At 48.6% G+C, this 142,609-nt stretch overlaps 2 protein-coding genes and 1 non-coding gene across 8 annotated transcripts; all 3 read left to right on the forward strand.

The window, feature by feature from the left end:
• Positions 1-13,218: 13,218 nt before the first annotated feature.
• On the forward strand, positions 13,219-90,911 carry AP1B1 (adaptor related protein complex 1 subunit beta 1). 5 transcript variants are annotated; one of them, XM_048821252.2, is made up of 24 exons: positions 13,227-13,335; positions 14,066-14,082; positions 34,954-35,016; positions 38,497-38,602; positions 48,816-48,951; positions 50,144-50,389; positions 50,617-50,807; positions 54,377-54,598; positions 58,182-58,302; positions 59,393-59,488; positions 63,537-63,652; positions 66,837-67,002; positions 68,402-68,500; positions 70,978-71,237; positions 71,868-72,069; positions 73,183-73,203; positions 73,878-73,907; positions 74,018-74,158; positions 75,053-75,198; positions 77,126-77,255; positions 78,100-78,184; positions 79,288-79,374; positions 85,566-85,720; positions 88,643-90,911. In XM_048821252.2, exons 3-24 carry the CDS (start codon positions 34,980-34,982, stop codon positions 88,715-88,717), a joined length of 2,868 nt encoding a protein of 955 aa, XP_048677209.1. In that variant the 5' UTR covers positions 13,227-13,335; positions 14,066-14,082; positions 34,954-34,979; the 3' UTR covers positions 88,718-90,911. The 5 variants fall into 5 exon arrangements, with proteins under 5 accessions (XP_048677212.1, XP_048677213.1, XP_048677209.1 ...); XM_048821251.2 differs by lacking the exon at positions 14,066-14,082 and having other exon boundaries at positions 13,234-13,335; XM_048821254.2 differs by lacking the exons at positions 13,227-13,335; positions 14,066-14,082 and adding an exon at positions 14,197-14,265.
• Positions 76,257-76,356, forward strand: LOC125623262 (small nucleolar RNA SNORD125). Its single transcript, XR_007352946.1, has one exon. It is a non-coding gene; the product is annotated as a small nucleolar RNA SNORD125 (small nucleolar RNA).
• Positions 90,912-135,950: 45,039 nt separating the features above from the next.
• On the forward strand, positions 135,951-140,585 carry RASL10A (RAS like family 10 member A). Of its 2 annotated transcripts, XM_075120140.1 has the most exons (3): positions 135,951-136,225; positions 136,661-136,785; positions 138,571-140,585. In XM_075120140.1, the coding sequence occupies exons 1-3, from the start codon at positions 136,220-136,222 to the stop codon at positions 138,839-138,841; spliced, it is 402 nt and encodes a 133-aa protein (XP_074976241.1). In that variant the 5' UTR covers positions 135,951-136,219; the 3' UTR covers positions 138,842-140,585. The 2 variants fall into 2 exon arrangements, with proteins under 2 accessions (XP_074976241.1, XP_048677515.2); XM_048821558.2 differs by lacking the exon at positions 135,951-136,225 and having other exon boundaries at positions 136,462-136,785.
• The last annotated feature ends 2,024 nt before the right edge of the window (positions 140,586-142,609 follow it).

Raw genomic sequence — 142,609 nt, forward strand, 5'->3', positions numbered from 1 at the left:
ACGTCCAGCTCTTTGTAGAACCGGCAGCTCGTGGGTGCAGCACCGGACTGGCGGTTTGCCTCCTGCGCCTTGTAGTAGGTGTTCCACACCTCCTTCACTTTGACCCTGCACTGCAGTGTGTCCTGCTCATGGCCCCTTTCTGTCATGAATCATGAAATCTGTCCGTAGGTGTCATAATTCCTACGGCTGGAGCGCAGCTGGGACTGGATAGCTCCTCTCCCCAAATACCAATGAGGTCATAGAATCATAGAATATCAGGGTTGGAAGGGACCTCAGGAGGTCATCTAGTCCAACCCCCTGCTCAAAACAGGACCAATCCCCAACTAAATCATCCCAGCCAGGGCTTTGTCAAGCCTGACCTTAAAAACTTCTAAGGAAGGAGATTCCACCACCTCCCTAGGGTAATGTATTCCAGTGTTTCACCATCCTCCTAGTGAAAAAGTTTTTCCTAATATCCAACCTAAACCTCCCCCACTGCAACTTGAGACCATTTTTCTCTTCCGCAGACTAAACAATCCCACTTCCCTCAGCCTCTCCTCATAAGTCATGTTTTCCAGTCTCCTAATCATTTTTGTTGTCCTCCATTGGACGTTTTCCAATTTTTCCACATCCTTCTTGTAGTGTGGGGCCCAAAACTGGACACAGTTCTCCAGAGGAGGCCTCACCAATGTCGAATAGAGGGGAACAGTCACGTCCCTCAATCTGCTGGCAATGCCCTTACTTATACATCCCAAAATGCCATTGGCCTTCTTGGCAACAAGGGCATACTGTTGACTCATCTCCAGCTTCTTGTCCAATGTAACCCCTAGGTCCTTTTCTGCAGAACTGCTGCCTAGCCATTCGGTCCCTAGTCTGTAGCGGTGCATGGGATTCTTCCGTCCTAAGTGCAGGACTCTGCACTTGTCCTTGTTGAACCTCATCAGATTTCTTTTGGCCCAATCCTCTAATTTGTCTAGGGCCCTCTGTATCCTATCCCTACCCTCCAGCATCTCTACCTCTCCTCCCAGTTTAGTGTCATCTGCAAACTTGCTGAGGGTGCAATCCACACCATCCTCCAGATCATTTATGAAGGTTTTAATGATGATATTAGATTTTAATGATGATTTTAAGGATGATACTAAACGGGAGGAGTGGTAGATACGCTGGAGGGCAGGGATAGGATTCAGAGGGACCTAGACAAATTGGAGGATTGGGCCAAAAGAAATCTGATGAGGTTCAATAAGGATAAGTGCAGGGTCCTGCACTTAGGACGGAAGAAGCCAGTGCACAGCTACAGACTAGAGACCAAATGGCTAGGCAGCAGTTCTGCGGAAAAGGACCTAGGGGTGACAGTGGACGAGAAGCTGGATATGAGCCAGCAGTGTGCCCTTGTTGCCAAGAAGGCCAATGGCATTTTGGGATGTATAAGTAGGGGCATAGCGAGCAGATCGAGGGACGTGATCGTCCCCCTCTATTCGACATTGGTGAGGCCTCATCTGGAGTACTGTGTCCAGTTTTGGGCCCCACACTACAAGAAGGATGTGGATAAATTGGAGAGAGTCCAGCGAAGGTCAACAAAAATGATTAGGGGTCTGGAACACATGAGTTATGACGAGAGGCTGAGGGAACTGGGATTGTTTAGTCTGCAGAAGAGAAGAATGAGGGGGGATTTGATAGCTGCTTTCAACTACCTGAGAGGAAGTTCCAGAGAGGATGGTTCTAGACTATTCTCAGTGGTGGAAGAGGACAGGACAAGGAGTAATGGTCTCAAGTTGCAGTGGGGGAGGTTTAGGTTGGATATTAGGAAAAACTTTTTCACTAGGAGGGTGGTGAAACACTGGAATGCGTTGCCTAGGGAGGTGGTGGAATCTCCTTCCTTAGAAGTTTTTAAGGTCAGGCTTGACAAAGCCCTGGCTGGGATGATTTATTTGGGTATGGGTCCTGCTTTTGAGCAGGGGGTTGGACTAGATGACCTCCTGAGGTCCCTTCCAACCCTGATATTCTATGATTCTATGATTTTGAACAAAACCGGCCCCAGGACCGACCCTTGGGGCACTCCGCTTGATACCGGCTGCCAACTAGACATGGAGCCATTGATCACTACCCGTTGAGCCCGACAATCTAGCCAACTTTCTATCCACCTTATAGTCCATTCATTCAGCCCATACTTCTTTAACTTTCTGGCAAGAATACTGTGGGAGACCATGTCAAAAGCTTTACTAAAGTCAAGGAATAACACGTCCACTGCTTTCCTCTCATCCACAGAGCCAGTTATCTCGTCATAGAAGGCAATTAGATTAGTCAGGCATGATTTGCCCTTGTTGAATCCATGCTGACTGTTCCTGATCACTTTCCTCTCCTCTAAGTGCTTCAGAATTGATTCCTTGAGGACCTGCTCCATGATTTTTCCAGGGACTGAGGTGAGGCTGACTGGCCTGTAGTTCCCAGGATCCTCCTTCTTCCCTTTTTTAAAGATGGGCACTACATTAGCCTTTTTCCAGTCATCTGGGACTTCCCCCGATCGCCATGAGTTTTCAAAGATAATGGCCAATGGCTCTGGAATCACATCCACCAACTCATTTAGCGCTCTCGGATGCAGCACATCCGGCCCCATGGACTTGTGCATGTCCAGCTTTTCTAAATACTCCCGAACCACTTCTTTCTCCACAGAGGGCTGGTCACCTCCTCTCCATGCTGTGCTGCCCAGTGCAGTAGTCTGGGAGCTGACCTTGTTCGTGAAGACAGAGGCAAAAAAATCATTGAGTACATTAGCTTTTCCCACATCCTCTGTCACTAGGTTGCCTCTCTCATTCAGTAAGGGGCCCACACTTTCCTTGACTTTCTTCTTGTTGCTGGCATACCTGAAGAAACCCTTCTTGTTACTCTGAACATCTCTTGCTAGCTGCAACTGCAACTAGGTCCAGCAGCTCAGCAGTGCTCCAAGCGGGGGATCGCCTGGTGGGTGTAGCGGGCCTGGCCACCTGGAAAGATGCGTTGCGACCACTGCACTCACCACCGAGCCAACGGGACGGGGACTTTCAAATTTCAAAAGGAATTTACGGGGTGGGGCTCATGGTTGGTCACCTGAGGACAGAGCAGTGGAGTTCAAACCAATGACCAGAGAGGCAAGAACAGGCATTGTGGGACACCTCCCGGAGGCCAATCGCAGGGCTGTCATCGACCAGGGTGTCTGTACCCCCGGCGCAGAAGGCTGCACGTCTCTCGTCGGGGTGGTGTTTTTACAGCACTGCAACTGTGCAGTGTCTGCACACTCAGTGACTTGGCCGCGTGACCCCTGGGGAGTTACAGCACAGAACGCTTTACTGCTTTACTGCGCAGAAACCAGCCCGTGTAGACAGGGCCATGGAGTCACAGCCTGGGGTGCTCCCATCTATCTTGTCACCTAGGCAAGCCAACCATTGTAAGAGATGGTCCCTCACAGCAGGAATCACAGTAATATTCAAGTTACTTCCAGTCCAAAGGACCAGTCCCTTACCCCAGGTCAATTGCACCTTAGATCTCACATCAAAGACCATGCTTGTAGCCAATCCTGTGATAAACTATTGAAAGATTTATTAATATGAAAAAGGAAATAAGTGAGTTATTTACAAGGTTAAAGCAGGTATAGATAGATAGATTAGATTAGATATACATACACACACACTTACAAATGAGTTACAATCTTAAGGTTCAAAAGGTAACAGAAGCTTCGATAATAAGCAAGCTCTATATGTCATTAAGGGCTAATCCAGGCTAAGCAGCTGGGAACATCTTGCTCATTGCTGGAAAACCTTGCCCTTCAGATTCCAAGCAGCATAGAAATACAGTTCCTTCTTGTTAGGGGGGTTTTATTCCCTTCCCCACCCTTGCACTCTGAGCTGCAAACTCAGCTGATGGAAGGAATTCAATTGCATGACTCATCTTCATGGGGAGGAGGTGGGGGAGAGCAATCAAAGTCCTTTGTCTTCTTTAATGTTCCACAGTAGTTCACCTAGTGTCAATGGGCCTTTCTCGTTGGCCAGGGTGTAACACATTCTATTGGAGACCAGTATTTCACACTGGTTAATGTCTCTCTCCTGCCTGGTGATTTACACAGTCATGGAGGCTTATACTGCAATACAAATGTTTAAATATTACTTTACAATATGGGTTACAGATGTTAAAAGGGAGATTAATGCATGCAGCAGTTTACAAACATTCAACAAAGTCTACAGAAGGGATGGGGACAAATTGGAGAGAGTCCAGTGGAGAGTAAACAAAAATGATTAGGGGGCTGGGGCACATGACTTATGAGGAGAGGCTGAGGGAACTGGGATGATTTAGTCTACAGAAGAGAAGAGTGAGGGGAGATTTGATAGCAGCCTTCAACTACCAGAAGGGGGGTTCCAAAGAGGATGGAGCTCGGCTTTTCTCAGTGGTGGCAGGTGACAGACCAAGAAGCAATGGTCTCAAGTTGCAGAGGGGGAGGTCTAGGTTGGATATCCAGTGTGAAGCACTGGAATGGGTTACCTAGGGAGGTGGTGGAATCTCCATCCTGAGAGGTTTTTAAGGCCCGGCTTGACAAAGCCCTGGCTGGGATGATTTAGTTGGGGATTGGTCCTGCTTTGAGCAGGGGGTTGGACTAGATGACCTCCTGAGGTCCCTTCCAACCTGGATATTCTATGATTCTAAACACTAAGCACATTTTTATCATCCTAATACCTATTTTAACAATACTAACGCACAGGTGAGCCAGACTGATTTCAGTTATGTATCTGTCAGTGTTCACTTGAGACGTGGGAGACACCTGGTCTGCCAGCGTCACAATCGTAATACATTAGAAGGCAAATCTGGCTCAAAAAGTAATATTTTTTACACTGTGGCATATGCCATGTGTCCGCATGCCTCTATGCCCACCTCCACCCATGAGCCAGCACCCACCTGCTCCTCTCAGTGTCTGAATGCCCTCATGTTCCATACCTTTTCTCCTACTGATAGTCCTCACTCCTCTCTCCTGCTCCTCCCCCTCCCCCTGGAGTCAGCTCAGAGATCAATCGGTTTAGATTCTTAGGGCTAGTCTACACTGGCAGCATTAAAGCACTGCTGCGGCAGTGGCTTGTGTAGTCGCGGCAGAGTGCTGGGAGAGAGCTCTCCAAAAAGCCACCTCCATGAAGGGCAGCTGCCAGCGCTGGTACCCTGTCTACACCGGTGCTTTACAGCGCTGAAACTTGCTGCTCTCAGGGGGGTGTTTATTCCCACCCCTGAGTGAGAAAGTTGCAGCGTTGTAAAGTGCCAGCGTAGACAAGCCCTTATACAGCATCCGTCACCAGGATATCTGAACCTACTCCGTGCCATCACCCATGGTCAAGAAAGATGAATTCAAATGGGAACAGGGCCACAGAAGAACTACTAGGTGAGCAGGGGTATGGAGGGCCTATTTTATGAGAGGAGACAGGAAGATCTTGGTTTGTTTAGCAAAGTGAAGGCTGTGAGGGGATCTGATTGCTCTCTATTAATACACTGGGGGGTAAACACCAGGAGGGGAAAGAGCTACTGGAGCTAAAGGACAATGTTGGCATAAGAACAGACAGGGATAAACTGGCCTTGAATAAATTGAGGCTGAAAGTGAGAAGGTTTCTAATCATCAGAGGAAGGTCTGGAACAGCCTACCAATAGGAATTGTGGGAGCAAACAATTAGTTTTGAGAGAGAGACGGACAAATTTATGAGTAGGATTGTGTGGCAGGGTTGCTTGTGATGGTGGGGGAGCAGGACTCAGTAGTCTTGGAGCTCACTTCTGATTTATGTCTCATGTTCCTAAAAGTTCATTCTTCAGCGTTTCCCGCACACACAGGCAGTTTGGTTTTTGAGGGGGTTTTTTGTCTCCGTCCTCCGAAGTATCAGGGCCAGCCACAGCTGGAGATAGGACACAGCATAGGGTGCGGGAGGGCTGTGAAGTGGCACTGAGCATTCTCTCTTTCAGGTGCTTGGTGGGCTGGTTCTTGCCCACATGTTCAAGGTCTAACTGACCATATATGGAGTCAGGAAATGTTTGCATTCTGCTGCAGTGTGGGGTCACTTGCCAGGATTATCTGGGTGTATCTCACTTAATCATTTCTCTGCCACTGCAGGATCCTCGGGCACTCATACACCTCGGTCTCTCCTATTGTCTCCCTGTGGCACATACTAGTCTAATCTCCTGTGGGCTGTAATACTCTGGTATAATTTGGTTGCTGGGTTTGGTGTGTGGGTGCTGGGTGGTGATGTTGGCTTGTGATAGACTGGTCAGACTGGATGATCTGGTGGTCCCTTCTGACCTTAAACTCTATGACTATATTACCTGGTCAGACTGGGACCCACACAAGAGTATCTCCAAAGGAATTTTCTCCCACTAGAAACACACTAGATATGGTCTCAATAGGTCAAACTGGAGAAGATCACAATCATGGATCTCTAAGACAAGGTCTGAAAGAAATTAACATTCATTTAAGAAGCAGAGAAACTGAACACATACTATATTGTACATACCTGGGCCTCTTCCAAGCAAATCTGTAGCTTAACTGCTATCCACACTGTTTGAAATGAAACCACAAAAGAAACCCTCCACCTATAGTTCTGCAAAGAAATACTATGTGGACCCAGGAGTTCCTCCACCAATGGCTGCAAAGCAGAACTGGGATATTCCCCCACCATCTGCAGAAACTAGAAAAGAATATCAAACCTGGTGCAACTCCAACCAAAGCAGCCAACAATCCCCCCACTGCAGTATGTCAGAGGATCAAAAACTAAATCCAGACAGAAGCAGAGCCCACTCCTATATAACTTCAGACCAAAGACCCCCATGAACTTCACACCAACAGACTCCCACCAAACCCTTTGCCTTAACAGACCCTCGCACCCTGTAATATGCAGTCTCTGACCAAATACAGACCAAGGCCTTGGCTACACTTGAGAGTTAGAGCGCATTAAGGCAGCCCCGGGAGCCCTAACTCCTGACACGTCCACACTGGCAAGGCACGCAGAGCGCTTGCACTCCACAGCTGGACCGCTCCTGGTGATCCACCTCGACAAGAAGCATAACGCTCGGAGCTCCCCGGCTGGAGCTCCACGGTGCCAGTGTGGACGCCCTGGTCTGTTAATGCGCTCTGATCGGCCTCCAGAAGTGTCCCACAATGCCGTTCTAGCCACTCTGGTCATCACTTCGAGCTCTACTGTCCTGACCTCAGGTGACCACCCATCAGACCCGCCCTTTAAATTCTCTGGTAATTTTGAAATTCCCCTTCCTGTTTGCTCAGCCAGGCGTGGAGTGCTCTCAGCGCATCTTTCCAGGTGACCATGTCTCCACGCGCCAGGCGATCCCCAGTATGGAGCAACGGCGACGTGCTGGCCTCATCAGTGTCTGGGGGGAAGAAGCTGTCCAGTCCCAGCTGCATTCCAGCTGTAGGAATTATGATACCTTTGGGCAGATATCAAGGGACATGATATAAAGGGGCCATGATCAGGACGCAGTGCAGTGCAGGGTTAAAGTGAAGGAGCTGCAGGATGCCTACCGCAAAGCCTGCGAGGCAAACAGCCACTCCGGTGCTGCCCCCGCGACCTGCTGTTTCTACAAAGAGCTGGACGCAATACTTGGGGGCGACCCCACCTCCACTCCGAAGACCACCACAGACACTTCAGAGGCCGTAGCAGCATAGAGTTCAACAGGCCAGGAGGAGGAAAGCGGGAGCGAGGGTGCTGAGGAGGAGGAGGGCCCAGAGCCAGAGGATAGCCAGGCATCCCTAGATGCATGCAGCCAGGAGCTGTTTTCAAGCCAGGAGGAAGGTAGCCAGTTGCAGTGGATGGTGCTTGGGGAAGAACAAGCACCAGAGGAGGTGCCCAGTAAGTAGCTTTAATTTTGGGAAGGTAATTGTTCAGTGCGGGCTCCTGGGGCGAGGAGGGTTGCAGAAAGAAGGGTTAGGACTGTGTGCATGCCTAGATGCGGAATAGGGCATTGATGTGCTCTCTCTCATCATGGTAATTGGCCTCAGTGATCTCTTCAAAGGTCTCATGCAGAAGCTGGGCAATCCGCTTGCGCAGGTTCCTTGGCAGAGCAACTGTGCTCCTTGTCCCAGTAAGGTTAACATGTCCGCACCGCTGTGCCGTGAGGGGCAGGGGAACCGTTGCTGCACACAGCCAAGCTGCGTATGGGCCAGGGCGGAAGCTGCATTGTAGTAGAAGACCCTCCCTTGCTTCCCAGGTCACCCTCAGCAGCGAGATATCTTCCAGGACAAACTCATCCTTTGGAAAATGTGGGGACAGTGTTCAGTATAGGGGCCCCCAGCAGCTGTTGGCTCTCCGCAAGGCACAGAACCCCAGAGGACAGTACAGCCCTGAAACAATCAGTCCCCCTTGCCCCTGTCCTTACTCACCATTCTGGGGCTCCTGTGGGTTATGTGCGCTCACTTTGGGATGGGCACTGTACTTGTCTTTAAGTACGGCTGAATATTTGCTCTGTCTGGTGTGAACAATGCTGCCTCTGTTAAGTGTTGCACTTTGGCTTTACAGATGCAACTTTGAGATCCCAGCTGTCCTTTTTATCAACAGTCAGAAGACTGCAAAGAATCAGGAAGCGGCCGCGAATAACCAAAGAACTGAAAATCAAAAAGTACAGGACTGCCGGGAGAGGGAAAGGAAGCTCCACCAGCAGAATGCGGATCGCCGGCACCAAAGCACGGAGCGGCTGCTAAGCATCATGGAGCACCAAGCGGACTTGATACAGGCGCTCATAGCACTGCAGACAGAGCAGATCCACCCCCACCCCCCCAGGCAGCCCTTGTCCCAAAACTCTTTCCCTTGTGTCCCCATGTCACCGCCAACCCACTTCCCCCAACATCGAGTTTCCTATCGCCACCAGCTGCCTCCAACACCTGTAGCTTCACCACCCAGCCCTGCAAACTATGACCCTGACCCACTGCACTCAACCCCCATCACCATGCCTTTTAGCCAGCCTGAAGTGCAGCACTCATTGTGCGGCACTTCAGACAGGAAGGCTGAATATGATAACAGGACATATGCAAATCTATGATTGTCCCGTTCCCCACCCTCCCCTCTTCCCTCCTCCCACACAGTACAGATGTGTCATGCCCTTTCTGTTTCCCCAGCAGTTGTGTTTCTTTTCAATAAATGAATTTTTTGGCTTTAAAAACATTTTTATTGCATTAAGTAAAAGATACCATAACCCAGGAAAGCAACAGGCTCTGCAAGTCAGTGCATCATACGTAGCAAACACAGATGTCTACTAGCATTGGAACCACTGCACTTCACTCCTGTGCAGGGCACCAAACATTACTGGTGGCTTTCAGCCTCAAATTGCTCCCTCAAGGCATCCCTAATCCTTGCAGCCCTGCGCTGGGCCCCTCTAATAGCCCTGCTCTCTGGCTGATCAAATTCAACCTCCGGGTGTTGAACCTCTGTGGTCCATGCCGGTGTTGAACCTCTGTGGTCCATGCCTGAGTGAAGCTTTCACCCTTCCCTTCACAAATATTATGGAGGGTACATCATGCGGCTATAACCGTGGGGATGTTGTCATCAGCCAGGTCCAGCTTCCCATACAGACAGCGCCAGCGGCCCTTTAAACAGACAAAAGCACACTCAACAGTCATTCTGCACCGACTCGACCTGTTGTTGAACCGCTCCTTGTTGCTGTCAAGGCTCCCTGTGTAGGGTTCCGTGATCCACAGCATTGAAGGGTAAGCAGGATCTCCAAGGATCACAATGGGCATTTCGACTTCCCCTATGGTGATCTTCTGGCCTGGGAAGAAAGTCCCGGCTTGCAGCTTCCTGAACAGGCCTGTGTTCCGAAAGATGCGTGCATCATGCACATTTCCGGACCAGCCTGCGTTAATGTCCATGAAATGCCCATGGTGATCCACAAGTGCTTGGAGAACCACAGAGAAATACCCCTTCCGATTTATGTACTCAGAGGCTAGGTGGTCTGGTGCCAGAATTGGAATATGCATCCCATCTCTCGCCCCTCCGCAGTTAGGGAAACCCATTTGTGCAAAGCCAGACACAATGTCATGCACGTTACCCTGAGTCACGGTTCTTCTGAGCAGGATGCGATTAATGGCCCTGCAAACTTGCATCAACACGATTCCAACGGTTGACTTTCCCACTCCAAACTGGTTAGTGACCAATTGATAGCTGTCTGGAGTTGCCAGCTTCCAGATTGCAGTAGCCACCTGCTTCTCCACCGGCAGGGCAGCTCTCAATCTCATGTCCTTGTGCCATAGGGTGGGGGCGAGCTCAGCACACAGTCCCATGAAAGTGGCTTTCCTCATGCGAAAGTCCTGCAGCCACTGCTCGTCATCCCAGACTTGCATAACGATGTGATCCCACCACTCAATGCTTGTTTCCTGAGCCCAAAAGTGGCGTTCCACTGTGGTGAGCATGTCCATGAATGCCACAAGCAATCTCGTGTTGTTTGCGTTATGCGAGTCGACATCATCATCGGACTCCTCACTGTCAGTTTGTAGCTTAAGGAGTAACTCGACTGCCATTCGTGACGTGTTGGTGAGACCCATCAGCATACTCCTCAGTAGTTCGGGCTCCATTCTGGCAGACTGAAAGGGAAGACAGAGCGCGCAGTACAAAAAACATTGAAAGATGGCGCCAAATGTGGATGGAAGCACAGGGATTGCTGGGATGCGAAGCAATGCATCACGGGGCATTGGGACAGGACCCAGAATGCCCTGGACCCTCCCACCCCTTTCCCACAAGCCACAGCACCAGAATGGGAAGAGGTGCTCTGTGGGATAGCTGCCCATAATGCACTGCTCCCAATGTCATTGCAAGTGCCGCAAATGTGGCCACGCCAGTGCGCTTGCAGCTGAGAGTGTGAACACACGGCAGCGCTTTCCCTGCTGCAGTCTCAGAGGGATGGTTTAACTCAAAGCACTCTACACCTGCAAGTGAAGCCATGCCCTTAGTGACCATAAACTAGATTTAGAAATTGGACATGTCTACACTATGGACTAAATCGGCACCACTGTGATCAATGCAGCGGTGTCAATTTAGCGGGTCTGGTGTAGACATGCTAACTCGTTAGGTAACTGAACTGGCCTAACTTAGATCAACTTACCTCGTTAGTGTTGACCAGCCCTTCACAGAATACTCTTGGGGGAATTCTGTGCCACTGGGCGTGCACAAAATTCAGGTCCCCCACAGATTTCTTTGAGTCCTGCAGAAAAATGACTTCCTGACAGGGAAGCAAAGGGAAGCTGCAAGAGCAGTTATGCACCACTCCCGAGCAGAGCAGGTACATCACTTCAGGCACCCAGCATCTGGCAAATCACTGTAGGGCTGGGGACACCCCAGCCACAAGCACTCCTTTTCTTCATACAGCTAAGGGTAGCCTAGAATTCCTCCTTACCTGTAAGGGGTTAAGAAGCTCAAATAACCTGGTTGGCACCTGACCAAAAAGACCAATGGGGAAAGAAGATACTTTCAAATCTTGGGGCGGGGGGGAAGGCTTTGTTGGGGTGTTCTCTGGGGAAAGCAGAGAAGCATCAGGTCAAAAACTCCTTCTCCTATAAACCATCCTGTACAAGTCTCTGATATTACACAAAGAGTAAGTAAATAAGGCAAGGCGCATTAGATTACCTTTTGTTTTCAACTTGTGAATTTTCCCTTTGCTAGAGGGAGGTTTATCCCAGTTTTTTGTAACTTTGAAGTTTTGCCTAGAGGGGAAGCCTCTGTGTTTTGAATCTGATTACCCTGTAAAGTATTTACCATCCTGATTTTACAGAGGTGATTCTTTTACCTTTTCTTTAAATAAAATTCTTCTTTTAAGAATCTGATTGATTTTTCATTGTTCTTAAGATCCAAGGGTTTGGGTCTGTGTTCACCTGTACCAATTGGTGAGGATATTATTCTCAAGCCTTCCCCAGGAAAGGGGGTGTAGGGCTTGGGAGAATATTTTGGGGGAATAGAACTCCCAAGTGGTCCTTTCCCTGGTTGTCTAAATCACTTGGTGGTGGCAGCATAGTGTTCAAGTACAAGGCAGAATTTGTACCTTAGGAAAGTTTTTAACCTTTAAACTTTAACCTTTAAGTTTTTCCCACAGTACTCTTGCCAGCAAGTTAAAGAAGTATGGATTGGATGAATAGACTATAAGGTGGATAGAAAGCTGGCTAGATCATCGGGCTCAATGGATAGTGATCAACAGTTTGATGTCTAGTTGGCAGCCAGTATCAAGCGGAGTGACCCAGGGGTTGGTTCTGGGACCGGTTTTGTTCAGCATCTTTATTAATGATCTGGAGGATGGCGTGGATTGCACCCTCAGCAAGTTTACAGATGACACTAAACTGGGAGGAGTGGTAGATATGCTGGAGGGGAGGGATAGGATACAGAGGGACCTAGACAAATTGGAGGATTGGGTCAAAAGAAATCTGATGAGGTTCAACAAGGATAAGTGCAGGGTCCTGCACTTAGGACGGAAGAACCCAATGCACAGCTACAGACTAGGGACCGAATGGCTAGGCAGCAGTTCTGCGGAAAAGGACCTAGGGGTGACAGTGGACGAGAAGCTGGATATGAGTCAGCAGTGTGCCCTTGTTGCCAAGAAGGCCAATGGCATTTTGGGCTGTATAAGTAGGGGCATTGCCAGCAGATCGAGGGACGTGATCGTTCCCCTCTATTCGACATTGGTGAGGCCTCATCTGGAGTACTGTGTCCAGTTTTGGGCCCCACACTACAAGAAGGATGTGGAAAAATTGGAGAGAGTCCAGCGAAGGGCAACAAAAATGATTAGGGGACTGGAACACGTGAGTTATGAGGAGAGGCTGAGGGAACTGGGATTGTTTAGCCTGCAGAAGAGAAGAATGAGGGGGGATTTGATAGCTGCTTTCAACTACCTGAGAGGGGGTCCACATAGGGTGGATCTGGGCTGTTCTCAATGGTGGCTGACGAAGGACGGAGGAGCAAGGGGCTCAGGTTGCCGGGGGGGGGGGGGGGGGGGGGCTGGGTATCGGGGGGGGGGGGGCTGGGTATCAGGAGGGGGAGAAGCCCTGGCAGGGGGTCCCTGGGGGGTGGAACCTGCTCCCCCGGAGGTGTTTGAGGCTTGACAAGCCCTGGCTGGGATGACGTAGTGGGGGTTGGTGCTGCCGGGGGGGGACCGGAAGCTCCTGAGGGCCCCGCCAACCCCGATCGCCTCCGATTCCTCTGGCCCCCTCCTGCTGCGCCTCTCCCCCGCCCCCGCCCCCGCTCCCGCGGCCCCGCCCCCGCGCCCCGGAAGCGCTCCCCCCCCAGCTCACTTCCGCTGGGCCGGCGGCAGCTGCAGAGACCGAGGCCCGGGCCGCGCGGAGGGAGCGGCCGGAGCCCGAGAGCAGACCCGCGACTGGTAGGGAGCGAGCTGGGGTCCCAGTGCCCGCCCGGCGTCCGTACTGCCCCCCCCGGCCCGCCATTGCCCTGCTGGGTCCCCCCTGCCCCGTGACCCCCCGGCCCGGCGTCCGTACTGGCCCCCCGCCGGCCTGCTGCGTCCCCCCCCCCCCAGCGCTGTCACCCCCCGGCCCGGCTTCCGTACTGCCGGCCTGGCTTCTGTACTGCCCCCCCCCGCTGGCCTGCTGGGTTCCCCCCAGCGCTGTGACCCCCTCAGCCCTCTGCCCCCCCACTTCCCCCAGCGCTGTGACCCCCCCTCCCGGCCTGGCACCCGCATTGCCCTGCTCTGCTCCTTGGCTCTGTGCCTCCCCCAGTCCCTCTCCCCCCAGCGCTGCCCCTGCCTTGAGCCTGGCCCCTGCCCTGCTCTGCCCCCCCAGCCCGAGTGCTGCAACCGTCCTGGGCCTCACAGCCGCCCTGCCCTGCTCCTACCCACTCTCCTGGCCCAGGTGGATTTGCTTTAGGAGAGCCCTGCTGAGCCCAGGAGCTCTGTGCGGGCTCACGCCTGCTCCTGCTGGGCTAGGTGACTGGGATCCAGGGTTCCCATGTCCGGCGGGCTTGTCAGCTGGGGTCCCCAGCCCCAAAGAGGCATTGGAGCCAGGGCTCTCATCTGTGGTTTTAAACACCTGTTGATTTTTTTTCTGGTGTCCTATGTTGTTTCTGAATGGTCCCTGCCCTGGAAAAACTGACCACAGGGGATCTTGCCAGCGGGGTGAGTTGGGTTTAGGTGCCTTGTTTATAAATATGGTTCAGTTAACCAGCAAAGTAGCTTCTGTTTAAGGCTTGTCTTTTCCCTTAAATAAGAAACACAAAGCAGTTTCTCGCTGACAAGTAATCAAGGCCTGCTGCATATTTAATACACATCTGTGGCCTGTGAAGGAAATCCTTCAAAAGGGTAGGGATATTTCCATGTAATAAATGGCCTCTCTTCACTTACACTGTAGAATGCATGTGCCACCTCCCATTCTGCTCCTGTGTGTGTGTAAGCAGTGGGACAGTCTTGTTCTGTTACTTCCACCTCTTCTCTCCACAAGCCCAAATTGACATGGCACTTGCATGTGAAACTTCAAGCTAGAAGTTGATTTTTGCAAACTGATCTCCTAAATATCTTGAGGCTTCCATTTTGTGGAAAGCGACATTTTGAAGATGCAGAAACTAATCTTTTAAGTAAATAAGTCGGCACTTGGTATTTTCACAAAATTATTTAAATTCACATTTGCATAGGTGCTCTGATATGGGCACAGTAAAAAGGCCTGGATGGACACTTGGGTCTACTCTTAGCGTTCAGACACTCCTTTTGTACTGACTCTTCCTCTGATAATGAACAAAATCCTTGAGGTTTTTGTAAGGATCCAGCTTTATGTGGGTGTTTAGAATCAGCTGACACCTTTGCTTCCTGCATAGGAGCTGAGTCTCTATTGCAGCAACAGAGGTGTGTCACTTCTCCACCATTGAATGAAGCCTATGACATGAATTGTTCATTTTATGTTGGCATTAACATTCATGCTTCCATTCCGCACGACGCTTAGTTAGGCTAGGATCAGGTGCTGTGGGAATGCATTTTTTCTGACTGGTTGCTGTGTTGGAGTGGCTATGGGTATGTCCACACCATGGAGACAATGCTGGCATAGCCCTGTAGTGTAGACACAGCCATACTAACCAAAGGGGTTTTTCTGTAGGTATAGGAACACACACACGCACACACACACAAACCCCTGAATGAAGCTGGCATCGTCAATGGAACCCCTCTTCATAGCTTTGTCTACACTGATTGGTATAGCTATGGTGGTCGGCTGTGGGTTTTTTCACACTCCTGTAGCTTTACACACAATGTAGCTTTGCTGATATAACTTGTCAGTGTAGACTGACAGTCAATTTAAATCTTTTTCCACTCAACGTGGAGGTTAGTGATCTATCAGATGCCAGCATTTTTAACCCAATTGTAACTATCTAAACTAAAAACATAATAACGTTGGAAGGCAGTGCCTTCCAAATACCTTAATTTTAAATTGGATTAATTGTTGTAAGCGGTTGAATATGCTCTGGAGTAGTGTGGGTAAGTGTATTGCAAAGTGGCTCTTGAAGAGGCCTCATGCTCTTTGTCCCATCTACACCAAAGTATTACAGTGCAGCCTCAAGCAGTTAGAGTAGGACAATATTTTGTGCAATATGAACTTTATTTGTCAATCCAAAATAAAACAGATGCAACTTGACTCAGCAGTAAGTTACATATTGAATTATTTTATATATAATGTGGATTTTTTCCCCCTTTCTTGACTCCGGGTTATAGACCTAGACTTCAGGCTTTGTGGAACTGTCGTCATCATTGTGCAGTAGATAACAGTAACTCCACAGTTAATACTGCAGGAGCCATTCTCTTTCAAACCTTATTCCCATGCTTAATTTTCTCAGGGAAAAGTAATCCTATATGGGTGAAATTTAAGGAAACTGGTGTTCTTCCTTCTTCTCATCTTCTCAACATATAAAACATCTTGTTTTGGAGGTGCTGATGTGTGCATCTGCTCATTTCTGTCAGCAGGATTGGCAGAATTTGATTTTTTTATTTGTTTATCATTTCAACAGATTATAGCAGTGTTTATTTTTAAGCATTTATTTAAATTCTCACAGTTGTGGGAAATTATGGCAGGGGGTCAGGCAATTATTTAATGACATGTTAAGATTCAAAAAGTTGAAGTTTGTAAACAGTTGAAGCACATTGTGGACATTGTAAATATTCTAAAATCAACAAATCATACCTGTTTTTACTTTTCATTTGCAAGAAGCCTAATTTAAAAGTCTAAATCACTGGTTTGAGACTGAGTTCTCAGGCAGTATATTTCTTTCTTTTCCTATATGTAAGTTTATTGATAGAAATATTTTGATGTTGGTTTGTGAGTGTGTACAGGGTGAAGTCAGCACTTACTAATAATCTAATCCTTCCAAGCCTATCTATCCATCCCCAGTGAGTACGAGCTTTGTGTGTTGCTGGCTGTCAACTGTCCATCTGGAGTATGGCTTTGTAGTTAAAAAGGAGGTTGCATAAACTATTGGAAATGCTGCCTTAGTGTGACCAAAACATTCTGTTGTGATGTGGGTTTTCAGCTAGGCTGAAACGTCTGTCTGTTATCCAGAGGTTGAAGATGAGTGTTCTAGTTATGGCACTAACAAAGGGTGCTGTGAGTGTCTATCTCCCTCTGAGGCTGTCTCTACATTTACTCTTTAAAATTCTTCCAGTTGCTTCTACCAGTGCAGCCCCTCTGGTGGGAGCAATGTTAGCTCTAGTGTAGACTGGCTGGTGTTTTGACCACTGTATCATCTAACCTTGATCAGAGCAGTTCCAGACAACAGTGATTAAAAGTGCCAGAAGCCTTCCATGTACTAACTATACTCACTCAAGGTTTCCTCACTGGTGAAAGAGTGTGAGTGTATAAAAGCGGCTAGTGTAGCCACGCCCTAAGAGAGCATGAGCGATCTCAGCACATCATTAGAGCTTAGGGATCTGGGTTCAGAGTTATGGAATTTCTAGGCAATCCCCTAGATCTGGATATAGCGAAGCATTTGGGCAAGTATTTCTGGCTTCATTTATGCAATTGCTGGTGGATATTATAGTCCATAAATTAATTTATATCCATGTACACATTTATGTTGTTTTCATGGCTTATTGCCTCATTGCGCTAGAATTTCCACTCCATTTCCCCCCTCCATTTCTTATAGCTAATCTGTTTTCCTTTTGTTTTCAAATGGTATATTCAAGAAGTTGGCTATGAAAAAGGATTTTTGTTTTTCAGTGTGGGTGTCCTGTCCGTTTAACATGGAATCAAATGTGCCTTTATTGACAGATCCAAGCATTAGGTGCAAGGGATATTGTGTTCTTTATTAATAAAATCTATTGGATCAAAACCTAGTCAATCCAAGAAATTCTGTATCCTAAATATTTCAGAGCCAACACTAAAGGAACACTGCTAACGCAAAATTTAGTTAGTTTTTGAAACTGAGGCCTGGTCTACACTAAACAGTAGGTCAACCTAAAGGCAGCTTATGTCAACCTGATTATGTCAGGGTACACACTACAGCTTTGTCCCGCCGGTGTAAGTGCAGTACTGCACCGACATAATAACTCCACCTCCACGAGGGGCATAGCTCTCGCTGGTTTAGTTAGGGTGACAGTGTCTGTGCAGACACTGCATTACAGTAGAACCCCAGAATTATAAAATGACTGGTCATCCACACACCTCATTTGGAACTGTAAGTATGCAATCAGGCAGCAGCAGAGATGGGGGGAACAATCAAATACAGTACTGTTAAACGTAACCTACTAAAAAAAATTAAGGGAAGGCAGCATTTTTCTTCTGCGTAGTAAAGTTACAAAGCAGTATTAAGTCACTGTTCAGTTGTAAACTTTTGAAAGACCAACCATAATATTTTGTTCAGAGTTACGAACAACCTCCATTCCGGGTTCCTAACTCTGTGGTTCTACTGTACTTACATTCCCTATTGGCTGTCTCGTCAATTTCAGCCTCCATACTGGAGCCATGAAATTGACAAGAGAGCTGGGCAGCTAGAGCCTGGCTGCTGCCCAGGAAGTCCAGGTGGCTGCCCCTTGCTCCCAGCTGTGAGCAGGGAGGCGAAGTAATTACTGCGGTTGGCTGCAGGTTGACCTAACACTGATCGACTTAAGTGTGTAGTGTAGACATGCCCTGAGTTAACAATACTTTCAGCTGCTGCACTTGCTACTTTCTGTGGTTTTTACAACCCCCTCTTATTTCTTTTAAAAAATGGCTTTTCTCTTGCCATTGCAGTCCTCTTAGATGTTGTAGCAGTAGTAGCGAAACAATATGCAGCCACAGTTATGGACATTTCCTTATGCTGAAAGTCTCTTCAGCATCCTACGTGAAACAGTCTGTTCAGTTCTAGAACTAGTGAAGTTAAGGAGTGCTCCACTGTTCTCAGTCAGGTCCATAGTTAAGCCCTGATATGAAAGGGTTTTTTAATTTTGTTTTACTTCATTATAATATCTTACAGTGCCTCTCACCTTAAAGTGCTTTACAAACAATAAGCCTAATTCTGAAAGGTGTTGAGCTCCAGCAACCTCCATTAACTTTGCTGGAAGTTACAGAGGCACAGCACCTCTCAGATCAGACTGTACATACAGAGGAATTGCTTCTACTGCCATGGAAATGCAGCCATGTCTGTGGTGGACGGCCGTGGTGGTGCAACAGTACCCTTCAGCACTACACAGCAGCATGGGATAGGAAGAGGAAAATTCTGTATCCAACTGAAGTACAGAGGAACGCCAGAAAGGCAGAAGCCAACTACCTAAAATTGAAATTTGACCAAAATAACGGGATGAACAAGCTGGCTTTGTGGAAAGTGCCATAGGATCTGAAATGGCCACAGGTGATCAGGACTTCAGGTTCACAGCTCATGTGAAAGACAGGCTTACGATAGTCTTCAAGCCCTGCCTGGAATTATGCCAGCCCTTCTATACAGAGATGTTGTAGTTATTTTAGAGCTTGTGCCCAATGGCTTTGACTTTTTGCTGGTTGCTGAAGGTGATGTGGAGCGTCAAGTTCTCTAGCTGGCTGATGGGTTAGATGTAGCTCTGCTGAGGGTGCATGCTGTTCTCTAATACAGTGGTTCCCAGTGGTTGTTGCGGAACAAGTTTGGGAACCGTTGCTCTAATACAATGTGCTAGGCCTAATTTGGGTTATTTGGTGTATCCTCTCTCTCTCTTCCATTCCCATGTGTGTGGGTGAGGCTGCTGGCTGTGCACTGTGACTCTCTCTAACCATAAGATAATCTCCTCTCCCTCCCTCCCTCCCCCCCCCCCCGCCCTTCTGTTTCTCTGCTTAGCTGCCCTGATCTCCCCTAAAAGCTTTTGCATAGCTACTCTTTGCCTGTCCTGGGAAGGATCTGGGATTTCTTGGGATAGTATAATAGAAATATGGTGTAGTGTACACATGTCCATGAACTCTTTCGTCCCTCCTAAAACAGTTGACTTTTTTCCTGTTAGTCCAAGATCTAGCTTTTTTGCTGGATTGATATTGATTAGTGTTTTGGGGGTCCCTTGAGTTTAAACTGAAGCTGTGAAGGCTTTGAGATTCCTTCTCAACTTTTAATTAGTGTGTGGATTTTCTTAGACTCTGGCTTTGTATTCTGTAATTATGGCTCTTAAGCTTTGTACATTTTCCACAAGGCAAAGGGGTTCACTACGTAATCATCCTTTGTGCTCATGAAGCAGCGCTGCTGGTCCTGGCTCACAGCCCCTTGTGCGCAGACTGAAGGGGAGGAGAGAGGTGATGCTTGTCTCACCTTTTCTTGTAATGACCCTGTACTGTCAGCTTCCTTCATTTTGGACTCGTTATTGAATTTGTTAAATGAGGCCCTCATTGCTGTGCATCTCCCTATCCTGCTTTCCTACAGGCTCATGCTTAGCATTCCCCTTTGCTTTAGAGACTGATAATTGGTGCCCAGCACCCAGATTCCTAGTTGTCAGAGGAAACGGTATATCCCCATGCATTTGCTTCTCTCCCCTTCCATGTCAAGGCATGTAGTCTCTCATGAGATCAGTTCCAAAGCATGGCCCAGTACTGCCAGATTTCAATACACTGTTATGGTAAGCCAATAAACTTGCATTCCAAGCTCGCTGGGAGTCACATTCCCTAAGTATATTTCAAAACTAAACTCTTAAGAATTACTAAAATATTAATAAACACAGTGAGGCTCGCTCTCATAATGTTGTAACCAGCTAGGTTGTTCAACATCGCTGTGACCCTGTGCCTAATGCAAACCGGTTACAATGCTTAACGGGGCAGTGCGCCCTGAAATCACTGCAGTGCTGCTCTCTTTTCCAAGCAGCATTACTTGCTCCTGTGTCCAGGACTTGAAGGATTTAACTGATTTTTAGACACTTTTTAGAGGACTAATACGAGTAGTATGAAACCTGTGCTGCCATGTCTCCTCACTCCCTTGAACTTGGAGTTGTGCATTGAATGTAACTGTAATTTGTCAGTGTGACCAGGTATTCCCAGGGTGCCGCCTAGAACTGAGGTACCCCTGAGCCTCCTGTCCCACCAGCCTGGGCTCCCACTCACACTGTACCGCTGTGACAAGCTGCAGAGCCCTCCAGCCTGCACTTCCACCAGCTGCAGTCAAAAGCAGGCTCTGTGACCAGTCCCTGCATGGGAAAGCTACTTCCAGTTCCTCCGGTGCACACCCCCTCTGGCGTATAAACCCAAAGTTATATACCCTCTTCTGCTGCATAGGGAACTGAACAGCATAAAATTCGCCCCCCTCCCTCAATGTGGAGAGGAATATGCAACAGCCTTTTGCCCCTGGGCTATGATTCCCACACACTAGTTTAGATAAAGCTAAAACAAGTTTATTAACTACAAAAGAGAGATTTTAAGTGAGTAGAAGTGATAGCAAACAAATCAAAGCAAATAAAAAATGCAAACTAAGCTTACTATACTAAATAGGGTGAGAATTTGCTATTCATACCCAAAGAGGTAATACAAGCAGGCTGCAGATTCTTAAAAGGCAAGTTGCACTTGCTTACAGCTTAGAATCCCCAGGAGTTCCACTCACAGGCTAAAAATCCCTTTAGCCTGGGTCCAGCACATCCCCCAGTTCAGTCTTCCTTCCTCAGGTGTTTCCAGGAGTCTTTTTGTGTGGGGAGCGAAGAACACCAGATGGTATCACTCCCTGCCTTGTATAGCTTTTGCATATGGCGGGAACCCTTTGTTTCAAAGCTTGGTTCCCAGACTGGTCTGTGGAAAAACACTGGCATCCCAGGATGGAATCTAGAGACTTGTGGTCACATTACATGTCTTTGTAGAGTTATAGCAGCCATTACTCGGAGGCTGTCTGTAGCCTTCTCAGGAAGCCTTCCAGGTAGGAGATAAGCTTCTCCTAAGGCCTATTGTTTGTTCCTAATGGCTCATTTCCCTGAATAGGCCCTTCCCCACCCAGCTATCTAGACAGAAAGCATCTTGTCTAGTGGGTGTTACCTAGGTGTAACTACATTTGAAATACAGGTACATAGTCAATATTCATTACTTCAGATACAAAAATGATACGTGCATATAAATAGGATAATCATATTCAGCAAATCATAACCTTTCCAAGGACATCTCACATCACTTATCTTGCATAAAATACATCCTAACTATGTCATAATCATAGCATAATAGTATCACAATGAAGAATATGGGGTGCAGTGCAACAACTTTCTGGTTTAAAAACGTAACATATTACAGATCTGGATCCCTCTTCTCATTCCTGGCTTCCCTCCACTTTTTCTTAGTTTTTCTTTTCCTAGAACAGATACTTGTCTCTCTTCTGGGTTGTCTTCAGTGTCCATTTCCTTCTTCCTCCTGCAGTCTGCTCTTTACCTCTCCTCCTGTATTTTTCCTCCATTTTTTGTTTCCCGCTTCTTTTCTAAATGCATCCAACAATCTCTGTTCCACCCACTCTCATACATCTCCACACACACAACCGCTTAAAAGGTTTCAAAATGTTAGTAGCCAAAGAACTTAGTCTGTGAGCCCAAGACTGATAGGGAAAATGTGGAAACTCCACTGTTCAGGGAAATTCCCAAAGTAGAAGCCTGCCGCCTCCTTGCCCCCAGCTGTTGGGGAAGGTGCCTGTCCTGTCCCTTGACTCTCATTACAGGAGTGGTCTCTTGTGGTGTTCTGCGATTAGCAGGTATCTGAAAAATTTATAGTGTCACCCCAATCTGGGCTGGCAGCTGGAAAAGAAAATTAGCATCTCTGGCTTCTTGGGCACTCCAGAGGGACGGGGGCTTTACTAGGCTTTGTTCTCCCTACCCCATCTATTTTTGAGATGCCATTGCTGCTCCTGCTCCTTGCTTTCACAAGCAGCCACAGGGTGGAATTAACTTTATTTTTCATAGAATTGTAGGACTGGAAGGGACCTCGAGAGGTCATCTAGTCCAGTCCCCTGCACTCATGGCAGGACTAAGTATCATCTAGACCAGTGGTTCTTAACCTGGGGTGCACGCCCCACCTGGGGGTGCAAGACACCCTTTCTGGGGGTGCAAGACATGCCAGATTTTTTTAGAAGGTAAATCATGGAAAACACACATTAAGCACAGGCATGTAAGCACAACTACTTTGTTTCATCAAACCTATGTGTTTACTAACATTGTATATTACAGTAATTGTTAAAAAATGTATAAACAAAAAATATCTAGGTTTAAAGAACTGACCTACCTCAATAATTTTTGATAAGGGGTTCGAGAACATATTTTGAAAACCAAAGGGGTGCAAGCTGCAGTAAAGGTTAAGAACCACTGATCTAGACCATCCCTGACAGATGTCTGTACTGGGACCAGTCCTATTCAATATATTCATAAATGATCTGGAAAAAGGCGTAAACAGTGAGGTGGCAAAATTTGCAGATGATACAAAACTACTCAAGATAGTTAAATCCCAGGCAGACATTGAAGAGCTAAAAAAGGATCTCTCAAAACTGGGTGACTGGGCAACAAAACGGCGGATGAAATTCAATGTTGATAAATGCAAAGTAATGCACATTGGAAAACATAATCCCAACTATACATATAAAATGATGGGGTCTAAATTAGCTGTTACCACTCAAGAAAGAGATCTTGAAGTCGTGGATAGTTCTCTGAAAACATCCACTCAATGCACGGCTGCAGTCAAAAAAGGGAACAGAATGTTGGGAATCATTAAGAAAGGGATAGATAATAAGACAGAAAATATCATACTGCCTCTATATAAATCCATTGTACGCCCATATCTTGAATACTGTGTGCAGATGTGGTTGCCCCATCTCAAAAAAGATTTACTGGAATTGGAAAAGTTTCAGAAAAGGGCAACAAAAATTATTAGGGGTATGGAATGGCTTCTGTATGAGGCGAGATTAGTAAGACTGGGACTTTTCAGGTTGGAAAAGGGGGGAGGGGGATATGATTGAGGTCTATAAAATCATGAGTGGTGTGGAGAAAGTAAATAAGGAAGTGTTATTTACTACTCATAACTCATGATCTAGGGGTCACCAAATGAAATTAGTAGGCAGCAGGTTTAAAACAAATGAAGTCTTTTTTTCACACAACGCATAATCAACACATAATCAACCTGGAACTCTTTGCCAGAGGAGGTTGTGAAGGCCAAGGCTATAACCGGGTTCAAAAAGGAACTAGATAAATTCATGGAAGGTAGGTCCATCAATGGCTATTAGCCAGGATGGGCAGGGATGGTGTCCCTAACCCCTGTTTGCCAGAAGCTGGGAATGGATCACTTGATGATTACCTGTTCTGTTCTTTCCCTGTGGGGCACCTGGCATTGGCCACTGTTGAAAGACAAGATATTGGGCTAGATGGACCTTTGGTCTGACCCAGAATGGCCGTTCTTATGTGTTTGTCTAACCTGCTCTTAAAAGTCTCCAAGGATGGAGATTCCACAACCTCCCTTGGCAATTTATTTTAGTGCTTAACCACCCTGACAGGAAGTTTTTCCTAATGTCCAACCTTAACTTCCCTTGCTGCAATTTAAGCTCATTGCGTCTTGTCCTGTCCTCAGATGAAGACCAATAATTTTTCTCCCTCCTCCTTGCAATGGCCTTTTATGTACTTGATAACTGTTACCATGTCCCCTCTCAGTCTTCTCTTTTCCAGACTAAACAAACCCAATTAATTAGACCTTTAATCATTTTTCTTCTCTGGACTTTGTCCAATTTGTCCACATCTTTCCTGAAATGTGGTGCCCAGAACTGGACACAATACTCCAGCTGAGGCCTAATCAGTTTCTTTGCTCTCTCTAGGGTTCCCAGATAGCCCAAGTGAAAACTGACCAGAGTCTAGGTACTTTGCTGCAGCTGGGCAAAGCTCTGAGCAGCCTTGAAGACACTGGTATTGTATGTCTGGCAGACCTAAGGACAGTGTTGAATTCGTGACTGTAGTTGACGTTTTGAAGGCTTTCTTTGTGACCACATGGGTTAGAATTTTTTTAAAGAAGGAAGCTTAGGTTCTGCAGAAAATTGATGACTCTTGCCTGGGTAAGCTTCATGCTTATCGTGGGTGAGAGCATTTATTAAGTCCTCCACATGTTGCTCATTTAGAGGCACATATGTTATGCAGCAAATGTAAGTCTGTGCTCTTTATCCCTGAGGAACGAGATACTTGAGAGCTATTTGCTTTGCTTTCAGAGAGTAATAAGTGATCAGCTGTTTCCAGCTGCTCTGAGAGTCAGAGATTCTAAGGCTAGAATGGACCATTCTAAGACCAGAGGGACTCAAGCTCTTTCCCTGGAGCTGGCAGCTGCCCTTGCCTCCTTTCCCTTGCTGTATTAGCATACTACCTTCACACAAAAAGAAAAGGAGTACTTGTGGCATCTTTAGAGACTAACCAATTTATTTGAGCATAAGCTTTCGTGAGTTACAGCTCACTTCATCGGATGCATAAAGTGGACTGTATGAAGTGAGCTGTAGCTCACGAAAGCTTATGCTCAAATAAATTGGTTAGTCTCTAAGGTGCCACAAGTACTCCTTTTCTTTTTGCAAATACAGACTAACACGGCTGCTACTCTGAAACCTACCTTCACACACGTTCTCACCTCGCTGCAGGTGTCTCCAGGTGGTGGGAGAAGAGGCTACTGCTGAGAGTTGCTCTTAGCAGAGCTCAGGAGGTCAAGGACTTCTTTCCCCACTCCCAGTGCTGCTTTTCTGAAGGGTCAGGCCACCTACTTCTCAACAGCTTCCCAGAGGTGGGGGTATAGTAGGTGGTTGATTTGGGGAGCTTGATACTTACTGAAAGGACTTTGTCATCTCTACCTCCACCACTCAATGGAAAAATTAGTGTCTGGGCAAGGAATGAGACTTCTCATGATCGTGTGGAAAACAGAGTTGGACTTGTCCCTTGTATAGACCCATTGACCTCAGCTGAGCTTCTCCAGGCATAAATTTGGCTTATTGTCAGCTTTCTGAGTGCTGTTGTGGTCTTCTCCACGTGCCACTGGAACATTGCACTCAGTGACTGCCTTCAGTCCAGCAGCGGAGACATGAGCTGGAAAATTGCCGATTGGATCCAACAGCAGAGCACTAGTTTGGAAGATTAAATACCCTGTGTGTTTACTCTGTGACAGATAACAGTACTAAAGAATTAGTGATGGCAGAAAATTGGCACAATCCCACTGTCTGCTAGTGGAATTTGAGTACTAGAAGCTTGCTTTCTGCTGAAGCTGGGTTCTTACCCTGGTTACCTTCTAGGATTCAGATGGCTTGTCAGATGCTTGTCAGATGTGGCCAAGCGAGTGTAATTTATTTCCCTCCCATCCAAAGACTTCCATAACTGCAGGATCTAGTGCAGCTGTTCCTTGATTTGAGGGTTTGCCTGGCTTGGCCTCTGGCTGATTGGTACTGCAGTGCTTTAGATACACTTAGATAGATGCTACATATTTGTGGGGTGTTGGCTTTTCCTTTGGTGCCTGCCCTTTAACTTGTCTTTAAAGGCACAGACGTCAGTGAGGCCTAGTAGGCCATATTATCTGTATTGTGGTAGCAGCTTGGCTGTCGCACGCACATAGTACTAGACAGTTCCTTCCCCAAAATGTTTATGGTCTATGTAGATAAGTCAAAGGATTGCAAGGGAAACTGAGGCACAGAACTTTAATGTGACTTGCCGCAGGTCAGTGGCAGAACCAGGATTCCACTTTCAATTTTTTGCTTGTTGTGTCTAGTGTGCTAGGAAAGCCTCTTTACAAGCAGTCTGATAATTGTATTTGTATGGAGACTAAACACCGTCTTGATTGTCCTCAGATGCTCACTTTTCTCCAACTCCTTTCCACTCCTTCTCTGGAAGGTCAGCACTATAATCATTAAAATCTCGACATGGTCCACCATAAGCTCTGTTAAAGGACTAGCTATTTAGGTTAGAGCCATTTATTCAGCAGAGTGTATAGAGTGAAACCAGAGCTTGTGGTTTGTGCTGCAACCATCACGTGGTTCCCACCCCCCACTTGTGGTTTCTGTTTAGCATTGCTCATACTCTGGGTGTCCCAGAGCATTTAACAGAGCATTGAGTTACCTACTGCGGCTGTTGCCACCACTGGGGATCCAGTTCAGCAGGAGTTCTTGCAGCTTGTGACATTACAGCCTGTTTATTAAAGAAACTGTTTTAACAGGGTGCTGGACTTATCAATTGCTGTCATAGGAAAGGACTTCTAATTTGCATCTGGGCAGCCAGTAATGGGTAGAAGGAACCTCTGGCTTCTCGGGACTGGCTTACCTGCATCGTTAAACTTGGTGTGGTGCATTGACTCCCGGGATTCCTGACTTCATATTTTAGCGAGTTCAAATAGTCTGTACCGATTCTTAGGTCAAAGTTGTGCTGTCAGTTTTGATGCTTGGCTTCTTCGCTTCAAACACTTTTCCCTCGTTGAGTTGAGAGTCTTAAAACCTTCTAAAGGTTTCTGGGAAAGAAAAGACTGTAGGTCCACAAAAATTAGTTGCTTTAGGGTTCGGGGTCACTTTGTTGCCATGTGAAGGCTCTGTGTGTAGTGGGTCTAAGAAAAGAAGTGTAACTGCAGAACCCAGAGCATGCGTCCGGAGAAATGGCCAAAATCAGAATAGACCCGACGTGACTTCCTCTTTTGGAAGTGGCAGAAGAGGAGGAAGAATGGGTCATGATATGTAGATAGAACAAAGCCAAGCAAAAGAGGTTGCACACATAGAATGGTCAGGATTCTGGTATCAATGCTATCTGTTTCCTCAGCGCGCGTGTGTGCGCGCTCTCGCTCTCTCGCGTGCGCTCACTCAATATTTGATTAACACCTGAATTTTCTAAAGACATCTGCCAATTGCCAAGGCTTCTTCAGTGGTTTTGGTAGATTGGAATTCCTTTACCACAAAAATCTCTCCCTTGGCTTGCTGGTTTCCTCAATCTGGGTAGGAGTGATGGGGGAACACAGCAATCTTAGGAAGAATGGCCAGCAGTTAGAGCACTAGGGCTTTGAAGACCCAGGTTCAATTCCCTGCTCCACCCAGACTTCCGGTGTGATCTTGGGCAAATCCGTTAGCCTCTATGTGCCTCAGTTTTGTAGAATGGAGATGATACTTCCCTATCTCACAGGGGTGTGTGAGGATAAATAGATTAGATTGTAAAACACTTTGAGATCTACTGATGAAAACATCCTATATAACATATTTCTATATATAGGATTTCTATATAACATCCTATATAACATCCTATTCCATGCATCTGATGAAGTGAGCTGTAGCTCACGAGAGCTTATGCTCAAATAAATTTGTTAGTCTCTAAGGTGCCACAAGTCCTCCTTTTCTTTTTTCAGTTAACATAGTGAATCTTCTCCACTGCCTTGGTGAACACATTCTACACACTGCCCTCTGCACTAAGAAATTTCCCCACACTCATTGCCTGCTCCTAGTTTCGGATCATGCCCAATGAGAGTCTTGTGGAGTTTACTTTCATTAGGGTTATCTAAACATTAGTTATGTTCTCTTCAAAATCTTTCCTGATTGCTCCACCGAATGCCTTGTTACCGGGGTCCCTCCCCTCTTCCCATGATAGAGTTTACAGGACTGGAGGTACAGCCACAGAATCCTTTGATATGGACCCGCATCCTGTTTGTTTTCCCAACCGCTGCCAGATGCTGAGCTAATGGCTTTATATTTCTATCCACTACTTACGGAGTTTGGAGTCTGTGTAAGGGGTCTGGTATCCCACGCTGCAGTAAAACCAATCTATTCTCCAGCCTGCAGCTGGGAAGCCAAAAGCAAGATCACAGCATCTGATTCCAATCTGTTCATGCTTGCTCTGAAAACAGCCTGTTTCAGGATCTTGCACTCTCCTTCCCTTTCAGTATTTCTGCCCCTCTTTGCCTCTGCCAAGGTTCAAGTGAAAAAGAAAACATTAGGAGATATGGTTTGAGACTCCCCCATCCAGCTAACTCCTCTTCACACTTGAACCTTATTGAATAAACTATTGATAAAATCCCAGTGTTGGCACCTTGGAGTTCAAGGGGTCCATAAGGATACAATGGATCTTAAAATGGTGGTTTGCTCTCCATTTGAGATCAGATTAAAGGTTGGATATGAAAGCATGCACTGCAATATCTGAGAGCTGGGAGACCAGGAAGCAGGAGGGAGCTAGCTGCTTTAGCTAGTGACATGACAGCCCCAGGTACTAGCCCAGGGGTGGCCAACATTGCGGCTCGTCGGACGTTAATATGCGGCTCCTTGTATAGGCACCGATTCTGGGGCTGAAGCTACAGGCGCCAACTTTCCCATGTGTCGGGGGGTGCTTTGCCACAGGCCCTGCCCCCACTCCACCCCTTTCTGCCCCCTCCCCTGAACCTGCCATGCCCTCGTTCCTCCCTGCCCCAGCCTCCTACACTCCTCCTCGAAACAGCTGATCAGCAGGTGTGGGGAGGGAGGGGGAGGCGCTGATTGGCAGGGCTGCCTGTGGGCAGGAGGCACTGGAAGCGGGGCGGGTGGGAGAAGCTGGAAGCGGGGCGGGTGGGAGAAGCTGATGTGGGGCTGCTGACATATTACTGTGGCTCTTTGGTAATGTACATTGGTAAATTCTCGCTCCTCCTCAGGGTCAGGTTGGCCACCCCTCTACTAGCCAAATAGTTCTTGCCCTAGACACTAGGAATCATTCTTGGCGACTCTGTTCTGTTTCGGTATACTGGCTGTGAGTGCATGATTCCTCTGACCTGGACCACTTAGCCATAGTTGTGGCAAAATTCCTCCTCCTTTTGTGTGTCTGATCCCTTGTATTACACACAGTCCCTATGCCTATGGCTCTTTAATGGAGTGTCTGGCACTTCCTGTGTTTCTTACAGGGTCAGACCAGTGGTCCATCTCCTCTCCAACATGGGATTGTACCAGCTGTTTCACAGGAAGGGACAAAAAGTTCTCCAGAAGGCAGTTATGTTGCTCTGCATCCTTATTTTGAAGCAAGGATGATAATGTAAGACTATATAGCTCTCGTGTGATAAGAGCAGTGTAGTCTTATGCTGACAGAGGCATTGCAGCAAATCCTCCCTATTGTCATACTGCAAAGAATAGGGTATCTGCAATAAGATGCTGCAGCATAATCTGGAAGCTAAGTGCATTCATTGGTGAGGTTGACATTCTGTCCTCAGTTACTGAGTAACTCTGCGGAAGAACAGGTCTCAGAGTAGCAGCTGGGTTAGTCTGTATCTGCAAAAAGAAAAGGAGGACTTTGGCACCTTAGAGACTAACCAATTTATTTGAGCATAAGCTTTCGTGAGCTACAGCTCACTTCATGTTAGTCTCTAAGGTGCCACAAGTACTCCTTTTCTTTCTGCAGAAGAAGACACTGATTAAATCCAAGAGAAGTTAGAGCACAAATAATCTTTTCCTTCCTTTAAACTCATAAAAGCAAGGACATCTGGAAAGGTAAATGTCCAGTCTTACCTTTCAAGAGACAGAGTAATAGCTTTGTGTGGTGTATTCAGGTATGTCTGTGCTGCAGTTAGACACCCATGGCTGGCCCGTGCCAGCTGACTCGGGCTCCTAAAACTTCAGATAAGGGGCTATTTAACTGGGGCTAGGTGTTCGTGCTTGGGCTGCAGCCTGAGCTCTGGGACCTTCCCACCTCAGAGTCCTAGAGCCTAGCCTGAACATCTACACCACAGGTGAATAGCCCCTTAGCTCAAGCCCCTTGAGCCTGAGTCAGCTGGCACTTGTCAGCCATGGCTGTCTAACTGCAGTGTACAGATGTCTAAGGGATTGAGCAGCCGGCCATGTGAGCTTCACCATCCACGTACAAGCAAATGAGTTAGGATTACATTGTGGCAGCCTTCTCTGAATATTCTTTGTAACAGCTTTGCCCCCCTACTAATTTAAAAAGACATAACTAACAACAATAATAAAAAAACCCTCTTCCTGTGTTGTTTTTGTGGCTGAAATACAAGACTGTTTGTCGGGACACCTAGGTTCTCTTCCCAGCTTTGCTACTTTGCACTGCCACTTCCCTGCTGTGTGCCTTTTTTTCCCCTCACTTATAAAACAGGTGATTTCTTACCTTGTTCACAGGGAGGATGGGCCTTAATTCATTAATGTCTGTAAAGCTCTTTACACTTTTCCAGATGGATGCTGCTGTCTAAATTCAAGAGATTATTAGCCTCTTAAAAGTGGGCAGGGGGAGGGGGGGATGTAGAGCCTGATTCTTTCTTATTGTAAAGCCCCTTTTTGTGTTTAAAAAGAAACAGGCCCCTAATACGTCACATCTGGCTTTGTTTCTTCCTTGTTCCCCTCTTAGCTTGGACAGTGAAACTAACCCGGTCAGTTCTTTCCTGTTGGTGATGCTTGGGTTTCCAACACTGAAGCTTACTACTTGGGGAATTTTGTGTCATTGCGCGTGCGCAGAATTCATGCCCCCCACAGATTTCTTTGCTTCCCTGCAGATAAATGACTTCTGGCAGGAAAGCAAAGGGAAGCCGCAAGAGCAATCATGTGCCCCTTCCTGGTAGTGCAGGCAGGTCGGTTCGGGTGCCTATAGCAGCTGGTAGAGGCGTAAATCAAGGCTCCTTTACATTGCCAGAGTGGTGTAAAGGACAGTATGGCCTTATAAATGCTTATGGTGCTTTAGTGATTAGAACTGAGGAAATTTTTTCAGTCCAAAAATTTAGACATCAAAATGTGCTCCATGAACTGTTTGCTACTGACCTTTCTGGGAATGGGCGACGGGATGGATCACTTGATGATTCCCTGTTCTGTTCATTCCCTCTAGGGCACTTGGCATTGGCTGCTGTTGGAAGACAGGATACTGGGCTAGATGAACCTTTGGTCTGACCCAATACTACCATTCTTATGAGACCGGTGTGATTATATTGTGGTGTTTTGATAAAATATGCATAAATATTGCAAAATTTTAAAATGTGTGCAGAATTTTTTAATTTTTTGGTGCAGAATTCCCCCAGGAATAGAAGTTACACTTAGAAGTCATGTTTAAATTTGAAAAAGGAAAATCCTGGGGGAAAATGTATTAATAAAAACTTTTTTTTGGTGTGTGTGTGTGGAACCAACCTAATTTGACAGTGCCTTCTGAAGTTCTGCTTATCTAGTATATTGAGGGACTCCTGAATGTCCATGTTACATGGTTTCAGAGTAGCAGCTGTGTTAGTCTGTATCCGCAAAAAGAAAAGGAGGACTTGTGGCACCTTTGAGACTAACAAAGAGCTCATTCTTAAATCTTGTTAGTCTCTAAGGTGCCACAAGTACTCCTTTTCTTTTTGCGGATACAGACTAACATGGCTGCTACTCTGAAATTTATTTGAGCATAAGCTTTTGTGAGCTACAGCTCACTTCATCAGATGCATGCAGTGGAAAATACAGTGAGGAGATTTATATACACAGAGAACATGAAACAATGGGTGTTACCATACACACTGTAACGAGAGTGATCAGGTAAGGTGAGCTATTACCAGCAGGAGAGGAGAAAAAAAAAAAAAACCCTTTTGTAGTAGTGATCAAGGTGGGCCATTTCCAGCAGTTGACAAGAACGTGTGAGGAATGGGGGGGAGCGGGGGAATAAACATGAGGAAATAGTTATACTTTGTGTAATGACCCATCCACTCCCAGTCTTTATTCAAGCCTAAGTTAATTGTATCCAGTTTGCAAATTAATTCCATTTCAGCAGTCTCTCGTTGGAGTCTGTTTTTGAAGTTTTTTTGTTGAAGAATTGCAACTTTTAGGTCTATAGTCGAGTGACCAAAGAGCTTGAAGTGTTCTCCGACTGGTTTTTGAATGTTATAATTCTTGACATCTGATTTGTGTCCATTTATTCTTTTACGTTGAGACTGTCCAGTTTGGCCAATGTACATGGCAGAGGGGCATTGCTGGCACATGATGGCATAGATCACATTGGTAGATGTGCAGGTGAACGAGCCTCTGATAGTGTGGCTGATGTGATTAGGCCCTATGATGGTGTCCCTGAATAGATATGTGGACAGAGTTGGCAACGGGCTTTGTTGCAAGGATAGGTTCGTGGGTTAGTGGTTCTGTTGTGTGGTATGTGGTTGTTGGTGAGTATTTGCTTCAGGTTGGGAGGCTGTCTGTAAACAAGGACTGGCCTGTCTCCCAAGATCTGTGAGAGTGATGGGTCATCCTTCAGGATAGGTTGTAGATCCTTGATGATGTGTTGGAGAGGTTTTAGTTGGGGGCTGAAGGTGATGGCTAGTGGCGTTCTGTTATTTTCTTTGTTGGGCCTGTCCTGTAGTAGGTGACTTCTCGGTACTCTTCTGGCTCTGTCAGTCTGTTTCTTCACTTCAGCAGGTGGGTATTGTAGTTGTAAGAGCACTTGATAGAGATCTTGTAGGTGTTTGTCTCTGTCTGAGGGGTTGGAGCAAATGCGATTGTATCGTAGAGCTTGGCTGTGGACAATGGATCATGTGGTGTGATCTGGATGAAAGCTGGAGGTATGTAGGCAGGCACAGTGGTCAGTAGGCTTCCAGTGTAGGGTGGTGTTTACGTGACCGTCGCTTATTAGCACTGTTGTGTCCAGGAAGTGGATCTCTTGTGTGGACTGGTCCAGCCTGAGGTTGATGGGATGGAAATTGTTGAAATCATGGTTGAATTACTCAAGGGCTTCTTTTCCATGGGTCCAGATGATGATGTCATCAATGTAGCACAAGGTAGAGTAGGGGCATTAGGGGAAGAGAGCTAAGGAAGCGTTGTTCTAAGTCAGCCATAAAAATGTTGGCATGCTGTGGGGCCATGCGGGTACCCATAGCAGTGTCGCTGATTTGAAGGTATACATTGTCCTCACCCATAACTACTTCACATTTGGGGACAAAGTCACAAAGTTCAGCCACCAGGTTTGCCGTGACATTATCGGGGATACTGTTCTTGACGGTTTGCAGTCCATCTTTGTGTGGAATGTTGGTGTAGAGGCTTCTACATCCACAGTGGCCAGGATGGTGTTTTCAGGAAGATCACCGATAGATTGTAGTTTCCTCAGGAAGTCAGTGGTGTCTCGAAGGTAGCTGGGAGTGCTGGTAGCGTAGGGCCTGAGGAGGGAGTCTACATAGCCAGACAATCCTGCTGTCAGGGTGCCACTGCCTGAGATGATGGGGCGTCCAGGATTTCCAGGTTTTTGTATCTTGGGTAGCAGATAGAATACCCCTGCTTGGGGTGTGTCTGTGCGGATTTGATCTTGTACTTTTTCAGGGAGTTCCTTGAGCAAATGCTGTAGTTTCTTTTGGTAACTCTCAGTGGGATCAGAGGGTACATGGTTAACTCTCAATTGGAGGGTTAGTAAAATACCTCCAAAAAAGACACAAATCTGGAACTTCCCAACCAACCTTCTAAAAAGGCCGTCCACTGCATAGATATTGGACTCCTGCGGAGTGCCAGACTGTACAGCTTACCTCAGCTGCTAGGGATTATATAATATGGACTAAAGCACTTGGTTCAAACAAGTGCTACATGTTTGAACTTAAAGGAACAGCGCTTGAGAATTGGTGCCTAGTGTTGGTGACATGGAAAAGGACCATGTCTTGTGAATACATAGAGTATGGAGGTGAAGACTTGCACTATGTTCTGAGCTGCAATTATTCCCTTACATTTACCCTAGAGGGACTAGTTTCATCATCAGTTTTGCCTTGTTCCTCCTCTCTTCTGAGAACCACTTCCTATGTGGGGTAGGAGAAGGGCTCAGTGTGCGTCTTCACTGGAATAAAACTTTCTTCCTGGAATGAAGTTAGTATTGCTCTACTCAAGCTACCTTTGGTTAGTCCCCAGCAAAACTGTTGTTCCCCCCCCTTCACGTTCTGCTCCGAGACTGGTTTGGCTAATGTGCCCCATAAAGCTTTGCAATGCAGCAGTTTGTCTAAGAGCCCCAGGTTGTGTTTTGTTCATGAAAAGTGCTGACATGGCAGCACTGGATGCAGAAATGCTTATTTGTTCACAGAATAAACACAGCAAAGGCAGTACAAACTTCCCTCCACAATGCCCCGCTGATGTGCCCGCACGCTCAACTGGGGGGAGGGGATCATCATGTTAGAGATGAGAGGGGGAGTTGAATCTCTTCAGTCCAGACCTCTGTTGAGGCTTTTGATAAGAGAGCCAGTTAATACCAGTTGGGATGGACTGTGTGGTGGACATCTCCCCATCACCACTGCCCAGTCGCTGCAGAACTGCAAGCTGGTATTGAGGGTTGGTCACTATTGAGGTACATTGGATTTGAACCAGGGAGGCAGCAGTGATTACTATCCAGTCCAGCTGGAGAGCCACCAAAATGGGCCAGCTGGGATAATGACACATTAGCTTTCCTTCACTGCCCTTTTGGCTGGTGGGGGGAATACACTGCGACCTACCTCACTGACCCTCCTCTGGGGGTTAGGAGTACCTAGGCACCCTGCCGTGTGTGTGTCTCCCTGTCCCTGCATGTGCAAGTCCTCATTGCTTTTTCTGAGGGAGAGCAGAGTTTCTTTCCCCTTGTTTTTTCCCTCCCAGTGCTTCCTCTGCTGTTGCTGCTTCAGCAGAAAAGGAAGGGGGTTATCCAAGTGTCAGCATTTTGTGTGTGTGTCTCTCTCTCTCTCTCTCTCCTCAGAGACGCACTACAAACCAGGGACCAAAATGACAGACTCCAAGTACTTCACCACCACAAAGAAAGGTAATGGTGAATGCGCGGGCTGCTTTACCCATGCTTCTGAACATCTCTCCTTGCCCTCTCAGCTGTTCCCGAGGAGGATGCCTCTGCATGGGCTTGTTAGCACAAGTCCTGATCACTTCCACAATGAGGGGTGGGTCTGACTCTGTGCCCAAATTGGGGAACCTCCAAAATCCTGATAATTAGCAATTGCCCACACCCCACTTTAGCATTCTTTGCCATCCTAAAGACAGCTGAAGATTTAGACACAGAAGGAATTTTTAGTAACAGGAACTGTGTAGTATGAAATGGGGGAAAGAAACTAGTTAATGGTTAAAAGCTTTTAATAACTCTGTTCCTGCTTGCATGCAGTGTGCTAAGCTAGATGACTGGCATATGTGCAGTTCTCTCCCATCCTTTGAGTGAGAGCTGCAGGATCTCCATTTTGTGAACAGGCGAAGGAGCACTGTGCATGCAGGTGGGGTTGGTAACTTGCTCATTAGTTGCAGACAAAATTACCCATCATTCAGGCTTCCAAACCCCTGATGGATTCCAGATAATATTCTAGCTCCCAGGCTGCTGGGTGACAAAAACAGTTTGTCACTCAGACTCATTGGCCTGGCAGTGAACCAAGACAAGCCTTTTAACTGTTTTATCAGCTTTTGCAGCTTAGTGACACCCATCAGTGCAGCTGTCAGACTGGCCCTTGCAGATGGCCTGTTTCTTTAATGCACTTGTTAAAATGGTTTGGCGGAAAATCCCAATAGGCCTGAAACCTTCGCTAACCACTGAAGCAGCAGTGCAGGTGGCTCTCGGGTTGCTAAATTTAAGTATCTGCCAAACCAAGGAAATAATGTAAATGAGTGGAGTCCTAGTGTCTTGCTGTTCAGAGGCTGTAGTTACCCCTTGTCAATGAAAGGGGGGAAGGTTGAGTTAAAAAGAGGGCTTGGGAGGTTAGCTGTGATCCCAGCAAAACATTGATAGCAACAAAACAGCCCTCTACCCTGTCACATCATTGCTGTGACAACAGCATATTCTTTCTGTTGCTGTGCATACACGTTCGTATCTAGTGCATATGACTGCACCGTTTGGTGACGGTGGAGGTGTGGGGACAATGGTGTGTCCGTGTCCTCTGACTCTGAATTTTGAGTCAATGGACTGTGGGGCCACAATGAATTTTCTAGATCACACCCCACTGGAGCCCTCTTCCACACGCCTAATCCAATCCCTGTCCCCACTTTCCATCCTATAGAGTTTGGCATAACGTGTCACTCTTTGCTGAAGAATGAGCTGGCAGAGATACCACGGGACGCAGAGCACATGGTGCTGTCAGGCTGGGTTGGATGCATGGGAAAATATAGACTTGTATCCTTGCTACTTTTGCCACCTGTCAGCTAGTACCAGTGTGTGGCTCTATGAGAGATGGACAGCTAATCAGAAATGAATGGTCTAGCAACCTTAGCCAGACCACTGCACTTATCCATGTAAGAACTGAGCATGTTGCCTTGGAAACTCCACTCCTTCAAAACTGTGGAGGAGACTGTGAGCTGGCACCCAGCAAACCATTGGCAACCATCTCCTGCCTTAGTCTGGGGACTGTGTTCTCAGAATATGCTTGGTGTCTGTGTAGGACTGGCGTGCTCTGATCATGTGGGGGTGTTTCTGCTACTGGAGAAAAGCCTTAGCCATAATTATGACTTAGGGCTGACTCAGGAAGAGTGGGTTCAAGCTTTGCAGAATTTACCAGACAAGTAGTAATTGCGGGGGAGGGATAGCTCAGTGGTTTGAGCATTGGCCTGCTAAACCCAGGGTTGTGAGTTCAATCCTTGAGGGGGCCATTTAGGTATCTGGGGCAAAAATTGGGGATTAGCCCTGCTTTGAGCAGGGGGTTGGACTAGATGACCTCCTGAGGTCCCTTCCAACCCTGATATTCTATGATTCTATGACCTAATTCAGCTGAGGATAGGTTGGATGGGCATTGACACTCAGGGATAACACCTTGTTAGAAAGTCCAGCCTCCTATAGTTGCTGGGATATGAGAGATTCTGGGATACACACCACAGTGCTATGTCTGCCAGACAGACTCGGGCAGCCAGTGCTGTGACAGGTCAGATTCAGAAGGTGTTCTTAACATGATCCCTAGAAATGTTTTTATTATAATGAGAACTTGAATTCTGCAATAATTGATGGCATAGTGCTTTCCCCTACCAGCCCTCATCTGTTCATAGATTCTTTCGACTGGTGAATGGATTTTTCATGCCTTGCCTGGTTTGTAGCCATCGTGCAGTTAGATTTTTATCTGCTCACCTCTGTTTCCATTTCTGAATAACTGGGATATCTCTTGCACAAAGATGTTGATGCTTAATTCCCTAATGTGCTTTGAGATCCCTAGATAGTTGGTGCTAAAGAAACACACAGATTTGTAGAAGCCACAGTGAAATTTCAACACCTTTTCAATTCCCTTCTGAAAGTGCTGGCAGTTCCCATTTCTGCATACACAAAACAACACTGATCAAAGAGTTACTGTGTGTTGTGTATTTCAGTGAGCTGAAGGGGAAGGTCAGTGAAGAGCTACCCATTGGCTGTTGCCAAGTTCCCCCTTGCAGATCCTCTCTTTGTAGAAGAAGTGCCAGGCCTGATTCATAGATTGGAGGGCCAGAAAGGATCATTGTGATAATCTAGTCTCACCTCCTGTATAATGCAGGCCAGAGAACAGCGCCACAATAATTCCTGGTTAAGCAGATCTTTAAAAACAAAAGTCTAATCTTGATTTAAAAATTGACAGTGATAGAGAATCCACCATAACCTTTGGTAAATTGTTCCAAGAGTTGATTACCCTCTCTGTTAAAAATGTGTACCTTGTTTCCAGGCTGAATTTGTCTCGCTTCAACTGCAACAGGATCTTGTTATATTCCCCCCTCTACTCCTTCCTCCTTTGTGTTGATTTTGCTTCCAGCTAGGTGCCTCTCCTTTTGGATCCCATTGACACTGATTCTGAGCTAGCCAGTAGGGAATTGGCAAATGCAAGCTGTGCTCTCTCTGAGTGCACAGATTCTGAGGCAGTCCCAGACTGGGGCAGCTATCGAGCCCAAACCTTAAACTCTCATCCCATGAGCTGGTTAGTGCATTGTGTTCCCACTCCAGTGGGCCCGTCTGCTTTCTGCCAAGTTATTTTAAACTCTTGTTGGCCCAGGCGGTGTAGAGTACCTGATGGGAGAGAGTAGCTTGGCTGTGGATGTGTTCCTGGCTAAGACCATTACCTAATGTGGCATCTTGAGATGTTGCTCTACTGACTGGGCTCCCTTGCCAGCCTGGGTCGAAGAGAGCTATTTGCCTTCATTTAATAGAAACAGGCAAGCAATTGCTTTTAATTCCTGTGGGTAATTGAAATGGAGCATTCATCTAAGTAGCTGACTGTACCTTTCTACCAAAACCTGCTGCTTGCCCCAATCTGTCCAGGGCAGGGAATGTTAACTCCTGAATTTCTTTCGCCCTCTTCTCCAGGGGAGATCTTTGAGTTGAAGGCAGAGTTGAACAGTGACAAGAAGGAGAAGAAGAAAGAGGCAGTGAAGAAGGTGATCGCATCCATGACCGTTGGCAAAGATGTCAGGTGCGCTGCCATGCACAGGGTGGAGATGCTTTTGGGATGCCATCTATTGCTGTAGGATTGGGAGTGCCCAAACTATACCCAGCTGCAGGGATGCACTGGCAGCGTGCCCAGAACCAGAGAGCCGCACCTAATGCGTGTTAAACTAGTAGATTATAGCAGCCCATGTAAACTACAGGTCCCAACAACAAAGCTCCTTGGATCAAGACCAAATGTTGCATAATGGAGCCTATGGCTTCTTGAGATCTGCCTCCATTTCCATGACAGAAGGCTCCTTTTGGCTCTGTGGGTTGGTCTGTATGTCAGCTACCCTTTTGTCTTGTGTGAGAGCTGGGTGAGAGTTTGCCTGTCACTGCAGCCTCTGCTCTGAAAGATGAATGTTATATTCAGGTCAAGTAGCCTATCAGCTGGCAAGCTTGACTTCTTTTTAGTAAAGAGAAAAGGAGGACTTGTGGCACCTTAGAGACTAACCAATTTATTTGAGCATAAGCTTTCGTGAGCTACAGCTCACTTCATCGGATGCATTCTGAGCTGTAGCTCACGAAAGCTTATGCTCAAATAAATGTTAGTCTCTAAGGTGCCACAAGTCCTCCTTTTCTCTTTGCAGATACAGACTAACACGGCTGCTACTCTGAAACTTGTTTTTAGTAGTAGTCTAGCTAACGGAGGACTGGGCTGGTTTCCAGATTAGTTTATAGGAATTATTGCTGCTTTCTTAAATTCCACCTGTTGGGGGGGGGAAAAAAAGCAAACAAGCCCCTTTTGGCAGAGGACAGATATCTTTGTTTCATAGATCTTGTTATGATGATCCAAGAATAAAATATTAAGCTGAGCTCTTCCGTTTTCCTCTCCCTTTTACCCCATCAGGTAGTTGTGTTAAAGAAATATGGCCTGCCTCCCTACGCAGGCAGTACCCCAAATGGTGCTTCTGCCCCTTCCTCTATTCGGAGTGGTGACCCTAGTCTCTCGCACATCCATATGCACCTTTTAAAAAGGATGCATTCAAGATTGAGAGAGATCAACTTCTAGGTTTAGCTAGTAACTGTACAACTGCCTAACAGCCTTCATTGTTAAATCTGTGCTTTACGAAGGTGGCTAAAACTCTGTTCCCATTTTACAGATGTGGGAAACAGGCACAGAATGTTTAAGTGACTTGTCTAGTCTTGCACACTGAGTCAGTAGCAGAGCTGTGACTAGAACCCAAGGGTCAGGACACAGGTCAGGGCTCCAAGCACCATTAGTTTACATGGCACTTCCCATAGACCTCTTCTGTGCCATGAAGAGCTCCCAAAGTAAAACAAGATAGGTCAGTGCAAGACCCAGGAGGACAGTCTAGGAGAGTGAGGAGGGTGGATCTGGAGGAGCAGGATGTACGGATAGGATGGAGGGTTCCTGGCATGGGAGCACAATGATAGAAGGCACAAAATACAGAAAGGGGGGCAAAGGATGTGTCTGTGTGAAGTAAGGTGAGGCGCATAGGGAGCAGGTGTCTGTAGCCAGAGTCTGATCCGTACATCTAACCAGAGTGAAGTTTCTGTGAGGTATGAGATAAGTAATGACTGATCCCTCAGAAGGGAAGCAACCTTCTTGACACACAAATGCAGAGTAGGGTTTCAAGCAGAATCCATTTGAGTTCAGGGGAAGGCTGGGAGCCTCAAAGTCATAGGTTCTGGAACTTCGTCAAGTGTTAATAGAGATTAAGTCAACTGAAGAAAAATATTTAATGTTTGAGCACTTTGAAGATCCTTTTCCCATGCTCGTGAAGGGTTCTGCTTTCTAACAGCTCTGTTGCGCCTCATCAAATGGCTGGGAAGTATCAGGACAATGGTAGCTTCAGGGTCCATTCCCATCAATGGAGAGCATGACCGCGATTTAAGAAAGGCTTTAAACACAGTAAATATTTACTGTCTGGCAGATAACTAATCACTGCTATATTCCATATGTATGTGTTCCCCCTTGACTGATCCTTGATGTAACACCCACCCAGAGGTGAACGTAAGCCGGTACGCCCTGGTACAGCGTACCAGTAAGGGCCGGTGCGCCGTACCGGGCCCGGCTTTCCCAGACGGCAATTTAAAGCCCTGGAGTAGTGGCGCCGGGGCTCCACTGTGGTAGCGGCAGCTGGAGCCTGGGCCCTTTAAATTGCCCCCAAGCCCCGCGGCTCCCAGCCTCCTCTGCAGCTGGCAGCTCGGGGGTGATTTGAAGGGCCCCGGGCTCCTAGCCGCCACTACTGCAGCTGGAGCCCTGGCCCTTTAAATCAAGATTTAAAGGGCCCAGGGATTTAAGGCCCTGCCGCTTCCGGTTACGGCCACGCCCTCTGCTCAGGACTCCTGCGTACCGATAAGTCCTCTAACTTACTCTCACCCCTGCACCCACCCCCGCATATCGCATCGTATTGTTGTTAGAATCATAGAAGCATAGGGTTGGAAGAGACCTCAGGAGGTCATCTAGTCCATCCCCCGCTCAAAGCAGGACCAGCCCCAAATAAATCATGCCAGCCAGGGCTTTGTCAAGCCGGGCCTTAAAAATCTCTAAGGATGAAGATGCCACCACCTCCCTAGGTAACCCATTGCAGTGCTTCACCACCCTCCTAGTGAAATAGTGTTTCCTAACATCCAACCTAGACCTCCCCCACTGCAACTTGAGACCATTTTGCTGCTTGTTTTGTCATCTGCCACCACTGGGAACAGCCGAGCTCCAGCCTCTTTGGAACCCCCCTTCAGGTAACTGAAGGCTGCTATCAAATCCCCCCTCACTCTTCTCTTCTGCAGACTAAACAAGCCCAGTTCCCTCAGCCTCTCCTCTTAAGTCATGTGCCCCAGCCCCCTAATCATTTTCGTTGCCCTCTGCCGGACTCTTTCCAATTTGTCCACATCCCTTCTGTAGTGGGGGGACCAAAACTGGACGCAGTACTCCAGGTGTGGCCTCACCAGTGCCGAATAGAGGGAAATAATCACTTCCCTCGATCTTCTGGCAATGCTGCTAATACAGCCCAATGTGCCATTGGCCTTCTTTGCAACAAGGGCACACTGCTGACTCATACTCAGCTTCTCGTCCACTGTAATCCCCAGGTCCTTTTCTGAAGAACTGCTGCTTAGCCAGTCGATTCCCAGCTTGTAGCGGTGCATGGGATTCTTCCTTCCTAAGTGCAGAACTCTGCACTTGTACTTCTTGAACCTCATCAGATTTCTTTTGTCCCAATCCTCCAATGTGTCTAGGTCACTCTGGACCCTATCCCTACCCTCTAGCTTATCTACCTCTCCCCCCAGCTTAGTGTCATCAGTGAACTTACTGAGGGTGCAATTAACCCCATCATCCAGATCATTAATAAAGATGTTGAACAAAACCAGCCCCAGGACCGACCCCTGGAGCACTCTGCTTGATAGCAGCTGCCACCTAGACATTGAGCCATTGATCACTACCCATTGAGCCCAACAATCTAGCCAGCTTTCTATCCACTTTGAAGATGCTCTTACATCTATTCCTAGCAATCCTTCTTCCCGGAACAACCTCTCATGGTCGAAAAATCCAAAGCGCTCTCTCCAACACCACCTATGTAACCACGCCTTCACCTCCACAATTTGACGGTCCCTACCTGGGCCTTTTCCTTCAATAGGGAGTATGGACAAGAACACGACTTGTGCCTCAAACTCCTTTATCCTTCTTCCCAGAGCCACATAGTCTGCAGTGATCCGCTCAAGGTCATTCTTGGCAGTATCATTGGTGCCCACGTGGAGAAGGAAGGAAGGGGTAGAGGTCCGAGGTCTTGATCAGTCTCAGCAAACAGTCCGTTACGTCCTGGATTCTAACTCCAGGCAAGCAGCACACTTCTCGAGTCTCCCGGTCTGGTCGGCAGATAGACGTCTCCCTTAGGAGGGAGTCCCCGGCCACCACCACCCGTCTCCTCCTCTTGGGAGTGGTGGGCATGGAACCCCCATCCCCAGGACAATGCATTCAATGGATTTGCTGGGGTATGCATGTTAGCTTAAAACAATGAGAGAACTGGCCAAGTAGACAGGTTTTTGAGAGTGAGGTGTCTGAGTCTTTTTTTTTTTTTCTAAACTCTGCCCAGATTCAATCCTGAATTGTTCTAGCCTCATTCTGCTGTAGACTTGGTGGCCTAACAAGCTTTTTTAGATGTAACATCGTTGTAAGGGAAGACTCACTAACAATCAAGTGGATCTGGGCTCTGCTGCAGCAATAGCAAAAGCTGAGCTTGTGTCCATTCATCCAGCTCTGATGCTGTCAATGGGCTCTTACACAGGGCTATTACTCCATACAACTTACCTTGCATACTGCAGCTCTAGAATATTTTAACTCATTCACTAGGATCAGAGACTTAGAAAAATAGACTTCTTTTCTAGCTGCACTCTGCTAGGGAACTGTTACAGCTCTGGAATTCAGTGCTGTCCTTGTGAAGCTGTGTTCCTGATAAGAAGGGTACTGTGTAAAGGGAAGTGTCTGCTGTCTCGCTTTTTCTGTTCTGTCTTTGATGCAATGAAGTTTCCCTTCAACACCGTGGAAAGCTGTGACTATACAATCTTTTTGACTGAGCGTCCTGTCATGTCTGAACAGCCATTGGATGATTACTTGTGGTGCAGGTACTTTGTTCAGCACATAGAATTTAGCTCTTAAAAGAATTTACTCTTCACTATGAAATTGGCTGTGTTGAAGCATGGTTGCTCAACATGGCTGCAGGTGGAGGAAAAGCAAGTCTCCGCACTTACCCGGAGTCACATACAGTTTTTAAAAGAACCATGGTTATGTCTACAGTACAAAATTATTTCAAAATTATTCTATTTGAATTTTTGGAAGTGATTTTATACATTGGGTCTTGTGTGTCCCCACTAAAGCGCGTGAATTCGGCAGAGTGTGTCCACAGTACCGAGGCTACCATTGAATGTCAGAGCGGTGCACTGTGGGTAGCTATCCCACAGTCCCTGCCGCCCAGTGGAATTGTAGGTTAAGCTCCCAGTGCATGATGGGGCAGAAACATTCTCGCAGGTGTTCCTGGGTGTGTGTCGTCAGTCACTCCTCCCTCCATGAAAGCTACGGCAGACAATCGTTTCGTGCCTTTTTGGTGTGCAGACGCCATGCTGCTTTCAGCAGATGGTGCAGTACGGTGCACTGCTTCTCTCCTGATAATATGAATCCACCTCGCATTTCCTCTCGTCTTTCTATGTAATTCCTATAAGTATCTACTCTTTCTCTTCCTCATTGACTGCTTCCACTGCCAACTCTGCTCGGTCATCGTGAACTGAGCAGCACAGCTTCTGCCGCCAACTCTGCTCTCCCGCTCTTGCCGCGCTACCGAGCTTCTCCATGTTGTCTGTCCTGGGCTCCCGCTGCCGTGAAAGCCACAGAAGACAACCATTTCCTGCCTTTTTTCGGCTATCGTGAACTGAACAGCACCTCTTCTGCTGCCACTCTGCTCTTCTACGTTTCGCGTCCATTTTCCAGGATTACCCATGCAGGCGCCATAGTGTGGCAAGCATGGAGCCCGCTCAGATCTCTACTGCAGTTTTGACCATTGTAAATACCTCGCGCATTATCCAGCAGTGTGTGCAGTACCTGCAAAACCGGGCGAGGAAGCGACGACAGCGCGATTACTATACTGATGAGGACATGGACATTCCTAGAAGCACGGCTTGTGGCGATTGGGAGATCATGGTGGCGTTGGGCCAGGTTCATGCCGTGGAACGCCGATTCTGGGCCTGGGAAACAAGCACAGACTGGTGGGACAGCATAGTGTTGCAGGTATGGGATGATCCCAGTGGCTGCGAAACTCTTGTATGCGTAGGGCCACTTTCATGGAACTTTGACTTGCTGTCCCCTGGCCTGAAGCGCAAAGACACCAAAATGAGAGCAGCCCTCACAGCTGAGAAGTAAGTGGCCATAGCTCTGTGGAAACTTGCAATGCCCAGTCAGTCAGGAATCAGTTTGGAGTAGGCAAATCTTCTGTGGGGGCTGCTGTGATGCAAGTAGCCAATGCAGTCATTGACCAGCTGCTATCAAGGGTAGTGACTTTGGGAAATGTGCAGATCATTGTGAATGGTTTTAATGCGCTGGGGTTCCCTAACTGCAGCGGGGCGATAGACGGAACGCGTATCCCTATCTTGGCCCCGGAACAGCGGGGCGGCCAGCACATAAACTGAAAGGGGTACTTTTCAGTGGTGCTGCAAGCACTGGTGGATCACAAGGGATGTTTCACCGACATCAACGTGGGATGGCCGGGAAAGGCGCATGATCGCATCTTCCGGAACTCTGGTCTGTTTGAACAGCTGCAGGAAGGGACTTACTTCCCAGACCAGAAAATTACTGTTGGGGATGTTGAAATGCCTATAGTTATCCTTGGGGACCCAGCCTACCCCTTAATGCCATGGCTCATGAAGCCATACACAGGCCCCCTGGACAGTAGTAAGGAGCAGTTCAACTATAGGCTGAGCAAGTGCAGAATGGTGATAGAATGCGCTTTTGGACATTTGAAAGCACGCTGGCGCAGTTTACTGACTAGGTTATATCTCGGCATAACCAATATTCCAATTGTAATTGCTGCTTGTGCTCCACAATATCTGTGAGAGTAAGGGGGAGACGTTTACGGCGGGGTGGGAGGTTGAAACAACTCACTTGGTGACCAATTTCGCACAGCCAGACAACAGGGCTATTAGAAGAGCGCAGCAGGGCGTGCTGCACATCAGAGAAGCTTTGAAAGCTGGTTTCATGACTGGCCAGGGTACGGTGTGACAGTTTTTCTCTTGAAGTTACCCGCTCTCTATATGTATATATGAAAGGAACTAAAGTCACAATTGCTTAAAACCATTCTTTATTATTTGTTGCGCAACACATTGAGAGAAATCAGAAGGTAGATCAGGGGAGGAGGGGGGGTATTGGGTTAGGGAAATGGAGGAGGAGGGAAGAACAAGTCCAGAAACCAAATCAAAATTTCGGATATTCCAGCTTTCTGCTGCTTGTGCAGTCCTCTGGGGTTGAGTGTGTGGGTCCCTGTAACCTCCCCGCCTGTGTTCTTGGGCACCTGGGTGAGGAGGCTAGGGAACTTGGGGAGGAGAGAGGGCGGTTATACAGGGGCTGCAGGAGCGGTCTGTGGTCTTGCTGCCTTTCCCGCATTAGATCCACCATACAGTGGAGCATGTCAGTTTGCTCCCCCATGAGCTTGACCACAGCATCCTGCCTGCTCTCATCGCACGCGTCCCTCCTCTCTTCGTGTTCATGTAACGCTTTACGGGACTCCGCAATTGTTTGTCTCCGTGCATTCAGCTGGGCCCTATCAGTGCGGGAGGACTTCATGAGCTCGAGGAACATGTCGTCCCGAGTTCATTTTTTCCGCCTTCTAATCTGGACCAGCCTCTGGGACGGAGCAGATAGGGGCCGCGTTGAAACATCTGCACCTGTGGGAGGAGAAAGAGGGAGGGTCGAATTTTAAGATACATTTTAGAGAGCAAAGGGGACACTCTTTCTCAGTGAAACAGGCAATTCACAGTACGCAGCACATGTTCTTTCTGTACAAGGTCGCATCTTGCCTCTTATACTGAAGTGCCTGCCACTTTGGTGTGAGTAAGCCACCACATGCGGCCGGGCAACAGAATTCAGCTTGCAGGCAGCCGTGGTAAGCCCTAGGGGCATGCGGTGTTCTGCTTCTTCTGCATTCATTTCAATGCTTTCAAACTGCCGGATCCCCTTTCCCATAGCAAGCAAAGCCTGGTGGATTTGCCATATAAAAGAGGGCCTGCAGGCTCTCTGGGATGATCGCTTCATACAACACCCCCTGCCCCCGCACCCACCACATGGCTGTGATGAGGCTCTGAGCAGGGATGAGCTCTTTAAACTAAACACTAACAGCCCAGCATGGCTGTGTTTCCCCCCACTCCCCACTGTGTGGCTCCGATCAGGCTCTCACTTACCAAAAGTGCCTTCTCCAGGCTCATGGTCCGGGAGCCCGCCTTGAGAGTGGGGGAGGCTGTTGGCTCCAGCATTAAGAATAGTTCCTGGCTAGGGGGGAAAACAGATTCCCCACTTGCCGCCTGTGCACTGTCGTCGTCGTCCTTCTCCTCTTCGTCCTCCAATAACTCATCCTCCTCGCTCTGTGCAACTCCCCCCTTGCAGGTGTCCACGGACAGTGGTGGGGTAGTGGTGGCGTCACCCCCCATAATTGCATGCAGCTCATGGTAGAAGCGGCATGTATGGGGCTGTAATCCAGAGCGCCCGTTCGCCTCCCTGGCTTTTTGGTACGCTTGCCTGAGCTCCTTGATTTTTGTACAACACCATTCTGTGTCCCTGGAGTAGGCTCTTTCCATCATGGCCCTGGAGACTTTAGCGTACGTATTTGCGTTTCTTTTTTTGGAACGTAGTTCTGCCATAACAGATTCATCTCCCCAGCGTGCGATGAGATCCAGTACCTCCCGTTCGGACCATGCTGGAGCTAGTCTGCAAATCCGGGACTGCGTGGTCGCCTGTGATGGTGGACTCTGCATGGTCATCTATGATGGTGGACTGTGCTGATGGTGACCAAACAGGAAATTAAATTCCCGGGGCTTTTACTGCCTACCTGGCTAGTGCATCGGAGTTGAGTGTCGTCCAGAGCGGTCACAAGGGAGCATTCTGGGATAGCTCCCGGAGACCAATAACGTCGAATTGCGTCCCCAGTACCTTTAACCCGAAACTGCGATCTTGATTTTAGCACTACTCCACTTGCCGAGGTGGAGTACAAAAATCGGATTAAAGAGCCTTTTACATCGAAAAAAACAGTTTGGTCGTGTGGACGGAATCAGTTTTATTTTGAATTAACTCTGCTAATTCCAAAATAACTGTGTACTGTAGACCAGGCCATAGTCCACAACGCAGATTTAACCTGGTCAGTTTCATAGTGTAGACTTATTCTAATTGTTGGAGTCACTGATAAATGGTTTTCTGGATTTCTTTTATTTCAGAACATCAAACAAATTTTTAGGGGAAGGGGGGTAAAAGAAGGGGAAATGGCTACTGAATATAAAAGTGAGGACAAAGTCCCAGAATGAAACAACAAATACTTTAAAAAGGGAGACTGCCAATGAACAAGTCTCTAAAGGGAATAGTTGCTAAGCAGTTAGCCTGGAGCCTAGTAGAGAAAGCACAGAGGTCGAACAAGGAGTGTGGCTTTAAATAGAGGACAAAGTATGTATTTGATATCTACTCTCTTCTGTATGTGCTACAGAGCTGTGTAGCTGTCTGAAGATGATCTGAGGGAGATTCCAAAAGCCACTAATAGTTTCCTTGGCTATCTTACGTAAAATTGATGTAGGTTTCTTTAATTTAGTGTTCAGAGTAACAGCCGTGTTAGTCTGTATTCGCAAAAAGAACAGGAGTACCTGTGGCACCTTAGAGACTAACCAATTTATTTGAGCATGAGCTTTCGTGAGCTACAGCTCACTTCATCGGATGCATAAAGTGGAAAGTGTAGAAGATCTTTTTATACACACAAAGCATGAAAAAATACCTCCCCCCACCCCACTCTCCTGCTGGTAACCTATTTCCCCTTGTTTTTTCCTACCCCCCCCAGACGTTCTTGTTAAACCCTGGATTTGTGCTGGAAATGGCCCACCTTGATTATCATACACATTGTAAGGAGAGTGATCACTTTAGATAAGCTATTACCAGCAGGAGAGTGGGGTGGGGGGAAGTATTTTTTCATGCTTTGTGTGTATAAAAAGATCTTCTACACTTTCCACTTTATGCATCCGATGAAGTGAGCTGTAGCTCACGGAAGCTCATGCTCAAATAAATTGGTTAGTCTCTAAGGTGCCACAGGTACTCCTTTTCTTTTTAATTTAGTGAAGGTCTATTAAGACTGGATCAGCTTTCAAGTAATTGGAAAATCAACTTTGCAACCAAAATTCCAGGGTAGAGCATTCTGGGGTGCGGAAGATGACCCCAAGCTTTATCCGTTAGGGACTGCTTTGTTGAGCTTATGTTTGTGGAGATCCATGAAGAAATCCAGATGTTGGAATAGCTCCTTCAGAGAAATCAATGGAGTCTCACACTTAGGTACAGAAAAGGTTTTGGAAATACTGTGGCAGCTGGGAGGGCCAGAGAAGGTGATATGTGACTGGGTACATGCATGCCTCTGATTATAGAAATGAAAGTTGAACATGCCTCAGCTAACTCTCTCGCCTTCTCCTGTCTGAGTCGCAGTGGGATAGTTTATGCTGACACTCTGTTTCAGTGCACTCTTCCCAGATGTGGTGAACTGTATGCAGACCGATAACCTAGAGCTGAAGAAGCTGGTCTACCTGTACCTGATGAATTATGCCAAGAGCCAGCCAGACATGGCCATTATGGCTGTCAACACCTTCGTAAAGGTGAGATGAGAGTGCTGCTTATGGTGGCAATGTACACCCGCGTCGTGGAGGGCTCAAGCTTGGTTTGCCATGTGTATCCAGAACCTAAATCATTTAGCAAAGACCCTGACTGAACTTCCACTCCTCCTCCTCAATGAGCTTACTATTGCTCTTCTAGGGGAGGAGGAAACGGGACACCCATCACCCAGTCCACCCTTACTTGTGCACCATATTCCTTCAGTCCTGGGCTTCCCTTTTCACTACTCCACCTAAGAACTTAATCCTGACCTGGCAGGATCTCCCTATGAGTGGGAGTTCAGTCTCCATGTTCATTGAGTGTTCCCCTCACATCATTCCTACACACTGCATTTGATGGGAAACCAGTATGGGGCATGGAAAGCCTGCAGACTAAATTGCCACTTAACCAGCTCCAAAGAAGTGGGCGCAGGTTGGGTTTTTCAGCCTTACCCCTCTGGTCTTGGGTAAATCAGCTGTGATTCCCTGGGGCTTGAGCACTGGATGAAAAAACTAAACTTGGCCTTTATTTTAGCTCAGAAGAAATACTTCCATGGCAGTTGTACTTCTGTTATCCTCTCCTAAATGGAGGAAGTTCTGTCCCCTCCACGAGCCTCCCATGGCTAATGGCTGTCCTGGACCATCAGCAGAGTTTACCAGTAAGGATGGCTGCAGCTGAGAAGGTCTTCATGTTCTTGCTGTAGGAGTCTGCAGCTGCAGAATGAGAATGTGTTGGGAGCAAAGATGCTGCCAAAGCAGAATTTTAAATGGTTTTGGATTTGCTAGTTCTAGTTCATGCTGGAAGCCGAATACCCTTTGTGTAGGGGTGACTTACAGGTGAAGAAAAGGGTTACACTTGATGGCTTTTGCAGAAGGAATGTAAGCACTTGGCAGAGTTGGCATTCAGGTGACACCTAATAGGTATCTAAATGAGAAATGTCAACATCCAGACAGCTAGCATTAAGGGGTTAATATCTGCAATGTGGCCCAAGCTGTCAAACTCATGTTCCTGAAGTCCTAAATCCATATTGAAGCACCTAAGGGTGACCTGATCTTAACACTCAATGCATGGCACCACTGGAATTCAGATCACTTTCATTTGGTTCCTAAATATGTACTAAGAGTTTCAGCCCCCCAAGCCTGAAAATTGTGGCCCAAAGAAGTGACTGGAATCTAACTTCTCTTTTTAACCCCGTAGGACTGTGAGGATCCCAACCCTCTGATCCGGGCTCTGGCTGTGCGGACAATGGGCTGCATCCGGGTGGATAAGATAACGGAGTATCTCTGTGAGCCCCTGAGGAAGTGTCTGAAGGATGAGGACCCCTATGTGCGCAAGACAGCAGCAGTCTGTGTTGCAAAGCTTCATGACATCAATGCTCAGCTTGTGGAGGACCAAGGTTTCCTGGACACACTGAAGGACCTCATCTCGGATTCCAACCCTATGGTGATTGTTCTTTTCGGCTTTCATTCACTGCTCTATGCTGTCTTCCTCTCTTCTTCTCCAGAAATAGAACCTAGATAGAGCCAGAAATAGAACCTAGATTTCCTGACACCCAGGGTCCCCATCCGCTATCTCCCGGGCAATACTGCCTCCTTGCATGTATGTGACTATGAATGGGAAGGTGTTAGACATGCAAAATGGATGTTAATTGCCTGCCTGTCCTCTCTCAGGTGGTGGCTAATGCAGTAGCAGCCCTTTCGGAAATAGCAGAGTCTCACCCAAGCAGTAACCTGCTGGACCTGAACCCTCAATCTATTAACAAGCTGCTGACGGCCCTGAATGAGTGCACTGAGTGGGGCCAGATCTTTATCCTGGACTGTCTGGCTAACTACATGCCCAAGGATGACCGGGAGGCACAGAGGTGAGGAGGTCGGGGGAAGCTGTGGATCCCGCTGTTGGGAGGCCCGGAGGTGGGGCCGGGTGGAAGGCCTGTGGATCCTGCTGTTGAGTTGCTGGGGCATCTGGACATTAGGGATCCAGAAATCAGGCTGATTGGCTAATGACTTAGCATATTTAACATCCCTGTGGTGGGAAGAACGCCGCACAGCCCAACACTGGGGCATTTAATTTCAGAAAGGGGAATGATGCAAAAATGAGGAGGTTAAACAGAAATTTAAAAGGTACTGTGACTAGAGTCTCTACGTAAAAGAATATGCCCCTCTGCCATGTACATTGGCCAAACTGGACAGTCTCTGCTTAAAAGAATAAATGGACACAAATCAGATGTCAAGAATTATAACATTCAAAAACCAGTCAGAGAACACTTCAGTCTCTCTGGTCACTCAATTACAGACCTAAAAGTGGCAATTCTTCAAAAAAAACTTCAAAAACAGACTCCAGCGAGAGACTGCTGAATTGGAATTAATTTGCAAACTGGATACAATTAACTTAGGCTTGAATAGAGACTGGGAGTGGATGGATCATTACACAAAGTAAAACTATTTCCCCATGTTTATCCTCCCCCCCCTCCCCCACCCCCCACTGTTCCTCAAATGTTCTTGTCAACTGCCGGAAATGGTCCACCTAGATTATCACTACAAAAGGTGTCCCCCACCCCCACCCCGCTCTCCTGCTGGTAATAGCTCACTTTAAATGATCACTCTGGTTACAGTGTGTATGGTAACACCCATTGTTTCATGTTCTCTATCTATATAAATCTCCCCACTGTATTTTCCACTGAATGCATCCGATGAAGTGAGCTGTAGCTCACAAAAGCTTATGCTCAAATAAATTTGTTAGTCTCTAAGGTGCCACAAGTACTCCTTTTCTTTTTAGTGACTAGAGTGAAATCCCTGCAAGCTGCATGGACACTTTCAAAGACACCATAATAGAGGCTTAACTTAAATGTATACCGCAAATTAAAAAACACAGTAAAAGAACTAAAAAAGAGCCACCGTGGCTCTACAACCATGTAGAAGAAGCAGTGAAAAATAAAAAGGTATCTTTTTTAAAAAGTGGAAGTCAGATCCTAGTGAGGTAAATAGAAAGGAGCATAAACACTGCCAAATTCAAATGTAAAAATGTAATAAGAAAAGCCAAAAAGGAGTTTGAAGAACAGGTAGCCAAAAACTCAAAAGGGAATAACAAAATGTTGTAGGTGACAAATCTGAGGAATTGTCACAGATTGAAGTGTCACGAGAGGTGGTTTTGGAATTAATTGAGGAACTTAACAGTAACAAGTCACCGGGACCAGATGGCATTCACCTAAGAGTTCTGAAAGAACTCAAATGTGAAATTGCGGAACTATTAACTATGGTTGGTTTGTAACCTGTCCTTTAAATCAGCTACTGTACCCAGTGACTGGAAGATAGCTAATGTAATGATAGCTAATGCCAATATTTAAGAAAGGCTCTAGAGGTGATCCTGGCAATTACAGACCAGTAAGTCTAACGTCAGTACCGGGCAAATTAGTTGAAACAATAGTAAAGAATAAAATTGTCAGACACATAGAAGAACATAAATTGTTGCGCAAAAGTCAACATGGTTTCTGAAAAGGGAGATCATGTCTTACTAATCTCTTAGAGTTCTTTGAGGGGGTCAACAAACATGTGGACAAGGGGATCCAGTGGACATAGTGTACTTAGATTTCCAGAAAGCCTTTGACAAGGTCCCTCACCAAAGGCTCTTACGTAAATTAAGTTGTCACGGAATAAGAGGGAAGATCCTTTCATGGATTGAGAACTGGTTAAAAGACAGGGAACAAAGGGTAGGAATAAATGGTCAATTTTCAGAATGGAGAGGGGTAACTAGTGGTGTTCCCCAAGGGTTAGTCCTAGGACCAGTCCTATTCAACTTATTCATAAATGATCTGGAGAAAGGGGTAAACAGTGAGGTGGTAAAGTTTGCAGACTATATTAAACTGCTCAAGATAGTTAAGACCAAAACAGACTGTGAGGAACTGCAAAAAGATATCACAAAACTAAGTGATTGGGCAACAAAATGGCAAATGAAATTTCATGTGGATAAATGTAAAGTAATGCACGTTGGGAAAAAATAACCCCACTTACACATACGATATGATGGGGGCTAATTTAGCTACAAGTAATCAGGAGAAAAATCTTGGAGTCATCATGGATAGTTCTCTGAAGACATCCACGCAGTGTGCAACGGCAGTCAAAAAAGCAAACTGGATGTTAGGAATCATTAAAAAAAGGGATAGAGAATAAGACGGAGAATATCTTATTGCCCTTCTATAAATCCATGGTATGCCCACATCTTGAATACTCCGTACAGATGTGGTCCCCTCATATCAAAAAAGATACACTGGCATTAGAAAAGGTTCAGAAAAGGGCAACTAAAATGATGAGGGGTTTGGAACAGATCCCATATGAGGAGAGATTAGAGGCTAGGACTTTTCAGCTTGGAAAAGAGGGGATATGATAGAGGTCTATAAAATCATGAGTGGTGTGGAGAAAGTGAATAAGGAAAAGTTATTTACTTGTTCCCATAATATAAGAACTGGGGGCCACCAAATGAAATTAATGGGTAGCAGGTTTAAAACAAATAAAAGGAAGTTCTTCTTTACTCAGCGCACAGTCAACCTGTGGAACTCCTTGCCTGAGGAGGTTGTGAAGGCTAGGACTATAACAGAGTTTAAAAGAGAACTGGATAAATTCAGGGAGGTTAAGTCCATTAATGGCTATTAGCCAGGATGGGTAAGGAATGGTGTCCCTAGCCTCTGTTTGTCAGAGGGTGGAGATGGATGGCAGGAGAGAGATCACTAGATCATTACCTGTTAAGTTCACTCCCTCTGGGGCACCTGGCATTGGCCACTGTCGGTAGACAGGATACTGTGCTGGATGGACCTTTGGTCTGACCCAGTATGTCCATTCTTATGTTCTTAGTTTCTTGAGCTATATGGGACCTACATGCTTCTTTAAATGAGTAGACCATATAGACCACATCCCTCCAGTGCCAGGTCTCCCTGCAGAACCCTGGTTTTTATACCCTGGACAGTGCAAGGAGTAAGTATCACTAGTTCCCTGGGGCATATCTCTTCCTGTTCTTTATCTGAGAATCCACTGTTATGCTGTTCTGTTCTGTCAAGGAGACCTAGACTCTGCGTCTTCTTGAGTGTGTTTTGGTTTCTAGGTCACCTCGAGGCGATGGCTCAGAAGTGGCATGAGATATTTTTCTTTGCTGGCTGAGTTAGTTCACCAGCACTGGCAGTGAGGGCTCAAGTTTGGGACCCTATCTCTGATCCATTGTTGGGTTTGCCCCTCCAGCAGTACTGTGAGCCCAGATTACTTTCAGGGCAGCAAAGCATGAAAGAAATGGTTGAAAGTAGTCCCTAATGTGAACCAAATACTGGCACAGGCTTGTAACCTTGGTGGTACTTGCAAAGTTTTGTCTTAAGGGTTAAAACTCTTTTCTATCCAGTGGCTTTGTATTTGCCTTTCTTGTTCTCCCTTCTCCCCGCACCCCTCCCAGCATCTGTGAACGGGTGACGCCCCGGCTGTCCCATGCCAACTCTGCTGTGGTCCTGTCAGCAGTGAAAGTGCTGATGAAGTTCATGGAGATGCTGTCAAAGGACCTGGATTATTATGGCACCCTGCTGAAGAAGTTGGCTCCTCCTCTGGTCACGCTGCTCTCAGCGGAGCCTGAGCTGCAGTACGTGGCTCTCCGCAACATCAACCTCATTGTGCAGAAGAGGTGAGATGCAGCCGTCTAATGCTGCAGGGAGGCAGGGTAGGGAGGCATAGTCGGCTCCTCCTCTATGCCAGGCCTGGCTGGCCTCAGGCAAACCCTTCTCCCTGCTCAGACCTCAGCAGTGGGGCCTTAACTACCCAGGAATCGAATGCCCTGAATATAAATTACTTCGTAAGCTACACAGCAGAACAAGGAGGGATAGCTCAGTGGTTTGAGCATTGGCCTGCTAAACCCAGGGTTGTGAGTTCAATCCTTGAGGGGGGCCATTTGGGATCTGGGGCAAAAATTGGGGATTGGTCCTGCTTTGAGCAGGGGGTTGGACTAGATGACCTCTTGAGGTCCCTTCCAACCCTGATATTCTGTGATTCATTCTGTGAAATATATGTGGCCCAGCCCCTGTTGTGATAGTTCAGTTACAGATGTACAGCTTGAGCTTTCAGAGCCGTCAGGGCTGACAATCGCTGGTATGGGCTTGCTTTAAATCCCAGTAGAATCCTGCCTCTTTCCTCGGCAGTGTTGGAATCCCAGAGACGCTCTGAATCAAGAAATGAAATGGACTAGAAACTAAGGGTTTGTCTATGCTGCCATCACAGGATGCCATTGCAGCTCACGGGGCAGAGCCAAGCTCTGACTGAGCTATTTCAGGGTCTGGAGCAGGGAAGCCAGTAAAGCACAGGCTGTCATGGCTTCACTGCGGTGGTATCTGAACTAGCCAGATCAAAGCTAGGTCTGAACCAGCTCTAATGACACCCTGTGATTGCAGTGTAGATATATCTTTAGATACAAGCGTGTCTCTCCCAGTGAAGTGTGTACTGTTCGTTGCCTTCTCATGCTTTATGCTGTACATGATACAACTGTCAAATTCTTTTTCCGTTATCAAATGTCTAATGACTTAGGGAAAAATAATTTTTGTGTCGCTCTTTAAAACGTAGCTGTTCCTTTTCAAAGAAAGGAATATCTAAAAGCGCCCTTTCCTGCTTCATGCAACTTCTAAAATCTGCCTATGTCCAATGGGGCATTACAGGCTACAGGTATGTAGACAGCGTCTTCCTTACAAGTTCTACAAGACTAACCAGCCACTGTAAACCATAACTAGATGGTGAGTTCTGTCCACCAGTGGTTAAGGGAGAGTCCAGATCAGATGTTTACATTTCTTTCCTAGCCATTATTGCATGTTGAAATTAGAAGCTTCTTCTGGAAGTGGAGAGCAAATAGAACTGAGAAAGGTGGGTCAGCTAATAGGTTGTTAATCTAAAAGCCAGTCCCATTCTCAGTTTGGAGAGGACTGATGGTCTAGTGCAGGGGAGCGCAAACTTTTTGGCCCGAGGGCCACATCTGGATGGGGAAATTGCATGCAGGGCAGGGGGTTGGGTGTGGGAGGGGGCTCAGGGCAGGGGTGCGGAGTGAGCAGGGAGCTCAGGGTAGGGAGTTGGGGTGCAGAAGGGCTTCGGACTCTGGCCCAGTGCTGCTTACCTGGAGCCGCTCCGGGGTGACAGCGGCGCACGCTGCTGCCAAGGCAGGCTCCCTGCCTGTCCTGGCCCTGCGCTACTCCCAGAAGCAGCCGGCACCACGTCCCTGCGGCCCCTGGGGGATGGGGGGGCAGAGGGCTCTGTGTGCTGCCCTTCCTTGTGGGTACATCCCCTGAAGCTCCCTTTGGCTGTGGTTCCCCGTTCCGGGGTGCGGTGCCAACAAAATAAAACCATGTCCGTGAGAGGCATAGAGCTTTTTGCAGCAAAGTTAAAGCAAGAAAGCATCAATGTAGATGCTGCTGTTCGTTATGTCGCAGTAACTGTTCTCCCCCAGTATCCCACAATGCCCACCGTGACTGTCCTGCTCACTGTTCTGAACTCTGCTGCCCTGCAGGCATGCACCCCTCCCCTTTCAAAGGTCCAGGAAGCTTTGACATTCCTCAGCATGGAGAGCCCATATGCTGAGCATGCAGCTTCCAGCAGCAAAACAGTCCAGGCCGGAGAGCCTTTGCTACCTTGGTCTGTGGGCTGAGGAGGATGTAGGAGAACTGGGAGGGAATTTCAGAACCATCCTCCTCTCCCCAGCACTAGGAACACAGCAGCAGGCAGAGGAGGCTGCTGCAGCTCAGGGATAAGAAGAGAGAGACTGTAGAGCTGTGTTGAGCCAGGGAAGGAGGCGGGGGCTGAAGTGAGGGTGGGTGTCCCCCTCCCCCTGCCTCAGAATTGGTTGGTTCCCGCTGCTGTCTGAACTTAGAGACAGCATGCTGACACACTCACGCTCCCACAACACACATGTACTCTCTCTCCCCCCACATACACACACGCTTCCTGTCACACACGCTTCCCCACCACACACGTCCGTTGAAAAGCAGCTGGCAAGGCAATCTAGTAGGATGCCCATGGAATGATGGGTTCAGAAATCTGCATCATGTGATGCTGTACCTACTCCATGAGGCATTGCAAACCCTTCCCAAAGCACTGTGCAGCCAGTTAGAGTGGGACAGCTACCCACAGTGCACTGCTCTGTCGATGCAAGAGCTGCTAGTGTGGATGTGCTCTGCCAACACAAGGAGTATAATGTGGACATGCAACAGCGGTTTAATTAAAGCGGTTGCTGTATGTTGGCTTAACTTTTGTCTACAAAACTCTAATGTAGACAAGGCCTAAAGATTGATTGAGCTCAGATGCTATGGTAATGGTGGCCATACAAGTCCCCAAGAGTTTTCTATCCTCAGCCCTTCCATGTTGCCTTGTGCAAACCCCAGAAGCAGTTGCTGCTGCAGAAATAACCCTGTTGTCCTCGAGAAAAGTGTGTGTTGGGGAAGGAGAGGAGGACTGTATAAATTATCTCCAAACTTGTAGCTGTTTTTCCCCCCAATTGCAATATTCTTCCCAGCCCTGCTCAGTACTGTTCTTGAGCACTGATATCGAGATGGAGCCTAGTGGCCAGCTAGATCGGACTCTCCTTGTGGTGGGCACTGTGCTACTCAAGGCTTTCAGGAAGCTTTATTGTGCTGCCATCTGTGGTTAAGATCCTCTATCACAAGGTCTTGGTCAGTTCTTCAGCCCTCTCTAAGCACAAGCTACAGCATGTAACCAACGCTTCTAGCTAACTCACAAGGGAATCAGTTTTATGTTTCAGGATATCAGATGATTGCAGGGATCAGGGCATATTTCTCTTTCTGCCTCCCTCCCACATGTACAGCATTGTACAATGCAGCTAGCTGCATTAGAAGGGAGAATTGGGGGGATCACTGATCTCAAAAGATTCAGGTACTGCCACTGCCAGAAGCAGGATATTGGACCTGAAAGATGAATGACCTGATCTAGCAAATCCCATGTTCCCATCCGAGCTGGGTGTGCTCCTTCAGACTTGGAAAGTTGAGGGAATGGTGAAGAGGAGCAGCATGCGGCTAAAACCGTCGAGTCACTCCCAACCTTGCCACGAGGCTCTGAGGTTTGGGAAGCAGTTGTGTTGACACAGGTGCATGTTGGACATCCTCAGCACATGGGGGTGGGGGGATCAGCACTGGATTTTAAAATGGCTCTTTGCTGGTTCACACGATAAAATGTAAAGAGTTAGAGTGCCGTTTAACACTGCCTGTCTCCCCCTCCAGGCCTGAAATCCTGAAGCATGAGATGAAAGTGTTTTTTGTGAAGTACAATGACCCCATCTACGTAAAACTGGAGAAACTGGACATCATGATCCGTCTGGCTTCCCAGGCCAACATTGCTCAGGTCAGCCCTCCTCCCCAGGTGATCCAGCCTACTTTGTGCCTGCTGGATGGAGCAGGCTGTGGGAAGGTTGTTCCCCACTGTCACTCTTCGGCCTGGTGTAACTATCTGCAAGTTCCTGAAAGGTGTAAACTGTGACTAGAAAACCTATTCTGGCTGGTGAAATGGGGGAAGGGGGTGGTGATCGTGTGAAACTAAACCAAGGAGTTGACAATGTTACTAGTGGGAATGGGAATTTCATAATGGAGAGCTCTGTCAGGGTCTGAACCAAAGCCCACTGAAGCCTATGGAACAACTCCCCTTCTGAGTTCAGCCTTTGGCTCTTAGCCTTAGACTGGGGACTCTTCTCCCAAGGGCAGTGATAGAAACCCCAGGGCTGGCGATATTTAAAGTGGCCTGGACTAAGGGCAGAACCCTGTCTTCGTCCCAAGGAGGGCTGGACTGTCCGCCTGGTAAAAGTCTGTTTTTCCAGCCCCAGTTTCAGGGGCGGGGGCTGAGTTCTCTAGCATTGCTGCCCTCCAGCATTTTCTGCAGACCGATGCCTGCTGAGAGAGCTAAGCAAGTTCTAGAAGGATCCAGGATCCTGATCCCCTTTGGCTCTCGCATCCCCTCCCATACCAGCATCAGCACTGTACCTTCACCATTACAGTGGGAGAGCTGGAAATTTCTGCTTCACGCCTGTGCCCTGCCTATGCACACGCACACCTCAGGAGCATGTGCGTCCTTACCTCAGTGCCTCCTCATTACCTAAGCATAGCACTGCAAGCTTCCTTGCTTTCAGCCAGCATTAAATACCAAGGGGGAGCCTTGTCAAGCAGCCATATCTGGTTAGCCTCAGCCTATGAATATTGTGGCTAATGAGATACTAAGGGTGTGTAGCTCTTCAGAACATTGGCAAACTGTGCCTCTATGAAGCCAGCAGACCACGATGCTGTCAAGAATGTTTTGTCAGCCTGAGCCTCTGGCTGTTTAGCAGCCCATTGTCACATCCCTTTTGAGGGATCCTGGCCCCCTACTGCCAAAGGGCAGGGGCATCTGCTCCAGTGACTCCTCCCTGGTGGGACAGGGTTCACCTTTCTACCCTCCCTGGCAGGTGCTTGCTGAGCTGAAGGAGTATGCAACAGAAGTGGATGTGGACTTTGTGAGGAAGGCAGTCCGAGCCATCGGCCGCTGTGCCATCAAGGTTGAGGTGAGTGGCAGGATGTATTGGCCAGCATGACAAGGAGAAGCCTCTCTCTTGTGGGGAAAGCTGGGGCTGGGGTTAGCTTAAAGAAATTCAAGCCTGAGCTGTGTAACAAACCAAAGCTACACCATCTGGGGGAGAGGGGAAGGGTGATCTTCATACATAGTTCCTCTAGATGTGCCCTCATGCATCAGCTGTTCCTCATGTGCTGTGTTTAATTGTGTCCTAACTGCAGGAGGCTAGATTCAGAAGTAGGGTGCAAAAAGGTGTAACTTCACATCTGGATTGAATTAATCGTCCCATGCTTGATTCCATACGTCCTCTCTTCTTCTCTCCTCTGCTCAAAGTGCTAAGCACTTACAGCCTCGAGGAACAAGATCTAGAAGAATCTTTGCTTTTGCGAGCTCGAGAGAGGTGGGGCTGCAGTTGTTCCAGGAGGTATATTTCCATCAGTACCTCTAGAGAGGGGCATGGAATTTATTTAACCCATCCATGCAGTGGTCTCAATTGTTAAGGCTTGTGCTCTGGTACTGCTGCATCCTTGGGCCTTTTGACCCAGAGCTAAGATGGCTATTGCTTGTGACAGACTGGACAGGGAAATATGTATTGATAAGCTTCGTCAGTGAAGCAAGTGATTAACAGTTCGACTTGTTGAGAGACTGTAGGAGACTTGGGATTAAGTTAAGCCTTCGCTTGGGTGTGTCGAAGGCTTTGTTCCCACTCAGGAGTAATTTGGAGGAAAGGACTATTGAACCTTCCTGAAATTCCGGACGCTTCCCCATGGCTTTGTGTTGTCTCCAAGCCACCTATTTATAGACAAATTCAGGATGAATTTGATTTGACAGATGTTAAATTATGTGTATTAATGCCAAATACGCTAAAGCAAATTAGAGAAATAGCTTGGCGATAGCAACCCAGCCATGTTGGAAATAAACTGTTAAACAAGGCATAACTGGAGCTAGCTTGGCCTTCCTTCACTCAAATCCACTGTGAGTGTGTGAATCTGAGTGAGAACCTAGTTAGCCCAGGCTGGAGCTCTCGTTACACAAATCCAATCATTCTGCGGCTGCGAGATCCTCTTCTGAACTGGGCTTCTTACCATGTGCAGTATTTGGCTTGGCTGTTGAACTTTTTCCCCTTGTGGTTGACTCTTCTCTCAGTGATCTCAGATGAACAATGTTAATAAAATTATAGACTCCCAGCCTTTGCCTTTAACATAGACATCTGGCAGGCTTCAGAGTCTTCCATGGCCATTGTGGTAGTCAGGACAGGAAGCCTCTGCTGGCACAGAAATGTGAGAAATGAACAGTTTACATCATTTATTAAGAAGTGCCACATATAGGCAACATGTCATGTGGCTCAGGCTTAAATTTTGTATTAAAAGTGAGATGAAGAAAAGATTAATATTCTCTTTCCCCATAGGTTTCAGAGGGGCAGCCGCATTAGTCTGTATCAGCAAAAACAACGAGGAGTCCTTGTGGCACCTTAAAGATGAACACATTTATTTGGGCATAAGCTTTCGTGGGCTAGAACCCAAGTGGGTTCTTTCCCCATAGATAGTGCAACTGTTAAACTGAGTTTGAGTCTCAGGACACACTCTGCTTGTTTGTGTCATTAGCATAGTGCTCTACCTAATGTGGCTGGAGTCACTGCCGTAGCAAAGCAAGGCCCTACACTTAACTTGTAGGCATGTATCTGTCGTGTGATAACTTTGGAACCCTGTATCTGATCAATTTCCCTAGAATGCTCCTTGAAATTTTGGATTTTTAACAGAACAGGGACTTAGAGGGGTGGGTATGGACTTAATGATGGGGGCATGGGGAGCAAGGATCTGCAAGAAAATAGTGGCAAGGGAGTCTGGGAAGTTGACAGACTTCCCTGGAGTGCAACCCGGAACTTGGGTAGCGCTGAGTCTTCTGTCACACCAGACTGGGCTCCCTTATTCACTGTGATACTGTGACAAGTTGCAGACCTCTCCCACTCGGACACTCACACAAGCATTTACACAGGCAGGGATACACCCAGCTGCAGTTACATTAATGCCTTTGCCAGTCACTCAACAATAGAGAGGCTTCAGCCCCCAGCCTATGACCCCAGAGCTGTACCATCTTGCCCTGACCAGAGTAAGTTTATTACCCAGTCCCCCCTCCCTCCCTCAGTGTGGAGAGGACAATGCACCAGCTCCTGTTAGTGAGCAGATTTTCTTTTGCATTTCAAACAACACACTATTTTAGGTAAAAAGTATAAAACAGATTTATTAACTACAGAAAGATTTTAAGTGATTATAAGTAATAGCATACAGATCAAAGTTGGTTACCTAAGAAATAAACAAAATCACAATCTAAGTTCTATACACTAGACAGTATTTGAATCAAGCAGTGTCTTACCCTGATGGCACAGGCAGTTTACAGATCTTTCATACACAGGCTGGGATTCCTACTTTTCCGCCTGGGACCACCTTCCCCAGTTCAGTTTTTGTTTCTAAGGTGTTTCCAGGTGTTGAGTTGTAGAGGGAGTAAGGCCCAGTGGTGGTGTCACTTCCCCCTTTTATAGCTTCTTCCATGTGGAGGGACCTTCTTTGTTCCAAGCAAAATCCCCAGCACAGTTAATGGAAAAGTACAGGCACAAGATGGAGTCCAGTATCACATGATCTAGTCACGTGCCCTTGTATGCTTCGATTAGTCATAGCAGCCATTACTCCTATACTCATTGAAGTGTCCACAGGAACACCCATCAGATGAGGATAAGCTTTCCCGATCCCCTCAGGGGGTGCTGGAACAATTTTTATAGTTGTTTGTTGATCAAAGGGGCCATGGTGTTTATAGTGAGGGTGGTTTCAGAGTAACAGCCATGTTAGTCTGTATTCGCAAAAAGAGAAGGAGTACTTGTGGCACCTTAGAGACTAATGCTCAAATTGGTTAGTCTCCAAGGTGCCACAAGTCCTCCTTTTCTTATAGTGAGGGTGCTGAGAGCTATTGAACCAAACTGTAAACCCTTTATATAATGGAAACCACTTCAAGCCAGGGGGTGTGGTAGTACTCCCAACACCCTTAATTCCAGCATTTTTGCATGGCCCATTGTTTTTGTTGATAGGCTATTACCTTGAATAGTCTGTTTACAATGTGCTGGTTAAACTAGATGTAAAGTAACTTGTGGGAGTTATCCAGGAGCAAGCACCTTTGAAATACAGATGCATAGTCAATATTCATTACTCCAGATACAAAAATGATATGTGCATACAAATGGGATAATGCTATTGAGCAAACCATAACTTTTTCCACTGATGCCTCACATGATATATTTTGTATAAGATACATCACAATTATATCACAGTTGCCTCATAATTATATCATTCTGGTGAATATGGGAGTACTGAGTGTCACAGAAGTAATGGGGAGGGAAGCAGAGACCTGGAGTGGAGAATTGGGGAGGGAGAAATGAGGACCGTTTGGGAGGGGAAAAGTGGAAACTTGGAAGTGAGGAGAAATGCAGGGAGCAGAGACTCTGGCATGGGAGGAACAGTGCTGACCCCTGGTATGAGTGTAGGGGAGAAATGGGGGCACACAGAATCCCTGCCGAGGGAGTGAATGGGGGGCAATGGTATGGGGGGAAAAGGGTAATGAAGAGAGCACACAGCCTCTCTTGTGGAAGGAGGAGGAAATGGGGAAGGAGGAGGAAATGGGGAGCATAAGAGCCCCTGGCTGTTGGGAGCGTGGTGGGGGGAGTTGCAGGGAGTTTTTGCGAGAGAGGGGGATGGGAGGGTGACCTCCAGTGAGCTTGTAGAGTGGATGGAGGCTACAAGGAGCTCTTGGTATGTGTGAAGAGCTCCGTGGAAACAAGCTGAGGTGTGCATCCCTCTAGTGTGTACAGGAGCTGTCGGAGGGGATACAGGTGCCTCTGCTTTCAGTGCCCAAAAATTCTGCCTTGCTGCTGGTACCACTCTCACTCCATCTCCAGGGATGCACCAAATGCAGTGGGACTCCCTGGTGGGGCTGTCAGTTCTCTCTATTCTCCGCTGCTGCTGATTGACCATGTCCCTCTCTTCTCTGAACAGCAATCAGCGGAGCGCTGCGTCAGCACGCTGCTCGACCTAATCCAGACCAAAGTCAACTATGTGGTGCAAGAAGCCATTGTGGTTATCAAGGACATCTTCCGCAAGTACCCGAACAAGTACGTGAGCAGCACCTGCTGACTGCTCCTCTGTGCGCTGCTCCAGTGAGCCTGAGCAACTGCTCACTGGGCCAGGCTTGCTAGCTTGCTTTGCTGCTCAGTCTAGCAAGCCTTTCAAGGGCTTGATCGAAGGGAGGTCATGTTCTGGGGAAATCTTTCTGCACCCGCCCCCTTTTTTAAGACCCTATTTAGGAAAGCAGCTAAGCGCATGCTTAAGTTCCGTTGACTTCCATGTGACTTAAGCATGTGCTTAAGTCCTTTGTGAAATTGGAGCCAATGCAAACCCCTTGTGTGCCAGCCATACAGTTATTCCCAGTGACGTGAGGGAGGCTGCATGAAGTCTGGGATTTGCAACACACTAAGACATGGAAGGCTGTCAGTTATCTGTGAGGCTGACAGTCTTTGTGCCTGAATCCCTGGTCTGAGCTGGACTGTACATGAAACAGGGGTGGTGTCTTTTGTGAGAATAAAGTTGGGGTACAGGAAGGCCAGCCGCGGCTCTGAGCCTCAAGATCCAAAGATGGGATGAAGCCCCAGAAGAGAGATCAGATAACCAGGCAAGAAGTTTAAAGTGATTTTTTTGGATCCATGCATTAGCATATTCAACTGGCTCTAACCTCTCTCCTCATGACTCAGCTTCTCTAGTATGTGACAACATCCATAGATGGAGAGAACAGTAGGGCTGAATGAGACAGGATTCTCGAATGAGCAGCGTCTTTAGTGAAGGGCCCTTGGCAGGAGGGAGAGCTAGGCTCCTTGTTGCATTGTAATGTGCTGAAGTCCTCTTCCTTCTTGTATCTCGGCATAGCAGGGAGGGGACTGTCACAAACAGGAAATAATGGCATCTCTGGCAGTAATTGTCAGCTAAAGGCTGCTGTGATGGGTTGGTCACTCCCCCTCCCCCCATTTGGGGTGCCACCTGATGTGCTGGGGTCCCACTGAGCCCGCCTGTCCCACCAGCCTGGGTTACCCTTATTCTGTGCTGCTGTGACCAGCTCGGAAGCCCCCTTCCAGCACACACACAGGTAGGGACACGCCCAGCTGTAGAATCACACACAGTCTGCAGTCAGCTCTGTGTGGGAGGACAGGGGACACTTTGGTGCACACCCCCTCTGGATTGTAAACCCAAAATTATATTGTCTTGTATGGTACAGAGATTTATACAGCATAAGCTCATAAAATTCTCCCCCTCCCTCAATGTGGAGGAAGATGTGCACAGCTCTTTGCCCCTCCTCCCCCAGTCATGAATTATACAAACTGGATTTTGGAATAGACAAAAAACAAGTTTAACTACAAAAGGTAAATTTAAAGTGATTATAAGGGATAGCAAACAGATCAAAGCAGATTACTGAGCAAATAAAACAAAACATGCAAGCTAAGCTTAATAGACTAAGGAATACTGGCTACAAAGAATAATTTCTCATCCTAAATGTTGTTTCAAGCAGGTTGCAGAGTTTCTTGAAGGTAAACTGCACCGCGTGCAGCTTAACTCTCCAGGGATTCCTTTCACAGGCTGCCCTTTCTCGCCTGGGCTCAGCCCCTGCCTCCCCCAGCTTAGTTCCTTTGTTTCTTCAGGTGTTTTCAGCAGTCTTCCTTCTTGGGCGGGGAGACAGTGGAGAAGAGTCCAGATTAACTCACTCCCCAGCCTTAAATAGGATTTGCATATGGCAGGAATCCTTTGTTTCCCATCCTGTGGAAAAATATCAGCAATTTAAGATTATATCCTGTACCAGGTGATATGATCACATGACCCTGCAGTATCAAAGCAGCATCCCAGGAAACTTCTCAGGAAGGAGGGAGATTAGTATCTTCAAAGCCTTATTGTCTTTCCTAATATCCATCCAGGCTGTTTGCATACTGTCTGGGCACTCCCCAGGTGAAAACAGGGTTGTAATTACTACTTAGTCAATATTTCTAATTCCAGATACAGAAATGATACATGCGTACAAATTGGATAATCACATTCAGTTAATCACATTCAGTAAATCATAACCTTTCTAATGATAGGTTTCCAGCCCATCTTGCACAAAACATATCTTAGTTATGCCATATTCATATCATAATATTTCTGTGAAGAATTTGGGACGTAATGTCACAGCTGCCACTGAGCTGGAGAAGATAGCAGAGGGTGATCAGGATGAGTTGCTTATGACTTAATTATATAGAGAGGCTAGAGGATCCAGGCCTATACTCTCTGAAAAAGCGATGACATGGCTGAAGTAGAGCCAGCCCTTGTGCACGCTGCAGACTCGCACTATACAATTTCTGATTTTGTCAAAGGCAAGAGCAATGGGCACAGACTGCTGCTAATAATGAAGGATCTGTCCCTAGATGCTGTCTCTGAACAGAGCATAGCAGAGACTCCCCAAAGGCAGCGGTAAGAGCCAAGAGCTGGAGAAGCATTTGCAGGAGAATGCACGTGTTGGAGCCCTTGGAATCTCCTGGCTTTTGTTTGACTGTACCGTCTCCAAGTACAGTCAAACAAAGGGAGACAAGGGAAGCTGAGCTAAGGGAACCTCCCTTCTGATGGGCTAACGTGAGTCCTACAAAGGGCTTCCTGGATTCTTTGGTTTCAGTTGATCTAAAGCAAAAATGTTGCTTTCGCAAAATCTGACTCTCCTGACAACCTCTCCTGTTCACACTCCACCATCCCCTTCTCCATGGTCCCAACCTCCCTTCCTTTCTTTTTCATTCACTCACCAGTAGCTTCAAGGATCTAAAACCCAGCAGCAAGGGCCTGTAGTAACTCTCCTCTTCCCCCACCCCCAAATAAATCCCTAGGCCCCCGCTGGCCGTGACCCAATGGAATAGACCTGACGGAGTCTCAGTTGCGCTGAACCTAGTGGGAAGACTCGGACTGCATGCTCTGAGACACTGTGTGTAGTTGCAGGGTGTGTTACAGTCATGCTAGAAGGAACAATCTTAACTCTTATCAAGATAAGATCATGCTATGGGGCATTCGTTCACTGTAGCTCAGACTTCCCGTAATTTCATCTCTACTGGAAAACCGCCCTGAACTTGAGAGTAGCCTTTCAGGGGGTGGGGGGTATATGACATCACCTTACTACTTACCACCATTGTGCACAACATGCCAGTTCACGCACCACAAAGAAACTCCTCCAGGGATGGTTGGATTTGTCTGGTTCCCCATGAGCTGCTTAACTCTGTCTACACTGTTGTGAAGGTACGAGAGCGTGATTGCCACCCTGTGTGAGAATCTGGACTCCCTCGATGAGCCCGAGGCCCGGGCTGCCATGATTTGGATTGTGGGAGAATATGCTGAGCGAATTGACAACGCAGATGAGCTACTGGAGAGCTTTCTGGAGGGCTTCCATGATGAGAGCACCCAGGTGATGGGATGGAGCTGGAAAGTCAGATGGACAGGGCTGGGGGGAAGGATGGCTCGAAGTACTGATCATGGGTCACAGAGCTTCTCTCTAGGTCACTGCTTAACCTTTACAAAGGGACCTGGATCTTGAGCTATCCTTTCCCCAAAGATCTATGCCCCCAAGATGAGGTTTGCAGGGCCAGCATGGGGGAAGCTTTCCTTGCTGCCGCTCATGCTGTTCCTGTTCTCTGGATGAACTGAGGACTCTGATCTCCAGAGCTATGCCTGTGTCACCTGAGACTGTGCGGTGTTTCAGTTATCCATTAACTTGTAAACTGCCTCCAGAGTTCTGTGCAGGGTCCCTGTGTGAATGTCTGTGCTGCTCATTTACAGGAGACTTACCCAGTAAGCAAAGATGTATTTTTAGCTTGTGTGCTGTGCTGGGTGGTTGAGCTGAGCTGAGCAGTGTAATTACTTTTTCATTTCCCTAAACACTTTCACCCCATGGGATGCTCTTGAGAGCACGGCTTCTGCACCTTGTCCCCAGGCAATGGGATCTCAGTCAGTTTTCAGATCAGGACATGCCCACAGTCACTTCTGCTGTGGTAAACTAAGGTCAAGGCAAAACCACTGAAACACTGGGTGTAGCTCTAGGTTCTGCCCCTCGCCTAGAGGAGGCAGGGAGTGAGCTTGTGAGGCTGCCCTAACCCTAGGATTGTTTTGGGATTAAGACAATGAGCTGGGCCTGGGAGATGTGGATTCTATTCCTGCCACTGACTTCCTGTGTGACCTTGGGTAAATCACTTAGTTCCCCCGTGTCTCAGTTTCCCGTCTGTAAAATGGGGGTAATACTTCCCCACAACACTCTCAAAAGGCGGGATAAGCCTGTTCATGTTTATAAAATGCTCTGGAACTGACATGGGGGAAGGGGCCTGGAGAAAAGCTTATAAAGAAACATAAAATATCCAAATAAACTTTATATTCCATAACATTTAGATCAAGGGGAAGAGGGAAATTGACCATCCTCATGTGGGTGTGCCTCATAGGTTTTCTTTTTTAAAGCCAGGAGAGACAGTTCAGCTCATCCAACTTGACCTCCTGCATACGCTGATTCTAGAATTTCACCCCAGTCGTTCTCCCATTGAACCTAATAACCTGTGATTGAACCCTCTGAGATTGTGAGCCTTAGCAGGTTTAAATAGGAGTGAGTGGTTTAAGGAGGCTGCCTGTCTGGCCTATGACGGTCTTGTTGGTCTGTTGGCTGATGACCCTGCGTTAGAATTTTCAACTGGTGCAGGCTTGTATCCGTGCCTGATGGGAGCTGCATTTGCTGGTGGGGTGCACGTACTTGACATTTAGATGTGCACGTGCCACCCATGGTCTGCCTGCTTCCTAACTCTCTCTTGCCTGCACTGTGCCAGGTCCAGCTGCAGCTGCTGACTGCCATTGTGAAGCTCTTCCTAAAGAAGCCCACTGAGACCCAGGAGCTGGTGCAGCAGGTGCTGAGCCTGGCTACTCAGGTGTGTAACAAGCTCTTGACCATGAGAAAGGGGCACTTCGCTTTCTGGGGTTTGCCCACCACCTCTAAAGCCAGCAATGCTTTCGGACCCACGTTTATGGAGATTGTGGGGCTTGCTGTGTCAGAATGGGGAACAGCCTGGGCTATCCTGTTACAGAATAGAGAGGGGCAAATAGTGGGATGACTAGATAGAGGGAATCCCCAGCCATTTACCTATGCTCCAGAACCAGATGATGATAGTACAGATTATTCTAGAGAGCAGGTCTGCTGACCGGTCTCTGGACTCTTGAAAGCAATGGAACAACCGTGTGATTACCACACAGCTACATTTGATCAAACTTGTCCTGGTGCCAATATAGTGGGAGATCTCTAGGCTGCCAATTACAGTCCTACTTCCCAGGGCTGCCTGGACTATAAAATCCCTCCAGCAGTAGGCCTTAGCCTTTGAGGGGGGTGGATGATTGGACGGTACTGAAGAACCACTGGGCATGGCTGTGAGGTAGCGGTAATGAATTTACATGGGGTGGTGCTAGCATAATGAATCTTAATATTGCACCTTATTAATAATAATAATAATCTTAATTGCACCTCAGTATTTGTTGTTTTTACCCTCCGAGGACCCCTCTTCTGTTCTACACCCCCACAAAGAAAACATCAATCCCTTATTTTCTCACTGAGTTGAGCCTACTGATGTCGGCTCTGACGCTGTAAACCCTTTGATCAGACTGCCCCAATAAGAGCTTCATGCTCAATGACCTTCTGAGAGACAGAGACTAGAGCATTGTTCTGAATCATGGTAGGATTACTGGAGGAGAGCTAGTGTGAGCAGCACACATTTGCCTTTTCACCTCGTTGAGTCTCTTCATTTTTCAGAGGATGAAGTGCTCCTTCCAGCAGGAGAGGCAGAGCCAGGGCTTGTCCTTCACAGGGAATCAGTGGAATTAAAGGGAAGACTGGTGTGATAACTGCTATGAAATGTTCAGCAACTATCCAGGGGCAGCAGTAAAGTGCACTGACTCCCAGAGCGGGATGCTCACTCAGTCCCTCGCCGCATGCTTGCCAGCGTAGACTGTCACTTACTGTGTGCTTGGACCCCACTGTGCTAGATGTTATAGAGTCTGATTGTTGCCTTTAGGTGCTACTGCAGTAGAAATGTTTAAACATGGATCCATGTTTAGGGCCTTACCAAATTCAGGGTCCATTTTGGTCAATTTCACAGTCATATGATTTTAAAAACCATAAATTTCACGATTTCAGTTATTTGAATCTGAAATTTCATGGTGTTGTAATTGCGGGGATCCGGACCCAAAAAGGAGTTGGGGGGGTCACGAGGTTATTGTAAGGGGCTGTGTGCGGTACTGCTACCCTTCCTTCTGCGCTGCTGCCTGCAGAGCTGGGGAGCCGGGGAGCAGCGGCTGCTGGCCGGGAGCCCCGCTCTGAAGGCAGAGGCACCCCCAGCAGCAGGGCCGAAGGAAGCGTGGCCTGGTCTGGGATTGCCACCCTTCCTTCTGCGCTGCTGCCTGCGGAGCTGGGCCCTCAGTCAGCAGCCGCTGCTCTCCGGCCGCCCAGCCCTGCAGGCAGCAGGGCAGAAGGAAGCGTGGCCTGGTCTGGGATTGCCACCCTTCCTTCTGTGCAGCTACTGGCAGTGCATTGCTTCCAGAGGAGGGTGCCCGGCCAACAGCCTCTGCTCTCTGGCCAGCCAGTCCTGACGGCAGTGCAGAAGTAAGAGTGGCAATACCGTGACTCCCCTTTAAAATAACCTGGTGACCCCCCTGCAACTCCCTTTTGGGTCAGGACCTCCAATTTGCGAAATGCTGGTCTCCCCCATGAAATCTGTATAGTACAAGGTAAAAGCACACAAAAGACCAGATTTCACGGTCTGTGCCGTGGTCTTCATGGCTGTGAATTTGGTAGGGCCCTAATCATGTTAGTTGGAAGGGCTTTATGGAAGCAGACGCAGGGTTTTCTTGGCTAGTTTTACGTGTATGATGGGGATAGCTTAGAAACCTCTCTACATGCAATTAAATTCTTTGGAGATTATAATTTGTGCTAAATACGTCACTAATTAAACCTTTCAAAGCTTTCCAGTAACTCTCAGTTTTGATCTCCTCTTGAGCCCATTTTGCTCTCTGCTGCAGCCTTACCACAAAACTGCTTGCGACCAGACTTAAGAACAGGGAGGAGAGCTGCCTGTCTTTCTCTATCCCGTGTCGTTTCCCCACTAAAGAACACGCACCAAAACGCTTACATCCTGCAGCATGTGTACAACTGGAAGGCACAGCAGAGTTGATTGTGTTTTCTATTCTGCCTCCATTCCCTGACCAAATGCCTGCAGCAGGATTTATGTCGGGGCAGTTGGCCTCTGCCCTGGAGGGACATTATTAATGCTGCTTCCTAGGCCAGCGAGTAGTCTGTATCCTCTTCCCCGGCTAGATTCGGCCAGCCCATGAATTGTTTTAATTGCTGCATTTCCCAAAGGACTCTGATAATCCAGACCTGCGGGACCGTGGCTACATCTACTGGCGTCTGCTCTCCACTGATCCTGTAGCTGCCAAGGAAGTGGTGCTGGCAGAGAAGCCCCTCATCTCCGAGGAGACGGATCTGATTGAGCCGACCCTGCTGGATGAGCTGATCTGTTACATTGGCACGCTGGCCTCTGTCTATCATAAGCCTCCCAGTGCCTTCGTGGAGGGGAGCAGAGGCATTGCGCACAAGAGCTTGCCTCCGCGGACAGGGTCGTGAGTACCTGCCATCTCTAGCGGCAGCTAGCCGCCTCTTTCCGTTCCGTCTGTTGACTGTATCTGACCCCTGCAGGCTCTGCCTGGAAACTGCCAGCACTTGTTCAATTAGGCTGAGCAGTGCTGAGCCACACTCAGTCCCCCCCCGCCCCTCCCCCCCCAATGGTGGGCTTTGCCATGGGGCCAAGTTACCCCTCCATGTTCTCAGCAGTACATGAGCCCCTTGCAGGGTCTGCAGAGGCCACTGATGATCTCGGCATTGAACTGAAGATCTTTGAGGTGCCGTCTGGTGTTGGCTTCTGGTGCATGGCTTATGTCTCTCCACTGGGGAGAGATTCCCCTTGCAGTAGTAAGTCAGCATAGATTGAAGTAAGTGGCCCCCTTTAGATCCAGTGTTCAGGGTACACTTGCGAGTGGAAGACAAGTCTCTCTCTGATCGGTGTAATAATGCTGAAATATTGGCCCTCTGGCTTGGGTTGGCTCTGGCTGGGAGAGAATGTCTCTCAATATTCCTTGCCCTGGCCCGTTGGAATGAAATATATTCCTTCTACAGTGAGGCACGATGTCTGTTAGGTCACCCAGATCTCCCTATGGTGTCACATGTTTCACCTTCTCTAACTCCCTCTGCAGGAGTGAAAGTGCAGAGAGCCCTGATGCAGCCCCATCAGGAGCCCCACCTTCAGAACAACCAGCTGTCATCCCAACTCAGGGTGACCTCCTTGGTGACCTTCTGAACCTTGACCTGGGCCCTCCAGTGAGCGGACCTCCTGTTGCTACATCCTCTGTGCAGATGGGGGCTGTGGATCTTCTTGGAGGTGGCTTGGACAGCTTGGTAGGTCATGGGTCTGCATGCTTGATTTCTAATAGACAGTGCGTTGGTTGTGAATCCAGGTATGTCCCTCGCTGACAGCTGTGCTCATCTGTTGTCTGGCTGTGTTAATAACCTAGACCGCTATGGAGCATCCTGCTAATGGTGCACTAGGCTCCCATCATAACCTTAATGGTGAATCCAGGCCCACGTAGTGCATACCTTCCATTCCAGTTGTATGTGCTCTAGCCTAGGTTCTTACCATCTTGAGGCTGGGATTTGGACTTCGAGCACACACAGCTTAATGGGAAGCAGTGGACACAGCATGGTCTGGCTTCCCATTACGGGCACACTTTCCCAGCAAGGCTGGAAATCGCTGACCTAGGCAGTCAGTATGTTGGCAGGGCACCCAGCACGAGATGCTTGGGAGTTGTTGGAGAGCCAGGCTGATGTCAAAATGGAATGCTGCCTTGTCATGAAAAGCGGCTGGATTCCAGAGTTTCCTCTGAACTATAGGCCTGTTACTGGTCTGGCGTAGGGGCTGCTCACCTCTTCGTTCTGTCACTAGCAATCAGGTGCCATGGTAGTCCCTCCCTGACGTGGGAGGAAGGTCCCAGAAGGTTTGTAGTAGCCTGTTTGTGAGCTGAAAAAATCAGTAACCAGAGAAATAACTGGTGGTCTGCTAGGGGTCCTGGAAAGGGGTATAGATGTGGCCCAAGTAACAAGTCAGAACTGTTTGCTCAGGTTCCTGGGCTGGTGTCAGCAAAGTAGGGTATCCGTGTAGACACACCAGAGGAGGGCTCTGCTCGTAGGTGCTCTAAGCTGGCAGGAACCTGTGGTGTCATCCAAGATGCTGGTTCCAAAGCTAAAAAGCACCAGCCAACATGGCACCTCCCTGCCTCTGTTCGTGTCCTGGGGTAGGGGCTCTCTGGGCACCTGTTGACTCCAGTGTTTGTGGCCCTCTGAATACTAATGCCAGTCGGACGTACTGAGTGGCAATGAAGTTGGACTAATTTCTGTTCCTTCCCTCCCTCCCCTTCTCTTGTCTCCCTGTTTGTCTGTCTCTCTTCTCTCCTGGCTTGTGTCTCTGTGCATGTGGCTGGCTCTTCTCTTCACCTTGCCTGCTTCTGCTTGGAGATGGGGGACGAGTCTGAAGGGGTATGGATCAGCCCTTTTTACTAGCTCTCTGGAATATAGCTAGCCAACCTCCCGTGTCCTCCCCTCACCCATCCCTGCTCCCTGTCACTGTAGCATAGAAGGAACAGCTGGAGATTGTGAACCTACTATCGTGCCTAGAGTGGGGTGTGAAGAAATGCCATCAGTTTGGTGCAAGGCCATCAGACCCATGTTTCATATAGTGCTGTCCCACTCAAATTGTATCCAACCATCTTAGACCCTTTGGGACTCCCACTGGGCTCCCACCTGCGCCGGCCCCCAGTACCCCACCTCCAAGACAGCAGAGGAGAGAGGAACTTTGTTCTATAAGTAGTGTCAGTGAACTCCCCATCTCTTCTAAACTATCAGTCTCTCAGGCTGTCTCTGTCCTTGTCTGCTCTTGGTTGATGTGTATGATGCTTAGCTTGTTAGATGCTGGGGAAAAAGAGCAGATCTGAAGCACAGTGAAATAACAGATGCGTCCCAGTGCCTCGAAGCCACAGGGCCTGCTAAGCGGTCTTGGAACAGTTCCTGACCCCACCCTTTGTCCAGTGCTTTTTAAAGAGCCGTTGGTAAAATGGGTCATGGCTGCGTGTGCTGGAGATCCCCCATCTGGCCTGCTTTTTATTCACCTGCCACTGCTCTCAGTGATGTTCCTGTTTCTTGTCTCTTTGCAGCTGAGAAGCGATGTAGGAGGCAGTCCTGCAGTGAGTGTGCATCTTCCATGTTTACCAGTCTGTCGCATTTTGCACCTTCCTTTTTGTTCTCTCGTTTCTTTCATGGCACCCAGAGTAACTGGCTTCCTTGCTTCATACAGATGAGTGGTACTACCTTTACAGCTCCCAGCACGGTGATGCCTGCAAACCTCGGGCCGCCCCCCAGCAGTGGCTTGGGAGACCTCTTTGATCTGGCCGGTGGCGTGGGCACACTGTCAGGATCCCATGTGGCACCCAAAACTGTGAGTGGCCCTGCCTGTACTGATCTCCCACCCAAGGCTTTGTCTCTAGCTATCTGGGCTCTAACATTGCCAGGCCGTATGGACTGCTGCTGTTAAAGATCAACATGGGGTGGGGATCCATGGGCAAGCTTTAAGCTGCCCCAAGCTGGTAGAATTTGGGGATGCCCCAGGAAGGTGGTGAAGTGTAAATCCTCAGGTGAAATTTTGGCGCGTCGTGTCCTGCCTAGTGACACATGGAGGATTTTCAAGGGTGACACATACGTTTAATGTGTCTTAGATATCCTCTCTGTGTCCAGGTGGGTAAGTCTATTAACAGGGCGCCTTCCTGCCCTAGGACTGCTGGTGGTGGGATGGTCCCCCTTTGAGGAGGGGCTGCCACTTGTTAGGCCTCAGAGTGAAGGAGAGAATGAGGGCTGATCCCAGAGAGACCTTCGTCCCTAGAAACCTGAGCCTATCTGTGCATAGAGGCAGCACTAGTGAGCTTGCCTGTGTTCTCACCTGCAGTCCCTTGCAGGGATTCACATCCCGGCCCACATTAATGACTCCTTCCAAGAGCCAGTCAGTGTACTGGGAAGATGTGACGAAAAGGGCCTGCATCCCCATGGGCTAGAAAGCGCCTGTTCCTTCACAGTGAGGTCACGTGCATGTCTGGTATGTTCCCTGCCTTTGTGAGCTGGAGGAAAGCCAGGGAATCTTGATTTTAAAATCCTTAACTTCCTACCTGTAGCAGTAAAATGTTAGACTTACAGGTAGACTGTCTGACTCTGTGCTGTCAGGAGCTCCTGCTGTTGAGACCTGGACTCCTAAGTCCAGTTTGGCTCCTCTATGATAGCCAGTTCACCTTGTGTTTCAGATAAGGTCAAAATCATCTTCTTCTGTCTTCACATAATGTAGGTCTGGCTCCCAGCCATGAAGGCCAAGGGCCTGGAGATTTCTGGCACATTCAGCCGCCAGGTGGGCGCCATCTCCATGGATCTCTTACTAACTAACAAGGCCTTGCAGGTCATGTCTGACTTTGCCATCCAGTTCAACCGTAACAGGTAAAATACCTGCTGGGCTGCTAGTGCAGCATGCTATGCATCAGGTGATCTCAGGGGTCTGCTCAGCTTGGGGAGGGATGCTGTCTTTGGCAGTGTGGAATATGGTTGGAAGCAAGGGGTGAGCTGTCTCCAGAGCTCCTGTTGGCACATTCATTTGGGAGCACAGTTGATTGAACTTGGCAGTGGCATAACCTATAAGCCCCTGGCCTGGCAGGTGGGTCTATTGCTAGTTCTGGAAGATCGGTGTTGCTGAACCAACCATATGCTCATGAGATCTAGGCTCAGAAAAGACCTTAGGCAAGCTCTGGCAAGAGAAGTGCGGGTATGTGCCCTGGATGCTGTCGGGGGAGAAAGGGCCATGTGCACTGCACATGGCATATCTCCTGCTGACCAGCACCTGTGACTTTACAGCCTGTCCTCTTGGGGTAGGAGGCAATGGTGGATGTGTGTAGGGAACGGGCAAAGGGCAGTGATAGCGCTAAAAATTACTGTGGGCCTGTCTAGACACACACATAATTTGCTGCGAGTGGGGGGTGTAAATCTACCCTGCACTAGCCTGCTGCTGCGCACTAACGGCTCCGTTGTTCACTTTGGTGTGTACTCACGTTTCAAAGTGGAGTAGGTCTGTGGTGAGCTCTGATCTACCCCGCTTTGAAGTGGGAGCAGATCAAAACGAAAAATGGGACTTTTAGTGTGCTGCAACAGGGTCCATGTGGACACTTAGAGCACGGTAGGCTAGGGCAGAGTAGATCTACGCCCCAGCTTGTTACGAACGAAGTGTTCCTTTAGACAGGAAGGAAAACCAGTGACCACGTGTCCACCAACCTCTGGGAAGCAGAGCCTGAGTTTTCCCTTCAGTCATTCTAGGGCTATCCCTGCTCCTCTTGCCTTACAGCCTGGGGGAGTCCAACCCTCGAGGGAAGCTAACCCTCAGAGGCATCTTGGTGCTCAGCAGAAGGTCAGGCTGGACAAGCAGTAGAAGGACGTGGCTGTGGAGCCAGAGGGCAGGGGTGGCCACATAAAGCCAGGGCAGATAGGGCGTCCTGTAGTCCCATCAAGGTAGGAACAGCCTCCCGTGATGATCCTTCTCTCCCTGAGTGCCCATGGTGATGAGTAAACCTGAGCCTCTAAGAAGTTGACTGAAGAGGCTGATCCTCAGTTAAGAACAGAGATTGAATGAGGCCTCCACCCCCGTTGCTGGTAACGGGTCCTCCTCGTTAACCGTGTGTCTTCCTGCTAAGCTGAATAGCGCTCCCTGTGTGTTCAAAGGAGCGAAAGGCACTCCAGCCCCAGCTCACAGGGGTGGCTGAGGGCTGTGGAGTTGTCCCTACTAGCATCATAAAGGCCTAAAACGTAAGATTCTGAGGCCATTTGAGACCCAGCATGAGGTTGCTTAGAAATAAAGATGCAGGGTCTCCAGGCTTGGATACTTGCCAATGCCCCATACCCACCATGGTTGAGATGTAACGGGTTTGAATCAACAACCTGTGATGGTCAGACATGCCATGCTCTGCTTTGACTGTGGATGATCTGGTGTGTGGCTGTTGAACGTGCTGCTCCATAGTTTGGGAGGAGGATTTGAATGAAGCGTGTGTGAGAGGTAGTGATGCCACGTGAGTGCCCAGCATAGGCAGAGAGAGGAAGGAAGGAGTTGCGGAGTGGGAGCAGACAGACTATCGGTGTGGTTTAGTGTCCCTGAGCACATCACAGGCTGGAATTGCGCAGGCCAAGCTGCCACACTGCCAGATCAGCAAGGTGGAAATACTTACAAGTTGGTGTGTCCACCATCCAGGGAAGGAGATTTGACACGTGCTGCCATTAGCATCCTCCCACCACCTGGCAGGAAACTTAGAACAAGCAACAGAAATCCTAGCAGCTCCCTCTCTCTTTCCACTAACCCACCTACTCTCTTTGGGTGTCCCCACAGCTTCGGCCTGGCACCAGCTGCTCCTCTTCAGATCCACGCCCCTCTTGCTCCCAACCAGACTGTGGAGATCTCCCTCCCTCTGAACACAGTTGGCTCTGTCATGAAGATGGATCCTCTCAACAACCTCCAGGTGAGGCTGTATGGAGGAGGCAGCTGAAAGCACACAAGTGTCGTTAGTGGACCAGTCTAAATGGCACAGTGAGGATGGGAAGGGCAAGGAGAGCCACAGTGGAGAATCTGAAACTCGTACCAGCAGCTGTGCATGTAGGGACTGGCCAGTCCTCTGAGGGAGCTGGACTCTACAGATGGAGTTTAGTTGGGGGAGCAGGAAGGGAAGCTGAGGTGAAATGGATAATGCCAGAATATTGAGATGGGACATGGAGAGATGCACTATTTCCTTGATGCCTTCTCTCTTTCTCCGGGAAAAGGGAAACCTCGTTCTGGTCCAGTGTCGAGCTCTGACGCAGGCCTGGTTTCTCTGCTTACAGAACAGGGAGCCCTTTTCAGCATATGGCTAGGCCAAGAGATGCCACTGAATACACTCTCCCAGCTTCACAGCGTGCTAGCTCAGTACCCATGCTTGGCCTGAGGAAGGAGACGCAACTGATCTTTCTGCTCCAGCTAGTGAGTGGGAATGGGGTCTAAGAGGAGGATAATTACAGTGGAGCGTAAGATTGTAGGTTCGGGACTGGCTGCTGTTCTCGTTTTATCACTGTTCTGCTCTTCAGTTAAATAATGCTGGCAGTACTTAGCCACTGTGAGCACATTGCAACCAGTTTAACTCTTTGCCTAGAAGATTAAAGGCTGGGATTGGAACTCAGGAGTTCTTGGTTCCCAGCCCTGTGCTGATTCCACTAGACACTGTGCCTTGCATCAGATACATCAGTACATGTCATGTCGGATTTCACCTGTGAACCGCCTTCCTGGGCTAGATCAGGAAGAAAAGCTAACACCCTTTGTCCCCTTGGTACCAGGTTGCAGTGAAGAACAACATTGATGTGTTCTACTTCAGCACCTTGTACCCACTGCACATCCTCTTTGTGGAAGATGGGAAGATGGGTGAGTTGATGGGATTCTCTATCCTGGAGTTGGTGGCGGAGATAGCCAGACAGGGTGTGGGTGAGTGAGTAAATGGAAGAGGGGAGGTAGTATAAGAACTCCTATAGGCAGTTCAGAAATGTTGCCTGTATAGATGCAATTCCACCGTTGGTCCTTGGATGATCCTGTGTCCTATTCAGATGGAATCCTTACTGTGTGGTATTTCTAGCCCTGTAGTTCATGACTCTTGGAACTCCTTTTAAGAGAAATGAGAATGAATCTGGGAATGTCACACCGCAGGGCTGAGCTCTGATGAACAGGATGGGAGACATCAAAGCCGGGTTAACCTCTGCCTTAGTAAGCCTGGAGTGGGGGCTGAATTGCTCCTTATCAAGCTGTTAGTCCTCACTGCTTTTCTCTTCCACCGCTTTCCACAGCAGGGCTTGGGAAAGGACTGGAGACCGTTACTGAGCATAACTAGAGCCAAGCCCCACTTTCATCTGATTCTGACCCTTCTAGGAGTCCTCTAGAATGCGACTTTCGCTAGCGTGCGCGTATATGAAAAATATACACGTGCGCACGGACACCTGTCTACACAAGACACGACCACCAGCCTTAATTTTGCAGCAAGTCTGTAGTAGAACAGTGCAAAATTTAGCTGTTTTCCAGTACAGTTCTGCCCCCATTGTTCAAAGCCTTGATCATACAGTCATGTTTTTCTTGTATCCATTGCTATTTTTCTTCTCATTAAATACTTTAAACAGGGCTGGACTATGCTTTGGTAGTTCATTTGGTTTAGTTTAATTAAAGCCACTTTATTCTGAATGGGTGCCCACACAGGGGTTTAACGCAGTTTAGCTAAACCACTTTCAATTCCAACCTTTAGTTAATCTGGATTAATTTTCCAAGTGTCCCCATGTAGACAAGTCCTAAGGGAATAAAGTACTGATGCTGACCACCTTCCACAGATTGCTGGAGGCTGCTCCCTGTGGGTGTCTGTGGGAAGGAGGGGAGCCCGTCTTTAACGGGCTTGGGCAGAGTTGTTTGTCCAGAGTTGATGTGCAAGTGAGGTGGCTAATCCCCCAGGGTTCACGCCGGTTACCTACTTGTGTCTCCTCCTCCAGAGCGGCAGATGTTCCTGGCCACCTGGAAGGACATTCCAAATGAGAATGAAGCCCAGTTCCACATCAAAGATTGTCCTCTCAGTGCAGGTGAGTTCCTGTAGTTCAGCTCTTTCAAAACGGGGCCCGATCTCATTTTAGTGTTGAGTTGGTTTGGGCTGTGCCTAGTGTCTGCAGGCTGTAGAAACCTTTCGGCTGGAATAATCCACCTCTGCAGCGCCAAAAGCAACACTTTTCAAAGGCAGCACCAATACCCCGACCCTCTGGCTCTGATTTCCTCTGGAGTGACAGCAGGTCCTGCCAAGCAGAGGTGGCTTGACTTGATTAAGAGTCAGTGGAGTAGATCACTGCTTTGTAATGCGCCTATGGAGCCCTGTCCAACCAGGGTGCTCATTGAATGCTCCAGTGCCACCCCTTCCTGCAGAGAGGTTGTGGGCAAACACGTCCCTGCCATCTTAGTTACTCCCTGCTGCCCGCTGATGTTCTCTTTCTTAGCGACCCATTAGTGCCTGAATGGCCTTCCCTCGCCAAAGCAGAGCCCATTAATTGCTCCGTAGTGCTGTCGAAGAGTTCTGGATCAGATAAACTCCTGCTGTGTAATCAGAGAGCAATTCTCCTCTCATTTCAGTTCCTCCCACACCTCCTTCTCCCCTTGTTTCCAAGCAACTGTGGCTGCCTTGACTGGCTGGGATTGTTAGTCCTTGTTTTCTGCCTGGGGTCAGATGTCAGGTTTGAGACCGTAGGAATCAAGAGGGTGGAAAACCAATGCAGACCAAATCCGTTTGTCCCAGCTGCTTGTCCCAGTGCAGCACAATGTTCTGACCTTTAAGAAACAAGGTAGAGGAGACTGAGTGGCTGAGAGACTCGGTAACAAGATACAGAGCTCCTGCTTCGATTGCTTGTTCACGTCCATAGGTGGGCGTGCGCCACTGTAGCTCCCTGCACCGGGCCCCGGACAGCAGGGACCCTCAGGGGAGCTGGCAACCCCAATGGGGGCCACTAGGGCATTGGCCCTTCTGGACCCCCTGGGCCTATCAAGAGTGCCAAGGGGCCCCATCCAGGGCAAGTCACTCGGTGCAGCGTTCCCGGTCCCCGCATCGATGCCAGACGGTGCCAGAGACTGTAGTATCCAGGCCTCCAGCATCCCCCCAGCATAGACCAGAGACAGGCACCGAGCCCAGGGAAAGGGACTCCCGCCCTGGCCTGAGCCAGAGGCCCCTCCCGTGGAAGAAGGGGAGCAGGAGGACCAACCAGAGCGGGTCGAGCAGCAGCTAACCTCCCCATCTTCCCCCGATGAGGCGGTGGTGGGTACAGAGGTGTCCGTTCCTCCGCCGACAGACCATCGAGCCCACCAGGAATTGCTGCGCAGGGTCGCCCAAAACTTGGGGTTGCAGGCTGAGGAGACGGTTGAGCAGGAGAACCCCATGGTGGACATTTTGAGCCCCAAAGGTCCATCCAGAATAGCGCTCCTGCTCATTAAGACCATTCAGTCTAACTATAAGATTATATGGCAGACCCCGGCCTCCAACAGCCAAAGGTGTGGAGCGTAAATACTTTGCCCCATCTAAGGGCTATGAGTTCCTGTTCTGTCACCCGAGTCCATGCTCCCTGCTGGTCTCGGCGGTGAACGAAAGGGAGCGCCATGGACAGCAGGCCCCGGCCCCTGAGGCGAAGGAGGCGAAACGCCTGGACCTTTTTGGTAGAAAGGTGTACTCTTTGGGGGGCCTTCAGTTGAGGATTGCGAACCAGCAGGCCATCCTCAACAGGCACAATTTCAAATCCAGGGCAGCGGTGGGGAAGTTTAAGGACAGCCTCCCACAAGGTTCCCAAAAGGAGTTCACGGCCCTGGTGGACGAGGGCAAGGCAGTAGCCAAGACCTCTCTCCAAGCCTCCCTGGATTCGGCAGACGCAGCGGCTAGGACAATCGGGGTGGTCATGAGGCGCTCGGCATGGCTCCAGGAGTCAGGCCTGCCGCCCGAGGTCCAGAATACACTCCAGGACCTCCACTTCGAAGGGTCCGGACTCTTCTCAGACCAGATAGACGCGAGGCTGCACAGCCTAAAGGACTCGCGAGCTACGCTTAAGTTGCTGGGTATGCACACCCCGGCGACCCAGAGGAAGCCCTTTAAGCTGCAGCATCCCACTCAATGCCAGTACCAGCCTTGCCGTAGGCATGAGCCTTACTGTAGGCGAGGCAGGGATAAGAGGCGACGGCGCAACAATGCGCCAGGCCAGAACCAAGGCCAGCACAAACCCCAGCCGGGCACTAAGCCAGGCTTTTGAAGGTGCGCTTGAGGACAGCGTACCAGACCAGTCACTGGATCCATCCCTTTGTTTCCTGAACCGCCTGTCCGTCTCCTGTGTGTGGTCCACCATTACATCAGACCGTTGGGTCTTATGTATGGTGCGGAACGGGTACTCGCCTCCCTCCCACCCCCCTTCCCTGTCCCTCTTCAGGGACCCCCTCACTCTAGAGAAGGAAGTCCACTCGCCGGTAGAGGCGGTGCCGCACAGCCTAAGGGGGAAGGGGTTCTACTCCCGGTACTTCCTCATCCCCAAGGCCAAAGGGGGCCTTCGCCCCATCCTAGACCTGCGCGGGCTCAACAATTTCCTTGTCAAGGCCCAGTTCTGCATGGTCTCTCTGGGCACCATCATCCCTTCCCTGGATCCGGGAGACTGGTATGCTGCCCTCGACATGAAGGACTCATGCTTTCATATCGCCGTCCACGCAGCACGTTGGCGGTTCCTACGCTTCACCATGGGCCGAGAACATTACCACTTTGCAGTTCTCCCGTTCGGACTAGCTGTGGCCCCAAGGGTGTTCACGAAGTGCATGGCGGTGGTTTCGGCCTTCTTACGGAGGCAAAGAATCCGGGTGTACCTGTACCTTGACGACTGGCTCCTGGTGGGCCGATCTGAGGCGGAAGTGCGGGGCCATGTGAAGATGGCCCTGAGGTTGTTCCACGAGCTGGGGCTCCTGGTCAATGTCCCCAAGTCCACGCTCGTCCCCACGCAGAGAGTGGAATTCAGAGGGGCGGTCCTGGACGCGCTGCAGGCCAGGGCAAGCCTTCCGGTGTCCCGATTCTGGGCTATCCAGCAAGCGGTCACCTCCCTGCGCCAGTTTCCAACGACAATGGCCAGGTGCTGCCTGCGGCTGCTGGGCCACATGGCAGCATGCACGCACGTGGTCAGGCAGGCCAGACTGAGACTCAGGACTCTGCAGGTGTGGCTCGCTCGGGTGTACCGCCCAGGCAGGGCCCCCCTGGACTTGGTAGTGACAGCCCCAAGGGACGTGCTGGACTCCCTGCTGTCCAAGCCTGTGGTTTGTGAAGGCATCCCCTTTGCCACCCCACAACCAGACCTGATGCTGGTGACGGACACGTCAGACCACGGATTGGGGGCTCACCTGGGGGACCTCATGACACAGGGGTTGTGGTCTGGAGCAGAGCGGTTGCTCCATATCAATGTGAAGGAGCTCAGGGCGGTTTGTCTCGCCTGCCAGACCTTTCACACCACTCTGAGTGGTCACAGCGTGACAGTTCTGACAGACAACACTCCTGCCATGTTTTATATAAACAAACAGGGCGGGGCTTGTTCCTCACCACTCTGTCACGAGGCTCTCCTCCTCTGGGACCTTTGCATAGCCCATGCAATTCACCTAGAGGCGTCCTCCCAGGGGTACGAAACGAGCTGGCGGACTCCCTCAGCAGGTCGTACCGCATGCACGAGTGGATGCTCAGGGTGGACGTTATGCTTTTGCCCTTCTGCAGGTGCGGGTTTCCCCGGGTAGACCTGTTTGCCATCAGGGCCAACACCCAGTGCCCGTGGTTCTGCTCATTCCAGGGTCACAGCCCGGGCTCGCTCCCAGACGCATTTGCGATCTCGTGGAGAGGGGGCTTGATGTATGCCTTCCCCCTACTCCCCTAGGTGCACAAGGTCCTACTTAAGGTGCACAGGGATAGGGCGGCGGTGATCCTCATCACCCCAGCCTGGGCCCGCCAGCACTGGTACATGTCGTTCTTAGAGCTGTCGGCGGAGGCCCCAGTAGTCCTACCCCTATACCGGGACCTCGTTACACAGGACGGCGGGCGGCTTCTCCATCCCAGCCTACAGTCACTGCACCTGGCTACGTGGAGGCTCTGTGGCTGAACACCCTGGAGAGCCAGCGCTCCCTTCCCGTGCAGCAGATTCTGCTTGGCAGTAGAAAGCCCTCTACCAGGACGGCCTATGTGGCCAAGTGAAGAACGTTCTCGTCTCGGTGTGAACCCCGACAGGTGCGGCCGTGCCAGGCCCCGGTGCAGGCCATCCTGGAGTATCTCCTGCACCTCAAGCAGCAGGGGCTGGCCCCGTCCTCACTCAGAGTGCACCTGGCGGCCATCTCCGCCTTCCATCCGGGGTTCTCGGGGGACTTGGTGTTTTGCCACCCAATGGTGGGACGGTTCCTTAAAGGGTTGGAGAGGGTGTTCCCGTACTCCCACCCACCAGTCCCTCCATGGAATCTTAACCTGGTCCTCTCTAAACTCATGGGACCCCCTTTCAAGCCCCTCGCTTCCTGTTCCCTCCTGGATCTTTCCTGGAAAGCGGCATTTCTGGTTGCTGTTACCTCGGCCAGAAGGGTGTCCGAACTGAGGGCCCTCACCTCTGAGCCACCGTACACAGTATTCACAAGGACAAGGTGCAGCTCCGGCCGCACCCCAAGTTCCTCCCTCAGGTGGTCTTCCAATTCCATTTGGGCCAGGACATTTGTCTGCCGGTTTTCTTCCCAAAACCCCATACGGACACAAGTCATTGCAGCTTGTACACCCTGGATGTGAGCGCACCGAGCCTTTTCGCAAATCCGCGCAGCTGTTTGTGTCTGTGGCCGAGACATTAAAAGGCCTCCCAGTGTTTGCGCAGCAGTCTTCGTCTCGGATTACAAGCTGCATCCGGGCGTGCCATGAGCTCGCAGGTGTTCCGGCCCCGGCAGTCACAGCCCACTCGACCAGGGCGCAGGCAACTTCCACGGCATTCCTGGCACAGGTCCTGATCCAGGAGATCTGCAGAGCAGCCACCTGGTCCTCAGTACACACCTTCACGACCCACTACACAGTCAACCAGCAGGCCAGAGAGGACGCAGCAGTTGGCAGAGCGGTCCTCCGAGCAGTTGTTCTGTGACTCCTCCCCTCCTCTAGAAGTAAGCTTGTGATTCACCTAATGTGGAATGGGGCCGTGAACAAGCACTGGAAGAATTAAAAATGGTTACTTACTTTCTCGTAACTGTTCTTCAAGATGTGGGGTTCACGTCCGTTCCACCACCCACCCTCCTTCCCTTCTGTCGGAGTCGCCGGCAAGAAGGAACTGGAGGGGATCGGGTCGACTCGGGGGGCCCCGCCGGCCCAACGGGAGCCCCTAAGGGAAAAGTTTCCGACACTCGTGCACACAGCGCGCGCACATCTAATGTGGGCTGGACGTGAACAGCACATCTCCAAGAACAACAGTTAGGAGGAAGTGAGTAACCATTTTATTTCACCTCTGAGCTGTTTATTGCAATCCAGCTTGGGACAGAAGTGAGCAAATGCTACTGCTGCTCAGTAATAGTTACCTGAAATGAGCTGCCCTTGCATTTGCCTAGGGGCTCATGCCTCTGTCACAAAAGCCATGAACCCCAGGTGGCGTTTAAATGGAGCCCTTGTCAGGGTGCTAGGAAATAGTGAATTGACCCTGTCTGTGGGAGGCCCAGCTAAGCTAGGCCCAGCTCCTCCCTTTAAGAGTCAGTATATGGCATAAGGATGCTGGCTTCAAGGGGAGCTCATCTCCACCAGCAGTTCCTTAACAGACTCCTGCTAAAGTCTCTGCTTCTTCCACCATAAGTCTGCAGTGAATGATACAGAGGATATTTTTATGTATGTAGTAGTGCTGTGGATTTGCTTGGACAGTATATTTGCCTATGAGTCACAAATGTGGGGGGGAGAAGGCTGGCTTACAAGCTGGGGGGAGCGGAGCAGCTGTTTTTGCAGCTTAGTGCCATGTGCTAAGAGAAACAGAACCCTGAATTTGGGTTTTGGCAGGTAAACGAGAGGAACAGCTTGTCACATACTTGGCTTTAAATTCAAAAACTTCACACAGACTCTTACTGATCTGGGATCTCAAACCTCTTTTAAGCAAGGTGTGTATGTTCCAGGCCTTCTAACCAGAAACAGCTGATTCCTGCAGCACACTGCATGGTGATATCCAGTTGACATAGTATTTCCAGTGCTCCTGTCCATATCCACTCAGCTGTGTCTGTCTGTCTGTCCACACAGATGCTGTTAGCAGCAAGCTTCAAGGCAGCAACATCTTCACCGTTGCCAAGAGGAACGTAGAGGGCCAAGACATGCTGTACCAATCTCTCAAACTGACCAATGGGATCTGGGTCCTGGCAGAGCTACGAATCCAACCCGGCAGTCCCAGTTTCGCTGTAAGACCAGCTCCTCCCTCCTGTTCCAAAATAGGCTAGCAAGTGGGGTTGCCAACATTGTATTTCAAAAATAAGGGACTGTTCTCTTAGCACTCCTGCCCCGCCCCACCTCCCAATATTATTAGTATTAATAACACTAAGAGGGACTCACCTCCGCTGTCCTGGGTTATTTCATACTACTTTATGCATCACTCAGCAACTCCCCATCTTGTTGGTCAGAGGTGAAGAAATAAGGGATGTGCCTTGTAGTTAGGGACCGTTGGCAGCCCTGCTAGTACCCCTCAAGACACCAGGCTTGTCCCCCCACCTCCTCTGCTTGGAAATCTGAATCGGGGCAAACTTTCTCTTTCAGTAAACGTTCCTCTGTGGTGGTGGGAGCCCCAGACACAGCAGCCTGGTGTTAGTGTGGGTGGTGTCCTTGGCCAGTCTGTCTCGTTGTTCAGATGGGTGATCTGCAGTGGCACTTCATTGAATCATAGAATCTCAGGGTTGGAAGGGTCCTCAGGAGGTCATCTCATCCAACCCCCTGCTCAAAGCAGGGCCAAACCCCAGTTTTTGCCCCAGATCCCTAAATGGCCCCCTCAAGGATTGAACTCACAACCCTGGGTTTAGCAGGCCAATGCTCAAACCACTGAGCTATAGCTCCTCATAAGCCACCTCCTGATAAGCAAGGAGTTAACTTGAGCTCAGCTTTCCCTGGCCCTTGTACAGGTGCCTCTTTGGAATGGGCTGTGAGCTGGCTGGTGGGAGAATGTCTTCAGGAAGACAGGACTCCTACTTGGGCCCATAGGACTGGAGTGAGCTGCAGGCTTGGAAGTTTTCTGTTCCCCTTTTTATTGTGTTAACTCTTTGATTTCTGGCTATAAGTATATACAGCGGAACCCTTCACTGACTGCACCAGCTGAGTTGTTTGACAGTTTATAGGGACACAGGATAAACGCTGGGGAAACGTATTAGATTAAATCATTTTTACTGTGTTAGTAACACAAGTAAAAAGAAAAGGAGGACTTGTGGCACCTTAGAGACTAACCAATTTATTTGAGCATAAGCTTTCGTGAGCTACAGCTCAATTCATCGGATGTAGGTCACGAAAGCTTATGCTCAAATAAATTGGTTAGTCTCTAAGGTGCCACAAGTACTCCTTTTCTTTTTGCGAATACAGACTAACACGGCTGTTACTCTGAAACCTAACACAAGTAAAGAAAATGCTTATTTTCATAGTGTTCCTTTAAATTCAGACTGATTCCTTTAAAAAAAAAAAAAAAAAAAAAAATTCCCTTGAGCATGCATCCTGGACAATAGAGAGAGCCAGACAACAGCAGCTGCAAAGAATAAACCCGAACGCTGATGATTGCAATTAGCCCTGCATGTACCTTGTCTGAGACATGAGTGCTCAGTCATCAGAATGTGATTTCCTGAGTTCTTTCAGCCAGCCCCAGCTGAAACTGGCTGCAGAGGTTCCCCTGGCAGTTTTTGTGTTCTGTTGTATTCTGATGAGCGCTCCGTTTGCATCTGGGCTCACATTTCTCTGTATGTTTTGTTGCTGCATGCCCACCGCTGGCCTGCCCCGATGTTGCAGGATTTGGAGGTTAGCAGAGTATTTTTCCCCCCCTTTTTTCGCTGTATACAGCTGCCCTCATCATTTCACCCCTGCTGTTCCCTCCCCCGTCCGCCTCATTTCATTTCTTTCCCTCGTTGCTGTTGCTGCCTCCGGCACACGCTGAGTAGCATGGGATGCCCTGGGGCCGCTGAGGCATGGTAGATCCAACCACAGAAGGAGCGTTTGGGAAGGGGGCTGGGGGAAGCGAGAACCACAGCTCTGAGAACGTGAAATGCCCCCCACACACACCCTCACACCCTTCTGGAAAATGCTAGCAAAGCATGGCTTGGCCCAGACTTTCAAAAGTGACTAGCCATTTTGGATGCTTAACTTGAGTAGCCTTAAAGGGGCCTGCATCTTAAGTGCCAAGCACCCACCCTCTGAATATCAGGCCCATTTTACGGTGTCTCCAGACGAATACCCCAAAATGGATGTACCCAAAATCACTAGTGACTTCTGAAAAACTTTGCCCTAATGACTGCACCGTGTGTCCAGCCCCCAAGTGGACCTTGCCAGTCGTGTTCTGGATTTCTCCTTTCCAGTTCGTTTCTGGTGTTAGGGACTAACTGAGCTCAAACCAAAGAGAACTGTGTACATTTAAATCTTATCTGGTAAGTAACTTCAAGGCATTAGTTTCAATTAAAGATGAGACATAACACTTCAGGTTCCTGCCCAGGTGAATAATGTATTAACAGACAACAATTCAAAGCCCCGAACAGGCAGAGGTAGGGAGTGTGCATGCATGCACGAGTGACTGTCTCTAGCTCAGTTGTGCTCCCTACAGCTTTTCTGCCTATAGATCACATGCATATGGCTTGCAAGGGACTCTGCCTCTCAACCTGCCCTGGGGAATGATGCTGGGTGAGGGAATGGATGGACGGGACCCAGATCGGAAAGGGAAGCAAGCGGGTGGTGATAAAAAATGTGGGAATCAACTTCTTTAGCCTAAATAACTTTGTCTCTAACCTTAGTCTCATGACTCAGTATCTCTGAAGTCAGTTTTACAACAACGAGGGGAGACGGCTGGTCTGTGTGGGATGGAGGTGAATTCTGGCCCATGGAACCCAAGGCCCGGTTGAGTGGCAGGGCATCGGAGGCTTGGCTTTGCTGCACATCCATAGCACCGAAAGCTTTCGAGGCTTTCTTCAAAGGCTTTGGATGACCATTCCACTAGGTCATGCTTCTCTTCACCCACCCCAAAACCTTTTGCTAGAGGTTCCAATCCAGTGCCCCAGTTACTAACTGCTGGTGAGTCGAAGGTGAGTGGCTCCCTTGCAGTGCTGAGTAAGCTGCCATTGAGTTGTTTCCCTCTTTCCGTGCAGCTGTCTCTGAAGTGCCGAGCGCCCGAGGTATCCCAGTATGTTTACCAAGCATATGAAACCATTCTGAAGAACTGAGGCACCCTCCTCCTCCTCCTCTCTCTCCCCCCGCATCCCAGATGAGGAAATGGGGACCAGAACCTGTGGGCATGTTTCTTCTTGACCTTGGAAGGAACAAATGCAAGATCAAGATACTCTGGAAACTTCAAACTGGCGTCCCCCGACGCTGAAAATGGTGTGAGCGGCAGTGCCTAGCATTCCATCTTCAGCTCTCTGGGGATGGGGTGGGAAGACGGGGGGCAGGGGGAGGGATCTTGTTGCAATTCAATGCATCAGTGGAGAATTTTTTCATGTGAAGTAATGCAGTGTCCTCTTTGCTGATGTTTCCCCTTTAAGAGCCCTGTTTTTTGCCCTTGTACTCTTACTGAAATTAAGAGCGTGCGTGAGACTCTGGGTGGGAAGGCAGTGCCCACTGAGTCTCATTACTATCTTCAAATCCATCTCCCCTGACCTTCCCAGACAAATAAATGAATTGACACTTTGGTGCTTAAATATGGCTTGTGCTACATCGCCAAGCCCAGCCCTGGGAAGTCAGTGGTGATGAGTCTCTTGCATTTGAACGCATGTATTGTCTGGTGAAGAATTCATTGCTAATAACCCCTCTTCTGATGGGATAGCTATGCTGAAGCACTGCTTCTTCCTCCTCCTTCCATGGTGACTTGTTGTTTGGGGTGGATTTGCTTCCAGTCCTGCTTGGGAAAAATCCAGAAGCATCACTTGTGCTGATCTGTGCTTAATGTGCCTCTGAGCCTCCCTTATTTCTAGGAGTGGACAATAAAAAGGGACTCTTTGCTGAAGCTTGGCACAAGTTCTCAGCCTGGGGGGGATTGTGGGAATTTGGGGGCAGGGGGTGGTGTAACAGGAGTAGGAAACGATTTGGGGCTCTTTGTCTCCGCAGATCGAGTTTTTTGTAACTTGCCGAAAGCTTTGTGTCTGCAGAGTGGACCGCTTCAAAGGCAGCTTGCTAATGATGAATCGTTGCCTTGAGTATTTTTTCAAGGCAGCAAATCTTCATTTAGACCTCTCCTTCCCCCTTTGAAATTTAACTGACCAAGGAACTTGCTTTTCTTTGTTCTGCGGATACAAGCTTCATTCCTTTCCCTCTGCAAGCCCTCAGGTTCCATAAGGGATGGTGCTGTTCCAGACCTGGTGCTCTTATACCCTGAAACAGAGAGAGCTTGGTAGATTTCATCTGCTCCTTTAAAAGGCTAGTTTGAGTTTACCCCCAAACACTGAGGTTCCCTTAAGCAGAGGGCTTGATCGCTTCCTAGGCTGTAGGGGTTTAACAGGAGTAATCTGTCTTGGAACAGAATAGCCCCTTTTCTTGCACTGCAACCCCCCATTCAGCATGTATTTCCTCAGTCTGGTTGGGATAGTCAAAAAACCTAGGGGGCTAGGTACCACTGGAAGTCACAATCTGTACCCACAACTGCTGTGAAGAGGGCTGTTACCATTTCTGGGGGACATAATGCACGCTCAGAATTAACACAAGGAAGGACAAAATACACACTGTTAGTATTAGGGCCACAGAGAGTCCATAGGAGATGGCTCTGAAGACTAATAAGGGATGTACCAAACCATATGCTAATATTCATTATAATCCTCCCATCACCATGGAATGCTGGTTCTTGAATTGAGCTTTCCAGGAAGGAGTTTCGTCATTTTTATGACTGGTTCGCTAACTGCCCTGGGACACATCAGGCTTCTGTTGCTGTCTCTGTGAGGCTCCCCCTCCTGTCTGTGTGCCGTTCCGATTCCTTAACCACAACAGCAGATGCGATCAGCCATCCAAACAAACTCACTCCCCATCACTGTTCTCAGTATAGGTTTTGGTGGGTTGGGAGTGGGTGGCATCTGCATTTTTGTGCCCTTAGGGCTCGTGTAACTCTCCTGTGCTCATCAGCTACAGCAATCCCAGCAGACCTGGGGCCCGGCTGTTTCTCTGCTGAGCATTTAAGGCTTTTCCTATTTGTTGCTGCTGTAGTGGGGAGGGAGGGGAAGGGGATACTGCCTTTGGAAATCAGTGACACTAATGTTTTTCCCCCTCCAGAAATAATAAAAGCAATTGACCGCCCTTAAATAGAAGTGTTTGGTGCGAGTTTTCAGATCCCTACAGTAAATATAGTGTGTGTGTGTGTGTGTATGTATATAGTATGTTTTACTTGTGTTTTAAAAGAAGTAACATTGAATAAAGGTGACATCTTCCCATCAATCTGCTCTGTGTAGAGGACAGGGTCAGGGAAATAGATGGCTCCGAGTGAGAGATGCTCCTTCTATGCTGGTCTCTGCTGTCTCTGATTGCTTGGTTGCTAAATTGCCTTGCTACTCACACACACTTCTTCCACCTCTGGCATCAGTTCAGCCCTTTCCCCTGAGTTTATTGCTGCTGATCAGCCATGTGGCCTGCAGGGGAGGAACTGTCCTATTGAGAAATCAGAGCAGGGTTCTGTCCCTTCCAGAAGAGCTTTATACAGGTGCATTTCCCCCCAGCAGGACCCCAAAAGGGTTGTTTGTTACTAAGTGGCAGCCAAGGATTCCAGCAGCTTGAGCGTCCTCAGGCTATGTCTACACTACAGCTGGATCGATGCACCGGGGGTCGATTTAGCGGGTCTACTAGACCCGCCAAATCGACCCCAGATCACTCTCCGGTCAACTCCGGTACTCCACCCCGAACGAGAAGAGTAAGGTAAGTCGACTGGAGAGTGTCTCCCATTGACCCAGCGTGGTGTAGACACCGCAGTAAGTCGACCTAAGTTACATCAACTCCAGCTATGTTTTTCATGTAGCTGGAATAGCGTAACTTAGGTTGACTTACTGCAGTAGTGTAGACATAGCCTCAGTGTGGTGTCTGGGCCAGCCTAAGATATTGGCCAGCAGGAGCTATTAAAACTTGATCAGCACTTTCCGCTCAGAGCAGAGACCACAGGGTGTTTTATGTATCTGAACCGTGTGAAGACTAGCTGATCACATCACTCCGCACTGGCTAGCCACAACTGGTGTCGCCCATATGGCCGTCAGCTCAGGTGGTCATTGGTATCCATGCCATCCTCTCTCTCTCTCTGTCAGCCACTGACCTGAAAATCCAACCCCCTTTCCATTACTGCAGCCTTGGACACCTGCTACTATTGCTTTTCAGTCTGTCTTTGAACTTCCTTCTGCTTGAAAGCCTGTGGAGGAGTATAGACAGCAATAATCTCCCCTTCACTGAATAGAGCAGGAGCCGATGCAACACACCCTTCTGAACACAAGAGGGAGCTCAGAAGTGGGAGTAGAGGAGAGAGTAAGCTGGGGAAAGCTGTTCCATTCCTCCTGTCCTAGTCTCAGGTATGTACTGCATTTACTCCTGTTCTCAACTCAAGTTGACGTGGAATCGCTTTCCCAGCCTCTGCTGTGTCTTCAGGGGAGTAAAAGCTTGTATACAGATACGGACTTTATCGCTCCAGGTGGTCCAAAGTGGTTGGGTTGGAGGTAATGGGGAGAAGGTCTGGACTCCCATAGTCCTGCCCACTTTCTCTCCCTATCCCTCACTGCTGTGTGTAGAATATGTAAATGCTAAGGGTAAAATCCATGCCTCATTGAAATCAATTGGGAGTTTTCCCATTCACCTCAGTGGGGCCAGGATTTTACCTTCAATATTTTAATATGGGACTACCAACAGATAAGCAGTCTCCTGTCCCAGTGTATTTGAAGAGTGGGTAAGGAAAGGTCTGCAACAGTCATTTACTCTCGGCATTGGTAGACTGAGCATCAGCTGCCGATGAATCCTGTGGAATAGAAAGAGCCAAGGCTGTAATGCCTTGTAAGAGAGCACTGCAGTGCAGCTGGAATGTGCTGCTTCGCTGAGCTATTAGCTGGGTATTGCTGAGGTCTCTTGAACTTCCTTGCTCCTATGGAAGCCAGCTCTGTTTACATCCCTGGAAGGAACAAGAAGCTGTAAAACGGTTGAGTGGAGTAGACTCTTAGGTCAGGATTGTGTGTTAATGGGCCAGTGGCCTCTGTCTTGGATGTTACAACAAGATTGTTGCTGAAGATTTCATTCTGTACTGAATCTGCCAAGCAGAGGAGTTTGTCACTGGCCATGGGACACGTCTCTTCCGCTGTGTCTTAACGCTTTGGCTTCCCCTTTGTCCACACAAACAGGACAAGAGGGGATTTGATTTAGTACACTAGTTTTGTGGTCGTTGTAGCAATCATTTGAAGTACACGGAGTTCAAAAGTATGCTGCTCAGATCCCAGTGTGACAGTTCAACCTGCTCCTGGCCCTCTGATCATCTAGCCTGTGTGGGGAGCCGAAGGACAGGCCTTTTATAATAGCTGGCTCTTACGGCACCCTTCATCCTAATAACACAAGAGTTTCCCAAAGGTGGTTAGTGCTGCTTTCACTTTCTCTGCCTTCTCGAACATAGCACATCCAACACTGGAATAGAGACACAGAGGTGAAGTGACTTGCAGTGATCACACAGCAAGTCCCTTCCTAGTCCTCTGCTCTATTAGACCTGCTACTGCCTCCTATCAGGGTAAAACTATCGAAACACCTGTTTGTTTGCTGCACTTGCTGAGGCTTAATGGCTCATCAGTCCCTTCCTTTGCCAGCGGCAAAGATTAATGCATTCTGCTGGTCTCTGCACTTGGGCTGGACCTGGCACTGTCTGTCACGCAGGTCACTGCTCTCCAATCTGTGCAATGACTGCCTATTTCTTCTTAACCATAATGGAGTTGGACAAATCCCTTCTCCCTGGCCTGCTGCTTTCACAGCTCCTCCCATGCCCAGTCTGACCGAGCTGCCTTCACCCCATATAATCCATTGATAACACCAATTAAATTAAAAGGAGGCATTAGCCCTTTTGCCAGGGAGACGGAAGAACTGGGGGGGGGGGGTCAGGGGGCAGAAAGTATGCCACGGTGTTTGTTGTGGGTGTTTACCTGCTGACCTTCTATCTCCTATCCAATCGGCACAAGATTAGTTTACTCAGACCCAGTCTGAACACATGGTTGGCCCGGTTAAACTAACAGGGTAATGGGGTTTTTGTATGGCTTATACCTGGTTTATATCAGCTTAGCTAGTATCAGTAAATGCACAGGTACAAGTGAAGCGGAGAGAAGCCGTTCTAGACGGCTGTGAGAAAGGGCCTGCACAAAAAGTTGCACTAGTTTAACTAAACAGATTGAATTTAAGCCAGCACAGCCGCTTGTGGCTGAGCACTCGGTGATCATTTATCCCGGTGACAGCTGTATCTTAGCCTAATAACTCCTTGGTATTGGATCGCTGTATAATTCAATCCAGGCAACAGGTATGTGTAAAAACCACTCGGGAGCGTCCTTCCCCCGGGTCCGATCAGCTGTGAGGTAGTTGTGCCCAGAGGGATTCAAAATGACCCTGCCCTTGTAACTGGCTGCTGGGGAGGAAGAGGGGACTAGGAAGGTGGCTGCAAGTGCTCCCTGCCATCGCTGTAGCAGGCCCAGTGTCATGGGCAGGATGAGAACCAGGAGCTGGTTTGCTTTTCAGAGGCTCGTTCACCTGCACATCCACCAATGGATATATGCCATCATGTGCCAGCAATGCCCCTCTGCCATGTACATTGGTCAAACTGGACAGTCTCTACGTAAAAGAATAAATGGACACAAATCAGATGTCAAGAATTATAACATTCAAAAACCAGTCGGAGAACACTTCAATCTCTCTGGTCACGCGATTACAGACATGAAAGTTGCGATATTACAACAAAAAAACTTCAAATCCAGACTCCAGCGAGAGACTGTTGAATTGGAATTCATTTGCAAATTGGATACAATTAACTTAGGTTACCTTGCATGACTTAGCCACTCCCAGTCTCTATTCAAGCCTATTTCCCCTTGTTTTTTCCTCCCTCCCTCCCCCCCCCCCATGTTCTTGTTAAACCCTGGATTTGTGCTGGAAATGGCCCACCTTGATTATCATACACATTGTAAGGAGAGTGATCACTTTAGATAAGCTCGTACCAGCAGGAGAGTGGGGTGGGGGGAGAGAAAACCTTTTGTAGTGATAAACACCCATTTTTTCATGCTTTGTGTATATAAAAACATCTTCTGTATTTTTCACAGTATGCATCCGATGAAGTGAGCTGTAGCTCACGAAAGCTTATGCTCAAATAAATTGGTTAGTCTCTAAGGTGCCACAAGTCCTCCTTTTCTTTTTGCGAATACAGACTAACACGGCTGTTACCCTGAAAGGCTGTATAGAGTTCCAAGTTTCTGCATGAGCTAACTTGTGTTCCATCGGATTAGAGCCTAAATATGTCTGAATCAAAGCAGGGGGGATGGGGGCAGGCTGTAAGAGGCAACTCTGTAGAGGGAAGGGAGACGGAGGGGACTAGCCAGTTCTGTGCTTCAAGTTCTGTGATTTAGGACTTGCTGTGGCAGCTGTCTGTGGAGCACTGCACACGTTTCAGCGTGACCTGCTGCTGTTGGCTGCTTGGAGAGGAAAGATTGGTCTGGTGGGTAAGGCGCTGGCCTGGGGCCTGAATCTCTGTCCCTCAGTTCCTCATCTGTAAAAGGGGGGTGGTGATTTTCCCTTTGTCATGTCTGTTTAGACTATAAAGCCCTCAGGGCAGGGTTGTCTACGCAGCACCTTATCTCAGCTGGGACCTCCAGATGCTCCTAGAATACAAATAATTGATCCTGGCCTGGAGCATGAGGCGTGACTTGTCCTTAGGTTGACTTGTAAATCACTCTTGCTGAGCCTTTTATCCTGCAGGCAACTTTCTCTGTCCTGGGAGCCCTGTCCCCTTCATCCAAAGGCATGAAGGTCCCAGCAGTCCCAGATGACACCTTCTCTTTCTATTCACAGCCATCCTAACCCTCCATCTGTTGCAGAAGAGGAGCAGTATCCTCCCCATTAAGCCCATCAAAGGCTTTTAGTACTAAAGCAAAGTGCTACCTACCACTGTCCTCTGTTTCAGTGTGCTATGGCTCTTGTCTGTTGATCCCTTCTGCTGAGTAATTGAAGTAACTTATAAGTGGTGAAAAGAAAAGGAGTACTTGTGGCCACAAGTACTCCTTTTCTTTTTGCGAATACAGACTAACACGGCTGTTACTCTGAAACTTATAAGTGGTGGTCGTCTTGGTGACACTGGCTTCTTAGCTCATGGTGGAGAGACACCCTCTTGATGCAGAGTTATGTCAGTCATATGTTGGAAACCCCTCTCCTCACTAAGCAGGGCTTGCATTGCCCTCTAATTTTATAGATGGGGAAACTGAGGCACAAAGGAGGTCAGCCAATGAGTCAGTGGCAGAGCTAGGAATAGAACCCAGATCTCTTGGGATTTGGGGGTTAAAAAGACTCCTTTCTATTACTGCCCAATTGATTTTATTTTTTAGCATGCGACTAGAAATAGATCAAACCAGATTTGAAGTTGGCTACATTGAAAATGGTGTTTGTGCCCTTTTAAAATGCTGGGGGGGGGAGCAGTGGCTAGAGCACAGGAAGCGTATTCTGAGAATTCCCCTTCCCTTGGGGGATGCTCAGAAGCCAGGGCTGCTGCAGATATTCTCGAGGGTCAGCATCCCCAGGTTAGCTGATTGCTTCACAATGTGCCCTGAAGGGGGTGAGGCTGCCCCGGTCATGCTCTACTTTAAGGCGTGACTCACCGGTGGTGGTGGTGTGGGATGCTAACTGGGCTGTGAGATGGAAATCTCTAATTTTGTTTGTCAAACTCCAGCTGGCTGCTCTCCATCCTGCTTATGAAAAACTCTAATTAAATTCTAGTGGCTGTGATTGCGTCCCCGGGTGCACTGTGGGGCTGGATGGCAGCACTGCTCTCCTTTCGCACCCAGAGGACAGTTCGCCTGACTGTAACTTCCCTTAGGAATGCAGGAAGTGCTGTACTGGATCAGATTCATGGCCCATCTGGTCCAATATCCTGTCTCTGACAATGGCTGGCACTAGACGCTATGGAGAAAGGTGTGGGGAAATCTGCCTGCCAGTGCAGTTAGAAATCAGGTTAAGCCACTAAGCAACAAGGTTAATATTCTAAAACCTCTTACATTTTACTCTATCTCGGGCTGTTCTACCCAGTGTATATGTCCAAAGCTTTTGACACGGTCTCCCACAGTATTCTTGTCAGCAAGTTAAAGTAGTATGGGCTGGATGGATGCACTACAAGGTGGGTAGAAAGTTGGCTAGATTGTCGGGCTCAATGGGTAGTGATCAATGGCTCCATGTCTAGTTGGCAGCCGATATCTAGCGGAGTGCCCCAAGGGTCGGTCCTGGGGCCGGTTTTGTTCAATATCTTCATTAATGATCTGGAGGATGGTGTGGATTGCACCCTCAGCAAGTTTGCGGATGACACTAAACTGGGAGGAGTGGTAGAGACGCTGGAGGGTAGGGATAGGATACAGAGGGACCTAGACAAATTGGAGGATTGGGCCAAAAGAAATCTGATGAGGTTCAAAAAGGACAAGTGCAGAGTCCTGCACTTAGGACAGAAGAATCCCATGCACTGCTACAGACTAGGGACCGAATGGCTCGGCAGCAGTTCTGCGGAAAAGGACCTAGGGGTTACAGTGGACGAGAAGCTGGATATGAGTCAACAGTGTGCCCTTGTTGCCAAGAACGCTAATGGCATTTTGGGCTGTATAAGTAGGGGCATTGCCAGCAGATCGAGGGATGTGATCATTCCCCTCTATTTGACATTGGTGAGGCCTCATCTGGAGTACTGTGTCCAGTTTTGGGCCCCACACTCCAATTTTTCCATATCCTTCTTGTAAAGAGTCCAGCGGAGGGCAACAAAAATGATTAGGGGACTGGAACACATGATTTATGAGGAGAAGCTGAGGGACCTGGGATTATTTAATCTGCAGAAGAGAAGAATGAGGGGGGATTTAATAGCTGCTTTCAACTACCTGAAAGGGGGTTCCAAAGAGGATGGATCTAGGCTGTTTTCAGTGGTAGCAGATGACAGAACGAGGAGTAATGGTCTCAAGTTGCAGTGGGGGAGATTTAAGTTGGATATTAGGAAAAACTTTTTCACTAGGAGGGTGGTGAAACACTGGAATGCGTTATCTAGGGAGGTGGTAGAATCTCCTTCCTTAAAGGTTTTCAAGGTCAGGCTTGACAAAGTCCTGTCTGGGATGATTTAGTTGTGGTTGGTCCTGCTTTGAGCAGGGGGTTGGACTAGATGACCTCCTGAGGTTCCTTCCCACCCTGATATTCTATGATTCAAACTTTTAATTCCTCCCCCCCAGCTTTTTTTTCCCCCTTCAGTTTATTTTCTGATGCTTTATTCAAGAAATACTCTCCACTGACCAACTCGTTTATAGCATGCTTCCTCCTCCACTTTCTGCTGTCGTATGCTATAGATTTCCACCATCTGTTCCAGTACTCTGCAAATCTACCAATCCTTCTTGAATGTGTCTGCATCTCCTTATGGAGAAATGCTGTAGAATTTAACATGGAAAAAGCTACCTATAGATAGAAATGACTGTAAAAACCAAAACCACGCACAGCATTTGGACATGCTTCCCAAAGCTCCGTGAAGTCCATAAAAAGACTTCCCTTTGGCTCGATCACCTTACCACTAGCCTTCCACTGCTGGGTTTTGAACTAGCCTATACAATTCCATAGGACAGTGTCCGTTTTTGTTAATGGCAATAGTGTGATCTAGTAAATAAACAACTGGACTGGGCCTCGCGCTCCGGGATCTAGTCCCAGTTTGGCCACTCACCTTGGGCAAGTCCCTTCACGTCTCTGTGCCTCAGTTTCTCCGTCTGTAAAGGGGAGATAATGACACTGACTTCCATTGTAAAGAGTTTTGAGATCTCCTGGTGAAAGTGCTAGATAAGAGGGTAGGTGGTATTGCACTGGAAGAGTTCTGCTACATCTGTTCTAGCCAAGGGCCCACCATGTATTCTGAAGCCAACCTGACCTACATTTTGTGACTCTGGTGTGACAGACAAGAAATATTTGCGGCAGCTTCTGGTCATTTTTTGAATAGTTCCTGTTAAATTAAGTATAAAAATGAATGACATGGTCCTGACAGCAGCTCTTCTCATTCAGGTTGATATTAAATACAATTAATTTGCCCCTAAATCCATTGGGCATTGAAAAGGTAGAGCTGTATTGGAGATGTTGCCAGGGAAAAGCCAGGAGGTCTTGGCTGTTGGCTGGAGGACAACTGGAGCCCTTAAAATCCAGGAAGATGTGGGAGACGGTTTGGAACTGGACTAAGCTCATAAGTTCATGATCAGCAGTAAAATACTTTTAAAAATTTGATGCTGGAACTTGCATCATTTCATTTGAGTCAATGACTCATTGACTTGAATGGAGCCATTCACATCCCTTGCAGAGCTGTTGTTTCAGGCTCTCTGCAGCCTCTGACAGCTGTCGCTGCATCAAACCACTCTGTTCAGTTTCAGAATGTTTCCTCTTCAATCATAAGGGCTAGAAAGTTATTTTGAAATGAACATTTAGGTTCTGGAGCGCAGCTCTGCAGGAAAGGGTGGATTTTATGGCAGGTTCCCGGGTTATGAAATGGTGGAGTCCACAGGCCTTGGTTATAAGCAGTAAAACCTACCCTCTTCCTCAGTTATTGCAAACACTGCGCCAGATCTCTCGTTGCTAAAAGCAGTAGAGCTCCACTGACTTCAATGGAGTGATACCAATTTACACTCCATCTCGAGATCTGGCCTGATCTATCTCCGTCCAGGTTTTTCATATCTCCGTCCAGCTTATCCTCATGATATCTGAGCTTCATCCAGCTCCCTCTACTGTCACCCTATGGCTCTCCTCCTATTTATCCCTTCCCCCCTCCTGCTCTTGAGAATACTCACAGGCCTCTAGTTGTCAAACATGAATGGCTTTTGTTATTGAGCTTATGGCCTCCCAGCCATGGCGCCTTCCTTGTATGCAGAACTGAAACATACAGTTTAGGCTGGGATCGAGCCGCTCAGACCTGTGGCAAGAGGAGGGAAGTGGCACGTGGCATGACGGATGCAGTCCTCAGGCAAGTTCTCCAGCTCAGTGATGTTCCTGCTTCTTGGATTTCTCAAGGTGGCAGACAGGAGAATGCAGCATCATATTGGCCTTACTCAGACACAGTAGATTAATGTAAAGCTCTCAGGTCCCAGTTAGACATTGGCTACACTGAGGATCTAATCATGTTACTACTCATAGCTGCATCAGTACAAACGCCTCATGGAAATAGGCAAAGCTGATGCAGAAAGTAGTGGGTGTGTTTCCTGCTTGAAACCCAATTAAGATGCACTGCTGCCATTCATTTCTTCCCCTCACTGCACTATGGGTTTGCATTGGGGCAGCTGCATCCGTGTCTGGAATTGGGGACATGCAGACAATGTCCTCATTTGATCCCAAGAGCAAGAGAGTTGGCTGGAGCCTGCTTTCCCCTAGCCCTGTGATCCTTCAAGACCCTCATGTGAAGGATTTGCAGAACTGGGCCTTTAGTGTCGATCATTCTGTGGACACCTGTCCCGCAGGAGCTAACCTGGCGACCCCCTGTACACTCATTTCACTCAGGCCCCCAAATAACCACAAGCTAGTTCTCCAGCCTCCTTACTTTCTGCAGGTGAGGCGTTTCTCTTCGGGCTGCTGTTCCCAGCCATGCAGCTTTGCAACAACACAGACCTGATGTCTGACAGACAACCAGGGCAGGGGCTTCCTTTGCATGGAACAGTCTCGTGCAGTGCTGCTTGGAGAGCCTCTGTGCATGAAACAAGCACAGTTGATTATTCCTGAGAAGTGCATTTTAATGAAGGGGTTTCATTTACATCCCTCTCTGTTCTTGATGGAAGCTCTTAGCTTTGAGTCCTGTCCTAACTCCAAGAGCAGGCTGTAAGAAAGCACTTGCTATTCAGGAATAAAGCCACTTGCATTCCCGTGTGATAATTGCCACCTGCATTCCCGGGTGATAACAGATTGGGGGGGGGGGGGAGAATAATTAAATATTCAGAGGTTTTTTAATTTTGAAGTGATCCACGAATCACTGGTTTTTTTGCAGACAACTCTGGTTTGCTTCCCTTGACCCACTCTGTCCCTTTGTAGTGTAAAGACCCATGGATCTTTCAATAAAGGATCGGTAAAGGCCATGGAGTGGTTTAGTTCTCTATTTTATATGATTAATATTTGAGTGGTTCCTAGAGCCCAGCTGGGAAGATTAAATTCCCCTTCCCTGGGCCTTCTGGCAGCTTGCTGCAGTCCACAAACGCTGCTTTTGGTGCTGTGTGCGGCTGGGTTAGTAGTGCCTGCATGCTGGCAAGAGGGAGAGCTGCAGCTCTTTAAAGATTCGACAAAAGAGAGCCACTAAATATGCTTCTTGATTCTTCTCCCCAGAGAGTTTTCTACACACTCTGCCGCAAATGGTTCCCGCAGAGGGGGGCACGTGAAATATTCATGCGTTTAAAGTGCACGTTCAAAGCTTTGTCTGTGTTCTCATGTGCTATAATGTCAGCTGCTCCGTGGCTGCTTTTCTCCTAAGGCAAGAAGATGACCTGCTCCAGTGCTCTCCAGCCCCGCTGGTGGTGTCAATAGAGATGATTCCTAGAGGGTACTTCTCATCAAGAGATCTCTGTCTCACAAAGGACAATGTAGGAGCCGGCAGCCTCATTATACTCGCCAGGAACCATGTCACCTCGACTTGCCCAAGGTCACCCTATAGCTCAGAGGCAGGAATTGAGCCCAAATCTGATTCCCAAGCTAGTTACCTTCCTTCTGGACCACACTGTCTTTGTCTCCTCTGTGAAGACTGCACAGTGAGTGAGCCTGCCTACCCCATTTCCCTGTGTGTGGAGGGATGGCTCTTTAAAATGGCTTTAGTCGATTGTGTGACAGGATTTCTCACTGCTTATTTCAGATTTTTCTGATTGTGTTAACCTCATGGGAGAGCTATCTCTCGCGTGCAGTCATCATCTTAGCGTCAATGCAACACAAACAGAATCATACAAGCCATTCACTCTGAAATAGCAGGCGATGCTCAGCTGTGATTAGTTTCAGCTCATCTTAACCCACCAGCCATTCTCACAAAAAGGGATGATGAGAGACAGAGCCCTCCTGAGACCAAACAACCGAAGTGCAAGCAGTGGGGGAATGACTCCAGCAATTCCAGCTCCTAGGTAGTGCAGGATTTAGAAGCCTGGCCTAGCCAGGTAATTTAAAACTAACTGACCAGCTGTAGAAAAGGGGACAACGGCAGTCTCCAGTGGGTAAATAAGCCATAAATACTCTGGTACCAGAGTCTGAGCACACTTATGTGAGGTCATTAAATCCTGTCACAGGGCCTTATCCCCATCTAAATTGACTGCGGAGGTCACAGTGGTGGCTCATGGATTCCAAAGAAGGTACAATCCTGCGCAGTATCTACCCACGGGCAATCGGAGATGGATTGCATTCCTTCTTGGCAGCTGTCGGCAGAGAGGATATGAAGACTATTGTCCAGGGAGCTAGTCCTGCAGTCCTTGTGCATCCAAATCCAGGTGAGTTCTCAGTACATGAGGTGAAAGGGACCAAGCCCTTGCCTAACATTTTACAAAAGCAATCAAGTCCCATTTACAAAGGTGACTTACGATCAGCTTGGCAAAAGTCTTTAGGCACTTCAAGATGTAGCTGGGCATTTTTGTAGGTCCCACTGAGTGCCTAAATACAAGTGTAAATCTGGCTAGTCTACACTACCAAGGCTCTCCTGGCAAGGCCCCTACCTACGGTGCCGCTCACACTGCAAGCAGCCGTTCTTTGGCTGGTGTAAGCTGCCTCTATGTGGAGGGTTTTCCAGCCCAGCTATGTCAGCAAGGGGAGGAGAGGGTTCTGCACAACACAGCTATGCCAGCAAAAGTGTACTGTAGAGCTGGCCTTAGGCTCCTAAATCACACTTCCGAAAACGTTCCTCTTGATACTAGACCCACTCAGCAGAATGTTAAATCGTTGTCCCTTGGTCCGTGCGTCTCCTGCCTTGGAGAACTGCTGCCTAACTTAGTTTGCCAGAAAACACCCACAAGTAGCTCAAGAAAAACCATAGAATATCCGGGTTGGAAGAAACCTCAGGAGGTCACCTAGTCCCATCCCCTGCTCAAAGCAGGACCCATCCCCAACTACATCATCCCAGCCAGGGCTTTGTCAAGCCTGACCTTAAAAACCTTGAAGGAAGGAGATTCCACCACCTCCCTAGGTAACGCATTCCAGTGCTTCTCCACCCTCCTAGTGAAAAAGTTTTTCCTAATATCCAACCTAAATCTCCCCCACTGCAACATGAGACCATTACTCCTTGTCCTGTCATCTGCTATCACTGAGAATAGTCTAGATCCATCCTCTTTGGAACCCCCTTTCAGGTAGTTGAAAGCAGCTATCAAATCCTCCCTCATTCTTCTCTTCCGCAGACTAAACATCCCCAGTTCCCTCAGCCTCTCCTCATAAGTCATGTGTTCCAGCCCCCTAATAATTTTTGTTGCCCTCCGCTGGACGCTTTCCAATTTTTTCACATCCTTCTTGTAGTGTGAGGCCCAAAACTGGACACAGTACTCCAGATGAGGCCTCACCAATGTCAAATAGAGGGGAACGATCACATCCCTCGATCTGCTGGCAATGCCCCTACTTATACAGCCCAAAATGCCGTTTGCCTTCTTGGCAACAAGGGCACACTGTTGACTCCTATCCAGCTTCTCGTCCACTGTAACCCCCAGGTCCTTTTCTGCACAACTGCTGCCCTAGCCACTCGGTCCCTAGTCTGTAGTGGTGCATGGGATTCTTCCGTCCTAAGTGCAGGACTCTGCACTTGTCCTTGTTGAACCTCATCAGATTTCTTTTGGCCCAATCCTCTAATTTGTCTAGGGCCCTCTGTATCCTATCCCTACCCTCCAGCGTATCTACCTCTCCTCCCAGTTTAGTGTCATCTGCAAACTTGCTGAGGATGCGATCCACGCCATCCTCCAGATCATTAATGAAGATATTGAACAAAACCAGCCCCAGGACTGACCCTTGGGGCACTCTGCTTGATACAGGCTGCCAACTAGACATGGAGCCATTGATCACTACCCATTGAGCCCGGTGATTTAGTCAGCTTTCTATCCACCTTATACTATAGTCCCTTCATCCAGTCCATACTACTTTAACTTGCTGACAAGGATACTGTGGGAGACCGTGTCAAAAGCTTTGCTAAAATCGAGGAATAACACGTCCACTCCAGGTGTGATTTGGCCTTCCTGATTTCACTCCTGCATGCCTGAGCAATGTTTTTATACTCCTCCCTGGTCATTTGTCGAATCTTCCACTTCTTGTAAGCTTGGTGAGACCCTGCTGTGTTAGAAACCGCCTAACACATCTCCATTCATGTCATCACTGCAGCCCTTCCCTTAGTGGTTGTTAGAGAGCTTATTCCTTCACTCTCCCACTTCCCTGGTCCTTCTCACGTGAACAGAGAGCAACAATACCCGAAGTCCAAAGGTGCAAACAATTCGATGTTTATTGGGGTGAACTTCCAGCAAGCATGATTCCAGTTTCCTTCCTTAGTATCCTCCTTCCCAGCTCTGACACCACAGAGCCTTACACCTGTGTCCCTGTTCCCATTCCTACCCTTAGCCAAACATGATTCCAACTTCCTTACCCCCATTCCCTGCTCCCATTTCCCACACCCACATGCCCATGCCCACCCCCACCCAGTCACTTCCTCATTGACTACAGATTATATAGTAAAACTTGAGTTCTGCTTAGCTATACCTTAACCAATCATTTTCCTGAAATTTAACTAACCAATCCTAACATATTGTAACATGATTATGTAACCAATTATATCCCACCACCTTAATTAGTTTACACCCAGCAAAATTAATTATACAGCAGACAGGAACAGTCACAGAACCAGATAGAGGTTATACAGGCAAACAATAGCAAAGTGGGAACTACAATGATAAGACAACATAGAAGTGAGGATTTCACATCCCATCTATTGATAAGTGAGTTCTTGCCAGACAGGATGCTATCAAACTAAGTTTCCTTTTACATTTTCTAGGCACTTCCCTTTCTCTGGAGGTGACAGGAATACAATCCTGTCCTGATAGTGCCTAACAGCCCAATAGCACCTTATTTCAATGTGACTAGTTAGTAATGTGAGGATGTGACTGTTCGCTTCCCAGCTTATGGCTGCCTCTGCTGCTTAGCCAAAGGCCTGAGCCTAAGCACAGGGCCACAAACTGTCACAGTAAGAGAAGGCCCTTACACTGGCAGACAGTGGTTTTGATTCTTTCTTTTATACCTCTGGAACTAGCCAAGTGATAAGAATACACCTACATTCTTAAAGTACAGGCCTTTGCAGACAGGCCTGAATATCTATATCCTAACAGTGGTCCGTAGTGTGTATCTGAAACCAGAGTTCATTCCTTCAGCCCTCCAGTGCACCTCTGTATTTCCCTGTAAAACCTTCATCTCTGTTCATCGCATTTTTACACCAGGGATGGATCCCTGTATTTGAGAAATCAGGGGGCTTCATAAGTGCTAGACGGCTGCTAAAGGATCTGACTTAGATCAGAGCTCTGTTGTGCTGAGTGCTGGACAGAACCATAAGGTGTGTCGACACTTCCCGCTGCACGTGTAATCCCCAGCTCCAGGAGACATACTCACAGCAGCTCCAACTGAGCTAGCACCTCCCAGATAGTGCAGCCAGAGCAACGGTAGGGACTAGCTGCCCCATGCACATGCCTTGGGTTTGATCATACCTGGGGGGCCAGTCACTAGCGCACTGGCTCGCTCACAGCTAGTTCGAGTGCATCTCCTCAAGCAGGGAATCTCAGCTCCAGCATGAAGCAGCTCAGAGGGTGAAGGGCCCTGTGCAGTCAGTAGAGACAAGCAAGACAATAGGGATGGGAAAGTGAAAAACAGCCAGGTAGGAATTGCCACACTAACTCAGATCTATGGTCTGTGCTTACTAGTCTGTAATTCCAAGATCACCCCTAGAACCTTTTTTAAACAGAAGGATAGCATTTGCTACCCTCCAATCCTCTGCTCCAGGAGCTGCTTTTAATGAGGGATCTTATGTTTTTGCTAGCAGCTCAGACTCTTCATAGTTGAGCTCTTTCAGAAGTCTTGGATGGTCCAGCAAACGTAGTGCTTTTTAATGTGTCAATCTGTTCCAGCCCTTCTTTTTCTGACCCCTCATTCTCTGAGTGTAACTCATATTTATTACCAGAAAAGAGTAAGTCCAGGTTAGGAATCTCCCCAGCTTTATCGGGGGGTGAAGACTGATGCAAACAAATCATAGCTTCTCAGCAGTGTTTTTGTCTTCCATTTGCTCCCTTTAAGCCCTGCTGATCAAACAGACCACTGATTCTTTTGCAGGTTTCCTCTCTCATATACTTACAGTATCTCCTGTTAGCTTCTTGCTCTTGGAATTCCATTTTAGCTCTCGACCTATGGAATCCTTTTGGTTGTGCTGCTCCCCACTTCTTCCATCGATCTGTCTTGGATAGCTCAAGCCAGGCATCATTCTTCCACTAATTTTTGTAATTCCACAATGTTTTTGTAATGCCTGTCATAGTAAGGCCCTTGGCCAGTGAGACATTTTAGCACATCAAGTTTTTGCTTTTAAGTGTCTCATTTTTATATAGACATTTACAGTATTTATTGTGGCCAGGAGCCTGTATGAGTGGAACTGTCTATTCAACTCCTTAATCTGACACCTGGCACACCAAAGAGGAGCTTCCTCTCTGTTCTTTTCCAGTCTCTGCTCTACATCAGTTGTGTTTTGCATCCTACCTTTTACTGGATACAGAGTTACTATTGTATTATCAACATCTTTAACAAGTGTCTGACTTGTGTGCTCCTCAGCACCTGTCGCACTTCCCCAGCTCCTCATTTAAACATTCACCCAAAATCTTACTAATGTGACGTGCCTCTAGTCTGTGTCTGGTTTTGATCAAGGTGCAGCCTTATATCCTATGTACAGGTTTCCCTTTCTCCAAACAGTGCCCCAGCACCTGATAAATGTAACTGACCCTTCAGAGATCAAGGCTCCTATTCAGGAAGCTCCCTATGCACATGCCAAGCTGCGAGCATGTGCATGATCACATTATCACCTCCGTGTAACATACCCTTCACTATCTCTCTGAGAGGGGGCCTAAGTGACTTGCTCAAGGTCATACAAGACAACTCTGGGCAGAAGTGGGAACTGAACCCTGCTCTTTTGAATCCTAGTCAAGGGCCTGAAGCCGAAGGCCCTCCTTTCTCTCCTCTAGTGATTCCCTCCCCAACCAGATTTCACACTGTGGGAATCGGGGTCTGAGGAGGAGTGGAGAGGGAGTTAACTCCTTTCCTTAGTAGCAGCTGGGAGAAAAGACATTCCAGTTCTTGCTCATACCGATTCCAATTAGGTGTGTAAAGAGAACAGGGGGACTTGGGGCACCTCAGAGACCAACCAATTTATCTCAGCATGAGCCACAGCTCACTGCATCGGATGTAGCTCACGAAAGCTCATGCTCAAATAAATGGGTTCGTCTCTAAGGTGCCCCAAGTCCTCCTGTTCTCTTTGCGAATACAGACTAACACGGCTGCTCCTCTGAGACCTGAATTAGGGGTGTGTGCGCTGCATGCCCAGTCGTCGGAAAATTTTCCCCTAGTCGCACCCGTCGGGTCGGCTGCGGAGCCCCCTGGAGTGGCGCCTTCATGTTGCTCAATGTGTGACCCTGCCAACCTGGCGCCACCTCAATTCCATCTTACCGCCGGCGATGGTCGTTGGACCTGTGGTGTCTTGCTCCCCAAGCTCTCCACGTTTCCCTGGCATTTCGACTGTAATTTGTAGTTTTTAGTTAGTTCTTAGTTACTAGAGTTAATAGTTAGTTAGCTGTTGGAATGGGGGGGTTACCCTCTGTCACGAGGTCCCCGGGCGATGCTCTGGAACTGCTCCCCATGAAGCCAGTCAGGACTCTGGGGAAATCTCCTTTCTGTGAGCAGCCTGTCTGCAGGACACACAGCTCACACGGCTTCCACCCTCCTGGGTCTGTCCTCGGAGCATTCAGCCTCCTCTGCCCCTCCGTGCGCTTCCCACAGCGAGTCCGCTCAGGCAGGGCTCCTGGGGAAGCCAGAGGGTCCTGCCCCCAACTCCGCAGTCAGACGTGACTCTCAGCCAGCCAGGGAAACAGAAGCTTTATTAGACGACAGGAACATGGTCTAACCAGAGCTTGTAGGTGCAGAGAACAGGACCCCTCAGCTGGGTCCATTTTGGGGGGGAGTGAGCCAGACAACCACGTCTGCACTTCACTTCATGTCCCCAGCCAGCCCCAAAACTGACTCACTCTCCAGCCCCCCTCCTCTGGGCTTTCCCCTTTCCTGGGCCAGGAGGTCACCTGATTCCTTTGTTCTTCAACCCTTTAGCTCTCACCTTGCAGGGGGGAAGGGCCCAGGCCATCAGTTGTCAGGAAACAGGGTGTCAGCCATTCTCTGTGTCCAGACCCCTGCCCACACCTGCCCTCTAGGGCTCTGCAATGATCATACACCCTTATCCCACCCCCTAGATTCCTAAGAACTGCCTAGGGGAAACTGAGGCACCCCCACACTATTCATAGATTCATAGATATTAAGGCCAGAAGGGACCATTATGATCATCTAGTCTGACCTCCTGCACAATGCAGGCCACAGAATTTCACCCACCACTCCTATTCAGAGGAAACCTTAAGAACAGTCCCGCTTCATCACACCCTCCACCCTGACTGCATTCTCCTTGGGGGGCTTACATGCCCAAGTCCCAGGGGTTCAAATCTGCAACAAGCCCATGCCAATGGGCAACCCCCCCGATGCTTGTTTAAAGTGTCTGGAGGAAGCACACCAAGCAGACAAGTGCAGGATTTGTAAAGGGGTTAACCCCAAAACAAAACAGGAGTGAGACTTTCACCTCAAGCACCTCCTTATGGAGGTGGCACTCAGACCACAACCTACATCGGCGCTGCAAGACCCGGCACCGAGCTCACGGGTGCGCGGCGGCCCGGCGGCCGTGGTAGAAGTGCCACCACTGAAAGACTCTCTGGGAGAGACCCACGGCACCACCGCTCCCCGGGACCAAAACCGGCAGGATCGACCCGGCACCGGTCCTAGTCCCCGGCGCAAAAGCAGTACCAGAAGCAGGGGAGGAGCGGATCTCCGGCTCAGAGACCCACCCCTTTGGAGCCAGTCAACGGGGTGCATCCTAGGGAACACCACCCAGTGCCGAAGTCTTCGGAGAGGGCACTGTCGGCTTCAGCCCCGCAAGGGGGACTGTCGAGTCCGGTGCCGTTGGACTTCCCAGGCCAGGTCATCGAGGAGATGGAATTGCCATCCACCCCGGATGCTTTTGAGACCGTGAGGGACCTCACTGCCATGACGGCGCCAAGGTCACCCCCCTTCGCGCCAAGCCCCCGGTACCATGACGCGCGGCACTGTCTCGAGGCCACTGGTGATTCTGTCCTGTGGCACCGCTCCAGGTCGCGCCAGTGCTCCCACTCGCGATGCAGGTCCTGCTTCTGGCACCAGTCAGCATCACGACGACGCTCAGCGGTCCAGCTCTGCTCGGCACTGCCCTGGCCATTGTGGTCTCGGTCCCTGTCTTCGGAGACTGGGTCTAGATTCTCGGAGCGGGGCTGGCACCAGTCGGGCCATAGAAGGCCTGAGGTGGGGGCAGGGCCTTGGCCTGTGCAGTGGCCGTTTTCAACCCCATGGGCTTACCACCAGGCCCAGGGCACCCAATCTAAAGGTTCCTAGTCAGTGACCTCTGAACCGCGGGTGCCGGAGGCTTCTGCCAGTCACCCCACCACGAGGGTGCGGAGGAGGTACCGGTCGCACTGCCTCCCCTGGAACCAACCCTAGTTCCTGAGCCTGATCCAAGTGTGGCTGGCCCAGTCGGTGAGGTAGGACAGGAGGACCCTGTTCCCCCATTAGCTTCCTCATATTCCTCCCTGGATAAGGCAGATGCAGGCACCTCCATCTCGGGACCGCCCCCCCACTGACGGCCACGCCCCCCCAGGACCTCCTTCACAGGTTGGCACGAATATGGGCTTGCAGGCTGAGGAGGTGGTGGAGTTGGAGGACCCAATGGTTGACATCCTAGCCCTGGAAGATCCATTGAGGGTGGCTCTACCCCTTGAGACCATACAGGCCAACGCTAAGACCATTTGGCAGACCCCGGCCTCCATCCCTCCCACTGCAAAGGGTATGGAGAGGAAGTATTTTGTCCTATCTAAGGGGTACAAATATTTCTTCACACACCCTCAGCCTTGCTTGGTGGTGGTGGCTGCAGTAAATGAGAAGGAGAGGCAGGGACAACAAGACGCAGCACCTAAGTCCAAGGACGCCAAGTGCCTGGATTTATTTGGGTGCAAAGTATATTCTACAGTGGGGTTGCAACTCAGGATTGCCAACCAGCAAGCAATTCTGAGTAGATATAGCTTCAACTCCTGGAACTCGATGCTCAAGTTTAAGGAGCTGGTGCCAACTGAGTCCAGGGAGGAGTTTGGAGCTATAGTGGAAGAGGGCAAGGAGGTGGCACAGACCTCTTTACAGGCCTCACTGGACGCTGCGGACTTGGCGGCGTGCACCTGGTATTGCCATGAGGCGTAGCTCATGGCTGCAGGTCTCGGGACTCCTGCTCAAGGTTCAACAGACCATGCAGGATCTGCCTTTTGATGGGGCAGGCCTGTTTGCAGAGCAGACTGACTCTCGGCTGCACAGCCTAAAGGACTCCAGGACTCTCATGAAACCCTTGGGAATGCGCTCCCTGGCAACCCAACGCAAACATGTCAAGCCGCAGCAGCAGGGTGCCTATCCTCCTCCGCCGAGGCCGGACTTTTATAGGAGAAGGGGCAGGAACGGCAGATGAAAGCCTTCAACCCCCCTGCCAGGCAGGGCCAGGGCCCGACTAAACCATTGTCAGTCTTCCAAGGAGGCCTTTTGAAGGGGCGCCTGAGGACGGCGCACCATCCTCACTTCCGAATCCTTCCCTGTGTGTTTTTGAATATTTGTCCCACTTCTACCGTGCTTGGTCCCAAATAACTTCAGACCGCTGGGTTCGCCGTACAGTGGAAGTGGGATATTCTCTCCAGTTCTCCTTCAACCCTCCCTCCCACGCCCATTCCCCCTCCTCCTTCAGGGACCCTCCTCACGAGCAACTCCTTATCCAGGAGGTGCAGGCACTCCTCGCCATGGGAGCAGTGGAGGAGGTTCCTCAGGGGCAAGGATTCTGCTCCCGATACTTTCTAATCCCCAAGGCCAAGGGGGGGTCTCAGACACACATTAGATCTGCAAGGACTCAAACAAGTTCATGCTAAAGTTGAAGTTCCTCATGGTCTCCCTGGGCACCATTATTCCCTCCCTGAATTCGGGAGACTGGTACGCCACCCTCGACATGAGACGTGTACTTCCATATAGCAATTGCACCTGCACCCTGGCAAAACCTATACTTCGTGGTCCACCACAAGAGTTACGGATTCACTGTGCTTCCATTCGGCCTCTCAACAGCCTCCCGAGTGTTCACCAAGTGCACGTCGGTTGTGGTCGCTTTCCTCCGTCGGAGGCATGTGCAGGTATACCCCTACCTCAGGGGCCACACCGGGGGCAGGTGGAGTCTCAGATCCGATGAGTCAGATCCACATTCGAGTGACTGGGTCTCCTCCTCAACTTGGGGAAGTCAACTTTGGAACCAACCCAAAGAATAGAATTCATCAGGGCGGTGTTAGACTCGGTACGGGCAAGAGCCCCGCTTCCAGAGCCATCAGACATCCTTTTGCCAGAGCCCCGCTTCCAAGCCATCACAGACATCCTTCATGGCTTCCAGCAATACCTGACCACTCCAGCAAGGGGATGCCTGAGTTTCCTTGGTCACATGGCTGCCCGCACTTATGCGACCCGGCACGCCAGACTGAGAAGGAACAGAGGAGGTGCCGGGTCGGCAGGGTTGAGCGCCACTGCAGGGGACTTCACAGCCAACCTGACGGGTGCTGCAAGGGGAAAACTTTCTGACGGCTGCACACACGGCGCGAACGTGCCCAATTGGAATGGAGATGAGCAACACATCTCGAAGAACAACAGTTACGAGAAGGTGAGGAACCGTTTTTTATTCATTTAGTTAAAATAGGATTTTCTTAAACCGCTACCTAGGCTCCTGTGCAGGCTTGATGCGGAGGGTGGGGTTTTCACTGAAAGACTCTGAAACCTGTCATAAAAAAAATGACAGTAACGGCCGTGTTAGTCTGTATTCGCAAAAAGAACAGGAGGACTTGTGGCACCTTAGAGACTAACCCATTTATTTGAGCATGAGCTTTTGTGCGTTACAGCTCACTTCATCGGATGCATGCTGTGGAACCACGGGATGCATCCGATGAAGTGAGCTGTAGCTCACGGAAGCTCATGCTCAAATAAATGGGTTAGTCTCTAAGGTGCCACAAGTCCTCCTTTTCTTTTTATAGCCCCCATAATCACTTCATACGGCGGAGTCTGAAGCTAATGAGCACTCTTAACAAATTGCATTTACACCATTTAAGCATACGCTGTGTTGGGATCTGTCATGAGTTCTAATGGAACAGCTGATCATTCTAATGAAACTCTCAAAATAATCTAAACAGTTCAGTTTTCTCAAACATGGATGTTTCTTAAACAGGGCTCTTCTTTCAACTATAGCTTCAAAAGCCCCTGTTTCCACTAAGGTCTGATCTAGTTTTTTAATGCCTGGGCCTTGTTGTAGGTGTCTCCGTGCAGTTTGTCCTCTCTAGGCTGTGAGCCTGCTGCAGTTTCCACACAGCAATAGCCTCACTAATGTCCATTGACTACTTCAGCTGCATGAAGTTAAGCAAGTGTTTGCAACACCAGGCCTATAGTTTGTAAGCGCGTATGGATAGGGGCCCTACTCAAAAATTTCAGACTGGGGAGCTTAAAGTCACATTCCTCAATCTCTAGTTAAGCCCCTAAATAAATGGCCTGATTTTCAAAGGTCCTAAACAGCCCACACCTGAAGGCCCTGGGCACTGCTGGGTGCTCAGCACTTCGGCTGATCAGGCCTTTCCTGTGTAGGGAGGTGCCTAAATAGAACTTGACCCTGCCACCACTCACCCCCCTGCTCAGCTCACTGTCACACGGTCTGGAGTGGCTCACCACCTTAGGGCAAAAAGAAAAGGAGTACTTTGTGGCACCTGGAGACTAACAATCCGATGAAGTGAGCTGTAGCCCACAAAAGCTTATGCTCAGATAAATTGGTTAGTCTCTAAGGTGCCACAAGTCCTCCTTTTCTTTTTGCGGATACAGACTAACGTGGCTGTTACTCTGAAACTTTTCACCTTAGGGCAGACTGTTAAGAACCAGAGCCCAAACCAGCTGTGTGAACTAAGGACTCGGCTACACTTGCACATTATACCACAATAGAGCCTCCTAGAGCGCTCTACCTTACTCCCGGTCCACACTGGCAAGGCACGTGGAGCACTCCTGATACTACACCTCCCCAAGAGGATTAACGGCTGTTGCGTATTGGGTGAGCCCTGCAGGTCCAGTGTAAATGAGGAGTTACAGCACTCTGATTGACCTCTGGAAATGTCCCATAATCCCATTAACTGACTCGGACGTGGCCCTTTCGAAGCTCCCCGTTCCGGAGTGCCAGCTGCTTATCTGGTCCGAGAAGAAAACAAACTGCAAATGTTTGCTTTGAGTGAGTGTGGGGGCAGGGCAGGTCTGAACTTACAAGACAACGTGCTGACACGCTGTCAGCATCCCAAAAACCCACTCTGTCTCCCCCCACATACACACAACACCAGTGATTTCCCTACCCCCCCCCAATTTCTCCAACAACCCCCTCCAGTTTTGTGAACTAGTTACACACTAATTTAGTGACTGTTTGGACATTTGAATTGAAATTGAAATACACACTTTAAAAGCATATACAGTGTATCTGAAAAAGTGTCACAGATTTGAAAAGTATGAACATGGACTAGCTTCCTTGTACAGCCATTGCTTTTATGACCGTGTCAGTGCCTTCATTTCGGTGATGTTGGCCAACCTAATACTTTCAAATGATGATTTGTAAGCAAAGTCTAAATGAGCTCTTCCTGACAGCTAGTGATGAGCTGGGGCTGGGGGGAAAGGCTTCAGGACCCGTGTCAAGGTTCCTCCCCCACTCTGAACTCTAGGGTACAGATGTGGGGACCTGCATGAAAAACCTCCTAAGCTTATCTTTACCAGCTTAGGTCAAAACTTCCCCAAGGTACAAAATATTACACCCGTTATCCTTGGACTGGCCGCTACCACCACCAAACTAATACTGGTTACTGGGGAAGAGCTGTTTGGACGCGTCTTTCCCCCCAAAATACTTCCCAAAACCCTGCACCCCACTTCCTGGACAAGGTTTGGTAAAAAGCCTCACCAATTTGCCTAGGTGACTACAGACCCAGACCCTTGGATCTTAAGAACAATGAACAATCCTCCCAACACTTGCACCCCCCTTTCCTGGGAAATGTTGGATAAAAAGCCTCACCAATTTGCATAGGTGACCACAGACCCAAACCCTTGGATCTGAGAACAATGAAAAAGCATTCAGTTTTTTACAAGAAGACTTTTAATAAAAAATAGAAGTAAATAGAAATAAAGAAATCCCCCCTGTAAAATCAGGATGGTAGATATCTTACAGGGTAATTAGATTCAAAAACATAGAGAACCCCTCTAGGCAAAACCTTAAGTTACAAAAAAGATACACAGACAGAAATAGTTATTCTATTCAGCACAATTCTTTTCTCAGCCATTTAAAGAAATCATAATCTAACACATACCTAGCTAGATTACTTACTACAAGTTCTAAGACTCCATTCCTGTTCTGTCCCTGGCAAGAGCAGCATACAGACAGACCCAGACCCTTTGTTTCTCTCCCTCCTCCCAGCTTTTGAAAGTATCTTGTCTCCTCATTGGTCATTTTGGTCAGGTGCCAGCGAGGTTACCTTTAGCTTCTTAACCCTTTACAGGTGAGAGGAGCTTTCCCCTGGCCAGGAGGGATTTCAAAGGGGTTTACCCTTCCCTTTATATTTATGACAACCCGATTGTATTTACATTCACACCTAATTATCTAGGTAACCAGCAATCAGAGCTGTGTTGCCCAAGTGACAGATTTTTGGCTGGGGTTGGGCTGCAAATCACTTGAATGGGGGGGGTGCGGGGCGGCGGAATGAAATATTGTTGTTGTTTGAGTAAAGGACAGGAGAACTGTACGTAGCCTGTGCTGATTGAGGGCATCAACAGAGATGGTGGGGACCTGCCCCTCTCCACTGTTTAACAACAGAGCTGATCAGGCTCCATAGATAGTCTTTTGTTCTGTTAAGTGACCACTGCAGCTGAAATCACTGATGATCAGGTCTAAGTGCTTAGTCCTGCTGTGGGACACTGTTTCTGTGGAAGACACAGCCCAGCCTGCCCTAGCTGTGAGGTTCCCCCACTGAGAGCTCGGCTGAAATCACTGAGAGCCGGTGGAACCTCAAGAGACCAACTCGCAGAGGTCACAGTGGCAGGTGGCAGCAGAAGGTGACGGTGCAGGGCCATTGGCAACAGAGTGGTGGAGTGAACAGTGGCACAACGAACAACAGTGGCCAGAGCGAACCGTGAGCAGCTGGAGGAACAAGCAAGGTGCCTTCTTGACCCCCACCTGGGACCCTGAACTCATGTGAAAGCACCTCTGAACTCTGAATCTCCATTGACCAAGGACAACACTGGTGAGTGGGGTGCAGTGGAGGGAAAAGTGAGGGGCACGTTAAATAAACATTTGTTTGTTGGACTATATTTTAGTGACTTTGCTCCAGAATGCTAGATTCGTGACTGGGAATGGAAACTTATATAAATGTTTCCTAGTAGGCCAAGATTTTTAAAATGCATTATTTGCCAAGGTTGTTATCTCACATCGTTGCTATCTTGAAAGGTCATTATGTTGGGGAGTTTCTGTACTAAACATTTTTATTATAATTAATTTTTACATAAGAATGGTCATACTGGGTCAGACCAATGGTCCATATAGCCCAGTATCCTGTCTTCCAACAGTGGTCAAGGCCAGATGCCCCAGAGGGAATGAACAGAACAGGGAATCATCAAGTGATCCATCCCCTGTTGCCCATTCCCAGCTTCTGGCAAACAGGCTAGAAACGCTCAGAGCATGGTGTTGCATCCCTCCCCATCCTGGCTAATAGCCACTGATGGACCTATTCTCCAGGAATTTATCTAGGTTTTTTTTAATCCTGTTATAGTTTTGGTCTTCACAGCATCCCCTGGCAAAGAGTTCCACAGGTTGACTTTATGTTGTGTGAAGAAATACTTCCTTTTGTTTTTTAAAATCTGCTGCCTATTAATTTCATTGGGTGACTGCTAGTTCTTGTGTTATGTGAAGGATTAAATAACATGTCCTTATTCACTTTCTTCACACCAGTCATGATTTTATAGACCTCTATCATATCCCCCCTTAGTCATCTCTTTTCTAAGATGAAAATTCCCAGTCATTTTGCTCTCTCCTCCTGTTTCATACCCCTAATCATTTTTTGCCCTTTTCTGAACCTTTTCCAATTCCAATATATCTTTTTTTGGAATGGGGTGACCAGACCTGCATGCAGTATTCAAGATGTGACCGTCCCATGGATTTACACAGAGGCAATATGATATTTTCTGTCTTATTATCTATCCCTGTCTTAATGATTCCCAACATTCTGTTGGTTTTTTTGACTGCCGCTGCACATTGAGTGAATGATTTCAGAGAACTATCCACAATGACTCCAAGATCTTTCTTGAGTGGTAACAGCTAATTCAGACTCCATCATTTTGTATGTATAGTTGGGAGTATGTTTTCCAATGTCCATTACTTCACATTTATCAACACTGAATTTCATCTGCCATTTTGTTGCCCAGTCACCCAGTTTTCTGAGATCCTTTTGTAGCTCTTCGTAGTTTGCCTGGGACTTAACTATCTTGAATAGTTTTGTATCATCTGCAAATTTTTCCACCTCACTATTTACCCCTTCTTCCAGATCATTTATGAATATGTTGAATAAGACTGGGCCCAGTACCGACCCCTCAGGGATACCACTATTTACCTCTCTCCATTCTGAAAACTGATGATTTATTCCTACCCTTTGTTTCCCATCTTTTAACCAGTTACTGATCCATGAGAGGACTTTCCCTCTTATCCCATGATGGCTTACTTTTCAAAAGTCAATTTAAATACATTTTTTTATTTATATTTTTTTAGAAATCTAGACCTGTTATGTGTTTTGGTGTAACTTGCGTTATCCTTATGTTAAATTTGCATTATCATAACAAAACATTTAGTTTATTCATATCTCTTTTATATGTTACAGGTCAAAGTGAAAATGAAAAGACAAAAAACAGTACAACAATTTTTCCACTCAAAGGCCTCAAAAACTAACCAAGGTGAAGAACACGTCAAGAACCAAGAACATATCAACATGTCATCTGACGCGTCAAGTGGCGTATCTATATCCGGCCAGCCTGAAGCATAAATACAGCTACCTACTGAAGAAACAGTGTCTCCAAAACCTAAAGGCAGTTCCCGATGTTTGTCGGTCAAAGTGTTCCCATTTATTGAAGTTACAAAAGATGCCAATGCTGACAAACTACGTGAAAAGGCAGCAAAACACCAGGCCTCTGGACTGCATCAACGTGCAGAAAGCCTCATAAGCCCCCTTTCAAAGCCAATTTTAGAAGTACTTAACGAGGCTGTTAAGAATGCTGGAGACACAGCACAGTTCGTGTGAACAAACGTGGCCGTGGCCTCCTACCTTCTATTTAGGCAAGAGATACCGCACACTGCAGACTGGAGGCCAGTGTTAAGTGCATTGTCACTTGTTCATCCTGAAGTTTAATGCTGGTTCCGAACAAGACCAGCAAATGCTCACTGTCTTTCTGCAAGAAACTCAACTGACTGGCTAGAAGCATATGATGCAACAGTGAAAGACTCAACAGTTGAAAAAGTGAAGAACTCCCTCACCACATTCAAAAAATTTGCATACATGGCTGATGAATGCACCGATGCAAATGGGCATCAAGTATTACATCATTGTGTACTTTGATGTCAGGGTGTCACGGAGTGTGGGGGAGTCCAGGCCCTGCACCCCTTTTCCTGGGATTTACTGAGAGTCTCAGCCAGCCAGTAAAACAGCTTGTGGATACAACCAGGACCCCTCAGTCAAGCCCTTCTGGGGGAGCAGGGAGCTTAGACCCCAGCCCTGGGGTTCCCTGCATTCCTCCACCCAGCCCCAAACTCAAAACTAACCCCCCAGCAGGCTCTCTCCTGCAGCCTCTGTTCACATTCCTGGGCAGAGGTGTCACCTCCCCCGCCCCATCCTGGCTCAGGTTACAGGCTCTCAGGTCTCCCATCCCCAGGGCACATTCCCAGGTCAACACTCCCCTCTCCCTGCTGTGTCACATCATCACAGAGGGGTAGGCCAGTAGATGCATTTCTAGAAGTTCAAGTTCTAGAAGACGCATTGGCTGCATCTGTGACAACCCACATCTTACAAGAGTTAAATGCTTGTTAATTGGACCCCAAACAGGTGGCTGCTTATGCATTCGATGGAGCTGCAGACTTCTCTGGAAGACATGGTGGAGTACAAGCTTTGCTCAGAGAAAAGTGTAACCCTAATCTCTCCTATACACACTGCAGAGGCCATCTATTCCAACTAGCACTAGTACGAGCTGCAGAATCTTCAAAAGACATTTAAAAAGCTATAAATTGAATGTCTTCTTATATTTTTTCCAAAAAGACTGAATATCTTGGAAAATATAGAAGATACACTGGGACTGAAGTTCAAATGAGTCCAACCTGGGAAAACCCACTGGCTTTCTCATGAGCGATCCTTGGCTGTTGTCTTAAACTTACTCCAGCTATTATTACTGGCTTTGGAAAGTATCTACCAAGACGGATGGCCAGGATCCCCTGGGGGACTAACTTGAAGGGGAAAGGAGTCCAGGAGAGCTGGCTGTATTTCAAGGAATCCCTGTTGAGGTTACAGGGACAAACCATCCCGATGAGTCGAAAGAATAGTAAATATGGCAGGCGACCAGCTTGGCTTAATGGTGAAATCTTAGCGGATCTTAAACATAAAAAAGAAGCTTACAAGAAGTGGAAGGTTGGACATATGACCAGGGAAGAGTATAAAAATATTGCTCGGGCATGTAGGAATGTTATCAGGAGGGCCAAATCGCACCTGGAGCTGCAGCTAGCCAGAGATGTCAAGAGTAACAAGAAGGGTTTCTTCAGGTATGTTGGCAACAAGAAGAAAGCCAAGGAATGTGTGGGCCCCTTACTGAATGAGGGAGGCAAACTAGTGACAGAGGATGTGGAAAAAGCTAATGTACTCAATGCTTTCTTTGCCTCTGTTTTCACTAACAAGGTCAGCTCCCAGACTGCTACGCTGGGCATCACAAAATGGGGAAGAGATGGCCAGCCCTCTGTGGAGATAGAGGTGGTTAGGGACTATTTAGAAAAGCTGGACGTGCACAAGTCCATGGGGCCGGACGAGTTGCATCCGAGAGTGCTGAAGGAACTGGCGGCTGTGATTGCAGAGCCATTGGCCATTATCTTTGAAAACTCGTGGCGAACCGGGGAAGTCCCGGATGACTGGAAAAAGGCTAATGTAGTGCCAATCTTTAAAAAAGGGAAGAAGGAGGATCCTGGGAACTACAGGCCAGTCAGCCTCACTTCAGTCCCTGGAAAAATCATGGAGCAGGTCCTCAAAGAATCAATCCTGAAGCACTTGCATGAGAGGAAAGTGATCAGGAACAGCCAGCATGGATTCACCAAGGGAAGGTCATGCCTGACTAATCTAATCGCCTTTTATGATGAGATTACTGGTTCTGTGGATGAAGGGAAAGCAGTGGATGTATTGTTTCTTGACTTTAGCAAAGCTTTTGACACGGTCTCCCACAGTATTCTTGTCAGCAAGTTAAGGAAGTATGGGCTGGATGAATGCACTACAAGGTGGGTAGAAAGCTGGCTAGATTGTCGGGCTCAACGGGTAGTGATCAATGGCTCCATATCTAGTTGGCAGCCGGTATCAAGTGGAGTACCCCAAGGGTCAGTCCTGGGGCCGGTTTTGTTCAATATCTTCATAAATGATCTGGAGGATGGTGTGGATTGCACTCTCAGCAAATTTGCGGATGATACTAAACTGGGAGGAGTGGTAGATACGCTGGAGGGGAGGGATAGGATACAGAAAGACCTAGACAAATTGGAGGATTGGGCCAAAAGAAATCTGATGAGGTTCAATAAGGATAAGTGCAGGGTCCTGCACTTAGGACGGAAGACCCAATGCACCACTACAGACTAGGGACCGAATGGCTAGGCAGCAGTTCTGCGGAAAAGGACCTAGGGGTGACAGTGGACGAGAAGCTGGATATGAGTCAGCAGTGTGCCCTTGTTGCCAAGAAGGCCAATGGCATTTTGGGATGTATAAGTAGGGGCATAGCGAGCAGATCGAGGGACGTGATCGTTCCCCTCTATTCGACATTGGTGAGGCCTCATCTGGAGTACTGTGTCCAGTTTTGGGTCCCACACTTCAAGAAGGATGTGGATAAATTGGAGAGAGTCCAGCGAAGGGCAACAAAAATGATTAGGGGACTGGAACACATGAGTTATGAGGAGAGGCTGAGGGAGCTGGGATTGTTTAGCCTGCAGAAGAGAAGAATGAGGGGGGATTTGATAGCTGCTTTCAACTACCTAAAAGGGGGTTCCAAAGAGGATGGCTCTAGACTGTTCTCAATTGTAGCAGATGACAGAACGAGGAGTAATGGTCTCAAGTTGCAGTGGGGGAGGTTTAGATTGGATATTAGGAAAAACTTTTTCACTAAGAGGGTGGTGAAACACTGGAATGCGTTACCTAGGGAGGTGGTAGAATCTCCTTCCTTAGAGGTTTTTAAGGTCAGGCTTGACAAAGCCCTGGCTGGGATGATTTAACTGGGAATTGGTCCTGCTTTGAGCAGGGGGTTGGACTAGATGACCTTCTGGGGTCCCTTCCAACCCTGATATTCTATGATTCTATGGGATGGATCTAAGTAGTGAGGCTGGTGGATTATTTTTGCTACTACGTTCAGAGAAGACTATTGCCATTCTCTCTCTCTCTCGTAAGTCTACTGTTGAAACCACTTGGGTCATTAAACAATGCCATCCAGGCATCTGCTACAACAGTAGTAGATCTTTGTCCAGCAATAGAAGCTACATTTGGATCAATCGGAGAGCTATTCATTGAAAAAGTACTGGAAGAAGCAAAGACTTCAGTCCAGAAGTTGACTAATAACTAATGAAGGCATTTATATTGAATCCTTGAGAACAAGAAGTGTTTAAGACAACTGAAAAAGTACACAGACTTGATTCTTAAAAATCTACAACAGCGACTTCTAGATTCTACTCAGCCTCTACGCAGCTTTTACAGATCCCTGTCCTATAAAACACTGACAGTTGAGTGGAGTGAGGCACGACCAGCAATGGGGCTGCTATGTGCTCAGGACGGAATAGAGAATTTGAACACAGAGTGGAATATCACACAACAAATGAATGAAGATTTGACTTCAACCTCTTTATCACCACCACTAGTGAATGAACTAATGAGCAAATCAGTTGAAGGAATGGAAGTACCGGACACACGAGAAGCCACCGAAGATGAACACAGTGCATTCAAGAAGTTCATTAACAGAGTTCATTAACAAAATTATAACAAGAAACCAAGAAGGATGTCGACGTAGTGCTTCATAGAAGGCTTGAGTAGCCAACTTTAATTTGTGATTTTAAAAAATGAGTTAAATCTAATAAGTCATAAAACATTTTTCAGTTTTTACTATTTGAACACCCCCCCCCCCATTTCAATTCCTGGGGAAACCACTGCACAACACACTCCACCCCCTCCCCATTTGAAAAGCATGTTACAGCCACTTGAATGCTGGGATAGCTGCCCATAATACACCACTCCCACTGCAACTGTGGCCACACGAGTGCCCTTCAGCTCTGTGTGGACAGACTGGAGCACTTTCCCTAGCGTGCTCTCCAAAGGCTGGCTTAACCCAAAGCACTCTACAGCTGCAAGTGTAGACAAGCCCTTAGATATCACCAGCCAAGTATCCAGTATGACCTCCTTAAGCACCACTAGCCTCACTATGGAGACACAGACAGTCCCCTGGGGTACTGTGGGCAGCCTTGCCACCCAGACGAGCTTGCCTTGGTGATAGATGGCTCCTTGCACCAAAAATCACAAGTCAGGTTACTCGCTGTCACTTACCTGAAGTCAAGTTCTTTCCTATCAAGCCTTTCTATTCCCTTCCCCCAGAGTTCACCCGGGTGCAACACTTGGTCCCCTAGCCTCCTCTTCATGAGTGTGGAGGTTTCACAAGGGCTCATTGGGTTTCAATGGGCCTCCTGTGCGCCGGCTGAGTACTTTACATTAATTAATGCTGCTTTCTTGGTTGGTGGGCTACACAACTGCAGCTGTTTCTGATGCAAACACTCCCCATAGGGGGAGGGAGAGCTCTGCAGAAGAGAAGAATGAGGGGGGATTTGATAGCTGCTTTCAACTACCTGAGAGGTAGTTCCAGAGAAGATGGTTCTAGACTATTCTCAGTGGTAGAAGAGGACAGGACAAGGACTAATGGTCTCAAGTTGCAGGGGGGGAGGTTTAGGTTGGATATTAGGAAAAACTTTTTCACTAGGAGGGTGGTGAAACACTGGAATGTGTTACCTAAGGAGGTGGTGGAATCTCCTTCCTTCGAGGTTTTTAAGGTCAGGCTTGACAAAGCCCTGGCTGGGATGATTTAGTTGGGATTGGTCCTGCTTTGAGCAGGGGGTTGGACTAGATGACCTCCTGAGGTCCCTTCCAACCCTGATATTCTATGATTCTATGGGCTGCTTAAGGAACTAGCTGGAGCATTCACAGAACCTTTAGCAATTATGGAAGAGAGCTCATGGAGGACGGGTGCGGTCCCAGGGGAGGGGAGAAGGACAAACCTAACACCTATCTTTAAAAAGGGGAACAAAGAAAACCTGGGAAATTATAGACAAGTCAGCCTAACTTCAATACCTAGAAAACCACTGGAACAGATTATGAAACAATCAATTTTAAGCACCTAGAGGATAACAGGGTTATAAAGAATAGCCAGCATGGATTTGTCAAGAACAATCATACCAAACCAACCTAATTCCCTTCTTTGACAGGGTTACTGGCCTGGTGGAAAGAGGGAAAGCGGTAGACGTGCTAGATCATGATTTTAGTAATGCTTTTGACACAGTCCCACATAACATTCTCATAAGCAAATGAGGGAAATGTGGTCTAGATGAAATTACTATAAGGAGAGTGTACAACTGGTTGAAAGATCTTAGAGTAGTTATCAATGGTTCACTGTCAAACTGGGAGGGTGTATCTAGTGGGGTCCCACAGGGGCAGTCCTGGGTCTGGTATGATTCAATATCTTCATTAATGACTTGGACAGTGGAGAGGAAGCTTATAAAATTTGTGGATGACACTAAACTGGGAGGGGTTGCAAGCACTTTGGAGGTCAGGATTAGAATTCAAAACGACCTTGACAAATTAGAGTACTGGTCTGAAATCAACGAGATGAAGTTCAATAAAGACAAGTGCAAAGTGCTTCACTTAGGAAGGAAGAATCACATGCACAATGACAAAATGGGGAATAACTGGCTACGCAGCAGTACGGCTGAGAAGGATCTGGGGGTTCGACTGGATCACAAAATGAATATAAGTCCCCAGTGTGATGCAGTTGCGAAAAACGCTAATATCATTTTGGGCTGTATTAAGAGGAATGTCGTATGTAAGACCCAGGAAGTGATTGTCCTGCTCTCCTTGGCACTGGTGAGGCCTCAGCTGGAGTACTATGTCCAGTTCTGGGCATCACACTTTAGGAAAGACATGGACAAATTGGAGAGAGTCCAGAGGAGAGCAACAAAATTGACAAAAGGTTTAGAAAACCTGAGCTGTGAGGAAAGGTTAAAACCCTGGGCCTGTTTAGTCTTGAGAACAGACGACTGAGGGGGACCTGATAAGTCCTCAGACATGGAAGGGCTGTTACAAAGAGGAGGGTGATCAATCGTTCTCCATGTCCACTGAAGGTAGCACAAGAAGTAACGGGCTTAATATGCAGCAAGGGAGATTTAGATTAGATATTAGGACACTATTAGGAAAACTTTCTAAGCCTAAGGGTAGCTAAGCTCTGGAATGGGCTTCCAAGGGAGGGTGTGGAATCCCCATCATGGAAGGTTTAAGAACAGGCTGGACAAACACCTGTCAGGGATGGACTTGGTTTACTTGAGCCTACCTCAGCACAGGAGCTGCACTTGATGACTTCTTGAGGTCCCTTCCAGCCCGACATTTCTGTGATTCTATGCCACATGCTTGATTTTAGTCCACCAAGTCTTATGTCTTGACTGATGGTTCAATAATGTAATGGTTTATTTGGCCCCATCTAGGCCTTGGTGTTAATGTTTTTGTCAGAGAGGTGCGGGGGAAATTCATTTCCCCATAGATGCAGTATTGTTTCTGACTCTCTGACTGCAGCCCTTTGATCTGCTCATGGATGACTCTGCAGCACTGAGGGGGTCAAACCTTGAGGTCTTTTAGAGAATGGGATCCAGGGAGAGAAAACAAACTCCACATCAAAGGGCTTTCAGGGAGTGTGGGTTCTGGCAGATTTATCTCCTCTCCTGGGCCCACTGCAGAGTTTGTTGTTAAGTTTTGAATCATAAAGAATGTTTTAAAACAGCCATGTGAAGTAAGCACTTGGGTAGAGGTGAAAACACAACTGCACAACACACACACACAAGAACAGATTTTTCAAAAGCACAAAGGGCAGCTATGTGTTCAGTTCCCATTTGTGCTTTTGAAAATCTCTAGAGAATACACCTGTGCACACAAACACCACACCTCTACACATGCAAAGGCACGCACAACTGGACACTGTCAAATTAGGCCTGAATAAAGACTGGAAGTGGATGGGTCATGACAAAAACTAATTTCCCTCTGCTGATAATCACACCTTCTTGTCAGCTGTTTGAAATGGGCCACCTTGATTACATTGGCCTTATTAGCACTACAAAAGTGATTTTTCCTCCCCTGGTATTCACCCTTCTTGTCAACTGTTGAGAATAGCCCACTTCCACCTTAATTGAATTGGCTCGTTAGCGCTGACCCCCCACTTGGTAAGGCAACTCCCATCTTTTCATGTGCGGTGTATTTATATCTCTCTACTGTATTTTCCACTCCGTGCATCTGATGAAGTGGGTTTTAGCCCACGAAAGCTTATGCCCAAATAAATTTGTTAGTCTCTAAGGTGACACAAGGACTCCTCGTTGTTTTTACAGACAAACTTGTGTGCATTCGCGTACGTACACATAAACATACCCCTGCACCCCGGTGCTGCAAATGTAAATACTTCTTGATTTCTGCAGAAACCTGTAGGCTTCTGATATGTGGGTCCCAGAAAGAGTCTTACCGAGGACAGGATTTTATAGTGCGTGCTTACCAGCTTTAATAAGGCAATAGATCGTTACTGAAGACAATGTCATACATCACTATGTCCCACAACATTCTAAATGTTTTCAAACCATTTCAGTCCTCAGACTTCAATGGGGTGTTTTACTCATCCCCAAATCTGCTACTTTATCCAAACAGAACAATGGGCAAACATTCAAACAGCTTTGCCTGGGCATGAACATAAGTGCTGGAAATTCTATGAGCATTTCTAAAATAATAATAATAAAAAATCTGCTTTGCAGCTTATGTAGATGGTCCCACCCTGGCTTCCATCTAGTTAGCTCACTAAAAGAGAGGTAAGGATGCTAGCACAGCTGCACAAGGCTGCCTGACCCCCTGCTATATTGGCTTGTGCCACCCATACTGAAGCCTGCATCATGCTCTCCTCACATCTCTTTCTAGCAAGCTCGAGTTCAGCTAGCGTGGGTATGTCAGACACAAGCTGCTAATCACATCCCCAGCTGCAGGGCAGACATAACCAAAGGCCCTGCTTTCAGTGGCTTGTCACCTTCTGAGACTACCTTGCCTCTGAGGCTAATATTTCTTCTGCTTGTTCTCAACCCTTGGAGGCCAGAGTCCCTGAGCTAGCCTTGAAGGTACTGGGGACCTACCGGGTCAAGGTTGAGGAACAATGATGGAAGCATGAGTCTCAGATAAAGCCCACTGAAGTCCAGGGGAGTCTTCCTGTTGATGTCAGCTGACTTTGGCTCAGGCCCTGTGTACCTGCCTGGGGGCTGCACCCACGGTGTACTTGCACACAGGCCGCCAGCCTCCAAGCGTGAATTCCACCAGCACATAAATCCTTCTAATGGAAATGATCAGGTACTAATGCAGAGAGCGGACTAGATGATACATCTGAGGGAAGGGAGCAGAAGAAGACTCCACCGATTGGAAGGCATGAGATGCACTGTCCTAGGGATGGGGTTCCACGACCACCACTCCCAAGAGAAGGAGGAGGGTGGTGGTGGTCGGGGACTCCCTCCTCAGAGGGACTGAGTCGGCCATCTGCCATCCTGACTGGGAAAGCCTTAAACATAAAAAAGAAGCTTACAAGAAGTGGAAGGTTGGACATATGACCAGGGAAGAATACAAAAATATTGCTAGGGCATATAGGAATGAAATCAGGAGGGCCAAATCGCACCTGGAGCTGCAGCTAGCAAGAGATGTCAAGAGTAACAAGAAGGGTTTCTTCAGGTATGTTGGCAACAAGAAGAAAGCCAAGGAAAGTGTGGGTCCCTTAATGAATGAGGGAGGCAACCTAGTGACAGAGGATGTGGAAAAAGCTAATGTACTCAATGCTTTTTTTGCCTCTGTCTTCACGAACAAGGTCAGCTCCCAGACTGCTGCGCTGCGCATCACAACATGGGGAATAGATGGCCAGCCCTCTGTGGAGAAAGAGGTGGTTAGGGACTATTTAGAAAAGCTGGACGTGCACAAGTCCATGGGGCCAGACGAGTTGCATCCGAGAGTGCTAAAGGAATTGGCGGCTGTGATTGCAGAGCCATTGGCCATTATCTTTGAAAACTCGTGGCGAACAGGGGAAGTCCCGGATGACTGGAAAAAGGCTAATGTAGTGCCAATCTTTAAAAAAGGGAAGAAGGAGGATCCTGGGAACTACAGGCCAGTCAGCCTCACCTCAGTCCCTGGAAAAATCATGGAGCAGGTCCTCAAAGAATCAATCCTGAAGCACTTACATGAGAGGAAAGTGATCAGGAACAGTCAGCATGGATTCACCAAGGGAAGGTCATGCCTGACTAATCTAATCGCCTTCTATGATGCGATTACTGGTTCTGTGGATGAAGGGAAAGCAGTGGATGTATTGTTTCTTGACTTTAGCAAAGCTTTTGACACAGTCTCCTACAGTATTCTTGTCAGCAAGTTAAAGAAGTATGGGCTGGATGAATGCACTATAAGGTGGGTAGAAAGTTGGCTAGATTGTCGGGCTCAACAGGTAGTGATCAATGGCTCCATGTCTAGTTGGCAGCTGGTGTCAAGTGGAGTGCCCCAGGGGTCGGTCCTGGGGCCGGTTTTGTTCAATATCTTCATAAATGATCTGGAGGATGGTGTGGATTGCATTCTCAGCAAATTTGCGGATGATACTAAACTGGGAGGAGTGGTAGATACGCTGGAGGGTAGGGATAGGATACAGAGGGACCTAGACAAATTGGAGGATTGGGCCAAAAGAACTCTGATGAGGTTCAATAAGGATAAGTGCAGGGTCCTGCACTTAAGACGGAAGAACCCAATGCACAGCTACAGACTAGGGACCGAATGGCTCGGCAGCAGTTCTGCGGAAAAGGACCTAGGGGTTACAGTGGACGAGAAGCTGGATATGAGTCAGCAGTGTGCCCTTGTTGCCAAGAAGGCCAATGGCATTTTGGGATGTATAAGTAGGGGCATAGCGAGCAGATCGAGGGACGTGATCGTTCCCCTCTATTCGACATTGGTGAGGCCTCATCTGGAGTACTGTGTCCAGTTTTGGGCCCCACACTGCAAGAAGGATGTGGGTAAATTGGAGAGAGTCCAGCGAAGGGCAACAAAAATGATTAGGGGTCTGGAACACATGAGTTATGAGGAGAGGCTGAGGGAGCTGGGATTGTTTAGTCTGCAGAAGAGAAGAATGAGGGGGGATTTGATAGCTGCTTTCAACTACCTGAGAGGTGGTTCCAGAGAGGATGGTTCTAGACTATTCTCAGTGGTAGAAGAGGACAGGACAAGGAGTAATGGTCTCAAGTTGCAGTGGGGGAGGTTTAGGTTGGATATGAGGAAAAACTTTTTCACTAGGAGGGTGGTGAAACACTGGAATGCGTTACCTAGGGAGGTGGTAGAATCTCCTTCCTTAGAAGTTTTTAAGGTCAGGCTTGACAAAGCCCTGGCTGGGATGATTTAATTGGGGATGGGTCCTGCTTTGAGCAGGGGGTTGGACTAGATGACCTCCTGAGGTCCCTTCCAACCCTGATATTCTATGATTCTATGAAAGCCAAGAAGTGTACTGCTTGCCAGGAGCTAGGATTCACGATGTGGTGGAGAGACTGCCAAGACTCATCAAGCCCTCGGATCGCTACCCCTTCCTGCTTCTTCATGTGGGCACGAGTGATCCTGTCAAGAATGACCTTGATGGATCCCTGCAGACTACATGGCTCTGGGAAGAAAGATAAAGGAGTTTGAAGCGCAAGTGGTGTTCTCGTCCATCCTCCCTGTGGAAGGAAAAGGCCCAGGTAGAGACCGTCGAATTGTGGAAGTCAACGAATGACTACGCAGGTGGTGTCGGAGAGAAGGCTTTGGATTCTTTGACCATGGGATGGTGTTCCAAGAAGAAGGATTGCTAGGCAGAGACGGTCTCCGCCTAACGAAGAGAGGGAAGAGCATCTTCGCAAGCAGGCTGGCTAACCTAGTGAGGAGGGCTTTAAACTAGGTTCACCGGGGGAGGGAGACCAAAGCCCTGAGGTAAGTGGGGAAGTGGGATACCAGGAGGAAGCATGAGCAGGAGAGCTCAAGAGGGGAGGACTCCTGCCTCATACTGAGAAAGCAGGATGATCAGCGAGTTATATTAAGTGCCTATACACAAATGCAAGAAGCCTGGGAAAAAAACAGGGAGAACTAGAAGTCCTGGCACAGTCAAGGAATTATGATGTGATTGGAATAACAGAGACTTGGTGGGATAACTCACATGACTGGAGTACTGTCATGGATGGATACAAACTGTTCAGGAAGGACAGGCAGGGCAGAAAAGGTGGGGGAGTTGCACTGTATGTAAGGGAGCAGTATGACTGCTCAGAGCTCAAATATGAAACTGCAGAAAAACCTGAGAGTCTCTGGATTAAGTTTAGAAGCATGAGCAACAAGGGTGATGTTGTGGTGGGAGTCTGCTATAGACCACCAGACCAAGGGGATGAGGTGGACGAGGCTTTCTTTAGGCAACTAACAGAAGTTACTAGATCATGGTCCTGGTTCGCATGGGGGACTTCAATCACCCTCATATCTGCTGGGAGAGCAATACAGCGGTGCACAGACAATCCAGGAAGTTTTTGGAAAGGGTAGGGGACAATTTCCTGGTGCAAGTGCTGGAGGAACCAACTAGGGGCAGAGCTCTTCTTGACCTGCTGCTCACAAACCGGGAAGAATTAGTAAGAGAAGCAAAAGTGGATGGGAATCTGGGAGGCAGTGACCATGAGATGGTAGAGTTCAGGATCCTGACACAGGGAAGAAAGGAGAGCAGCAGAATACGGACCCTGGACTTCAGAAAAGCAGACTTCGACTCCCTCAGGGAACTGATGGGCAGGATTCCTTGGGAGAATAACATGAGGGGGAAAGGAGTCCAGGAGAGCTGGCTGTATTTTAAAAAAAGAAAAGGAGTACTTGTGGCACCTTAGAGACTAACCAATTTATTTGAGCATGAGCTTTCGTGAGCTACAGCTCACTTCATCAGATGCATACCGTGGAAACTGCAGCAGACTTTATATATACATAGAGAATATGAAACAATACCTCCTCCCACCCCACTGTCCTGCTGGTAATAGCTTATCTAAAGTGATCAACAGGTGGGCCATTTCCAGCACAAATCCAGGTTTTCTCACCCTCCACCCCCCCACACAAATTCACTCTCCTGCTGGTGCTAGCCCATCCAAAGTGACAACTCTTTACATAATCAAGTCGGGCTATTTCCTGCATAAATCCAGGTTTTCTCACATCCCCCCCACCCCCATACACACACAAACTCACTCTCCTGCTGGGCTATTACCTAACGAGCTATTACCAGCAGGAGAGTGAGTTTGTGTGTGTATGGGGGTGGGGGGGATGTGAGAAAACCTGGATTTATGCAGGAAATAGCCCGACTTGATTATGTAAAGAGTTGTCACTTTGGATGGGCTAGCACCAGCAGGAGAATGAATTTGTGGGGGGGGTGGAGGGTGAGAAAACCTGGATTTGTGCTGGAAATGGCCCACCTGTTGATCACTTTAGATAAGCTGTTACCAGCAGGACAGTGGGGTGGGAGGAGGTATTGTTTCATATTCTCTATGTATATATAAAGTCTGCTGCAGTTTCCACGGTATGCATCTGATGAAGTGAGCTGTAGCTCACGAAAGCTCATGCTCAAATAAATTGGTTAGTCTCTAAGGTGCCACAAGTACTCCTTTTCTTTTTGCGAATACAGACTAACACGGCTGTTCCTCTGAAACCTGTATTTTAAAGAATCCTTATTGAGGTTACAGGGACAAACCATCCCGATGTGTAGAAAGAATAGTAAATATGGCAGGAGACCAGTTTGGCTCAACAGTGAAATCCTTGCTGATCTTAAACACAAAAAAGAAGCTTACAAGAAGTGGAAGATTGGACAAATGACCAGGGAGGAGGATAAAAATATTGCTCAGGATACAGGAGTGAAATCAGGAAGGCCAAATCACACTTGGAGTTGCAGCTAGCAAGAGATGTTAAGAGTAACAAGAAGGGTTTGTACAGATATGTTAGCAACAAGAAGAAGGTCAGGGAAAGTGTGGGCCCCTTACTGAATGAGGGAGGCAAACTAGTGACAGAGGATGTGGAAAAAGCTAAAGTATTCAATGCTTTTTTTCCCTCTGTCTTCACGAACAAGGTCAGCTCCCAGACTACTGCACTGGGCAGCACAGCATGGGGAGGCAGTGACCAGCCCTCTGTGGAGAAAGAAGTGGTTCGGGACTATTTAGAAAAGCTGGACGAGCACAAGTCCATGGGGCTGGATGCGCTGCATCCAAGAGTGCTAAAGGAATTGGCGGATGTGATTGCAGAGCCATTGGCCATTATCTTTGAAAACTCAGGACGATCGGGGAAGGTCCCGGATGACTGGAAAAAGGCTAATGTAGTGCCCATCTTTAAAAAAGAGGAGGAGGAGGATCCTGGGAACTACAGGCCAGTCAGCCTCACCTCAGTCCCTGGAAAAATCATGGAGCAGGTTCTCAAGGAATCAATTTTGAAGCACTTAGAGGAGAGGAAAGTGATCAGGAACAGTCAGCATGGATTCGCCAAGGGCAAGTCATGCCTGACTAACCTAATTGTCTTCTATGATGAGATAACTGGCTCTGTGGATGAGGGGAAAGCAGTGGACGTGTTATTCCTTGACTTTAGCAAAGCTTTTGACACGGTCTCCCACAGTATTCTTGTCAGCAAGTTAAAGTATGGGCTCGATGAATGGATTATAAGGTGGATAGAAAGCTGGCTAGATCATCGGGCTCAACGGGTAGTGATCAATGGCTCCATGTCTAGTTGGCAGTCAGTATCAAGCGGAGTGCCCCAAGGGTCGGTCTTGAGGCTGATTTTGTTCAATATCTTCATTAATGATCTGGAGGATGGCGTGGATTGTAGCCTCAGCAAGTTTGCAGATGACACTAAACTGGGAGGAGAGGTAGATATGCTGGAGGGAAGGGATAGGATACAGAGGGACCTAGACAAATTAGAGGATTGGGCCAAAAGAAATCTGATGAGGTTCAACAAGGACAAGTGCAGAGTCCTGCACTTAGGACGGAAGAATCCCATTCACTGCTACAGACTAGGGACTGAATGGCTCGGCAGCAGTTGTGCAGAAAAGGACCTAGGGGTTACAGTGGACGAGAAGCTGGATAGGAGTCAACAGTGTGCCCTTGTTGCCAAGAAGGCCAATGGCATTTTGGGCTGTATAAGAAGGGGCATTGCCAGCAGATCGAAGGACGTGATCGTTCTCCTCTATTCGACATTGGTGAGGCCTCATCTGGAGTACTGTGTCCAGTTTTGGGCCCCACACTACAAGAAGGATATGGAAAAATTGGAAAGCATCCAGCGGAGGGCAACAAAAATGATTAGGGGACTGGAACACGTGACTTATGAGGACAGGCTGAGGGAACTGGGATTGTTTAGTCTGCAGAAGAGAAGAATGAGGGGGGATTTGATAGCTGCTTTCAACTACCTGAAAGGGGGTTCCAAAGAGGATGGATCTGGACTTTTCTGTGGTAGCAGATGACAGAGCACGGAGTAATGGTCTCAAGTTGTAGTAGGGGAGGTTTAGGTTAGATATTAGGAAAAACTTTTTCACTAGGAGGGTGGTGAAGCACTGTAATATGTTACCTAGGGAGGTGGTGGAATCTCCTTCCTTAGAGGTTTTTAAGATCAAGCTTGACAAAGCCCTGGCTGGGATGATTTAGTTGAGGATTGGTCCTGCTTTGAGCAGGGGGTTGGACTAGATCTCCTGAGGTCCCTTCCAACCCTGATATTCTATGATTCTATGATCATAAGAAACCCCTTAACTGACTCAGTCTCGACTGACTGTACATCTCAGTCAGGCTTCCCTGGCTCGGCAGCTGCTTTGACCCCTCCCAAACCAATGGTGGGGGGAGGGGACCTCCCCTTTGGCTGTGAGTTTTAGTGGTGGTGGTGTTTGTTTTTAAAATTGGAAATCAGTGTGAGAATCCATCATGCCTAGTGAGTAAGTAGGCTAGAAAAACCCACTGCTGGGCACCAGCCGCAGAGCCAGAGCAGAGTTGGGGGGGAATGAAGGGCTGGTCAGCAGGAATGGGGGAAGGGGAGCCACCACGTTAATAGACATAAAGGCCTTACTTATTACCAGGCCCTGGTGGGGAAAAACAATGCACTAAAATGGTCTGCATGGGGCTATCATTCTGTCTTCCAGGTGCCTGTGAGATGAACAAACCATTCCAGCTCCATTCTTATTGCTAGCCCCCCTCAGCAGGATTATTGCTTCATTATGGACATGCAGGGAAAATAACTCTCTTCTTTGCATCTGGGGCATAGGAGGGTATTTTCCTGCTCCCACCGGGGCTGGAGCATGTTTCATGATTAACGGGAGGCTTTCCCCATTCCCCGAGGAGCTGCTTTATTATTATAACTCCTTTCAGCAAAATTTGAGTCCTTGTCTGATCCTTCACTAAAAAGGCTTCTCCACAAATAGAAGCACCATGGCATATGGCAGAGGGATTTGCTTTACCACCAAGTTTATTAAAATATATACTTGTTTTCTCCAGGTATTTGCTGCAGTGAATGTCAATGCACAAAAGCAAGCTGGAGTTTGCCTTGCATAGCTTCTTCTGAGGGTGCAGGATGGGAGGTGGGTTATGCCCCGCTGGGTGCAAGGACCAGCATATACCTGTCTGAACTCCAAGGCCAAGCTGTGTCTCTTCAGTACCTGAATGGGAGACCTCACAGTGGTGCTGGTACGTCAGTAGATGGCGCTCTCACCTCTCAGCTGGTCTGGAACCAGCTGGGCACAGGGGCTGCTGTGGAAGCAACAGATGGATGAGATGTAGAACTGAGCCCCTGGCTGCTTGTGGTCACTACAGATCCCCTAGTTCTTTCTCTAGGAGCTGGCCTGTTAATCCTGACGTCCTGGGCTGTCTACACTCTGCCTCTCTGAAAGCCACCTGCAGTTTCATTGGATACAGGATTCTTCTACACTTCCTGTCCTAAACTGGTTGTGATAGTGCTGTGTTAATTAACCAGCTGTCATGATCCACCCACCAGGCGGCTGCATTTCAGTAGGGGCTGTTGTGATTCCTGGGCCTAGTCTGTAAAGTATTCAGAGACTCTTGGGTTAAGAAAATGCAACAGGCAACATTGTCGTTCCACAGAAGCCAGGGGAGGTGTCGAAGGGACCAGGGTTGGGCTGCTTGCCGGGGCGGCAAGAAGAGAGCTGGCTGATGAAATGGGAGCTGGGGCGGGTCACTTCACTTCAGGTCACTTCTAGATGCAGCCTCACAATTCCAGCTATGCACAGAGAAAGTTATTACCGGGTTTCAAGGAACAGACGGTTACCCTGGCATTAGGCACCTGTGGGAAGCAAAAGCCTGAATTAGCTGCAAACCAGAGATGTGTATGTATCAGCCATCTGCTCTGTGCCTTCTGCGGGGAGCTGTCTGGGAAGAGGAGGGTCGGACTCGGAAGGGGCTCGGGCCTCTCCCTGCAGGCTTCATTGCACACGCCGAACTCAAATGACGACTCACATTTCCTTTCATTGTCACAGTCATTGTCACTGTTTTCAGGCTTTGGGGGCCATTTGGCAGCTAGGAGAATAGGGCCTGTATGCCCCCACTCTTGCGTATTTCCTTAGAAGGCAGAGACTGGCCTAACCATCAAGAATGGATGGAAACCGGGTGTCCAGGCATCCGAGCTTAACTTGGCTTGGCAAGGGGCCATGGGGGCAGCAATGTCGATAAGCAGTGGCTAGCTGCCCCTTGTGATGAAGGGAGATTGGAGAGGGGCAGGAGCCCCCCCATGATTCTGCTGCCCCCAAAACCCCTCACCACACCGACCCAGAGGTGAAAGGCCCCTTACACAGGAGTGTAAGGCCTTCTGCTCTCTGCTAGTCCCAGGGCCCTTCACCTTGGAGGTGAGTGGAAAGGGCTCCCACCACGAGGGGACAGGCTTCAGGCCTATGTGGCTCATTTGGCAGCAGTGACTAGACCCTGCTCGGCTCGATGCTGGTCCTTTGCTCCCTTCCTCGCTCTAGGTTTATTTAAAGGGTCAATCTCTTCCTCATGAGGTCACCCATTTAGTAGCCTCCTCCTTACCCCATCATGAGAAATGCTCTTGAAGAGACAGGTTAATGCCCCCAGGGCAATGGCTCTCAACCTTTTGCAACCCTCTGTGGGTCATGCCCCTCAGGCTGAGAATGCCTGCAGAGAGGAGAAGCATCACTGATTGCAGAAGGTTAGACTTAATAACCCATATGACACTTCCCAGCTTCTACTTCCATGGCTCATCCCACTGCTCTTTTGGGAAGCTGAGTTTTGTTCTGCATTCTGGTTTCCCATCCTTTCTCCGTGGTGATAGGCTGGGCCATGCTTAGGGAGATGTTCTCCAGGGCCCAGCTGAATCCATTTCTATGGTTGCAATGCCCTTTGAATTGTTTCCCAAAGTCAAGAAGGACAGGCAAGCTAGGCCAAGTGAGTTCCAAGCAGTCTGTGCCCCATAACACACTTTCCTGGGCAGCACGGACAGCCCTGGTCATGATCGTTGAAAGAATTAAAGGCAACATCATGCTGAGTCTTCATCCATCCAATGAAATTTCTGATTAAAAGCACTGGTTTGAAAGTAGATGTGCATTTCTCATCTCTTCCCCTGATCTTCAAGGAGCCTCTAATTGAGTTTGAGTTGATTTCCTACCTTCTAAGCCACCATCAGGGAGAATATTCTCTCTGAAGAACCCGATACGTCACAGTTGGTAGTGCCTCTTACTGGAGCAGCTTAGACCATCTGCTGCTCCTGGGGGTGGGGTTTGCGTGGCTGCACATGGCCACCTCTTAGCACATGGGCGTGTTTCTGGGCAAGAAAAAAACCAATTGAACTCAGCTGCTGTGGCATGTCGGCCAGGATTGCATTTGGAGCCGCCCTGTTCAAGGGTGCAGAGTTAGATTCACAAAGTGAGGTTTTTATTAACAGCTAAAGCCAACAACATGAGCAAACTGAAAAGGAACATCCTAACTCCTGCCACGCGCCCCTGACACACCCCCTCTGGCAAACTCAGCGGCTGTAAATCAGTGCTGCTCCATCGGAGTCAGTGGGGACAGGCCCCCAGCTGGTGTGATTCAATGCTGATTTATACCAGTTGAGGCCTGGAGCCAAAATCATTACATCATCAGAACAAACTTTCATTGGCTGAACACATCCCTGAGGGCAGAAAACTCTTATCTAACAATAAAGCAGGGTGACGTTTTTCAGACCGAACAGTGTTTGCTGGAAACAGCTCACGTGACAAACGTTCCATGGGAATGTGCTGATTCCATCGAAACGTTGGGAAGCCAGGCAGGCAGGTCGGTTGATCAGGTGTCCTGGCTGGCTGGCTGATGGGTGGACGGCCTGACCAGCTCCATGGGTGGCCTGGTTGCCAGCCCTGTTGCCCAGTTCCCGAGCATTGTGGCCACTGGAATTTCTGGGATGTTGACATGTTGTTCCAATAGGAAATGAAACATCGACACCCCAGAATTTCCCAGAAAACAGGACTTCCCCTTTCCAGCCAGCTCTGATAGCAACTCCTGAGAGCAGCTCAGTGGTTGGGCAGATGTCCCAAACATGCAGGTAGGTGTGGGGTTTGCATGCACGTGCTGCTGTGACAGAGTAGGGAGGGGAGCCTAGGGCAGGGACTGGGACACTCTCATGAGTCAATAAGGGAGTGGCTAATGGTTCCCCCGCCCCACCCCCATGAATCGCAGCCTGGGACCATCCCCCTGCCCTGGGCCATTCAGTCTCCAAGCAACACCCACCCCCTTCCCAACGGCCCCCGACACTGATGGGTGAGAGGGTCTAAGCAATCCTGGGCTCCCACACTGCCCACAACCCTCAGCCGTCCTTTCTGAGAACTGAGGAGATCTTGGTCTCCTCCCCTTTGCTTGTTGAAGCCTCCCTGCCCCACAGTTGCCTTTGCAGGCAGGACCTCCAGTGGTGGGGTGGAGGCTGATGGGATGGCTCTCCTGCCCCCCCTCCCCCAAGCAGCCTGCACTCTCCCTCCCCCAGGAGTGGTTGGACGTGAAGTGCCATGGGCTGAGGAACACCAATGCCTACGTGCTGGTGTATGATATCTGCAACCCCGAGAGCTTCGAATACGTGAAGATGATCCAGCAGCAGATCATGGAGAACAGGTGAGTGTGGGGTGGGAAGGGGGGAGGCAGCTGCCAGCTAGGGGCTGGGGAAGCTGGGTGCCCGGCATGGCTCCATTTGAGCTCCCAGAGGGAGTGGGGGAAAGGGAAGGGCCACAGATCCCAGGAGTTCCTCAGTGCTTAATTTGAAATGAAAAATATACCGGGGCTCATTTTAACGCCCGGGGCGAGCAAGCATATTTGCATCCCTAGAGGTAATGGGGGGGGACATGAAGAGTCACGTGTCATCTGTCCCCCCCCTCACCCCCCCCCCAGATTTCTGCCTTCCATTTAGCACAGAGGTTTCAAACCAGAGATGACCTGTGCATGCTGCCTGGGGGGCACAACCCTGGAACTGGTCAAGTCATGCCTCCCGCGGGCAGCCCCTCCCTCCCAGAAAGCAGCGGCCCCTCCCTACAGCTTCCAGCTGTTCCTCTGGCCTCTGCCTCTCCCTGCCTGGCGCAGCTCGCTGGCTCAGCTGCCCCTCAGGGAAGGAGCCCAGCCACCCCATGCGCCCAAGCAATCGGGGGAGGCATGTCACTCTGCATGCCCCCCACAAGCCTCCCCTCCGCTTCAAACTGTCGTCTCCTGTCAGAAACCAGTGGGAAGCTGGTGGGAGCTACTCTGGCCCCTGGTTCTCTGCACCGCGGGAGCTGGGGTGCTGCCTGGCTGCCCTCCCTGCCCAACTCCCCCACCGGCAGCCCCCACCCCCCCAGCACCTGCTGTGATCAGCTGTTTTGTGGCATGCTGGAGAGGAGAGGAGCAGGGCTGGGGCGCACCTGGGGGAGTGGGTGGAACTGGGTGGGAAGGGGCAAGAAGAGGGGGGAGAGGGGGGGTGGGGAGCTTCCGGAAGGACGGGGGCAGAGCAGGGTACTGAGCACCCCCGGAGCCCAGAGGAAGCCAACACCTGCTCCCCAAGCCAGCTGCCGCTGCACAGGTGGGCGCACCCCAGGCCAGGTGGCAACACAGCTCTGAGCTCTGCCCCAGCGCGCTCCCATAGGAGCCTGGTACTGGCCAGCAATGCCCTCTGGAGCTGGTCCCTGCCTGTAGAGCCTGGCTGCCAGGAGAAGTTCCTCAAGGCACTCGCTTGCCACTTCCCAGTGCTCCTGGCTCTGCTGCCTTCAGAGCTGGGTGGCTGGAGAGCGGCGGTTGCTGGCTGGGAGCCCAGCAGTGCCATGGCTATGAACTGCTAAGCTTAAAAGTGCTGGGAAGCCCTGGCACAAAATAAGCGCCGGGGATCCTCTTCCTGGGGTGATGCCACCAGCCCTAAACTCAGAGGCTTCTGATCTCTGCAGCCAGAGACCTGGCCAAACCTCCCTTGTCTGCATCTAGCTCCAGGGCAGATCCATCTCCTTGGTCAGGCTGGCCGTGGGCCGAGACTCAGATGTCAGAATTAACTCATTCACTTTGGGTGCTGGGGGATCACAGGTGGGTCCCGCAATTTATGGGGGGTGCAGATACTCCTAGTTCACCATCCTGGCTGGAGGGAAGAGGAGAGAAACTCTGGCTCCAGGAGGGGAGGTGGCTCTGTTTGGACAACAAGCTAGAGTCAGATGAGGGCGGTTGTGTAAAGACCAGCACATCACGGCTGGTGCTGAGGCCAGCTGGGGATGAGAGTGGGCAGGCACCTAGCACAGTTTACACTGGCTACTGGAAGTCCTCTCCTCCCCCTCGCCAGGGCTGGCCACAGCTTTTGCTTGGGGCAGTCGGTCACTCCCCATGAGGCGTCTCTCAGACTGCTCCTGCCCCTTGCAGCACTCCCTGATCTATGGGTCCTTTCTCCCACAGGGCAGGTGGCACCCAGGAGGCCCCCATCATCGTGGTGGGGAAGAAGCGGGACCAGCAGAAGCAGCGCTTCATGCCGCGTCGGACACTCTCGGTGCTGGTGAAGAAGAGCTGGAAGTGCGGCTCCATGGAGTGCTCTGCCAAGTACAATGGGCACATTGTCCTGCTCTTCAAGGAGATGCTGAGCAGTGTGCTGGCCTGGGGCTGCAAACACCACCACTCCACTATGCGCCTCCAGGGGGCGCTGCGCACAACCAGGTGCAGCCTCATGTGAGACATGCTGCCCGCCACCTCCAGGGGGTGCTCCCTCTGCTCTGGGCGTAGAGTGGGGGCGGGTTGGGAACTGGTTCCCCATCGCCACCTGAAATGGGCTCTGTGTGCAGAGGGGACCCTCCCACCACCACCTCGCCTCTCCTGGTGCCAGGGGTTCCACTGTGTCATCCTTCTGGGCACCTGTGCCCCAACTTCTCAGGGATTGAACACATGCTGCTGGCTCCAGAGCAGATGAGAATGGGGATGACCTGAGCGTGGTTGTGGTCCTTATTTAAATGTGAATCCCAGAGCTGGCTTATGGTGCTGATGCGGGGCAGTGCAGGGGGGTGCTGCGGTTGCAGATGTGATGGGGACAGAGAGTGGGGGGAGAGGTGATCTGCTCACCCCCCTACCCTAAAGCGTCCACTGCTGAGTGCTGTAGCACCCAAAGGAGCTCAGGTCAGGTGCACAAGGGTTTGTGTGGAGACAATCCCTACTGGGGAAAGTCTGCAGGGACTGAGCACATGCTGCAGGCTCCAGAGCAGATGCAAACAGGGCTCCATAGCCCCCCAAACACATTCCTTAGCTGTGACCGTTTGGCCAGCTGGTTTTAGTTTTAGGCCCATGTTGAGGCGAGGGGCAAAATGTTTTCAACAAAACTTTCTTTTACAAAACGTTGCAGCCTTTTCAACCAAACCAAACATGAGACTTTTGGTCAAAATGTTTCATTATTTTATTAAACATTTTTTTAAATGTTTTAATTCATGGGGGTGGGGAAAAAAAATCCCCGTTGCTGCCACTGCCCCTCCCCCCAACCTTCCCCTCTTGTTTGCTGATGGAACCAATGAGGGGTAGAGCAGGAAGCCAGGGGACATGGCTTTTCTCTCCCTTCACCCCAACCAGTTTGGGGGGAAATTTTCAAAAATTATGTTTGAAAATTTCTCAACAAAATAAAATATTTTGTGAAAACCTTCAGTTGAACCAAACAATGGGTTCATTTCCTGTTAGCAGATTTATGAAATTGACGTGCCTGGGGGGGAGCAGCTCTGGCTGCTGCGTTGGTGAGATCTGGTTCCCAGCAGCTGCAGCACACTCAGGGCGGCTCTTTGGCCAGCGGGCCTGGCCGTGTCAGTGGTAGCCAGACAGAACCACGTAGCTCCCTCCCGCTCCACCTCGCCCCACCCCAGTGACAGCACCAACCCTGAGCTTCCTTTCTTCCTGCGGAACTGTCTGCCAATATTCTTTTGGAGGGACAATGGGGTGATCAATGCGGAGCCAGGGCATGGAGCGTGGATTGCTGGTGCTGTGCTGGGTGGATGGTAAGGTATGAGCTCCTCCAGCTCCTCGCTTCCCCTGACAAAATGAACTTTCATGCAGCTGTTTTAAGGGCTGCTGTGTGGACTGTAACTGCTGTATGAGGCCTCGGCCTGGCCCCCTGTAGCAGGGATGGGGGAGGAATAGCTCAGTGGTTTGAGCATTGGCCTGCAAAACCCAGGGTTGTGAGTTCAATCCTTGAGGGGGACATTTAGGGATCTGGGGCAAAAATTGGGGATTGGGCCTGATTTGATCAGGGGATTGGACTCAATGAGCACCTGAGGTCCCTTCCAACCCTTATATTCTGATTCTATGAAAACACATGGCAATGACTTCCTAGTCCATGACTTGCTGGCCGAAGCTGAATAGTTCAGGCCCACGTGCACTTATCTAAAGGCACCACTTCAGATTGGAGGAAGGGCACAATTTTAACCATGATTCCAGAGGCTACTTAGACACCTGAAAACTCCAATTGTTAGCAGATAACAACTTAGCAATTGGCTGACAGGAGCACTGATTCCAGTTCCTATATAAAGGAAACAGTCAATAAATATTAGACCCATTCAGCTCTAATACTAACATGTACTGACGTCTTGTGTCAAGTCATTTAAGGGACCTGGGTTAGGTTTGAAATTGCAGTGTAGGAGCTTACTCCGCACTGCGGCACTGGAAACAGGTGTAGAGACGTCTGGGTTACTTTCTGTCCCTTCGGCTACTCGCTTTTTGCAGTTCAGCAAGCTTGGAACAGATCATTGAACTTTTGGAAACATCCTACTAGGGCAAGGCCCCTGATTGTATACGGCGCCTGCCCGGGGCTCTAGGGGTGTCACCCCACTACAAATAACAGACGAGAAACTGGCTTTAGACAGGAGTGAAACTTGACCCTTTCAAATCACTTTCACAGTATTGCCAACCCCACATGTTCAAAAATCACGAGTCAGGGTCACCAAAATCAGGAGATTGGCTTGAAACCATGAGATCATGTAACTACACTAGATTTGGGTTCTTGTTATTGGCCTTCCACTTTGTGAGCCCTTAGGGTGCCCAGGGGTCATGTTTGGATGCTGTCTCCACAGCCACAAGGGCTAGAAACTTCCTTTTCCTTTAAGAATGAAGGCTGAAATCATCACGTCACTTGACTCCAGGAGCTGGGGCTTTAAGGAAAACAATAATTTTCCTGAGACTCATGAGAGTTGGCAAACCTGCTGTCACTTCTGTTTAAAGCCTAGTGACTCTCCAGAAGACCCTTAGGGTATGTCTACATTTACCATTTAAAGCGCAAAAAGTCTCTTTTCTGTGCTAAAACCCTGGAAGCGTCTACACTTGTTAATAGAAAAGGAGTACAGACTAACACGGCTGTTACTCTGAAACCTACACTTGTTAATGATTTTTTGCGGTGAAACTCAGAACTTTCACGGCAACAAGAAAACCACCTTCACGAGAGGGGTTCTGCTCTTACCGTTGTTCTTTTTGCACTGCTGTGAAAGTGAAGACACGGTCCACCACCGTAAATGCCCTTTGGCCTCCAAAGGATATCACACAGTTTCAAAAGTGACCACTCTGTCCAGCCTCTCCGCTGCTCGGACGTGTGGACGTCCGCCCCTCCCCCTGTAAGCCCTGGGAAGTTTGACGCTCCCTTTCCGGGGAAAGGAGCTGGACAGCAGGAGGGTTTTAAAAATAATGTCAAGGAAGGAACCAGGAAGTAATGGGGCTCCTGAGATATGACGCAGGGCAGCAGGGGGCACTGAGCAGGGACCCAGGATGCCTTCTGCTCACCCCCGTCCCGCGAGAGCTGCCCTACAGCGCTGCTCATCCGCGCTGGACGTGTTGGTAGTGTAAACGGTCTCTGCCGCCTGAGGAGTTGAGGGGGTGCTTTACTTTCACCGGCCCCCTCCCGCCAGCAGGTCTCACAGGAGAATATTTCAAACCAAGCAGCAAGAAAATTTCACATTTTAAAGTTAAGGAAAAAATTTCGTTTTCTGAGGTATATCAGGGCTACTGCAGGCAGGAAAGGAAACTAAACAGGCACACAAAAAGAAAAGGAGGACTTGTGGCACCCTAGAGATGAAGTTGCATCTGATGAAGTGAGCTGTAGCCCACGAAAGCTTATGCTCAAATAAATTTGTTGGTCTCTAAGGTGCCACAAGTCCTCCTTTTCTTTTTGCAGATACAGACGAACCCGGCCGCTGCTCTGAAGAGGCACGGGAGCTCTGGGCAGCTCTGCCTCTTGAAAAAGAGTTGGAGGGTTAATTCTTCTAGTCCTTAATCAGGTAAAACTGTTGCCATCAGCACCTCTACTCATATATATGAACGTGCTTAATAGCCGGACACTTCATACGTAAATATCTGAGCCATCTTAGCCAGGGCTCCCCCACGCTTTATGCACACTGGCTCAGTGACTACATTTTCTGGCGTCTGTGCTGAGCACACAGATGGGGTCCAGTGAATAATACAAATCATGACAATAATCGTCCAC

This window comes from Caretta caretta, chromosome 15, assembly GCF_965140235.1.
Source record: "Caretta caretta isolate rCarCar2 chromosome 15, rCarCar1.hap1, whole genome shotgun sequence".
Taxonomy (NCBI): Eukaryota; Metazoa; Chordata; order Testudines; family Cheloniidae; genus Caretta; species Caretta caretta.

Coding starts and splice junctions, on each gene's coding strand:
- AP1B1 (XM_048821252.2), top strand. CDS start 34,980: ATGACAGACTCCAAGTACTTCACCACCACAAAGAAAG. Junction 50,808..54,376: donor GATGACCGGGAGGCACAGAG/GTGAGGAGGTCG, acceptor CACCCCTCCCAG/CATCTGTGAACGGGTGACGC. Junction 74,159..75,052: donor CCCATGTGGCACCCAAAACT/GTGAGTGGCCCT, acceptor CACATAATGTAG/GTCTGGCTCCCAGCCATGAA.
- RASL10A (XM_048821558.2), top strand. CDS start 136,604: ATGGGATGGCTCTCCTGCCCCCCCTCCCCCAAGCAGCCTGCACTCTCC. Junction 136,786..138,570: donor CAGCAGATCATGGAGAACAG/GTGAGTGTGGGG, acceptor TTTCTCCCACAG/GGCAGGTGGCACCCAGGAGG.